This window comes from Tribolium castaneum, chromosome 2, assembly GCF_031307605.1.
Source record: "Tribolium castaneum strain GA2 chromosome 2, icTriCast1.1, whole genome shotgun sequence".
NCBI lineage: Eukaryota > Metazoa > Arthropoda > Insecta > Coleoptera > Tenebrionidae > Tribolium > Tribolium castaneum.
This window is the reverse complement of record NC_087395.1, coordinates 13,671,627-13,793,522: the sequence shown is the minus strand read 5'-3', so window position 1 is coordinate 13,793,522 and position 121,896 is coordinate 13,671,627. Positions and strand designations below refer to the sequence as shown.

Sequence of the window (121,896 nt, the reverse complement as noted above, 5' to 3'; positions counted from 1 at the left end):
CAAAGGCGTCAGTAAGTAAATTAGGCGTCGGTAAGTAATTTGGTCGACGCCTTGAACGTAGCAAACGGTAACCATAACCTGCTGTCGTGACAATTATTTTGGCATTATTTAATAAATCTTTAATAGTATATTAAGTATCAAGAACGGTAAGGAGAGTTTACCCATCGAAGACAACTGCACGATCCCATTTTTTTTAATTTATAAAGGAATAAAATTCCTGAAACAGGTCGAATTTAATTTTTCCCTACCCACGATTTTTCGCATATAGTTTTTGTTGATCGACTGTCAGAAATGCACAGCCACCTCTATCTTTGTTTTTCAATGTAACGGTAATTGATTAGACAAAAAATTATATACTTTAGAGAATCTGTAATTTCCAAAAACATTTACTTTAATTTGAGTATAACGCACACTATTGGTTGCAGCATCATTTCTTTCAAGGCATAGGGAATTAAATTAACAATCTTGTAATAAATAATGAACGCTTATGCTTCCTATGAATTTATAATTACTTCCTATTGCGATTTGAATCCAACAACAAAAATCTTGATCACTTTATTGTTTACTCAGTCTGTATCTACCTTCTAAACAAATTGTTTGTAAGCGAAAGTTCTTCTTTATTCGAGTACCTGTCGCACAAGAGTAAGCAACAAAAATCGTAATGAGCGTAACAAGTAGTGTTATTTCCTTGTTTTTATTCCTGAGTTTAATTAACAATTTTAGGTAAGAATCATGTAATTAATCCGGTTGATCCAATCAAACATTGCAGCAAGTGTTGTATCGAGGCACCGTATTTCGGTGCTCCACATTTATTTCAAGTAACTCCCCCAGTGGACCATGCAGAGGGCCCCACCTGGGACAGCCGCAAAGACATCCTTTATTTCGTCGACATTCACGCTGGAGATATATACTCTCTGAAATTTCTAACCGGGGAATTGGATTCCATTCATTTAAACGGTGAAGTGACACCAGTTATCCCGTCAAAAACTGACCCGGAAATTCTAATTGTTGGGGTAGACCGAAATGTGGTCGCTGTGGAGTGGAACGGTAAAAGTAAATTCTATCGCACCAAGTTATTGACAACTGTATCAAAACAATTCCCGACGAGTCGCTTCAATGACGGCAAAGCCGACAAACAAGGTCGCTTGTGGTTTGGTACGATATATCCAAGCAATAGTCCAGTCAAATAAGCCTTCAAATCAAAACGTTAAGATAATTTTTATTTTAGCAGACTTTTTACGTTGTTGAGAAGCATGTGTTGATTACAAGAAAAATCGTGAAATTTTCCTAAAGTTATAATTTAAAGATTCTGGGAAAAAACTTTTTCAGTTTCCATTATTTTTTAATGTTTTAATGTTTTACATCAAGTAATTGTTTCTTAACACAATGATGAGTAATTATTTTTAAAATTACTATAAGACTTTAGCAGTTTTTTGAATTAAAAAAAAATAAAATTTAGCAAAAATCACAATTTGTAGATGTGCCAACACTGGGAATGATCTCCTAGGACAGCATTTCAAAAAAATTATTTTTATTGTTGATCAATTAGGAATGTTAGATAACGTCGCCAAACAATAGATATCATTTATTTAAAATTTATTATTTCTCAATAAATCTTTAATACAAAGGTTTTTTTTTAATTTAGCTTTAAGTAAGGTGAATTTGATAGTTTTGCATGTACAGGATGAGGCAAGCTTATGGTTCTAATGAAATGAAAATCCTGAAATTTTACACACAGGATTCTGCATTTTGTATCTCCGAACCTAAGAGATTTAGAGAAAAACGAGTGACACATTCTTGGGTCCGTTTTTTTTGAGAAAATAATTTTGGTCAAAACCGTATCTCGCTATCGTCTTTTGTATTTAATAATTTTGTAAACACTAATTAATTCAAAAACAGCATAAAAGTTATTATTAGATCACATTTTTGCGATTAATAAAGAATATTTGTTTTTAGATTTAAAATGGCAACCTTACATTGCCATTCTATTTTGTAATTAAACAAATGTCGGAAAAAGAAAAATCTTATTAATTGTATGATAACTTGTTATTAAAATTTCATTTTACAAAAAAATAACAATCCAAACACAAATCAAATCCCATCTGCGGTAAAAAATACATAACATTATCAACGTCACCTCCATTACAATTCACTAAAACATAAAAAAAGTCGTCAAATAGTATAGTGACACATCGTTTTCAATTTTCTGCTCAATTTTTATGTAATAAAAATCTGTGCGACGATCGTATATTTGTTCAATTGAAAATAACTTTAACATAGCTTATTTTTATAATTTCATTTTTTTTACTTTAATAACGATTCACAAAATATCTAGATTATTCACATAAAGATGTGAAATATTTCACATACATAAAAGTATGTGAAATATTTTTTCCATGGCCAACTAGTTTAAAATATTTTAAATATATTTTTTATCAAAAGTATATAAAAATATCAATCTGTATTTATATTGTTTTCAAATCTGAAAAAAATAAGCGTTTCGAGAATGTCATAGCGAACTATGATTCCTATTTGAAAAAATACGAATTTATGTTATTACACTTAAACGAAAGGTTCAAAAAAATCGCTGATAACATTACTAAATTCTCCATAAAAAAGTGCCTTTATAATGTCTTTGTTTCAAATGTGTATCTTTTATAATAAGGAAGATATGAATTTTTGAAGATTTTGCTAAAATGTCAACTTTTGTTTATAAGTCGAAAACAAAAGACGATAGCGAGATGCGGTTTTGAACAAGATTATTTTCTCAAAAAACGGGCCCGGCAATGTGTCACTGGTTTTCCTCTAAACCTCTTAGTTTTGGATATCCCCTATGAAAAATGTGTCATTACATGTGTCATCATCAAAAAACTTTCGCAAATCACTCTTTGTTATTAGCTAAAATTTGTCAAAAAATATTTGGCAATATGATTTCTCAACGAAATATTATCTAAAATGATACATAGTTGCAAATTCCAATTATCATTTTTATATAGTAACGTTATACATTTGATGAATCTAGAGCGCCAGTGTTGTGCAGGCAACCGCCGCCGCCGCGCCGCCGGCAGCCATTCCTTCATTTTTTGAACACCGTTGCCGGCAGGGGAGGCACTACCTTAAGAAAAACTTTAGGAACATGTGAGAAGCTAGAAAAGTAGTAAATACAGGGTGCTCAAAAACTGGCGCACCAACGCAGTGGTGCGTTATTGAGAAGCAAGTGCAGATTACGGGAAAAATGTTGAAAAAACTCCTAAAATCATATTTACAAAAATCTGGAGCTACAAACTTATTGTGTTAACTTCTTTAGTTTTCATTATTTTTTTATGTTTTTGTGTTTCATACAAGGTAATCGTTCCGTAACAAAACGATAAATAATTATTTTTAAATTTATTATCAGATTTTATCAGTTTTTTTAATTTAAAAAAATTAAAATTTATTCAAAAAATCACAATGTGTAGATGTGCCAATACTGGGAATTATTTCCTAGGAAACCGTTTCAAAAATAATTTATTTTTATTGTTGCTCAAATTCTATTGCGATCATGACTGTTAGACAACGTTGCCACATATCATTTATCTAAAATCCATTATTTATCAATAACTTTAGTACAAAGATTTTTTTTACTATTTTTACCTTTATATGTAACCAGTTTTCTACCACACATCATTGAGTTGGTGCGCCAGTTTTTGAGCACGCTGTTTATTATTATGACGTCATACTATTTTTGGGACAAGTTTTCCCCAACATTTTAAATTGAAGGCTTATTTGATTGGACTACAAATGTGCTATCTTTTGAATCCAAATTTTAGGAACTATGGGCTTTGAGGACTCGCGAGGTGTGACCCCAAACCAAGGCGTTTTGTACAAAATAACGCGCGAGAACTTGGATGATCCGGAGGTCATGGTGGCCCCAGTTAACATAAGCAATGGCCTTACTTGGAATTACGCAAACGACAAATTTTATTACATAGATACACCGACGCGGAAAATCGTTGAATATGATTACGATGATGAGAAAGGTGCAATTACGAACGGACGAGTTGTTTTTGACCTGGCGTTGTATGATGCGATCAAGGGTAATCCCGATGGGATGACCATAGACCGGGATGATAATTTATGGATTGCACTTTATGGTGGATGGGCTGTCATCAAGGTTGACCCCAGGACTGGTCATTTGCTTCAAGTTGTTTCAATTCCTGCGGAAGCTGTGACCTCGGTCATGTGGGGAGGCCCTAACATGGACCTTCTCTTTGTGACAACATCGAGAACATCATTAAGTCAAGAACAGAGGTTGAGGCAACCGTTGGCTGGAAGTGTTATTGCGTTGGCTGGTTTGGGGACCAGCGGGTGGCAGGTTTTCGATGCCGATATCGTGGATAAAATATAGCTAGAATTGGGTTGGTCAGTTGTAAAATTTTGTTTTAATATCTATACCTGTTTTTTATTTAAAAAGCAAATGACTAACCATGACCACGCCATTTGCACCACAGTGGATGCAAGGGAAAGTAATCACTTATTTGGATTAATTGTAGATTCAGTACTTATGGCGCACCCAAGAAAATCGCCACTTCTAATGAAATGAAAATTCTGACATTTTACACACCAGCCAGTACAATCATAAGGACCATTCTCGATTTTTATTATTTTTTTTTAATAAATAATGTCGTAGCAGTTTTGTGAGTTTTTGGGCACTAACAGTTAATTTGACTACAAAGTTTTGAGACTAAGTGAATCCTTACTTGCTAGCCTATCGACTCCTGGTATCAGAAATATAAATTTTTACTTGGTTTGTTAAATAAATTATTAAAAGATGGTATAATTTGCCAACAAAGGGATCAATTACCAGTAGCCAACCTTTTTGAAGCTGTTTATTTACAGTCTTGCAATAAAATTGACAAAAACTGATGCCTGCATTGAAATATCCTAACGAAATCTTTTACAGTCTTACCCCAATTACAGTTCACATTGGCACTTACATAAATTTGCGAAACCACAAGTACCAACCCATAAATAAAAATAATTTAAAGTTAAAATGTAAAAGTGCGTTTAATTCAAAATCTGATTTTGTAAAGTGAATACGCATAGTTTAGTATAAAATTCAAAATTTGATTTTTTGGTGGAAAATGACATTTTTTTATTAAGGTCTATATCTGTAAGTGAAAAATAACTAAAAAATTAGGACAGATACCTTTCGAACGTACAGTCAGGCCTGTAAAATGCAAAAATATTTTTTTTACTTCAGTTTCGCATTGAGCTCATTAGGATACGCGATTTGCGTATCGTAATATCCAACGGAGTGGTATAATAATTACACCAGGGTAATTTAGTTGGATAATGTTGACAATCTAGTTTTTTGACAGTTATCGGAGAGAAGTGTCAATGTCAATCGGCACCTGTTTCATGTGCATAATTTAATCAAATTAATCAAATATGAACCTTTAGAGGCTTTTGTACCAGTCTTGATATAGCTCTTTCAAACACCTTTTGAGTAATGTACAAACATAACTTCAAAAACCAGTGAAAGTAAGTACTTTGAGATCTCATTATCCTTAAGGCAATTTTCAAATTCTACGTATTTGCCACAAAAGCCCGTATTTGGTAATGGATACATTGCAAAACGTCTTAAACACTTTCAGAATACATTTGTACGAATAAAATAATGACGGTCCAAATTATTAATTTCATTTCACTGTCTGCGCGCAAATGTTGTCAACTGCCACAAAATTCCCTAAATTTTTAAATTAATTTTTTTGGTACAAAAATTGCGAAGTAGACAAAATACTGTATGATATCTCGTTTATAAGGTATTTTGTTTACTTACTCTATTAAATCTAAATTCTAAATCTAAATTATAAAACTCGTATCATAATACACTTATAATACACTATTATTTAATTAGAAATCGCGTTTTTCTTAGGTGCGGGATAAGGTTTCCTCAACTATAAAGGTCATGGAAGAAAATTATTGTTGTACGGCCCTTATAAACTGTAAAACCTCTGTATCTAAACTGAATTAACTGTTGCAAGGGATTTCACAAATTTTCGATATTTTGCATTATAATTTCAAGTTCTTTTAACATAAAATGAATAAAAAAACTCAAAGTTGCATTTTTATTTAAGTTACTCATAGCGGTAATTAATTCTATAAATACCATTTCATTTCATAGTAGAATTTTTTGACAGCGAATTTGAATGTTTTGAAGTGAAATAAAGTAAAAATTAAGAGTTCCTATGTAAGAAGAGAACTTTGTGTCAAGCTACAAATTTTAAACCAAGAAAACTCACCAGAAACTACAAAAAATGCAAATGCGTTATTGCAAAATTTTAAAATGACTGAAATGGCATCTACTGTTTGATAACTTGTATTAACTCAACAGTTCGAAGTGATAGTTTTTGTTTGAACAGGTTACTAACCTTGAAACTCATTATCTCCTTATCGAATTAATTCAATCCAATGGTCGTCATCTTCTTATTAATGGTTTTTATTAATTATCTAATCTGATAAATACATGGTGTTGAAAAACAAACAATAATTAAGGAGGTAATTGTATGATCCAAAAATAAACTTGGGTCCGCAAAGAAATTGTTTCGGAGAAATAGAATGTTTTTTACCTCTTTTTATTTTGGAAAAAATTGCATTTTTTTTCGAGGTATAATCGGCTAATGTTTTATGAAATAAACATTTTATTTGACTATTGTCAGCGCACAAATTTTCGTTTGCTAGAGCTGTTTACTCTAACGTTTATAGTTATTAATAATACAAGTGTGAAAACACAAGCTTAAAGTGCGAGGGCTGACGGGTATGCAACGAGCGTTAGCGAGTGTTATTCAAAATGTTTTTGCTGGAACGAAACGAGTTTTAAATTAAATTATTTTTTTAATTAAATTTAAAATTGAAACGTGTTTTAAATTAAATTGCTATAGGAAGCGTGTTGTTATATTAAATTTAAAACACGTTGTTATGAGAAGCGTGTTTTTATAATAGTAAAAACATGTTGATATGGGAATCGTGTCTTAAAATAATGTTTATAGGGGAAGATGGTTTAAAATGTTACTGACAAAAAAAAATAATATCGGTTCACTGAGTAAACAGTGCTAATGGGGCTTAAAATGTTTGAAATAAGAATAATTTGAGGAGCTAAATTACTGGAAGAAAAGCATCTATGGATTTAACTACATACTTTGGGTAAATTTAAAAAATTGTCGTAATCAGTTCGGAGCGCAACTTTAATATATATATTCCCTTTTACCAAAATAATCGCCGAAGTAGGGTGACATAAAAAAATTCTTGAAAAATGACCACATTTTTAAAGTAGATACTCGATGATGTATACAAGGTAATTCAAAAGTACCGGACAATCACTCGGGTGCAGATACAGGACATCAAATTGAATTAAAAGTTCCTATAACAAAAAATTGTTTGAGCCTTTTTTCACAAGATATTGCTCTTCAAAGTTAAATTTTTAAGTAAAGTTTTTAGTGCTTCTGATCATATTTTTGTGACTTTAGTTAGCGGAGAAAAATACACCATTCATGCACAGCATCATTTTAAATATGCATGCAAAAATTGAACCTGATACTAGCAATAGTAAGGAAAAAACAACTTTTTGAAAAATTTCTTTGAGAATAAGATTTTTTTTAAATTACCGCTTTCAAAATTTATTTGGAAGGAAGTGTCAGTTGGAGGCGCCAGAGTATTTACCACTTGAAAATTGTTGTCGATTTTGAGATATGTATAAAGTAAAAAAAGTGTAAAAACAATTTTGACAGTTCTTGGGAGCCGCCTTTAAATATCACTGCCTATATTAGAACTTTGAAACTTTGAAAAAAGTACTCAAGAACCACAAACTTAGTGAATACTGGGTTTTTGTCGAATTTTTAGAGGCTGAAAGGGAGGTTGCACCCTCTGCGTCTGAAAAACTAGTAAAAGTAGTAAATCTTCGAAAGCGAGTTGATTTATTTGACTTACTTTGAGTTCTACTATCTTAAAATATTTGCACAACAATCGATTTCACAGCGTGATTATGTTTAAAAACACACGTATTATTGGTTTAAAGGTGTTTAGTTAATAATTTAATATAATATTGTTCATCACTTAACACTTCTCTTGCTGCTTTGTCATTATCATTCTCAAAATACACCTCAAAATTCGGTGAAAAGTTCGTTATAAACGGAAAATTGTATTATATTTTTAAGTTCAATTTTGTTCGTTATATCCAGAAGTTCGTTATAAACAGGTTCGCTATAATTGACGAAAAAAAAATACATTGAGCTTGTGGAAAGATTTTCAGTGCTTGAAAAATAGTGCGTTATAACCTGAAGTTTGTTGTAAGTGGGTCAGATTTGCAATAAAAAATAAAATTAAATTTAATTGTCGTATCAAAATAAAATTGATACCAAATGTTGCAACGCAAAACAAACCACTTAATATTGATAACTGATAAGATAAATTAACTATAATAAAATTCCGTTGATTTAAAGTTTAATTCAATCTTTAACCAGGTGTTGGCACTTTATGTATGCTGAAAGTGATAAATTATTTCGATACCAATTAACATCATGGGTATCGTACACTTATAACAAATGGCACACAATAGCTCGGAAAATAACGTAAGTATTTTTTATTTTATTTTTCATCTCCCAAATTTTTGAAATTGTTTATGTGCGTTTACGTCATAAGTTATAAGCCGCAATAAAAACAACAGGAAGAACTATTACTTAATCTAAGACTTTTAATCAACTCATAGAACAAAATGAAAAAAACTGATAGTTAATAGGTACTTTATTTTGAAGAAATGAAACATAAACTTGTATAAGAAGTAAGTCAATGAGAAACCTCAATCATAAAATGAAAACATGATTTTCTTTTCTACAAAACAGAAAAAACGACATTCCTTCAAATAATACTATATTTAAAATTACTTTTTCAATGGAATCATTTTATTTTGCAACGATTAGATTAGATTAGATTATAGCGATACAATACGCATTTCATTTTAGATTAAAACGAAAGATTATTGCAAACATTGGATTTTTGCAAATATTTTTTCTCGTTTTCTTAAAAGTTAAAGTAAATAATGTTTTAGTTGGTAATTAAGAAAAAATTTGAATTTGTTACTGTAATACCTAATGGGACCGTTATAGAAAAAATATTTTGGCACAGAGAGATTATAGATACCTACTTTATTTCTTTATTTCTAGAACATAAGACAAAATCTACCCGAACCCGAACCCGAACCTCCAACCACAACTCCTTCGACGGTGAGTTTTTTTGTGTTTGTGATAATTGATCAACGATCAGCGATACTTGGTTTCATCATAATATAAAATTTATAGATATTCTTAAATTTCAACAATGAATTTGATTTTCAATTTCAAAGCGGTTAAAAGTTGTGGTATCGGTTTTCAGACTTTCAAAAAATGAAGTGGTACTACAGATCTTGGCAAAGAATACGAACACTTGGTCATTTCTTATCTAATTCTCAAATTAATTAAAAATGACCAAATTGAAATTTTTTTTATTTCTTCCAACGATAGCAGTTACGGTGCTTTCGATGATGTTGTATTGGAAGTGAGATACACAGGAGAAAAACAATACGAAACGTATGCTCTACAGTTAAAACACAAAGAAAATGGCACATTAAAAATTCAAGATCTAACTCAAGCAAAGGGTAATTTCAGTATTGGAAAATATTTTGAAGACTATGAGACAAACTTATCAAAAAGATCGGCTAAAGTGATTTTGTTTACGAATCTTAAATTTCAAAACGGTTCAGGACAATTGACATTGAATTTGAAAAATGAGGAAAAGGAGTATCATATCACAGAAGTTCAACAGGGCAAGCTTAATTTAATGACAACTTCAGAGGGAAAGGTGTACAAGATTGATTCTGAAGAAGCAATTTTTTTTGAAAAATTTTATCTATATACTGACCAGCGAAATGTTGATGATTTAAAAAAGAAATGTTTATCAGAATTTGACAACATTTTTTCTTCTGGAAAAACTGGCTTCAACGAGTACTTAACATTTATAACCAATTGGAGTTTAAAAGTTGGAAGAAATAAAGAAAAGTTGAGTAAAACCTGGATTCAAGAAGTTTTGTCGATGCTCGTGTTAACTCCTCTAATTCAGCCATTAGTGTTCGTCTCAGAAGCGACAAGTGAAAATGCAAAGTTATTTCAAGACGCTGTTTCAAAGTTCCAAATTACGATTCTCAACGAAAGCAGTTACGAAAAAGTCAAATCTGTTTGGAAAAACGCAACTCAAAATATTGATTTCAAGGAACTTAACAAAATTAACAGGAAATACCAGGTAATGGCGGACAACATTCTTAATACAGAAGAATTAGTAAAGAAAAACGGCACCGAAGTTAATACGATTCTTTGGTTGATGGGCAAATGTCCCCTAATAGTAAAAAACGACAAAAAGATTACCAAAGTTATAGATTTGTTAAGTGATGAACAAAAATTGATTATTCTTCACTCTGGACAGAAGGGGAAGACGGATTTGCAACACCAAAACTGTTTTCAAAATTTGGGCAATATTAAATCCGAAGAGAAACTTTATGATAATATTTTACAAAGTTTTACCTTTTCAATAGAAGGACAAACACCTGCTTTATTAAAAGACTTGGTTCGCATTTGCAAAGAAGTGGAACATACAGTAACAACGGATGATCTTCTGCAAATGATGGAAGGAAACTTTGAAATTGGAAAATCAGAGGAACTCTCACTGCCACCTTACTACGTGCCAAGAGCTATGTCTCGAGTCTTGATAAATTCGGAATATTTGAATACATTTTCAAACGACACCTTAGTTATCATTAGTTGTGTGACAAATTTAAATACCTTCAAGAAGAGATATGAAGAATACAAGATTGTTGACATTGATGAGCATTTTAAAAATGAAGATGTGAAGAAGAAGAATAAGGAAAGGAAAACTATCTACATCACCAGGAATAAGTGCGTGCAGGAACAATTTGATACATTGTGTTCAAGATATCCGGAAAAAAGAAACTGCCACCTTATGAAATATCACAATTTGTATTCTTTAGAATGGATCAGAAGTTCTAATGGAGTCAAGGATTTGCAAAAATTCAAAATATCAAAAGAAGATCAAGACATCAAAGAAGTTCAGTTACTTGCAACTTTTTTTAAAGATAATTTCAACATTCAGAAAACAGCAAATGTTGATCACTTGCTGGAAATTGACAGAATAAGGGACTTTGGCTCAAAAACCTTGTCAGATTTCCGGCTAAATAAAACCAATTCCATTGAAGAATCAGAATTCTTTCGTAATTCACATGACAATCTCATCAACGTCGTATGTGAAAATCCAGGAATGGGTAAAACAACGTTAATGAAACGTTTGAAGAAGAACACTTTTTCTTGTCTTTGGACCATCTTCATAGTGGCAGGAAACCACGCTAAACACTTTCGGGACAATCCAAAAGGAGACGTTGGAAAATTCTTGGATTATATCACGCAAGCCAATTATAGAAATAATGAAACAGAGATGCAAATTTTGCAGAATTTTGTGTCTAATAAACAAATAGTTTTGGTTTGGGATGGTCTTGATGAAGTCAGCGATAAAACTCTGGAGATTATAAAGCGTATTGTACATGGTGTTTCCCGAAAGAAAATTACACAGTGGATAACTTCTAGAATTAACTTAGAAGATGTAATGGAAAGCGAATTTGGTGTTTTTTGTAGACGCATTGAACAGTTTAAGAAAGAAGAGTTACAATCTTTTATAAAAAATCGTTTAACCTGTTCAGATGACGAATTATTAAACATTTTTGATGAAATTAATTTGAACATTCAACTTGTTCATTATAACAGTATTTTGGAAATACCATTACATATAGACATTTTAACAGAATTACTTATTAGTGATAAAGAAACGACTTTGAATTTGTTAGGAAACAAGGAGCAAATATTTTCGGTGAGTGATATATATCAGCGTTTTGTTGACAAAGTAATTGAACAAAATTGTAAAGAAAAATTTAACTACGATTTTGAAAAGGAATCCATTATTAAAAAATTTGATGAAGAAAAAACAAAAGCAATTAACGACTATAAGAAAATAGCCATCTATTATTATATAACAGAATTATCCAACAAAACTAAATGTAGAAATATTCTAAAACAAATAAAAGAAAAAAAAGATCCTTTCGGTTTTATAATAAAAGTCACAGAGGAGATGTCGCCACAGTTTTCGCATAAATCTTTCGGGGAGTATTTTGCAGCTTTATATCTTTCTGAAAATCTTGAAAAAATTTCAGATTTTATACAGAATGACAAATAAGATAACATTCGATTTTTCTTAGATTTGATTTTGGCAAAAAATTCAAAAGCTCATATTGCAGTGTTGTATAAAAATAGTATATTATTAGATCACTGTAGTAATGAAGATTTAAATCGTAAAGATTTACTTGGGCGTAATAGTTTTGAACTGTCATGTGAGTGGGATAAGCGATATCCTCTTTTAAAAACGCAAAAACGCAAAGAATGTTATTCTATTTCCATTACATTTCCAGTAACTATTCCTGCAAAAAAAAGAAAAAAAAACATTTCAAATTTTCTAAAAGAATATGATGATGCAGATTTTAAATTAAAAAAAATTATTCTTTTGTTTCCGTTTATAGTAACAAGTAATACAAATTATTATACCGAAATTGACAAAATTAATATTCCTTCAATTTTTTATTATGCAGTCCAACATAATCACGCACTTGTCTTCGAATACTTTGGACAAGTTCCATTTATTCTCATAAAAACGTTTATTCCTGATATCATTTGGACACTTTTAGACCTAGCAATCCACTCAAAGGCAATTCATTCGATAAATTTCCTTTTGCGTAATCCACAGTATCGAGATCAGTTAAAGGCGAATGTAAGTCTTTCATACATGGTGTGTACCTTAAAGTCAAGCGAAATGTTAGGGGCTTTCACTGACAGTGGATGGAATATAAATGAAATACATAGCGACGGTATGGCTGTTGTACATCTAGCTTGTATTAGCGCAGACTTATTAACACTTCAATTTATAATTGAAAATGACGGAGATGTAAATGTTTGCAATAAAGATGGTCTTTTGCCCATACATTTTGCATGTCTGAATGAAAAGTATGGTTGCGACATTGTAAAATTCCTTTTAGGAAAGGGTCAAAGTTTGGATGTTTGCAATAAAAGTGGTTGTTTGCCTATGCATTTGGCATGTCAATATGGTAGCATGGGTGTCGTAAAATTTCTTTTTGATCATGGTGCAAAGATAGATGATTGCGATCAAAATGGCAATCGGCCATTACATTTCGCATGTCGGAATGAAAAGTATGGTTGCGACATTGTAAATTTTCTTTTAGAAAACGGTCAAAGTTTGAATATTTGCAATAAAACTGGTAGCTTGCCTATGCATTTGGCATGTCAAGATGGAAGCATAAGCGTCGTAAAATTTCTTTTTGATCATGGTGCAAAGATAGATGTTTGTGATCAAAAGGGCAATCGGCCATTACATATTGCATGTCAGAATGAAAAGTATGGTTGCGACATTGTAAAATTTTTTTTAGGGAAGGGTCAAAGTTTGGATGTTTGCAATAAAAATGGTTGTTTGCCTATGCATTTGGCATGTCAATATGGTAGCATGGATGTCGTAAAATTTCTTTTTGATCATGGTGCAAAGATAGATGTTTGTGATCAAAAGGGCAATCGGCCATTACATATTGCATGTGTGAATGAAAAGTATGGTTGCGACATTGTAAAATTTCTTTTAGGGAAGGGTCAAAGTTTGGATGTTTGCAATGAAAATGGTCATTTGCCTATGCATTTGGCATGTCTATTTGGTAGCATAAGCCTCGTAAAATTTCTTTTTGATCATGGTGCAAAGATAGATGTTTGCGATCAAGAGGGCAGTCGGCCATTACATTTCGCATGTGTGAATGAAAAGTATGGTTGCGACATTGTAAAATTCCTTTTAGGAAAGGGTCAAAGTTTGGATGTTTGCAATGAAAATGGTCATTTGCCTATGCATTTGGCATGTCTATTTGGTAGCATAAGCCTCGTAAAATTTCTTTTTGATCATGGTGCAAAAATAGATGTTTGTGATCAAAAGGGCAATCGGCCATTACATTTGGCATGTCTGAATGAAAAGTATGGTTGCGACATTGTAAAATTTCTTTTAGGGAAGGGTCAAAGTTTGGATGTTTGCAATAAAAATGGTTGTTTGCCCATACATTTTGCATGTAAATTTGGTAGCATAAATGTCGTAAAATTTCTTTTTGATCATGGTGCAAAGATAGATGATTGCGATCAAAATGGCAATCGGCCATTACATTTCGCATGTCGGAATGAAAAGTATGGTTGCGACATTGTAAAATTTCTTTTAGGAAACGGTCAAAGTTTGAATATTTCCAATAAAAATGATAGCTTGCCTATGCATTTGGCATGTCAAGATGGAAGCATAAGCGTCGTAAAATTTCTTTTTGATCATGGTGCAAAGATAGATGTTTGTGATCAAAAGGGCAATCGGCCATTACATTTTGCATGTCAGAATGAAAAGTATGGTTGCGACATTGTAAAATTTCTTTTAGAAAACGGTCAAAGTTTGGATATTTGCAATAAAACTGGTAGCTTGCCTATGCATTTGGCATGTCTATTTGGTAGCATAAGCCTCGTAAAATTTCTTTTTGATCATGGTGCAAAAATAGATGTTTGTGATCAAAAGAGCAATCGGCCATTACATTTTGCATGTCAGAATGAAAAGTATGGTTGCGACATTGTAAAATTTCTTTTAGAAAACGGTCAAAGTTTGAATATTTGCAATAAAACTGGTAGCTTGCCTATGCATTTGGCATGTCAAGATGGAAGCATAAGCGTCGTAAAATTTCTTTTTGATCATGGTGCAAAGATAGATGTTTGCGATCAAGAGGGCAGTCGGCCATTATATTTCGCATGTCTGAATGAAAAGTATGGTTGCGACATTGTAAAATTCCTTTTAGGAAAGGGTCAAAGTTTGGATGTTTGCAATGAAAATGGTCTTTTGCCCATACATTTTGCATGTCAAGGTGGTAGCATAAGCGTCGTAAAATTTCTTTTTGATCATGGTGCAAAGATAGATGTTTGCGATCAAGAGGGCAGTCGGCCATTACATTTCGCATGTGTGAATGAAAAGTATGGTTGCGACATTGTAAAATTCCTTTTAGGAAAGGGTCAAAGTTTGGATGTTTGCAATGAAAATGGTCTTTTGCCCATACATTTTGCATGTCAAGGTGGTAGCATAAGCGTCGTAAAATTTCTTTTTGATCATGGTGCAAAGATAGATGTTTGCGATCAAGAGGGCAGTCGGCCATTACATTTCGCATGTGTGAATGAAAAGTATGGTTGCGACATTGTAAAATTCCTTTTAGGAAAGGGTCAAAGTTTGGATGTTTGCAATGAAAATGGTCTTTTGCCCATACATTTTGCATGTCAAGGTGGTAGCATAAGCGTCGTAAAATTTCTTTTTGATCATGGTGCAAAGATAGATGTTTGTGATCAAAAGGGCAATCGGCCATTACATTTTGCATGTCAGAATGAAAAGTATGGTTGCGACATTGTAAAATTTCTTTTAGAAAACGGTCAAAGTTTGAATATTTGCAATAAAATTGGTAATAAAGGTGATAAAAAAGTGCTCAGACAATAACAATTGTCGTCGAAGAGTAAACATTAGTATTTAATATACTATTATACTGTTCCAAAGTTAGTTTATTAAAATATTTGTATGGTGACGTTACGGATAATGTGTAAACTTGGCGAGTTTGTAAACTAGCCACACCGTTGGCTATTTTGATAAAAAAACGCAGTTTTAACTAAAATAGCGGCTATTTTACATACTAGTCAAGAATCTTAGCTAATTTACTTGAAAAAATAGAGTAGAAATGTATATTCGCATTTTAACCATTGTAAGTCTATTATATGTATGTTGGATTGTTGGTTGGTTTATAAATTAGCTAAAACAAGTAAACAACCAATGTTTTAAATTGTTTATAAACCTCATTTGGTAATCAATCAAGTTAGTCAGCAAGTTGATTAGTTCGTCAATTACAATAGCTAAAGCATTAGATGTTTTGCGTGAAGAGAAAGTATGGTTTTCCGTTTTCATATTAGCTATAGAATGCCTCGGATAGTTCATAAACTATTGAACTATTTTATCTTTCAAGTAAATTACTAAATTACCCAGGATTCTTGGTTAGTTTGTAAACTATCCGCTATTTTAAAGTTTCGTAATCAAAGTGAAAAATCATAAACGTGGATGGTAGTTTAATCATTGTTACCGACAGTTGTTGTTGTTGATCTGTTAATTTAAAATTTAAACTAAATAAGTAAATGCATTTTTATAACCAATAATAATAATAATTGACGAACGGTCGAAATGTTAACACTTCTACTTAAATTATTTTTTTATTCCAAAACTAAGGACAGTTCAAAAATTTTATAAGATACAAAAATTGTTTGGAAATAAAGGACCTTTTAATAAAAAAGAAATACATCATTCAGATAACGTATAACAAAAATATGTCCTAAAATGTGTTTAATTGTTGGTAGGTTAGTACTTTACAACAACAGAAAAAAAAAATTACAAATTTTGTCAAAATCGATTATTCCATTTATAAATTACCAATAAAAAACGAAAATAATTTTTAAACTTCGGCGCCTTTTTAAATTTTAAACGGTGCAACTTGGTAGAGGTTTTATTTTGACTTGGAGAATATCTGCTTTCATTTTGTCTTCAATTATTCGTTACACCCAGTATATTAATAAATGATAACAACTGAAAAATCAAGACTGTCCCACATCAAGTTGAGCAGAGCGATGATGTCCTACACTTAAGGTAACATATCTATATCTAAGTAAAATATAACTTTAAACAAATTTTAGGGTGCCAAAGAAACAACGAGACCATCAATCAAAACCCTTAAAATATTATTACAAAATATGCGGAAGAAGCATAAGGTAAAGACGTCTGCAGTTATGAATTCAATAATTTTTTTGTTGGTAACATTTTAAGCCTTTCTTTTAACATTTGAATCCTAGATTATAAACGCTTTTTTAAAACACGTTTCTCATAACAAAGTGTTTTCACTATTTTAAAACACGCTTCCCCTAGCAACGTGTTTTAAATTAAAATGTTTCTACAAAAAAATTGAAAAACACTCATACGAAAACGCCTAAAGTTCTCGGGTGTCTAGGTTTGCAACTCGCATACGCTCGTTGCATAACGACAGCGACAGCCCTCGAACATTAAGCTTGTGTTTTCGCACTCGTATTATTAATAACTATTAAATTCCAGGTTTCAAATAATTTCCAGACCAAGGATCGATCCAGTTTTAAGCTAATGGCGAGGGCAGTTATCTTGAAATTCCCCTCAGTTGATGTCATCTAAAATAAAAATTTGTTGCTTTATTGTTCATTTTTTTAATATATTGTAATTTTTTTTTAGTTTAAATCAAGGATGTTTAATAATTTATCCTTCGATACTCTCAAAATTTCCGGTTTTTCTTCTGTGTAAGACAGTTTTGAAAACTGTTAGGCATTTCTCAATACAAAACAACAGATTATTTTTAACAGATTTAAAGCAATTTTCAGCCTTGTTGAGGCTAATTCGAAGAGTAAAATATTGTATTCAACTCGTTTTCGTGTAAATCGGTTCATTTAGGTATTTTACCTCGCGGATAATAAACCACTCGTTTTCCGATTTACATTAAAACTCGTTAAATAAGTAACTATGAACGTTATTATGAACTGTAATAATAATTAAACGTACTTGGTTTGGATTGCACTGTTGTAAAATTATTTTTCTACTAAACTACTAAAGTAAAAGTTATAGATTATTTCTAAAATTTCTTTAGATTCAATTAAAAATAGGAATTGCAATTCTTCTTGATAGGAATCTATTAGCAGTTTCAAAACTATAAAAACCCCAACGTCACATTTTCTCTAAAAAGGAGTTGTTATAAATTATTTATGCACTTAAAAAATTGTAGCTAATGTAAAAATTATAGTTTCTAATCATTAATAACTGTTTTACATTTTTATCAACCTTATTTAAACAAGTAATTTGATAAAATGCGACGTTGGCATTTTTATAGTTTTGAAACAGCTTAATACTGCATTTTGATTTTTAAATAAAATTACCTAATTGGATCAAAATTCGATTTTTATCTTTTAAATAATAATAGTTCATAATGAAAGTTTAGCAAAACTGTCAAGCTCATTCCAATTCAATAAAAATCGCAACACCGCATTTTCTCTCAAAGTTAGTTATTATAAATTATTCATGCACCTCAAAAAATTGGGACGAGTCGAATTGGTTCCCAAATTCTGTAATCCTCTCTAATTATAGTCGAATTGGTTCCCGGGGATGGTCGAATTGGTACCCAGGTCAGATAAACAGATTAAAGTATTATGATAACAGAAATGGCGTTTGTAAGTGTATGAACAAATTTACAAGTTTCAAAACGTCCAAAAACAAATCGTATTTTAACAATTTAAAGGCTGTGGATAAATATTTGTTCGAGTATTCAAGTACTTCCAAAACGATGGAGAAGGCGCATAGAACTTAATGGGTACTATGTCAAAAAATGTTAAAATTATATTTGTAATTTGTCTCCATTTTGATGCTTTAATAGTATTAATAGACATATTAACGAACCCAGCGTCATCATGTGAGATGTCTTAATAGTCATTACTTGACGAAATATTTTACGAAATTTACAGGAGAGCATTAGGCTTAAAAAATTACATTCTCCTTTTTTTAAATAAACAGTTAGCCATGGATGAATGACATTTGTTGTTGGATTTTGTGCCAAGAAAATAATTATTTGAACATTTCTACCAGCTTTAAATCTAAAATATTAACATATATTTGGCTTAATCCTTTTTACCTACCTGCTCATGCGGGAGCCAGTTTGACCATCACCAGGGAACCAATTCGACCATCACCTTTTACAGAATAATACTTATACAGATTATTGGGAACCGATTCGACCACGACCAAAAAATTGATAGCTAACGGAATGAAAGGTATCATGTTTTTTATACAGGATGGTTTTTATGGTTTTTTGTAACGGCAGACACTGTAAAACGTATGTAAACCGCTCTACTTTCGGTTCACTTTCATAAAAACCATTATGGTTACCCTGACAACTTAATTAAAAGTTAATGCCAATAGTACGATATTTGCACCAAAATGGTTTTTATGAAAGTGAACCAAAAATAGTGTGAAAATCAAAATTAAACTTTGACATACAGGCTGTCCCAACGATTAAAAGAATTGCATTACATGTTTAGGATTTAAAGATGTTGACTTTTCCTTTTTTTAGCTTATAGCTGCGTTACTGCTGCATGTTTCTAAAATATTACGGTATATACTGGATGAGTCATTAATATGGGCGTGCTCGATGCACCTACACTGTCAGAGATATCGAAATTAATCAAATGACACTGCAAATGGGAAGTCAAAGTGCAGGGTCTAAAATTATTGTGCCCTATATTCCATATGTTCCATTTTTATAGTGTAGCTATTAACATAGTTTTTTAAATGGCACAGCCTGTATACAGGGTGGGGCGCAATTGGGCTACATCTGAAAATCCGATTTTTAAGATCTTCAACTTTTTGAACTGGTGTTTCTTATATTTTCTCTTTTACTGCACCCCACAAAAGTGCAGTGTTGTTAAATCTGGACCTTTGGGAAGCCAAATTTTGTTAGATTCTCATCCTATCCAGCGAATTTCAAAATTTTGATTAAAATAACATTTTTGACGTTATTGATAAAGCATTCTTTGGCTTAAATTTTAATTTCAAATAATACTAAAACATAGTCAGCGGTGAAAGATGTTTTAAAAGTTGCGGATAAAAAAGATTTCAGAAATACTCCACTCGGGCCTTACCCTCTATATGTTCATATTTAAATTTGAACTTTTTCAGGCTTTATAAATCAGTTTAGTTTTTGTAATTTACCTTGACCGTTCAGAAGTTATTTAATTTTTTCAACAATTTAGTGCGTATGCAAGCACATAATTAATGCTGAATAATATTCAGTAATAAAATACAAAGGGTGCTATTTAAAAAAATCAAATTATGGTCCACTAAAATGAATGTGTTACAGCATGGTAATGCTACAATGCAAATGGACAGTATTGTCGCCGAAAGATACCCCCGGCAGATGTTTAGACACAGGCAAAATCCCAACTCATTATCTTAAAAACTAAGTGCACTGCGATTTTTTAACTGTGGCTGCAGATGCACTAAATTGTAGAAAAAGTTAAATAACTTCTGAACAGTCTGTATGGGGCAAAATAATTTTAGAACGTGCACTTTGACTTCCTACTTGGAGTGCCATTTGATTATTTCGATATCTTTGACAGTGTAGCGTAGGTGCAATCGAGCACGCCCATATACAGATTGTTCCAATATTAAAAAAACACTAAAGTTATGTTTTTTCAAATTTTATTGCATTTAAAATATATGGACGTAGCTTTTATGATTTTAATCTCAACTTGTATTGGTCGATTTTGTTTAGTTTTGGAAATAATTTTTGAGTTTTTTGACATGAATACGTTTTATTTAAAAATTTATTACAAAAAAAATAGGACTTTCACCACTTTAAAGGGAAAAGTTCAAACTTAAATCTGTTTCAATTGTTTAGCGTATTACAATTAGAAACATAGAAAAATTAAAAAGTTTGTTAAAAATTGAGTAACTTAAAATAGCCCAGTCAAATTAGACAAAAATAAGGCGATCGGTGGAAAAAATTCCTAGAGAGTTTGAATTTTTTTAAAAACTTCCTTTACACTTGGGTAGACATATATCAAAAGTCCCCAAAGGTGGGGGGCAAGCTCGAGGAGGGGGAGGGGGTTAAAGCAGTCTTTTTTTGGTTTTTATATAATAATAATAATACAATCTTAGTTCTTAGTTTTTAGTTTTTATGTAATATTTGTTTGAAAAAGCGTGTTTTTGTCAAAAGATCAAGTTATTTCAAAAACAAAGTAACTGACCAATAACCAATTTACTTACACATATACTTTCTTACACATTATACATATTTATCCTCGAATTTATCTGATAAAGTAACTATTTATCTGTAATTTCGGTTCACTTTCGTAACAACGATAAATACTAAATCGTATTTAGAATGAAAATTAGTTATTTGCGGTGAAGCAAGAATTTGTTCCCTAAAGTTTTGGAAGTCCCTCGTATGGTGGAAGTTTCCTTAGGTGCTGCCCTCTATAAGGATTGCTTAGAGAATTCTGCTTTACCGGTCATTTTGGTGGCTGTCAGTTTTAACCTCACTTAACCGTATTTTATGTAAGGCTGAAATTTAATTCGTACAAAGTGATTGACTGATTTTTACTTTTAATCTAGCAAAATGGCCACAAAAAATGTACTCGGGACTTTGACCCAAATTAGATTTTTGAGCTGCCATTCAGCCAGCATCACAAGACCCCACAGATTAACTTACAAGAGGACATACCCCACTGTTCTTGTTAACCCAGATGGGTCAACTATAAATATTAAATACCACGAACCCAGGCAAATCATTAAAGTATGTTTACTGAAGCATCTGATGTTGTTTTTAATTGTAATTTTCAGCTGCCTTTGAATATTTGGACTCTCAGTGAGGCCGAAAGAAAGGCACGATTGGAGGCAAGAAAACCAAAGAAGAAAGTTAAATTTGAGGACGATCTTGATGATAGTTTCGACGCAAATAAATATGTAAAATACTTGAAAAAGAAATAGATTAGGTAACATTATGTAGCGAATTGTCTCAATAAAGTTTAATAACACGTTTAGTATTGTTTTGAAACAGTTAATTGTTGGAAATTTAAAATATTTTGTTAATTAAATCGACTGAATCGGCCACTTTCATTATGGTAATTTAGCTATTGTAGAAACAATTGTATGAGTATGGAGAAGAAAGTATGTGAATTACAATTTCCTACATGGGAACATTTCACTTTTTTGAAAACGTTTTAAAACTGTCCATTCGCGATTCACAACGTTGTTTAATAATAATTTCGTAATCGATTCATTGGCTTTGGGAACGGAACACGTTTGAAAGTGGCGCTTCAACCCAACCGCGCATGCGTCTGTTTTGTTGCTCAACGTGCCATCGCGCCGTCATTGTTTAGCCCGGCGGGAGGAAGGAGACGCAGATATTTGCGGATGAAGTTTTCCACAACATGGCAGCTATGTATACTAGATGAACGGGTGAAAGCTTGCACTGTCATTACAAACTTTTTATTTACGTGTGAAACTTCAAATTGCTAGCTCAGCTCTTGATTTCAGTGCCTAAAAGTGAGGTGTCTTGTGTCGAACGAGGTGTCTGAATGGTGTGCGAAGTGTACTATTTATGTCAAGCTGCAGCAGTGCACACAATTTCTAAATTTAATTATAAAACCTGCATAAATCCATTGCGCGTTATATTTACCCAGAAAAGTGATGTCAAATGAGCTTTCGGCCGTTTTGACCGTCGGTTGCAATGTCGTGCTCCGTTTCCAGTGAACCACAACATTAAAATTATGTGTGATTTTAAGACTTCAAGAGTGGCCCGCCTAAGTCGTACAAAAACATGTACGATATTGGTTAACATCACATAGGACCCCATTCTGTTATGATGCACCCGAGCAGCAAAAATGAGCCCCGTACCGCTAAAATTTCGTGCATTTACGACACCCCCTGCGACCCCAAAGCGACCGACTACGAGAAGCTGTACTGCCCCAATAACGAGCTGTCGGAGCCCCCGAGGACCCGCTGTGATAGACTCAAAACTGGATCGTCCTGCGAGGCCCTGAAGCATGCCGTGGCATCCCTCCATAGACTCGACGACTTCCACAAGGAAAAAATCGGATCGGGGTTTTTCTCGGAGGTTTTCAAGGTACAACACAATGAATAAATCGCGCAAACTGGGTCAAAATGCTGCACTAACCTCGAGTTTGCCATATATGACGGGATAAAAACTATAACCTACCTACTTACCTTTGCCACTTCATTAACAGTAAACCTCGGCTAAAAATTGTGGCATTGGATTCTGAGGTTTGGGCATTTTTGCCAAATGCGGCTGATTTATTGGCGCAATTAACGCGCTAATTAGGCAAAAAGAGATTGGGTAAGACATGCAACGAGCTTGTTGTTTTTGGAAAAACAATTTGAGACTAAAACACTTAAGACAAAATATACATGGTGTCCCACCGATTAGAAAAATTCCATTACTGTAAATGTTAGAAATTTATTTATTTTTTTATTGCATAAGCCGTAGATATTAACCCCCTGACTCACCAAAAGTTATTTTCAAGTATACAGGCTGTTTCCGAAATTAGCTACAATCAATAAGTAGAACAACTTATATTTTGTTGCATTTTTGGATGTAACTTTTAACACTGATGGTTTTAAACTAAATTGTTACTGGTCGATTTAGCTTAGTTTTTGAAATAATTTGATTTTTTTGACGAAAACATTAAAAAATATATTACACAAATACTAAGAATCCCAGAAAAGTTGGACATTCACCACTTTAAATATTAAAAAAAATATTAACTTTTGTTTCAGTAGTCGGAAAGTGAAATTGTCAAATAATAATAATTTTAATGTTACCCTTAGGCATTATTCGTGATTTATTAGAGTGAAATAACTAAAACTTGGTATTTATGGCGGATTTTTAAATTCCCGTATTAGCTGTTTCAAAACTATTCAAAATTTCAAAATAGCTTTCAAAATAGCTAATGTAATTTATACTTTCAATGAGAGATCTAATCAGTGATAACCACTTTACAATTTTATCAGTCTTATTAAAAAAAATAATTGGTAAAATGCGACGTTGGTTATTTTAGTTTTGAAACAGCTTAAGTCTCAAAATTGACGCCCGTGCTTTTAGGATTTGCTTTAGAAGACTAAAACAAATCGAAAGTTAAGAGTGGAAAATTGTCCGATTGTCTTTCGTTATCGAGTTATTAATAAAAAACTAAAATTCAAAATTTAAACATTAAATTTTAGTAAAAGCAAATTTACCAAATTTGTTGCTACAAAATATGCTACAATGCGATTTGAAAACTTTTCTGCATAAGCCCTATCCTCTGCAGCAACAATCGACAAAATCAGGAATGTACTAATGTAGTAGTATCGTATCATTTTAAACATACAAAACCGAAGGAAATTAATAATACACCGCACTAGACAGAATGATTCAAAGAATTATTACATCGCTAACATCAACTAATGAATTATGTTGCACAAATAATTGGAAAGACATCATAAAGCTTATTTTTTACATTTGTATCAATAACTCGAAAACGAAGGACAATTGGAAAATTTTTTACTTTTAACATTCGATTTGTATTAACACCCTGAATCAAACTGCCAAAGTACGGGCGTCAGTTTTGAGACAGCCTGTATAAACTTCAACAAATGATTCGTGGTGGAGTTGGTAATGTTGGTATGGTTATGGTATGGTTTACTACAGCAACAACAAAGTCCATGAATAATGTGCATTGTTGCTGAAGTTAACTTTTAAAGTCAAATGTCTTTCTCTAGTTATTAAACAATTTAAACTTTATGCTATTAGATAGAAAATTTAATAATCTTTGAGAAGCAAAATCAAAAAAATAGAGTGTTTCATTTAACTTTTTCAAGTTATTCAACTTTTAACAAACTTCTTAATTTTTTTTAGGTTTCTGATCGCATTGCGTTAAACAATTGATACTGATTTAAGTTTGAACTTTGTCCGTTAAAGTAGTGAAAGTCCTACTTTTCTAAGATTCCTAGTTTTTGTGTAATAAATTTTAACAATGCGTGTTTTCGTTAAAAAATTCAAAGCATTTAAAAAACTAAGCAGAATCGACTAATAATAAGCTTAGAGCAAAAACATCAGCATTAAAAGCTATGTGTAAAAGTGCAATAAAATTTAGAGTGTTCTTTAAAAAAAACAGCCATGTCACGTTAATTGCCAACTTTCGCATAAATTTTTGTGTGAATTATTTTTATGAAAAATTTCTTAATACCGTTTCAAAATCTCATGTTTAAAAAAAATCAAATGTTTGTTTCTTTTAGTTCACTAAAAGATTAGTTTGGAACAAAGTTCGTTCAAAGAAAATAATAATTAATAATAATTAATAAATCATTTATAGGTTTATAGAAGCCTCATTAATTTAATCCTCAATTAAATGCATGACCAAATTGAACCGATTTGGTTGGTTCATTCGTGTTGTTAACTTTTAACAGCACAATTAACATTAAACCGGCCCTTTTGTAACGAATATTAAGCCTAAGCTGAAATATAATCCAAAAATTATTTTGCCAAGGCGACAAAATTTTATTTGCCATAAACTGTTAATCGTACTTCAAATTCAAATAGTTGTTAGTTGTTTCTTATTTTTGGTAAAATTTTCGTGTTATATTAAGATTGTTACTTAGCATAATTTTTTGTGTCGCGTTTTCATTTTTATCATACATTTACACTGTACTTTACTTATTTTAATGAAAAAAGTTTCACAATCTTTCTATTATTTTTAAATAGCTTTAGGACCTTTAACATATTTTTGTTCTTTTGAAAATATTCACAGATTTTTTACTTATTTTAGACTCGATTTTTATTAAGCGCATTCGTAACCCTTTGTAATCAGTTATTATTTATAACGATTTTGAGAAAGTTGGCTGCATGTACAATGTGTTCAAGAAAGGTCGATGCATCTCAAAAAGCTGATCAAATCATATCATTGCGCCAAACGTGTAGCTTGATTAGGAACGCCAGAAATCGTCATTGAATTTAAATTATTTCTATTGTTGGAGATATTAACTTCTGTCCGCTTAAATCTCTATTTCCATAAAAGTGTCTGTTCCCTATACCTGACCCCCAATCCAGTAATTGTAGTAATATCGCAGTGTTGTAAATCTCGAAGATTTACAAGCTCTTTGTACTCACCCAAAAGCCGCCCCAATGCTTTTCTTATGGGACAAATCTTCACTTTGATTGCAATTTCCGGCGTTCCTAATTAAGCTACACGTTTGGCGCAATGATATGATTTGTTCAGTTTTTTATGACCCATCGATTGATATATAAATTACTCAATTTGAGTGGTTCTTAAATTCCCATAAAAAGTGTGCCTAGTCTTTTAAACGTAGTATATATGTCACTTAATTCAAATTGTGAATGCCGTCAAAGTGACAGATTCGTCAAAATGATGCAAAAAGGTTTTCAATTAAAAACGAAAGAGTATATACAATAAAAATCACGAAAATATAAAACCCAAATCAAAGAAACCCTCCATTTGAAACAGCTTTGTCGAAAAATGCAAAAATTTGACTAAAGAGATAATTCAATGATTTGACCGACATGGCAATACTTATTAGAAGAGTCATTTATGGATGAAGCGGCACATTGAATTTGAATTCTATAGCCGACTTGATGAACAACCATTTTTGAACACTTTGTGTTTAAGTTGTTAATCATGCAACACATAGGTGTTTGGTGGATATTTAAATTAATATCATCATTTTAACTATTACTATTTTTTTAAGAAGATAGCTCATTTTGAAAATAAAAGTTGTCAAAATTATGTCCCGTCTGTAATCATGGACCGACTGAAAACTCAAAAGTTTGTGTCGTAACTTATCTCTGAAACAGCCTGTATATTTTTTTTTTGGGTGATACGAGCGGGTCAGTATTTACGGCTTTTATAACAAAAATATTTGTTTTTCGATTATTTAACTCGCTGGGACACCCTGTATGACGGGATAAAAACTAACGTAAGATCGAAAAATAACTGAATTAGAGCAAGCTGTGCCTGCGGAATTTTAGCCATATGTTAGAAATTGACAGGAGAGAATTTTTTGAAAATTGATTCTTTGATTAATCTAAATTATTCCGAAATTGTGTTTACGACCCAGCAAAAAGTCTACATTGTAGACAGCTATTTTAACAAGTGAAAAAATATTCTCTTCCAAGAGAAATAGTGACAATTTACTAAAGTAATATTTCATGACAACAATCTCAGTTTGGGACAGAAAATGATTAGTCTGCAGTAAAATGCAAATTATGGTTTCTTCGGGCTTGCTTTGGTCCTACATCTGTTCATGGCAACATCTGTTTTGAAAAGTGACGAAGTGAGCAATAAACATGTACCCGAAGAAACCCTAATTTGCATTTTAGTGCAGACTAATCATTTTCTGTCCCCAACTTTACTGTTATCATAAAATATTACTTTAGTCAATCTTCACTATTTCGCTTGGAAGAGTATAAATGGAGGTGGAAATATTCAATTGGTGAACGATGCCTAGCAAAAGTTCGGAAGAAATCTCTGTAAGAATTTTTTAATCGATTATTTGCTCATATAGAAACATTATTTTTGGGCACCTTCTTAGTCTCCTCCACTGTCTTTTGCAACACGATGTTTTGAAAAGAAATGTGACTAAACTTACACTTGCCTTTCAAAGCTTGCTGTAATTTAGTATATTTTTGATCTCATGTTATAACCTATAGTTCATTTTTTTATATAATCAACTGTCAGTCTCAAAATTCTGATAAAGACTAGCCTATATCACCCTAAAAGTTCATGTTCAACCACTTTTGAAACTGGACATATTCTGTATTTGACATTTTTAAAAATTGAACGTAAGTGTTAATCGTTAATTCGTTAGTCTAAAGGTGGTCTAAAATGACTAAATGTATCGTTGTGCGTGTTTTAAGTTGGGGACAACTTGAAAAATTTGGAAAATGAATTTGCGAGGTAAAAAATTACACCAACCTTAATTGAAAAAAATTACTATATATGATAATGCCAACCCGACGGCTCTTAGACAGTTGATTATAAAAAAAATTGAGTATACCTACTTGTCTTTGCCACTAAATTAACAATAAACTTTTAAAATTTAAAACTTGTGGCATTGGATTCTGAGGTTTGGGCATTTTTGCCAAATGCGGCTGATTTATTGCCGCAATTAACGCTGTTAATTAGCCAAAAAGAGATTGTGTAATAAGACATGCAGCGAGCTTATTGTTTTTTGAAAAAATAAATTGCGATCAGATTGATAAGACAACAATTGAGAATAAAACTAAAGCAGACAAATATGTTTCGATAAGACAATTATAAGAAGCACGTCTGTTCTTTAAGTTTTATGCAAAGTAATAATAATAATTGCAGATTGCGTTTCGTTTTACGATATTATTATTTACGTGTGGTAATTAGCAATTCGAGGTAAACCAAAGGTCGCAAATGGCCTATTATCGATTTTATTATCACCCTTTGTCAAGGTCTGGAAATGTATTTTGCAGAAGTCGGAATATTAACAGTTTATTTCGTGGTTCGCCGATACGCAAATAATTCAAGTTTATTATTTTTTTAAGGTTACAAAATATATCGCTTGAATTTTAAAACACAACCTTGAATATTTCACTTAAAAATTAAATGCACGTTATTTTGAAGTAACAAACAGACCAAAAGTGGCAATTAATAGCTAAAAGCCTAATTTGTAGTATCCACTTGGGTAGAACTGAGTGAAAAAAGTGATTTTAAGTAGTAACGAAAAAACGACGAATAACAATTTAAACGTCTAAATATGCGAAAAAATGTGTTCTATTTAAAAAACCATAATCTTGCATTGTAGCTAATTTCGAAAACACCCTGTATACTCGAAAATAATTTGTAAAATAAATGTAAATTTTTTAACATTTGAATCCCAATAGTGAACTTTTTTAAATCGCTGGACGATATGAAGTAACTTTTATGTTAAATAATTTATTGGTTTGTAGTGTTCTTTCTCTATTGAAATCTGAAAATTAGTGGTTGCAAAAAAAGATTACGATGTAATTCTTCTTCCTCTTCATTATCTTTTTTTAACTGCTTCTTTATCATGTCTCGCATTTACAATATGTTCCTAACTTGAATTTTGCCTGTCTAAAATAGGCAAACACAAAATTACAAATATTGCGTTTTACAGGATTAAGTTATCATTAGTCCAGCAAGTTCCATAGTTGTCAACTGGAAATATTTTCTTAAATGAAAAAAGCAAATCCTTAGAAATTATTTATTAAATTTAAAGGACATTTTACTTTTAAACCCAATATAATATGACATGAATTACTTGTATTAAAAAAATATTCTTAATCATATTCTCGATTGGGAATTTAACAGATTTTGAGCTCTTTACATAGTCATGTTAAAAAATTAGGAAAAATAATTGATACATTAGACAGGTGAAAATAAATATGTTGTACTTACAACAAACAATTTCTCGGAAAATTGTAACAACTTTTCTAGAGCAATTGAGGATAATGGCATATGATTAACAGTTTCATTTCATGTAAGCGTGACAATTTTATAGCGTATCAATTATTCATTTTATAGTTTATCACGTTTTTTCATAAAATTAAGTGTAAATTCACTGCGAATTATGCGAATGTCTACATTTGCAGAACGATGCTGTGCTAATTTACCACATTGCGTCTTTAGCTTGGATAAATATTTAAATATTTGTTATGATTTAAACAGCTGCACTGCTGCTTGGCAAAAAGAAATTATTGTATTTAATAAGAGATTTTCTAAATTGAAAATTAGATTAGATGTTCTTTTTGGTTTTTGGATAGTAAAAGTGCATAAGCTATATTTTTTATGATCTAATTAAGTTTCTATTTTATAACTGCAGTTCAATTCAATTTAAGCGTGGAATTCTCTAAATAAGCGTAAAAATTAAAGACTACCGATTTTCTAAAAATGTGAAGTGAATGCAACGTTTATGACACTTTTTGTACGATTTTGCAATATTTAAAATCCAACTGCAAACCCTGGTAGCTTAGATTAATTAATTTAATTAGTGAATTAAGAGTGAATTGTTCCAATCACTTCCTTCAAATCGACTTTTTGGAATTTTGAATTTATATGTCACCGATAGTTTTGTATGACTAATAAAAAAGTAACTAGTGAATTTATGACCGTATGTAATCACGTTGTGATTCAGTAGTTTTTCACCATTTATTTCATTTGAGTGGCAAGTAATTAGTAAGGAATTTGTAATCAAATCACGGAATGAACGCGCATCCAACTGCAGCTTTTTCTTAATTTTTGTTCCATTTCGTAAAATATGCAAATATAATGCATTCTTCAGTCGTAAAGTATTACAAGATTTTAGCTGTTTTGTCGTAATTTCCTTATTAACATAATAGAAACTTTGATGGAGATGACATTTTATCTCAAATCGCACGAGACATAAATTTATTCGGTTCAAACGGTTTGAGGGAAAAATGCTCACCACTCTAATGCGTTTTAAGTAAGTAATTTGTGCATATTGGGAACGAGACCAGTTGCATAAATTTGCAAATTATATAATAATTATTAAGTTGCACTTTCTATCGGGTCAGAAACCTGATAAAATTGCTTGAAATTATTATATTATTAATTTGAAATAAAAATGCAGTTTGAAAGCCAGTTTTTCGACGTTGAAAAGTAAATTCTTGCGCCAAATGTTTTCTTTTATCAAAACGCCTGCTGTGGAATGCCAACGGTATAAAACATGACTTTTTACACATTCGATGTTAAATGTGAGCCATCAAATGTCATTGCATTTGAACTGTCCACACCTGGTGCAAATTTTAGGGCATCTCTTTTATTTTTACATTGTCACCGGACGTATATTTTAAAAAATATTTTTAACTCGAAAACAAGCGCAAATTATGCCTCGAAGGTTTTCTGTTCGGGACAGGATTTCGTTCTATTCCTGGTTGTGTTGAAATGTGGAATTTTTTCGTATTGTAGAGCAAAAGGAGTTTCCGGATCGATTTCATATGCAAACAATTAGGAGAATATTTTCTACGACACCAATAGCGAACCGGCAATATAGAAAACGTTACTTTCATATAAAATAAGTTAATATTATTTACTGTAATAATTGCTTGTACGTGAGATTTTTATGGTGTAATTAGTTGGTAATAAAATCTAAATCATGTTTTGGTTTCCTCGTGTAAAAATTTAGCGGTAAATAAGAAAATAGTGAACTTTCATGAATTGTTGTCGTTAAATTTTATTACATTTCACGTGTTGTTTTGATGAAAGCATAACATGTCTTTAATAGCGTACTGTTTAGAATTGAATTAAAATTTATGGCAAGGTTTTTTAAAATTTGATTCTTATTTTACAACCGTACTAAATGAAATTACGAGTCATTGACGGACGTTTTTCTTTTCACGACTAGCGAATCGCGATAGTCTCGTTCTCATTGTATCAAGATTTTATCATTTGGTGAAAAGATGGAAATCGCATGAAATCGAATTAACAACACGTTAAGTGTTTTTATTTTTTTACAATTTGTCCTCAAATTATGAATCCTAACAAGGTCATGCAATTGCTACAATCAAATAATCATGAGTTCTTAATTTTTATTTTGAGGCTTGTGTAGATTTTGTCTAAATATTATTTTTTCAATTAAACACATCCGCTGTTTGGCATCGGTTCGAATTTTTGGCTGAGAACCAATTTTTTGTTTAAAATTGAACGTTTTTAAACGGTAGAATTAATATGCAAAAATCTGTATGGTACTAGAAGAAATCATTTCAGGTGTGGTCCGCTCATGTGGGTGTGGCAACGCTACGGTGCTGTCAAAAAAGCAATAATTTTGAAAAATGTTTTTCGAATAAGTCACAGTTATATGATTAATTAAAATATTAAAAACGTAAAGTAAGAGTATCTATAAAGGTTTTTATTTTTTAGGTACAGTTAAATTGTGCAAACCTCAATTTCTTATCAATCAATTTGATTATCACCAATCAAATGTGGCCGACTTAAGCACGTTATATTTATTTGCAATCAAGGAAATTGCAGACATTATTGCAAAATACCGCTTCATTTACATGATACGGAATGGAACTAAAGTGTTCAGGGCTGAAAGGGATTTGTTATTTGTTTTATCTTTTATAAACGTAATTAGACGGCTTTTTACATTTTAAATTGGACTACAAGTCATAATAATAGCGTCATTACAAGCTAATATTTCTAGTTAAATAATGCACTAATAAATTTTAATTAGTCCTAAAAACGTTATTGTCTTCGATTATTTGTATCTACTAATAAACCAGTAAATATGTCGGCATTCGAACACATTTGTTGACTTTTTCAATATTTTGTTGCAGAGGTATGAGCACGAACAATAGAATGCGTGATAATGTTATCTAAAGCACTGCATAATTTTAATCTGCAACATCTATTTTTTCAAGTTTTTGTTTTATACTTGGATGCAAATCTTTTAAGGATTTCTTGCAAGACAATCAGAGATATACATACATAATCCCCATATGAGAAATTCACAGCAAATTTCCATTAAATACTTGGGAAATAAATAAATTATTATTAATGACGATCGAAGAAAACGGTTCATTAATAATAGTTAATTGGGGGTAAAGTTTGAAAATTGGGTTGAATGAATGAAATTCCAAAATGTGTTTATCCGCAGATAGACGTCAATTGATGACACACATGCAATGACGTTATTTAGGTTTTTGTTTGATATTCTTGGTTTGCCAAGGATTATATTTAAATTCTGCACCCGAGTGTTAAGTGAGTCATTTCCAATATAGATGAATTATGAAGATAAGTTTCGGCTAAAGCTTTATGTTTGTTTTAATTTAGAATAAGGACTGTTTTTACTTTTTGGGATGCATATTTTTTAAAAAGAGATGGTTTTAAATTGCTTCCACAATAAGTTTATACTTTGTTGATCACTTAGCCAAATAAGGTTAATTTAATTACTTGTACAGTACCATCACGTATGGAAAGCTGGAAAGTGAACAAAGTTGTATTGGAAAAAACTGTTACGTTCGATCACTTTAACTGATCGACCTATAAATAGACTGCTTACTTGTTAACAATGTTTTGAATATTTTGTTTTTAGTAGTTTGTCTCATACCTACACGTATTATTTATATCGACGAAGGCGAAAATAAGAAGCAACAAGTTGTTACCAGAAGCACTTAAATTCTGTAAAAAAATTACGTAATTTGGAATTGCTAACGTAAACATATGAATTATCCTGATTTTTATTGCAATACTGGTAAGCTTATTCTTGCTTTAATTAATCTATCAATTTACGTGATTAAGTAGGTTGAAAATATGATGTTAACTTTTACTTATTTTACATGTTTTTCTTTTATGTATTTTACTTTTTTACAGTGGAAACATTGCACTGTTTCAGTATTGAAAAAATCTTGGAAATTAAGAAATTTTTTTGAGTAATGACTGGCAATTATTGCTAAACGTACAAGTATAATACAATTATTGTTACCAAAAGTAGTTTAATATCTTCCTGGAACCACATGCAATGAGTGTGAATAATTACTCAGACTGTTTTGTCTACTCTGCTGATTTTGTGACTAATGTTAGTAAGGGTGATTCTCATGTACGAGTTGTACGATTAATTACGCTTGAATTAGTTTTGGTTTTTAGTTCAGCACATTGTAGCATTGCACTGAATAATTTCAGAATAAATTGAAATTTGTCTCTGTCGTTAATATTAAATTTTTAGGCCAGAAGTTGCTCTAATACCGAAAGGGTTTTAAAAAGGTTATTGTGTTGACGTCTCCTAAGTTTCTACTTGGCAACAGCTTTGTGGAAGAAATAATAATTTATTTATTTACTTTCATATATTAATAGTATTTAAAATTAATAGCTAACACTGAAATATTCATTGAATCACTTTGTGCCTCTACTTATAAATTTAAAGATAATATATCGAATGGTATGTTCTTTTTTAATCACCCTGTATAATAAAACAATGTAAAGTTTAGAAAAAGGATTAGCGAAAACTGGACACCTTTGGACCAAATATGATCTTATTATTGTCATATTTGAAAACACTTATAAATAGAATTTGATGCTTAGGTGCAACAAGTGCTAGAAAGCTTATTTTGATAAAAACAGTAATTTAAAGATAATTTCGATACATGTACATACATCGTGTTTCACGCAAATTTAAGAGGTTTAAGTTTTTTAAAATTTATATCGAGTTCGTATCGGAATATGTACACTCTGTATTTATTTTTGATTATTTTTTGACTTTGCTAATATTCTAATTTCCTATTTTAGATAATCAAATCATAATTATAGTACGAATTTTGTACTCAACATACTCGTGTTACTGATAATTTTTGTTGAAGTTGCTTAGTTTTTTTTTTGATGAATATTTTTGATTTGACGTTTATGAAACAAAACCCTTATGTTATAGCAAGATATTAGCTGTTTCAAACCTATAAAGACGCCAACGTCGCATTTTCTCTCAAAATTAGCTGTTGTAAATTATTCATGCACTTCAAAAAACTAATAGCTTATGTAATTTATACTATTTATACTTTAAATGAGAGACCTAACCATTAATAAGTAGTTTACAATGTTATTAATCTTATTAAAAAAATATTTTTTTGGCGTTTTTATAGTTTTGAAACAGCTAATACATACCTTGTACCACGACAAGGTTTACGGGAAATTCTAAAGGAAAGTCAAAAAATGATTCATCGTATTACCAAAGGAGAGTGAGAAGAAATTAGAAATATTTTTTTTTATTAAAGATGTAACTATTGAAAATCCTGGCAACACGTTTTCGAAACGTTAGGTCGAATAATTTTCAGTTTATCTTCATTCTCAACTTTTGATATTTTTTGTTGAAAATAAAAGTTTTTAATTTGTGACAAACATCAAAAAATTTTATTTAAAACTGAATTCAAAATGTACTAGCTTTTGTAGTGAATTTTTTGAAACTACTGAAAAACAATACATTAATAATGGCTAATATTGATTTATCGATTGATTAAAATTGATTTTTTTTAATAAAACAAAATAAATAAACTTTAACATAACATAAATGAAGCATAAACTAATTTAATTTAATTTAGTATTACTTTTTCAATATCAATTAAATTAATAATAAAATTGAAAAACTTTGTAATTGATTCTGCACAATTACTATAGCTATGACTTACTCATCCATTACTCCTAAATATTGTTTCAAATTCCATATAGATATTTTTTTACACTTTCCCAAATAGAAATGTAACGCAAGACTAATACTAATGAAAATAAAGACCAATGAACTTGCCATTTGTATACAGGGTGCTTCAAAATCTTGAACCATTTGTTGGATGGTGATACAAAATATCTATGAGTTAAAAGTTCCCATATCAGTAGATGATAGCTTTTCATAGGTAAGCTCTTAGGTTAAGTTTTTGGCAGTTCAACAGCAAACAGCAATTAAGGAAAAGAACAAATTGCTTGAAAAAAAACTGCATTCATTTTTATGCTGAGCTAAACAACTTTTGTCACCATTCGAGAGTTGGACATTTTTGAATCACTCTGTATGTAGTAAACCTAATGTGTATGCAGCTGGTAAATAAAACAGTCTTGGAATTCCATGCTCAATAGTAACGATGCGACCAAAAAGAAAAAATTCTAGTAATTTTGCAGCGATTTGTGATATAATTTTGGATTAAGGTTTCTGCATATTTTTGGCAGATGTTTTGTGTTGTAGGCCTTCACGAAGTAAATAATTACGTTAAATCGCCAAGCATAACAACAATAAATAACCTTTTAACCGGCCCTGGCAACATAATTGCATTTTGCACATCTTTTTTGCTTTTCAAATGAAAATGCTGTTTACTCAACGTTGGTGTCAACTGATAAAATGTGCAATAACCACATAATAAGACGACGCAAATAACACCGAGATTGAATTAAATCCCTATGGGGAGACTTTATATGAGCCGGATCACATGTTATTTAAAAGTTATAACAACTGGTCGAGAGCCAGAGGTAATTGGAATAGTTTCAGTTACCTACAAACAAATTTGCAAATTTTCTACCCACACGAATTCAGCCGTCTGGAAAGCGTCCAAATCGAATCGAGTGCATTGCGTTGAAAAAATCAATGACTGCAGTGCTGCAAGCCTATTGTTGTTCACTTCGAGATGATGGATGTTGTTTTCATTACTTCCGCAACAGTGTCGCGAAAAAAGGGTTAAAACGCCTCGATTTTTTCATGAGTCACCCGAACGCCGAAAATATTGAAATGTTTATCGCTCGGCACAATTTCAGCTATTTCGGGGTGCGTAGGATGGACATCCCAACACACTGAGAGGAGAAAGCACATTTCTAATATTCCCCAAATGATATGTAGACCGTGTATATTGTGGACCATCACCGAAAAATCCATTCGTGACTAATTGGCCAGAAAGCAATTAATATTTGATATGATCGAAAAAGTCGAGTTTCTTTTTTGACAGGAAGTGCTTGAATCGCATGACATTCACAAGAATTTTAATTTGGGATAGTTGCGTTATGATGAAGTAGAAAGGTACCGTCACTGGAAGTACATTACTATTGTTTTTTCATATTTATTTATGTGTTGTGGAGATAACGAAGACGTTGCTGTTGCTGTTATTATTACAACATTTCCGATGCGTGATGTACCCATTCACTGAAAGTTGCAATTTTTAATAGCGTTATTATGTTTCGTGAAGGAGTGAAAAATTTTATCTCGTCGAAAACTGACAATGTAATTTTATAACAATAGTGTCATTAAGAGCAATGAGTGATTGGCTTTATCAGATGACATCTGCGTCATAAAGATTTTATTATATTTTTACTACACTTTTGTGATAATTGAACCGATTAATTTTTGATATAATGGCGTGAAAATGGAAATTAACATTCTTTGAGTTTCATGATTGTCTTCAGGAGATTATATGCTAATTTTATCAAATAATAAATCTTGATGGCAAAACATTTTACTTTTCATAATTTAGTAGAAAACGTGAAAATTTCAGTAATCACTGTCTCTTTCAATTACTTTCTCAAAAGTAAAAATACTTTTTGAAGAATGTTTGATTTTTGATTAGATATTTATGGTGGGATTTCCTATGAACACCCCGAAAATGACGTAAGCAAAGGGCTGCGTGAATCAGTTGTCTGTAATATGTAACATATGACGTCACGACATGACTAAACCAGACTTTACATACGACTAAATACATATTTGCATAACTTACAAGGAAAACGACAATTCAGGATGAATTTGCCACTTTCAGAAAATATTTGGTACAATTTTTGTGTTTTATAAGGTACATTCCGCGTGAATGTTTATTCCTAAACCTTATTTAGCGTTTTATTAAAATTCTTTACATTTTCAGTCAAAGCGTTAAAACATGAATAAAAATAAACGGTTTGAGTTGAAGTGCTAATTACTTTTACACAGTTTAACTGACAGAATCTGAGTGCTAGTCTGTATAAAGTAGTGAGTACTTACTTTTATGTAACCAGTTTTGAAACGAAAAACCAATTTCATGTTTGTTGTCATTTTTTGTTGCAAACTTCGAACAGAATATCCATATTATTTCATGAACTCTAGATTGCTGGCGATATGTTTTTCAGTCCGATAAAGTAATTTCGATTTGCTTGTATGCTAGCTAGTAATACCAGCTGAATTTGGTCTTGTAAGTTGTAGATATACATATTTATTCTCCGTTAATATTGAGAAGTAAATCTTATTTTCAAACCTATTTATTGGACACATATGCATTTGGAAACACTTTTTAAAATAAGAAAAATGTGTAGATAAATGTACTACTTTTAATTTTATAAAAAAATCCAGTCTATTTTCTATCACAAAAAGGCTGTTCCTAAATCACGAAAAATTCCAATTTCCAAGACATATCAGATACAGGTTTAGACCTGACCTGGCAATTTTTTTTACATATAATAATAATAATAATAATTAGTAGTTATTTTCTAACTTTTTTTTCATTTTTTTATTATTAGAAATGTTCTTTCTTATGCTTTTGGTAAAGCAGTTTTAGAGAACTATGTCCATTACGTTGAGATATACAGGGTGTTTCACACAACTTTACGAGGCCTGCGCCTAATATACGCACCCAAATATACAAAGTCACAAAATACTAGATACAAAAAATTCAAATTTAATTATTTAATTTTTGGAAATCCATGATAGTAGTGGTCAAACTAATCACTGTTGCATTAATATAGTCACTTTCGATTACTTTAATTTTTATTTCTAAAGAAACTGTTCAGTTTGCAACATACTACTCATTTTCTGTGTTTGCAAATAATTTACGCGAGTGAACACTTTTCCTTGTGAATTTATCAAATTTCATTAGGTTAACTCAACGACATACTTAACTTTATAGTCGATACGTTAATAAACTTGGAGAAGCTTTCAATCTGGCCCTCTCAATTATGCAAAATAAAAAATGCTTTCCTTTATTAATAGTTTTGTACTGTTTTTAAAATCCTGTTAATTTGCATTAAGAAACAATTTAAAGAGTATAAAAATATTTTTTGCAAAATGGCATATTTAAGGTAAATAAATTAAAAGTAAAATGGAGAATGCATATTGGGAAACAATACAGTGTCTCGCGAAGTCGCGAAGTGTCTCAATATACCAGGATAATTTGTACGGATAATTATTTTCACTTTGTATTTCTTTCCAACCTTGACAAGGTAAGTTTATTTGGATACTTTAATGAGTTGTCTAGACGACGAATATCACTATTTTTTAAGGTCATTTATACAGGGTGTTTTATCGGGTTCATATAACAACTGATAATAAAACTAATAATATCTGATAGCATTGTGTAGTTTTTAAATCCTCTTTCACCCGGTGATTAGTGATTCTACAGGGTGCTAAAAACTGGCACACCAACTCAGTGGTACTTTATTGAGAAGCAAGTGCAGATAACGGAAAAAATGTTGAAAAAATTCCTAAAGTCATCTTTTAAAAAATCTGGTGCTACAAACTTATTGCGTTAACTTCTTTAGTTTTCATTATTTTTTAATGTTTTTATGTTTTACACTAGGTAATCGTTCCCTAACAAAACGATAAATAATTATTTTTAAATTTTCTATCAGACTTTAGCAGTTTTTTTAATTTAAAAAAATTTAAACTCATCAAAAAAATCACAATGTGTAGATGTGCCAACACTGGGAATTATTTCCTAGGAAACCGTTGCAAAAATAATTTATTTGCCACATATCATTTATCTAAAATCCGTAATTTATCAATAATTTTAATACAAAGAATTTTTTTACTATTTTTAGCTTTATGTTTAACCAGTTCTCTACAACACACCACTGAGTTGATGCGCCAGTTTTTGAGCACGCTGTATAACCATATTTTCATTAATTAAAAAAAGCTTTAAGACGGGATTTAGTTTCCTAAAATAGAATTGATGTTTATTTGACCTTAATCCATCTATTTATGAACATTTAACTCTGTTATCATATTCACGGCTTACAGGCTATTCAGATACAGTGAACGATTTTAAAGATAGAACTTTAAAACCAATCAGAAATGCATTAACAAAATTATTTGTAAAGATCTTTAATATTTTTGATTTTCTTCAAGTTACTAACACTCCGCCATTAAAGTAGCACCGAGCTACATTTTAGTTTTTCCTTTAAAATGTTTTATTTTTCGTTTTGATGAGTCACAATGTTTAGGGTTAAGACCCTATTAATAATCAACCAGGATTTTTAGCATTTACCTGAGGAAAATTGTAAAAATTCTTTAAAATGTTCGTTTTGTGAATGTCTTCAAATAACCGAAAATAAATCCACTACCAAGAATATATTTACTAAAACACAAACAAAAACGATTATTAGCACTTTACAAACGTCGTTAAACCAAATTAATCTCAAATCTTTAGCACAACATGGTGCAAAATCGGCGGAGTATTACAAACGCGGAAACACTACCAACCTAACAGTATACACTAAACGCTCCACTAATACGTATATTTTAGTGATTTTTAGTGTTTTCAGGTTATTTAAAAAAGACCAGTCGTTTGCTGGAAATGGTATATTAGTATAAAAATAGTATGTATACTGATATACCATCAGTATGTCACTATAAAAATAGTACTATAGTAGAGTCCGATTATAGCGAACGAGTGAATCTGCTTACAGCGAACCAGCGACGATAACATACTGTCTTTTCTTTTTGTAGCGAAATTTTGAAGAATATATTGGACTTAAAACGTTATGACAGTAAAAGAAAATAGTGTTAACTGGTGAAAGTTTACTGACTCAGTTTCTAAAAACATTTTAAACAGAGACGAGGAAAAAGAAAATGAATCAAACGAAAACGTTTATATTCTGTTACTGACCGGCTCTTGAGTAGCGTCCAGTTCCAGAACATGTTTGGAATACTTTTTGCATTCTTCAAAGCTTTGTAATAACTTTTTGAACAAATAAATTCAAATCAGTGTGACCGATTTTAGTACTTAGACTTGTGTTTTTTAAAATAAGTATATTACAGTTTTGCAGAGGATACATGTTATTTTCTTATTTATTTATTTTGAGATGTTTTCTGGGTTTGTTATAACCGAACTTTATTATACTGCTAATGGATAAAAAACGGTTTAAGAATTTACCTTGAGTTACGAAATATCTGATTAGATTTAAAATTAAAACCTATCTTAATTTAGTAAATTACGTGGAATATGAAATTCTTATTTACAATATAAGGATTTGTTTTGGTTTTTCAATCTTGTGTAACTTGTATGATTTTTCCAGGTGACCCACCGCGTAACCGGTCAAGTGATGGTGTTGAAGATGAACTTGTTGCGTTCGAATCGCCGTAACATGTTGAAGGAGGTCCAATTGATGAATAAATTATCCCATCCGAATATCCTAAATTTGATGGGTGTATGCGTGCACGAAGGTCAATTACATGCCCTCACCGAATACATCAATGGTGGTTCATTAGAGCAACTCATACAAAATAGAAACATCGATTTACCACAACCAACAAGGGTATCCTTGGCAAGGGATATATCATACGGCATGAGCTATCTTCATTCCAAGGACGTATTTCACAGGGACTTAACAAGTAAAGTAAGTAAAGAACGGTTCTCTTAGTTCTACCGTTTTGAGATAAATTCAAAACTGTTTTTTCGTTCGGTTGTTGCGCATCGTGTGCGATATAATTATCACTGAGTAGTGGGATAAGTACATAATTCCACTATACGGATACCTAAGACTAAGAGATACGACACAACCTACAAATAAACGTTTCTGTTCCCGACGTTTCATTTTTACCGATTCGGATGTGGAAAATTAATTTAAAGCTAAACCATTGAAAATAAATATATTATTTGTAGGAAATTTAATTTTTTACAACTTTGCCCTTTTCAATTTTTTGTATCTTCAAAAGTATTTGAGGCGTTCTCAAAAATATGGGACTAAACATAAATTGATTGTTGCTTATAATTTTTAAAAATATTGTTTTCGATAAGTGTTTCCACTGACTTTATCTCTACTATTTATTTTAGCATTTGCAGCCGAAACTAATTATTGGTTACTTTCTGTTAAGTTCTATTTTTGTAATCTTTTATTCTGTTTTCTAATCTTTTTCTTCTGAAACCGCCATATCCCAAATGATACAATTTTTATAAACAGTTTTGGTTTATTTAAATCTTCATATTTGGCTAGTAACATGCAGCAGTCATCAGTAGTTGCCTTTAGAGACATTATTACCGCTAAAAACCACTTTCATTGTAAAACTAAACAATCATTTTTGATTTGTTTATTCATAATGTAGATAGAAATTACATACATGTATCTTAGTATAAACTATTTTCTAATTTTTTCTCTAAATTCGATTTCGGTAACTGATAATATTCCAACGGTTTAGTTGAGTTTTTAAAAGACAATTTTGCTAAATTTTATTTGCCTGTAAGCCGATGGACAAATGGTTGTTTTGAGTTATTTAACTTTGTAGTTGTTAAAAACAACTTAATTTACAGTCAGACGTGTCTGTTGTCAGTAAATAATATTAGATACCGTCGATCTTTGATACCTCGGATTTTTTGATAACTTATATCTTGAACTCATTTGCCTTTCGAAGCCGAACTTTTTCCTCCACCATTCCTACTTTGAGTCTACAATCAATTTTTTTACAAAAAAATTTAAGCGTCTTACTCCTGGTTTCTTGAACGAGTTAGCGTTAGGTAAATTCTATGTTCTATCGGTTCTAAATTTCTGTAGAAACACGAATCAAATCATCTCTACCTTAGCAACTATCCAACCCACAAAATTTATCTATCGATAAGTCGTTTAAGAAAACGGAAGTTAGAAGGACATAGGACCTAATAAAAATATTGTGACGCGTATTATTATAACGTCAAATTACTTTTTTTGTTGGAGAGTATGTATTTTCCGTATATTGCTTATTAAAACATATTCTGTTAACTTAACCATTTGTATTCAAATAGGTTTTTTTTCAGTTACATATTTGTGGTAATAATTCGAACTACATTTTTACTTAATGGAAACCTCGCATTTTTGATAGCTCTCTTCAGTGCCGAAATGGCAATAAAAAAATAATGTTACATAAGAAAATTCGCAACGCGTTGGACACTTAACTATATTAAAACGTTGGTTAATTTATTTCATTGCATAATAAAAGTAATAATAAGCAAAAATATTAGCTAACGAGCCGTTAGATATAAATTAAAATTAGGTAAGACGTTTTGGTACCATTTCATGTATAAAAATTTGGTAATTTTCTCTTAAACGCTATTATTGAGTTTGTCAAGTTTCTCGAAAAATTAGCTTCATTTTGGATTAAAAAAATCTTAAATTTTTTTCCCTTTTCTCAAAAAAACGGCAAAGATTTTTTACTCCAAAATTAAGCTGTTTTTTTGAAAAATTGTTTTACATTATTCTCCACAATCACCATTATCATAAATAAGAATAAACACTAAAACTTTTAACCTTCATTTGAAGAAAGCGCAGTGATCATCAAACCAATGTATCTTTGTGAGCAAGCCCCGAATCTTAATTTTTTTCGATGTTGGACTACTGAAGCGATTTTCTACAATGCACTGAACACGGAATTCGCTAATTTTGCAACATACTGTATATTGAATGTATTTTTCAGAAAGAGAATTTGCAAAAAATACTGGCCTCATTTAGTTTAAAAAATTCATGCCATAGAAATTTAGAGCAGATTAAAATTGAATCAAATTCAACAATTAATAAACATCTACGCGAGACAATTTAAAAATTTAACGTAAATACAAAAAAAAAACATAAGTTAGAGCAGTGTCATCTTAGGGAAAAAAAGTTTGGGAAATATTGAGAACATCAAAAAAATTAAACTTCTGGCATTGGTAATAAAAATTAAAGTACAAATTTTTATAGCTAAGTGCTCTGTACTTAAATAAATTAGCATTTGCGTTTTCGCTTCGTTCGCTATGTTATGCCCTTCGTTAATCTTTTAAGTATTGCATTTTTTTTTCTATTTCTAAATCTTTGAAATATTCTAATCCGTAAATTTGGGAGCAATCTTTTGTCATATTTTTTTCTTCTTCGCTCAACAACCACACACTATCATCTTCATTATAAAAAAACGAATTGCTACTCTCAACTGTTTTGCACGTTGATTTGACAATTTTTGACATAAATTGATTGGAGAATTAATCTTAAACTCGACATTAAATTTAAATAAAGAGTTACATTTATTTATGACAAGTTTTAAATAGGTAACAAAATTTAAAACTAGAACATTTGAAAAATATTAGCCCAGAAGAAAAACGTAAAACTATAAACTGAACAATAATTATTATTTTGCCTCATAAAATATTTTTAACATAAAAACATTTTTAAGATTTTGTTGGAAACTTACTTCTATGATTTTTTGGCGAAATAACAAAATTGTATGTTTGTTTTTTTGTTAGTAGTACCTATTAAAATGTATGATATTACGTAACATTAACTTTTTGGAATTCCCATTACCACAATTAAGAGATCTGTCGAAATAGCTAAAAAATGGGGTTTCCATTTAAACAAAAAGGCGAAAAATTTAAATTTTGCAATTCGGAATTTTTTATTTTCAGTTTTAATAATATTAGTTCTTAATTGAGTTTTATGTATTTCAGTTTTTGTGTATAACTTGTTTGTAGAATGTCCTAATAAAGCGCCTGGAATCGGGCGAGCTGCAGGCCGTGGTGGGCGACTTCGGCTTGGCGTCATCGTTCCCTGACGGCAAAACGAAGCTGTGTACCGTCGGATCCCCTTATTGGATGTCCCCCGAGTGCCTGAAAGGTCAATACTACGACCAACAAAGTGATGTATTTAGTTACGGAATAGTGTTATGCGAACTGATAGCACGTGTCGAAGCTGATCCCGATCAGTTGCCCAGAACTGACAATTTCGGTCTCGATTATTTAGCGTTTACCGAAATGTGTGGACAGAACGTTGTACCTGAATTTTTAAATTTGGCATTTCGATGCTGCACTATCGATCCAAAAAGTCGGCCGACATTCAACGAAATCGTTCAAATATTAACCGAAATCTTGGCCGATCTACAACATCATACATCCGATCGAGGAGAACAACAAGCCAAGTTGGCAAGTTGTGGCGCCAAAAGCGAGGAACAACTGCCTGTACTTTTGGTACAATCGTCGGCACCACAACACAGGAAAAGTATGTATCGTACGTTCAAGACTTGTTTTCATTTCATACTTCATTCATGGAGAGCATCACATTGTTGCAAAAAGTCATTCGATGATGACGATTGAAACAATTCTACTCGAATTGCTTTTTGTTTAGTGTTACACATGACATTTTTGCAGAAAGTATAATTTTATTTTATCTTAATATCGCCGCCATTTTGTCAAGATGGCGGACTCAATTTGGGTAAGTCGCCATATCACCAATTTTTTATAGCGGAAAAAGACAGGGGTGGACATATTGATACTTGTTATAAAGTTCAAATCGGAGAATTTTTCAAGAATTTAGAGATTCTTACATGAAATTTTTTTGAATTTATTAGACAACAATCATTTTTATTGCAGTAAACAAAATACAAAACTGAAATGGCTGCCAAATGTTTTCGTTGGCACATTTTTTACTTTTTCGTTCAAAATAATATTGTACTATTGTTCACTTATTAAAAAAATGGTTTACTTAGAACCATCATAAACTGAAGTTTTTAAATTGTCGATTTTCATCGAATTTTTGGAATACTATTCATCAAGAACTACAACTGAACATATAGGCTGTTCCGTCTAAAACCCACATTAGAAGTATTGGGAAACTGAATTAGGGCAGGCCGTGCCTTGCGAAATTTTAGCCACATGTCAAAAATTGACAGATCAGGTTCTTTCAAAAATCGATTTCTTACTTAATGTAAATTATTTCGAAATGGTGTTCACTCAACAAAAAGCCTATATTGTAGAATATTATTTTAACAAGTGAAAAAAATGAGGAGTGGAAATAGTCAATTAGTCAATTGTAATAGTCAATTGCCTAGCAGAATTTCGGGAGACATATCTCTAAGAATTTTTTTAAACGGTTACTTGCTAATATAGAAACAGTACTTCTGGACAACTCCTAAGTCTCCTGTACTGTATTTTGCAACACAATGTTTTGAAAAGAAATGTGGCTAAAGTTACACTTGCTGCGGTAACATTACAGTAGTGCTACTAATAAAATACTGAGAAGTTATCAATTGTTACGCACACTGAATTTCGTCAAATAAAATTGTTTGTAATGTAAAGGGTGATTTAGCTAAGATGGCGTTATTAACAGTCTGTTAAATATTGAATTGTTACAGAAAGTAGCGAAAGGTATTGAAAAGACAAATAGGTTAGAACGTGACGTGTTTTGGAAAAGCTGTGATCGTTCGAATTAGAGAGGTTGTACTGCATTATAAAAATCAAATAAAAGCTGTTTTGATGTGAAAAATTCCGTACTTGTCTGATTAATATTATCATCATACCGTGTGTTTCAGTTTGATATTCGACTATTGTAAGTTACAAATCATATTCCTGTCGTTTGTAAGATGAAGGTAAGAATATTTTTACCAACAAAACTAATTAAGAATGTCTTTGTAATAGCTTCTTAGAAACGATAATCAAAGATAAAAAAAGTCAGAAGGGGGTGAATACCAAACTGAAACACCCGGTTTATTATGATGTTTATCATAAAAAAAAACATTAAAAATGTTTTTTGTTTAGAAATATTGTTAGTTCATTGTTATCATTAATATGGCTTTCTACGGTACGGTGAGTCGTCTAGTTCGTTAAATTCTTCATAAGGGGCATTTCACGTAAAGCGGACAACTCAAAAAAACGGGACAACCTGAAATTCTTGACTTCTAAAAATTGACCAAAAACTAAGCATAACATTTTTGTAAACTATCATTCTAACCAATCAATGTAACAAGTGTTCAATAATTGTTCTGGTCGTGGTTTGCTGTGGTTTTCTGTTTCTAGCATGAACGTAGGTTGTCTGATGAGTTCATATGGTTTGCTGTCGACTGTTTAAATGTTGTCTTATTTTTGCATTTAGGAGTTTTTGATAAAAATCACGTTGAAAATCATGATAATTGTGTGCAGACGTTCAAGAATTTACTCTGCAAGCTCATTTGAACATGTGAATTTTTGGCCTGACACTGACAGCTGTCATCTGTCATCCTTTTGTAATGTTAATTGAGACATACATTTTTGTGGCAATTGCCACACATAGGCGATCTGACCAGAACAATTATTGAACACTTGTTACAACGAAATATTTAAAATGGTGTTTTATACACAAAATTCACTGTTCTTTTTAACTCTAAAATCAAATTTGAAATTTGAAATTTTTTTCGTACTGAAAACCGGAAGTGAAGTTTCAAATCCGAATTTTAGTAACTTGGACCATTTTTTTGAATTATTTTTATTTTAAAAATAGCTTAAAGTAAATAGAGTTTTTGGCCTCCAGTACTGTAAAACGTGAATGACAGTTGCCCATTCATGAAAGGTAACTTGACCTTTAAACACGATGCTGTAAACTGGTAGCAAACAATTAGGTAAAGTAACCACAAAACACTGGACGATTAGACATGTTTAAGATACAAACCGTGCTTACCATAATTAAGTTCGTATAACGAAATACTTGTTACCTATAATTATTTAATTCAATCGACCATGGTGTATATTTAATTAGTGAAAATATAAATCCCCCCGGAACAGCGCCACCTATACATACGTTTGGGAACCACAAATTTTACATTTTTTTTCACATTTTTTATTTTGCACCAATCTTTAAACGTACTATATTGCGCCTCGTACCTTGTCTTCGATTTTTCAGGCAATAATTGTTTTGTATCACCCTCTGCAAGTTGCCTTATTTCCGGAGGTGTAGCGGTGAAACTATCACTTTCACCACTATCGCTCATCTTGGTTGATAATGGTTGATAGATATAAACGTGATTTGTGATATAATTAAATTTGAAATCGTCGCTTGATTTTCACAAATTTAACAACTGTCAAACTGTTTCAGTTGTTTAACATGGCGGCCAAAGCCTACTATGTTTAAGTGACTTTGAGTTTTTATTTATTTTATAAAGAATAATATTAAAAGCTTGTCGGCCAAAAAGTTTTATACAAATCTCATGCGTTAAGTCATTTTACAGCGCTTCAACTAATAAGGCACTCGCCTTTCAGGCTCGTGCCTCAAACAAAGTTGTCGCGCTGTAAAATGTGACTTACCGCATTCGAGTGTAAATAGCTATTACATTATACGTCGCAAAATGGGATCTCTATTCGTTTAGGAGATGTAGTACTTAATGTACTCAAAAGCGCGTAATTTTTTGCGTAAACCGGTCGATCACATACATAAGTACTGTATCTCCTAAAGGAACAGAGATCCCATTTTGCGACTTATATTGTAAAATCTAGATATTATAAGCTATTTTTTGAAATACAAATAAATTTAAAAAAAATGTTCCAAGTTACTAAAATTCGGATTTGAAACTTCACTTCCGGTTTTCTACACGAAAAAAAAAATCAAATTCCAAATCTCATTTCTGAATCAAAAAGAACAGAGAATTTTCTATATCAAGCACTATTTTAAATATTTTGGTATGCATCAGTTTTTTGAATAACATCTACCAAAAACTCTGTCTCATTTTTCGTCAAATTTTTAGAAGTTAATATTTTCACAAATAAGTGTCATACAAAAAAATCATTATGTATTTACAATCATGCTTTCTAGGAGAATAATTATCCTAAATATAACCTAATTTCAAGATGTCAATTTTTTTTCGTTGTCCGCTTCGCATGAAATGTCCCTTAAGCTATTTTTCTCACAAACTGTTAGAAGATTTCAGGACAAGTTATAGACAAGTTAGAAACAACTTAAAACCTCGTAATATGAATATCTAAGATCTTTGTAACCCGTTTTTTTAAGTTATTAATTTGTTGATTGTTGATTTTATTTTGCAGGGTAGTATTAGTTATTATTATGACTATATCACTTTATACTTATTTTTTATTTATATCAAAAATCAAAATTTTTCTCTATATTCTGGAAGATAAAAAAATGTTAAATATCCATTAAATAAGTACTATTTGAGATATCGTTGTCCACCCCTCGTAAATACTGAAAGTGTAAATTTCTGACGAATGTTGCATTTGCAGTTGTCCACCGGCGATCGTTATCTGAAGACGTATCCATGTTGTCGCTAACGATGCACGCGACACCTAGCGAGAAAGCCCGTCGTCACGCCTTGACGATGTGCCGTCAAGACCCGCACTACAAGCCTCGTACGAGCAATCCATTCGCGGCTTTAACCCAATTCCGCGGTGTTAAAAAGTTCCTCGGCAATTTTTCGTCTTGTTGCGAATTGCCATCTCCCTTCATCGAGTCCACAGAATCGCCCAAATCGCTCCCCGGCTCTCCAACCGCCTCCCGGAAAGCAGCGACAACGTCGTCGTCTCGTTCGCCCTTCTTCGTGCATCCCTTTTTCAAAGGGGGCTCCAGCACGAACCTCCTGGAGTTGGGAACCACCGAAGGCCCCAACATCACGTTGCGACGTCGGGGCTCCTGTGAATCGGGGTTTTATTCAAGCGTGGGGGAATGTCTCTCTCCGAGTAGTTTATGGGACAGTGGGACAGCGGTTAGTTCGTTGCGCTCGCTTGATGAGTTGGAACCGGCCGAATTGCAGGCGTTATGTAAGAGAGCGTCGTCAATTTGCACAGATAGCAGCGAAGATATTTCGAGTTTGACGGGCTCCGAGTGGACGCAGGACTTGAAACCGAAGAATATCTCCTACATGGTGGACTACTTCGAGCGGAAGGGGGCCAGTCTGAGGCACCCGGGGGGCGTTCGAGGGGGCTTACAGCTCAGTTCGAGGATTGCAGCGCTGCGCAAATCGCTGGAGAAGCAGGGGGCTGCCGGTGCTGTTAATTCGAATTCGCTTGTGACGCCACAGAGGCACAAGTACAACCGGATTGTTGTCTGTGAAGGTGCAGTTAGGTCAAAGTTGCCCCTTTTTGATAAAAAGTAGGCCAGTCTTCCTTCGTTTTGTTTCTTCTCTAGTCAGATTGTAATTAAAATTGTTACATGATTTGTGGCCTAAAAAGTCTATTTTTCACGTCCTTGTTGGTTCACAGTTGTACATATTTGTGTGACCTTAAAATTATTGCGTTTCCAGTTTTGGTAAATATGCGGCCTATATTAGGTCGGTTTATTGGAGTTGTGCGAGAATTAAGCTTCGTTTTTGCATTTATGTTGTTTTGGACGTTTTGAAAGAATTAAGTTCCGTTTCTGTTACGATTTTCAAAATCGGCTAAATATTTTATGAGTGTGGAAAAAGACTGAAAAATTTACGATTTTCGTGTATTAAATATTTGCTTTGTTTAGCTGGTTTTGATTTGTGTGAACCAAATGCCAAATGTATAACCGACATATCCAAGTTTTGGTTGCAATAATGTAAAAATGTGATGACCGTCCATCAGAAAAGTATTGAAGATTATACCAATTATGTTACTCTTTGTATTTATGAAATATTTAGTGAGCAAGTATTACTCTTTTTAACGGTCTGTTTGTATATCTTCCATATTGTCTTGTCAATAATATATAGTTGTTTAGTAAAATACATTTTTCATATATACTTTATATTTTTTCAATCCTGACCTGTTACACAATAAAAACCTAGTCAAAAATAAATTAGACTTCTATACAATTTTTGTAAAATAATCGATACTTACTGAAACATTTGTGCCATTTTGCAACTAAACCAAGGCATCTTGTGAATTTGATGAAGGATCCGAAAACCCTTGGTCAATCTCTTCACATTTATTCCTTCATTGAGTATTTTCGGCTATTACACTAACTGGCTTAGTTTAGTTGCAAAACTCACTTCCATATAATAAAAAATGCAACTTTCAAAAATCAGTTACAAATATAAAATACAATCTATTAATGGATTCAGTCTGTCTTCAGTCTTTTCACAGCCATTTCACTTCCTTGCGAGTTGGAATCCTCCGAAAATGTCATATGAGAAGATGAAAAATCGGTTGGGCCTTGCGAATCACTCACAGTTGAAAAACCTACAAAAATCAACAGCTTTTGTATAAATAATACAAATAATAAAAAAATTACAACTCACAAGTATTTGAATCTTCCGCTAAACTAAAATTTGAGTTCGAATTCGAATTATCAACTGCGCTTTTACGTGCCATGTTTTCCTTATTTGCGTCTTTATGATGCTTTATTCCTTTTTTGGATTCGCTGGCTACAGGCACCCATTTGTATATCTTCATGGTAGTATCACCAATGGTAACCCATTTCTTTTCCCTAAAAAATTAAAAAAGAATGTATTGACGTTCATTGTTTAGGAGATTGAAGAAGTTGCAATGAATCTTTTTCCATTCCACGGATATAATTAAAAAAAAAACAATTTCAGTTTAGGGGTAAGTTGGTTATTTTATCAATTAGCTAAAGAATTGGATTTTTTGTGTTACGATGAAGTAATATGTTTTCAAATTAGCCAGAATGCCTTGAATAATTTATAAACTATTCAGCTGTTTTATATTTCAAGCAAATTAGCCAAGATTCTTGGCTATTTTGTAAACTAGCCGCTATTTTAGTTGAAACAGTTACGCAATAGCAATAACATATACTTGGGGTTCTTTAACAATGAGTTTGAATTTGGGCTTTCTTAGAATTATTCTTATTATGCTTTATCCACTTGAAAACTGGAAAATAAGAATTCAAATACTTTTTAAAAGTTATGAGGTATGTAGAAACGAAAACGTATAAAACTATACGAAAGTTTTGCATTTTATAAGTTTCAATTTGACTTGCGTTTCAACCATGTCTTATATATGTCGCAGCTACTTAGCGAATTCAGACATTTCATGAAATGTTATACACTGCGGTTTTTATTTTACTGAACACACATAACACTATTAATCCTAGGTTAAATTTTTAAAAATTCTAATCAATGCATTATTATAATTCTTAGATTTTTGTATTATATGGTGAAGAATTTATTTCTCTGAACATTACATAACAAACTTAACAGTTTAAACTTATCCTCTGTTCAGTTTTAAAAAGTCCATATCAATCCATTGCAAACAGTTCCAAAGAAACGCCTTTGTTCAGCAAAATAAAAACCTCATTGTGTAATTTGCAAAGTGAAAAGTTGGTGAAAAAAGAAAGTAAAAATTCATATCCTTCAAAATATACCAGTTAATTCACGTAAGATGACGAGCTTTGGAAAAATAAATACAACTCACAATCGTAAGTTCTTTGTCGAACATCTTCTACATTTACATTTAATTTGTTTAAAATCATATGTACAATGAATTTTAGGTTGCATTCTATGGATGTGGGGCACGTTATCTTCTTACCTGAATCAACTGGTTTAACTTGTAGTCTTTAATTATGTAAACCAATGGGTGTTTTTATAAATTTTAAGTTGAGCAATTTATTACTCGAGTAGTCAGCTGTTTCACGAGCTCCAAAAATGTTAAAAATGCGATTATCAAATTTGAATTTCAAGATTCCTTTTGCACATCTTTTTCTATGGAAGTGTCTTAATATTATATTAATATGTCCTGGAATAAATACTGTAATTGTATTGTTTTTATTTATATTTCTAAGTTAGTTGTTTCCCACTCAAGCTTTAAATGGGTCATCCTGTAGGACTCCATTACCATTATCCGTAAGAAATCGTGGAGATTTTACTGAACTAATTGGAAAATCTTTCGTAAATTAATACTCTACTAATAACAACTATAAGATAAGCGATTGAGAGTTTGATTTCATTTAATAAATTTTTAATATCAGGAGCTAATTAATTCCATTGACAATCGATCGCCCTATCTATGAAAATTTTCCTTGCCATCTTGATATGAAATAATATAGGTACATTTTTAAAAATGAGTATCCCTACACATTTATACAATTATATGAGGTCTTTTAAGGAGAATTTAATTAAATAAACTAATAAAATGGGTATTAAACTTACCAGTGCCTAACCCGATCTATAACATTCATAACCTTCTTAACATCATCTTTGGCACGACTACGAGTTTCGGCACGAATGGAGCGCGACATTTTTATTCAAAAAGTCTTTTCACGATAATTAAAATAATACAAATCTAAAGTTTATAAATTCAAAGCCATTTTTCTAAAGTATACGAAAAACAAGCGAGTGTCAAAGTGGAACAAAGACGGACCAGGAAAAGTGTGTTCGGTGGTGTAAAACGTCATTCCAAGTCACAAAAATTACTGAAACGTAGTCAAGAAAATACGCATCTTATGACAGTCTGAGCTGTAACAGTACGAAGTAAAAACACATGGTTTGTGGTTTTATTTTTTGATCGAAAGTTTCGTTAAAGACAGAGCCCTGGTGCACCGTGGTTTTGTAGTCAACGAACAAATTTGTTACGTCCTTCGACAGGCGCGTCCTCTTGCAGGCGGTGTTGAACTAGAATGTGAAATTTTCAAAAGATTTTTCGTACTTTGTGTTTTTAATTTGATTGGACTGTGGTACTGAGTTTGTTTCGAGGAAACTGTGTAGTTCTTCATTTGGGGACGGTTAAATTTTGCGAAAAGTAGATGTTGTGGTTACCGGCCGCGGTCTGCATTACCGGCATTTTTGCAGTTTCAAATCATGGCCGATTCTATCGAATTGCGTATGAGTGTTACGTCTATCAAAAGAGTTGATCCATATGTGAAAGATATTTTAGCGACTGCTACACACGTTGCTTTATACAAATTCAACACCTCGACCAACGAATGGGAGAAAACCGACACTGAAGGCGCTTTGTTTATCTACAGCAGAAATGGAGAGCCGTTTCACAGTATTATGGTTATGAACCGACTCAACACAAACAATGTGATAGAACCAATTGTGAAAGACTTTGACTATCAGATGCAAATACCGTTTCTGCTCTACAGGAATTCAAAAAGCAAAATATTTGGCATCTGGTTCTTCAACCGTGAAGAGTGTGTGCACATTACCTATTTAATTGAAACAGTGATGGAGAGTCTCAAAGACAAGTCGAACGAGAGGTCGAAGAAGCAGGAGAACGGCGTTGACATTTTCAGTCTTCTCTCGAAGGCGCAGGAAGACTTCAATAAAACGCCGACGAAGCAAGAATCGGTTCCGCCGGCGTTTTCTACACCTAGGGATTGTACTTCAAAAAGTGTTATGGACTTTTTTGCTAAAGCCAGCACCAAGTCAACACATCAAACGCCCATTGTGACGGGGGGCGACGGAGAGAACGTGTTACAGAGGCTGATGTCCAACCCGGCTCACACGGTTGAACACATTGAGAAGCAGCAGAGGTCTATCACTCCACAGGAGCAGGTAAATATTATACAGTTATGTTTAGCAATATTTTAGTTTCATTACACAAATTGTTACGTAACATATGATGCGGAATCTTGTGTAAAAAGTGGAAATATGTTTGTTGAAGAATAATTGGCAAAAGGGGGCTGTTTAATGTTTTACTTTTAGTACCATAAAAGGCAATGAAGTTTGTTTATTTACTTTATTTACCTCAATATGTCTATTTAGAAATTTTTCTTATTTTTTGTTTTAGAAAATATCGAGTAAAATCATAGACCGATCTTAGATTTGATAAGATAATATCATTTTGTATCTTGTGAGTTTTTTGGGTTTGATTTATTAAAGTTATAGTATAATATTTATTGCAATGTGGTGCAATGTGTTCTTTATTTTGATTAATTAGCTTATTATTTTCTAATTGGTGGCACTTTGTATTGACAGTATCATTTGTGTACGAAATTTGTATTTTTTCCCGATTTTTGATGACTTTTTAAAACGTTTGACATAAGTAATTTACAAAAGGGTTGATTTTGCAAATACAAGAAACACTATTATAGTATTTTAATTATACTGCTATAAACTTTTGAACTTTGAGCTGTAAACAATGTTAAGCGTAAAGGTGGTAAATAACGATATTGTTTAGATTTTTTTATATCAGAAAGTGGCAGACGCTCGAATTATTACTATTATTAGATCTTGATGTTCAGATTGTCACGGTTGATACTTGCTTATGTATTTTTTTTGACATTTATTTAATTAAAAACGTTTTTATATCCCATTTCAGTTCACAGTAGAATTTATTTTAGAATTTTAAGAGCGCATTTGAATTTTTTATAGTAAAATAAATTAGGAGTTTATGTATAGGGAAAGAATTCTTTGAGCCAAGAATACCCACCAGAAACTCTCAATTTCTCCATTTCACTCCAAAAAATGCAAATGCGGTGTTGCAAAATTCTACTATGAACTGAAATGGGATAAACTTTACTAACGGCCGGTTTACAGCAATCTAATAAAATTGAAAATAATATAATAAATATTTATTTTTACGCTATATCGCTATGTCTTAAAAGTCGTGGACAGACACTTGAGATCAGCTAGATAGAGCTGTACAAAATACTATTTTCGAAAAAAATCTCAAAACTTTTCGTTTTGAAAACACAAGACTGAAATCCAAAACAAAACATGGCAACGCCCTACAAGTACACGTGTTTTTACACGTTTAGAAAAATATTAACCAAGAGAATTACCATGATACATAGTAAACAGGGTGTCTGTTTTTCGAGCTTCAGTTGTTATTATACGAGATACGAGGTCAGTTAAATTAGGGCAAAGATGTGCATTATTATGTTAAACAATTACCTGAAAGAAAATTTAATGCCTCATTTTTAGGTTTTGAAATATTGAAAAAAATTAAAACTTTGTCATTTTGGGTTTTACCTTTTTAAGCGAAACTTAAAAGAACTAGACGTTTTTATGTAGGATAACACTTTTTTACAAGAAATCTGAATGTCATTTGCTTTTTCCAAGGCGTTCTTCATGTCAGAGTTACTACACTCAACTTTGTTGTTTTTTATGGACGCTGTATTTGATACTTGTATTTTTTAAAAGACTTTTTGTTCCTGATTACAACGATGTATCACCATAAATCTGCATGCAAGCATGTAAGATTCGATCCTATCATGTGATACATCGTTGTAAAAACACTTTTCAAAAATATAAAAAACGAATATGGCTTCCTTAAGACAAATCAAAGTTCAATGTTGTAATTCTGACATCAGGAACGCCTTGAAAAATACTATGACAGATTTAAATTCCTTGTCAAAAAAGTGTCTATAACGTCCTTAAAAACGTCGAGTTCGTATGGTTTTTGCTTGAAAAAATTAAAATAAAAATTACAAATTTCCGTTTTTTCCAATAATTCAAAAACTAAAAATAAACGTCTATTTTTCTTTCGGATAGTTGTTCAGCATAAAAATGCACAACTTTGCCCTAATTTAACCGACCTCATATCTCTTATTTTCATAAGACTAATCTTGAAGCACAAATTCAGTTTCAAAAACAATTGGCGTTAGCCACGAGTTTTTTGAAGGAATGAGTGCTTCATGGTCTTATAAAACGAGTTTTTTATACTATTTTTGTAATTTATTTCCTTTTTGCCGATTTTAAACAAAAATCGTTATTTTATTCGATTTAGGGATTTTTGTGATGATTGGTAATGTTTCAATTTTGAACGTGAAATATTGATTTAAAATTTTTGTTTTAAGCAAATTTGGTTAAAAAACAAGAGTATGGATGATAATGAAGATAATCTCGTATGAACGCCCCCTGTAATTTGTGAAATTGACAAAAATGCGGTTCTGAATTTACTCCTCGCAACCTAAAAATGTTCGTACAATGTTCCGTCAAATAATGACTATCCCATTTCAGCTTAGTAGAATTTTTCAACAGCGCATTTGAATTTTTTGGAGTGAAATGGAGCACAAATTGATAGATTCTTGTGGGTTTTCTTATCTCAAAACGTGTCGCTGGGATTTAGTTTAACACAGAATTCTTTTCTTTCACAGAAACTCTCAATTTGTGCTTTCACTCTGAAAAATTCAAATGCGCTGTTGCAATGGGCCCGTCCCGCAATTTTGTTAACTGCATTTTTGGAAAGTTTATAAAAAATTAGGTTACCCTTATTTTTTTATTTTAATAAATTTTCAGTATTAAGGCCAAAAAAGCTATTTTTGATGTGTAACTTTAACACATACGAGCATTTCGACGAATTTCGACGTTCCTCAACTATCGAATGATTACAGAAGGCCTGGGCGCTGGTTTTCATGATTTGTATAAACTGATTTATTGTTAGATTCTCATCCTATCCAGCGAATTTCAAAATTTTGATTTAAATAATCTCTAACAATTCTGTAGTAGTGTAGCGGCGCACCATCTTGTTGCAATCACAAAATTTGCTGAGTAGTAATGTCCCAAGTTTTCTACCAATAAAGGTAATTTCATTTGAAAAAATGACGATACATTTTTCCATCAATGAAATGGGGTCGAATTATGTGCTCTCTAATGATACCGCACCATAAGTTAACTGAAAAAACAGTCTGGAAATGGGTTTCACAAATTATTACTAAATGTAGCCTCATCAATAAATAAAATTTCGTCGAAAAAATTTTCATCCAAATTTAATTTTTCTGGATAGTCTCACTGGTTTGGGTTTTTGTACCAAACTAATGTGGTAAGGATGAAATTTATTAGCACGCAAAGTCCGTCCTACTGATCTTCGGCTTATTTGAAAGTGTCTTGCTAAAGCCCTTTGGCTGATAGGTGAATTTTCGTCCACTTCCTGAAGAACTGTTACTTCGTTGTCTGGACCAGTAACTGTCCTCGTTCGAATTTTCTTGTGAGGAGGTCACTCTTGACGTAATTTTGTTCTCTATTGGGATATCTTTGTAAATAAAGATCTGCAGCAGCTGTTGCATTCTTGCGACATTCGTCATAGATGAGGATCATGTCCGTTTTTTTGTCATTTGATTAGTAATGCGTCATATTTAAAATCGAAATGAATCTGATTATAAACAACGATGACTGACAACTATGAACATTTTTGACGTTATTGACGTTTTTAAGATAAAACATTCTGTGGCTTAAATTTTAATTTCAAATAATACTAAAACATAAACAGCGACGAAAAATGTTTTAAAAGTTGCGGATAAAAAGATTTCAGAAATACAGATGACGTTGCATGCTTTAAGATGCCTATTAAAACAAAATAGCGGCAATTACAAAAAATTCACACTAATAGAAAATAGTTTATTTTACATTATATTTGTTTGAGAACTGCTGCTTCGACTGTAACAATAATCATTAACTTGGGCTTCACTGAAAGTACTAATATGACAAGCAGTTTATTATTTCATTATTTGTGATCAATGATCAGGGTACATAAATTTGATAAAAAAAATCGCAAAACACAAACCCAACTTGTTCAAAAACTTTTGATAAATAAATCATTCATTGTTATGTTAAATGTTAAAATCTGGGTTTTGAGAAAAACGGTTTAAATTTTTGTTCACTATTTAAAAAAGTGTTGCCAAATGGTTCAACTTAATAATTTATTATCATACTGTGAAAGAATTACATCAGGTGTATACCCTAAGGGCCCTTATTATATAGCGTGGTTTAAAAAGATGTTACCAAACATTAAGCTGTTAAGACAGACATTTTTTGCTTATAAACCCCACAAATGAGCTGTTTTGCCAACATCTTTTTGAACCACTCTGTATAATTTATATTCTTTTGACATTCTTACAGAAATAACATTTTAGTTGTTTTTAAAGGATACTTTTGAATCTGATTAACTGATAATAATTAGTGAATTTTACGAGTGAGAGTTAAGAAATTTATTGTCAGCGGTGTCATCTACGTAGGGCAGCACAATTTTTTTACACGTAAATCTTTTTTAAAGTTAACTACATGAAAATTATTCTAACACACCTTGTATTACACAGGGAGTATATGCTTCAGATTTAAGGAGTATATAAATAAAAAGTGAAAACTTCGGTGCAAGAATGGGATAGGTAAGAAAGAAAATTACTTTGTATTCAGCTTTATTGGTCGACGCTTTTTATTAAAAAAATAAGATAAAATATTTCTTTATTAGACCTCAAAAATACGGGTGTGATAGATGTTTTCGATCGAGAAAAGCACAGTGCGACTGTTAGCATCTCTCATCGTGAAGGGATGTGCGCCCCTGGGAAGTCCCCTTGTCTGGAATTTAGAAATAGGCTCGTTCCGAACAAAGTTTGGTTTATGCACCACTGGTGTGCTGTACTCCGTTGAAAATATCTCTATCGTGTTTATGGTCGCTACTAGATGGCGCCTTCCAGAATTTTCAAACATATTCAAACATTACATAATTTCAGCAATAAAGAAATTGTGTAAAATAGCGTTTCAATAAGTAAGTTTTCAATATGCGAAATGATTTATTTTATAAAGTTGTTTAAAGGGCAGTGCTTTTTGTGAATTTTGCGGCACCGATGAGTTCTTGCATTTGGTTCAAAATAGTATATTATGATACGAGTTTTATGAGACGCATTTTGTCGCACGCACGAATAATAGAGTAAGTGCGACAAAATGCCTTATAAACGAGATAACATACAGTATTTTTTCTACTTCGCACTTTTTGTACCAAAAAAATTAATTTCGAAATTTAGGGAATTTTGTGGCAGTTGACAGCAGTTGCGCACAGGCCGTGAAATGAAATTAATAATTTGGCGTCCAAGAGGCTTTGCAATATACCCCTAAACAAATTGATTAAATTATGCACTTGAAACAGGTGTCGATTGACACTGACAGTTCTCTCAGATAATTGTCAAAAAACTAGGTTGTCAACCTTATCCAACTAAATTACCCCGGTTTTTGGTATAATTATTATAGCACTCCATTGGATATTACGATACGCAAATTGTGTAGAAAAAATATTACGGACTATTTTAGAAAAACGTTTATTTAAGCATGTATTGAGATGCAATTGTTCAGCTCCCACACCAAAAATAGGTTCATGATATTTCACTTCTTGCAGTAAATAGAGAGGGGAACATTAATTCGTCGAAGGATTGTGTTATTTTTTTGGAATCTGGAAAATTAAGTCAGAAATTTTTCTTAATGCTATTATTATTAATTATCCACAGACGGTAATTGACATTGGTACATCAATAAAAAATCGTTGTTCACTTGATGAAATAGTGTACCTATTAAACAAAATAAATCTTAGAAAGCGAAAATAAGAAATGTTCAGATATTTATTGTATTGCTTTAATGTTGCGAGAATAATTTATAAACACATAACAATAACCCTTGGGTGATCATGTGAAAACACACCTACACTTCCATAAATTATAACGTGCTGGCTTTACTATTTTTAAAATTACGAACATAAATCTGAATTGACCATAAATGTATCAAATTTCAGCTCTATAATAAAATAAAAGTGAAGTACTAAATGCAATTTTGGATTTGTCAGTGGAGAATATTTACTGCAAATTATATATTCTAAGAAACCCCACATTGAACTACATTTTGAGTCCCCACATAGTAATGTTTTTCTTCTACTGGGAAATAAATAGAGCATAAATTTAGGAAAAGGACTCGACCTCTTATTAAATAAGACAGTTATAGATTATCAACATTATTGCAAATACGGTACTAAATAGTAAATATCATTCATTATCGTAATTTACTGCCACTATCAGGCGCCACTTTTTAAATAAATGCAGCACACCTATTCGCATAACATGTAATAAACAAATGTCTCACTGTCACTTTTGTCATTAATGACCAGTGTTTAACAACAACGCATATGTCACTTTTATCGCTACTGGTTTATAAATATGTTACATAAACGAGTTCATTCATATAGGTAACTGTAACGGTGCAATAAAACACACTTTTCAGTCGACCAACAAACTGCTATTAATTTAATTAAATTTGCGAGCCGAAGGCGAGTGTAACAAAATATTCAGTGAATAATGGCTTACTTTTCCTAATATTATTTTAATTATATTACTTTGTTTTTAAAAATAAATTTAATTTACTTGCAGGTACCTTTACGCCACAAAATAAACGCAGACAGGCGCAGCGTTCCGATCTCATTCCCCAGCACTAGCAACACAGTTGACCGAAAAGACCAAGAAAATCGAATGAGTTTTATGGGGGTTTCACCCCCCAACCAGGCTTATCAAGGTTCATCGCCTTTGGCATTCCTTCTGCAAGGGCCAAGTCAATTGCAACAACCTGAAGAATCTGATGCAATGAGGACTTCGCCCTTTGCACAATTCCTAGACAACGCGCAGAAACCGCAACTGATGACTCCGATGATGTTCACAACTCCGACAAACACAGAGAAGTTGGACAACAGCAAGACCGAACCTAAAATCGAAAATATCGATCTCTTGACGGAAAAGCAGCTAGCACAAGCTCTTATTCATTTGTTGAAAACTAATTCGAATTTTACCAGACAGATACACGAAGCGTATGTTAATTCGATCATGGAAAGGGTGAATTGTAACAGTAATTCGCTTATTTAAGTTTGATGTTTTTTATGTTGGACACAGTCTTGATAGAGTCAAGGCTATCCCGAATGCCTTAAATTATTAGATTTTAATAACGACATTCTTTCCTCGTTGTTTGACTGAAGAAGGGTTTTAATACGTAAGTAAAAGTTCGATTTCAAACAACACATTGTGTCGTGCAATGATGTCTTCTATAACCTAACTAAATCGCTGGTATTTAGACTTCAGTATCAAAAAGAAGTAAACTTAGAACTTGTTGTAACGTATATACAGTTACATGATTGTGATACATAGACATACATGTTTAGGATTTGAAAACTCAATAACTTTGCTATTAATATAGTTTAGACGATTAAACGTGCATGTAGTTGGAATGAACTGTTTGGTTTTGTTTTTTATTTTCTTTTACTTCTTTCTAGTCATTTATCTGTTTTAATATCCGAAGAGGAAATCATTTTGTTTCATGTCGTCTATAAATAGCGCCCGATTAATAATATACAATGTTCTCAGTTAAGCCCACTCAAAGAACTATATTTGTAGCAAAACGTATTTCAATCTCATAGATGTATATTTTTAAGCAAAAGTATATAAATTCACGCTGTAATGTTGTTGTCAACAGAATTGTCATCTTTGTTGATTTATATTTTTTTACTTGAATGAATCTGTACTACCACTTCCCAGTTTCCAGGTCATTTGAACTTGTCTCACTTTGTTGAGTAAAACCTTTTTTTAAATAAAGACGTTACATCTGATTTAGAACTTTTATTTGCTGGATATAAAAAGGCACAATAAATAAGCATTTCCTTAACTAATATTATACAAAATAAGCGAATACAGTCAGAATGTTAAAAGTATACAAGATATGTACATATTACGAGTAATTAAATTTGAGCAGTCATTATCAAGTGGTAAACATCACGGCAATCCTGGAAATATTTTATGGTGCGGTCAGTCGCAAAATCCAAGAATGTCACAGCCGCAAGTGCGTTAAGTCTTATCTCTGGAGGACTAAACTAGGACACAAACAATTTAAGTTGTTTGGAAAAAATGCAATCATGGTAAACTGTATGGTTAAAAGGGAAAATAAATAAAATGATTTTTTACAACTTCAGGATGATTAAAAAAACAGCAGCGCGTTATAGATTTTTTATATGATCCGATTTCAAAAATTAAAAAAGTAAAATAGTTGGCTTAAAAAAATGTAAATGTTGGTATCCAGGGTGTTAGGGAATGGCTTAGCAATAATTCGTTTGTGAATTTTTCATAATCAGACGAGTTATCATATCATTTTTCCAAAAAGTACGAATTTTCTTTAGAAATTTTTATTAATCCACCTGTTGAGAGCCACTGTGTGGCTTGTGATAGTTTATTAGCAGTTAATTTTTTCATTAAACAAAATGGTGGCGTATGGGCGTTTTGAGAATTTTTCAAAATTGTGATTAACATGTTCATTTGAGTGGGAGGTTTGAATCTCGGTCAAAAAAATTTTTTTTCGTAAAATTTAATGATAAAACACAAATTCAAATAGAAGAATAACGTAGTGGACCAAGAAGTTAATTTACCTCTGCTGTTTTGTCAATAGTATTAAATGTATGCTAATTTTTATAATTCTAGTTCAGGGGTTCTCAAAATTTGGGAATGATTTTTTGGGAAAACTGCATTTTTGATTGACATAAATTTTGCCTAATCGATTTATACTGCCATTCTCTGTCTACCTTTAAATTTTTGCTAAACCATTCTCTAACAGGCTCTACTTTTGGCTATATTCAACGTTCTTATTGTCAACTAAAACTTTTTTTTTCTTTTTATAAATTGGAATATATTATTTTTTTTACAAACATGTGCAATATGTTCTACTTTAAAAAATTACCAAATTTCAAAAATATTAATAAAATTTAGTTGTATGGTGTCATATAAGACACTGCTGTTATTGTTATGTCAAAACGCAGCAAATAACAAAATATATAAATTAACATATCTATTAAGTAGTTAAAATCTTTATTTTAAAGAATAGTTTTTATTAGATTTTATTAACTTTTATTAAATGTTCTTCATTTTTAATGTTTTTTTTATGAAAAATTTAGTATAAACACACATGTTTGTACTAAATAACTAATATCTTCTAAAATATTAAAAGAAAAATATGAGTCGCAATTGGAAATAAGTTGAATGGAGCCCAAAATATACTATGAGATTTAGAAAAAAATTAAAATCATCAGCTTATAATACATGAGAAGCCATTCGTTTTATTTTTTTTATTATTCGGGCCATAAATAAAAGTTCTACAGCGCCTGCCGTTTTTTTAAAAACGACCCTGTGTATGTTGCTTCTAAATTACAAAATCATCTCACAGTTCAGTTAATATATCATTCTTAACTTAAACAAATCTACAAGGGTTGGAAAATTCAAACGTTTAATTTTTTTAGAAAAACTTATTTAAATCGAATGAAAAAAATATTGTAGCTTCTTTATCTGGCCATTTTTTTAAACTGTACGCACAGATTAATTGATTCATTCTTCAAACTTGTATTTTCATAAAAAAAATAAACAACTGAATTTTTCAACCCACTAAAACTTGCTTTTAAATATCTATATTTACAAATAGTTTAATTTAGAAGCAACATCTGGTTCTAAAGAAATCATTTTGTTCATTATTTCTGTATTTCTTTTAAAAATTAATTTCGAAATTTTTCACAGGAAACACATGAAAAAATATTAAAAATAGGAATTGCACACCACCCGATATTTTTCGAAACGAGTATTTTAATTTTTTTCGTTTGAAAAAAAAACCGTTCAACATATAGTCTTTCGGATTTTTTTAAGAAAATGTAGTTCTCTAGAACAGTAATTTTCTGTTGTTTGTTTTTAGCATAAATACAAGCAAGGAACAATTTCGCCACCTGTCCTAATATTTTAGTCCTCCGTGGAATAGCCACTCAGATGTTCACCCTACTTAAATACTTTGGTTCCTTGTTAGTGTTGATTGAATCAATCAGTGATTAAGCGAGTTGATAAAGTTCTTGTCGTCGCTTGTGAACTTATCCTCTATGTATTTTTTGTCGCTATTTACATGATGGACTAAATTGGTTTTGGAGCACTTGGTCGTGATCTTCTCAATGTCTAGCACGACCGACGCCACATTTGCGTCTCCTTGCATCAGGTTCAGTTTGGCGTTGGTTTCGTTTTTATTCCCCGTATGATGCGTCCCAATTTCATTTTGGATAAGTAGCGGCACTTGAATTCGCTGCAAATCATCGCCTTGGTACTGATATAAACATTTCTGGTGCTGCGATCTTCGCAAAATGTTGTCGTAAGTGCGTTCCAGTTTGTCACAGCCGTGCTTGCTTTGAGAAGGCATATGGTGTTCATATGACGTCCTAAAATCCACAAATAATTTTTATTTAATTAGGATAAGTCCGGTAAAGTAATTTTACAGTAACTTAGGAGAAAATTTCAGTTGAGACGAGTTACTGTAAATATATACTTGACGTTGTCGTAGTGTATTATTTCATACTGTAGGCATTAAATCATAATAAAAAAGTTTAAAAACTCCAATGGACATAAATATTGAGTATTATCTATTCAAATGACATATGCACTGTCATTGCCACTATTTCAAAAATTTTGAAACAGTGCTAAAATTTCTTTTGTAGTACATTTATTGATGGTACATAAAAATAACCAAAGACACAAATTATTAATGAACTAGTGTCAATGAACAGTGTTGACAATTTTGTGATCTTTTTGCAATACCAAGAATATTTGGAGAAATTTTAGACCCGTTTGAGATTATTCGAAAACATAGTGAATTCTAATATGCGTATATCATATAAATATTTTTTAGAAAATATTCCAAATAACTTGTTAATCATTTTTAGGATACCGTGGGAGAAAATGCATTTTTAGAATTAATCAACTTTTTTTGGTATGTTAAAATAAAAATAATCTAGGAGAGTTCTAAATAAAACTATAGAAGAATTTGGAGAATATAGAACTGTTTATATCTATAAGACGGTCTTAGAAAAAAATTGAAGAAAAATCTAGAGAAGGGTACAGAAACGAGACTAAAGAATATTCTACAAAAATTCTAAACGAAATTATAGAAATGCTTTGGAAAGCTGTAGAGTAAAGTCTAAAAGAGAATTTGGACCATCTAGAAGGAAGTGTTAATAAAATATTTTTGAATAGAATCTAGAAAATAATTGTAAAAAAGCACCTGGAGAAGAATTTATAACAGAATCTAATGATGAATGAATGAATCGGCTTAAGACAAGAATCGGAGAAGAATATTAAGAAAGATCTAAATAAGAGCACAAAAACAATGGTAAAATACCTGGACGAAACTATGAAAGAATTTTTTAGTAGAGTCGACAAAAAATAATTAATCTATAGAAGAACTTGTAAAATATTCTAAAGAAGAGTCAAGATTTTATATCTATAGACGGCTTTACATAAAAATCGAAGGAGAATCTTCAGAAAAATATATAGAAGAGCACAAAAAAAATCTCTTCAATCTGTTTGCTTTTTTACTTTTTTACGTTTCTAAAATTGACGTCATTTAAACGTGGATAATTAATGGTGACTTTTACTAAGCTCGTTGAGAGTATGCACAGTTGGCAACATTGTCAATGAAAGCTTTTTTAGATTAATCATGCGGGATATTACGAACTTTTAAGGCTTGCTAACATATTGTGACTTTAACACTGAATCGTCAGTTAAATAGATAATATGTTTCATTGTTTTTTGCCGATTTTTAAAAAATGAAAGTAAGAAAATTACAATATTTCGGACGACGATCTTTTCATAAATCGACTAAGGCGACTGGACTCGTATTACAACAATACTTAAGATAATAATTAGATGTTGAAAGAACTGTCTAGATGAAATTAGACGCTGTAGAATTTTTATTTGTGGTCCGATTTTAGAAATTAAAAAAATTATTAAATGGCTTTTAACGAAGTATAAGCTGATGATTCTAATTTTTTTAGAAATGTCATAGTATACTTTGGGCTATATTTTATTCAACTTTCTTATTTTAAATTTGAACCATTATATTATAACCATTATATTCTTTTCATAATATGGAAGATATTCCTTTTTTTGGTACAAACATGTGCAATATGTTCTATTTAACAAAGACTTTAATAAAAAAAATATCGAATTTGAAAAAAAAAACTTATCAAAATCAAGTTGTATGGTAACAAATATGTCATTATTGTCAAAAAAAAGAAGCAAATACATACAGAAAATATTGCCAATATTTTTGAAATATAGTTGCAACATATCTATTTAGTGATTAAAATCATTTATTTTAAAAAAAGTTTACTTGTATCAATATTATTTTTAACGTCATTTTTTCACAACTACATTTTATTGCTTTTATTTTTTTTAATAAAAAATCATTACTAAACAATAATTTTTACTAAAGGGATATGTTACACATGCTTATAGCAAAAAAACTAATATATCTTCAAAATTATGAGAAGAAAAATATGGGTCCCACTTTGAAACAGGAAGGTTGCAATTTTTGCAATCGGCACCTAAAAAAAATCTACAGCGACTGCCGTTTTTAAAAAATCATTCTGTATACCGTTTTGTTTTTTGTGGAACATTTCAGTCCAAAAAATATGTAATTCTTTGCTTTCGTTTAAATTTTATTTGAATTCGGTAATTTTTTATCAGACTTGGTACAGTATAAAATAAAAATACGACTTTATTCTTCGATATTGTCAAAATGTCCGATTTTTCTCCTGTGTAAGGCAGTTTTAACAAACAACTGTTTGGCATTTCTCAATACGAAACGTCAGAGCGCTGTTGAGTCTAATTCGAAAAATAAAATGTTGTATTCAACTCGTTTTCCTGTAAATCAGTTCATTTATTTCACCTTGTGGATGATAAACCACTCGTTTTCACTCGTGGTTTGATAATCCACTCGTGAAAAAAAAAGTCCGATTTACACTCAAACTCGTTAAATAAATAACTATTATACGACCTAGAAGGCACTTTCTACATACCCTAATTTTTGTGTGGCGTGATTTTGATTTTCGCTTCGTAAAATCTTAACTGCTAGTGCGATCAAGACGAAGAGAATGACTGCTCCACAAACGGGCACTGCTATAGTGGCTGCTCGGAACCACACTTGGGAGTTTGAGTAGTCTATGGGTTGTTGTAAGTTGCCGATGGTGGCATGGGGTTCTGGAAATTGAAAAATTGTTTAAAAAATTCGGAACGGGTAAAGGTTGGGTTACCTTGTTGGGTGTTGTTGATTATGTCTTTTGTTTGGGGGCTGTCGACGTGGTTGCACATGTCGTGGTGGCAACAGAGAGTGAGTGTCTTTTTCGTGTTGGAAGCGGCAGCACAAATGGCACGATTTTCTCTGAAATAAAAAATACTGGTTATACATAGATGACTCCAAAAAGTATCTGATAAGTTAAAGATTTCCGTTAATTCGATTATAAAAAAGTTGTTCGTTTGGTCTAAAGAACTTTGATAAGATTAAAAAAAGAACTAGGAACTGTATACATACTATATTTTTTGAAAATGTACGAGTACATACAAGCAAATGTAAATTTATGTCTTTGTCTGAAGATATAGTAAACGTCATTTCGAGAAAAAAAAAATAAAAGCAGGAGATTTTTAAAACTGATATTTCTTTTTTCTCCACTGACGAACAAAGATATAGTAGATACAGTAGAACCTCTTTAATCCGACCGAATAGTTAAGTGTAACCTGTTCGGCTCATTAATTTTCGGTGAACGATTTAATTTTTTTTTTCATAAGAGGAAACGGGACAATAATGTGTATTCTTCGACACTGTCAAAATTTACGTTTTCATTCGTGGTTTAATAATGTACTCGTGAAGTAGAGCGTCCGATTTACACTCAAACTCGTTAAATAAATAACATTTTTTAATTATTGTTTTCCCTTAGCAGCCGTATTAATTGTTGCTCGTTTGTTTCCAATGATTTTGAATTTAATTTACTATTGAATTTGCAAGTTAGTTAAATGTTTTGTATATCAGGTAGTGTTTTTTTTTCCACTGGTAATCTCTTTGATGTTGCAACCTTCAAAAAAGCATAAACTCAAGTGCCAAAAACTTTATCTAAAAATTTAACTTTGAAGAGCTGCTCCTCGCGAAAAAAGGGACTAAGAATTTTTGTCGTAGGAACTTTGAACTCACTTTGGTGTATTTTGTCACTACCCAAGAAATTGTCCGACACTTTTGAATCAGCCTGTAAATATGTGAACCTCTTCAGATTGTTTAAGTATTGATTCGTGTAAGAAATCTATTTATTTTTTCTTTTGTTCTTTTTAAAACGATGAATTCTAGAAGTTATTAAAAAATTATAAGAATGAAATTAATTAGTTTGTTAGTTTTCTAACTCATTTGCACACCACTGCTTTCCTACCCTTAGATAAGATGCAGAGTTTTTCAGGTAAGACTCTTCAGATCAAATCAAAAGCTGAAAATGGTTTTGAAATAAACATTTTCTTCGTTTTTGTTTGAATACTTTTTAATATAATTCAATTGCTATTAATTAATATGATAAGCTAGAATTCTTAACAGCTTTTGAGATAGCTAGAATTGGGCTAAATAATAATAATTAGATATTTATTTAAATAAAATTAAACTTATTTAAAAACGACCTCGACATCTTTGCTGAATCACTCTTCACACAATCTCATTCTATTATGTTAAAATTGAGAGCAAAATATAATGAATTAAATGCTATACAACGATTCCAAAATATTTAGAACAAATGTCTTCATGCAACGGCTATTACTGAGGATTTGATGAGTCATCCCGTATTGATTCATTTTAGTTGTAAAAGCTATTTAAACATAATACATGACAAGCTGCATTTCAGTAATACATTAAAAAAAATAGACTAGGTACAGAAAAGTTCTGATGTACAGGATTATTCAGTTATTAACACTGCACTGAATCTTTATTAATACAATAGGTACATCGAATTACAGGATACTAAAGAAAGTAAAAAAAAATACTGCAACATTTTACTATTACATACCTGCATTACTTACAAAACTAACAAATTTCGTTAGATCATTTTATCTGAATGATCCCGCACCTGATTCTTTAATTAAACTTTAATTTTAGCGCGTATTCTGTAACTTTTTTAACAGGCTGTTAGAATTTAACCATGGTTAAAATCGCAAATCCAGGAATTTTATTGGTTATTGCTATCGAAACAAGCTTTAAATTTTAACAGGTTCATAGCAGAATACGCGCTATAAATGCTATAATCATTTAAGTTCTTGAATAAACTGAAATGTGCAAATTCAAAAACTACTTAATAAAACTTACAGACTGAATTTGCTTAAAACGCATTTGTAAACTTTATATCAAAAACACAAAAATGAGCCTGTAATAAAGCCTATAGGTAACTATCATTTAAACATCAATTATTAATAATTTCAGTCAAAAGCTGAAAATATTCTTGAAACAAACATACGCATATTTAGGTGAGATGTCTAGAATTCTAAATTTTCCTTTAAAAATTCAATTACAACAATTCCTAAAGATCAACTTGGAAAACTGATTTTGTTTTTAGGACAAAAACTTATTCTTGAATCACCCTGATCTTGTTTAAATCTGACAATGATTGTAATAAAGTTAAATTAAAATAATTCTTGTTGAACTGAATGATTAACTTCAAATTCAACTTCAAAGCTGTCATAAAAATTTTCTGTACGTTAAATGCAAGGAAAACGGTGGAAATTCGGTAACAGCCAGTTGTAGGTGTTTCAGAAGTGACAAACTGTAACATGAAATATAATTTTTGGTGCTTTCTTTAAATTGTGTCCAAGAACGTTTATAAATATATAAATACATCCTTTTTAGACAAAATCATTAACATTGTAAACGAAAAATAGTTATTTACCTAATGAGTTTGGAAATTGCTTTACAAACAAGTTAGATATATTATATTTTGTACCGAATACCTCAGAAAAAATTAAAAATGTTTTTTTTGAACTATCACTTATCATAAAAAAGTATCCTTTCCATCTCAACGGTTGCGATACCAACCTATTAAATATCCCTACCCATTGTTGGTATCGCTTCCGTTGAGATGGAAACGATACTTTTTTATTATAAGTGACAGTTCATGTCAATTTGATGATTGTTTGACCTGTTACCAACCCATTAGTGAAAACAACTGAATTATCAAAAAAAATATTTTTTTGAGATATTCATTACAAAAAATATTGTACCTAATTTGTTTCGCTGCGCTCGTGCAGCAAACAAAGTGCTCATGAGGGGATATTGCACTTTCCGAACTCGGTAGGTGTAACTATTCATTTGAATTCAGAGTTTATTTCAAACAATTTTAGCAGCAAGTTTTGCAGAGGCATTTTAAACTAAACCGATGGCTATGAAGCGATAAACTTGAAGAATTTTCTGTACACAGGATATGGCCTTTGTTACCAAGAAAAATGAACATACATCGATAATTATTAATTCCTGTAGCTGGACAAACTGGTATAACAGAGTAAAAATTGTCACTATCAGTTACCGACATACTCGTATTCTGCCGTTACTAACAACAGGAAATACTTCCTTTTTGCATTATTTTTTCGCATCCTATCTAAGGCAAGTTGCAGATTTTTTCTAATTAATTTAATTTATTCGAGCAATTTGTTCCTAGTCTGTATCTGCTCAGCATCGCAATAAACTCGCTAGGAAATGGCTTAATTTTGATTTAAAAATCGCTATATTTCCTGTTATGGATCATTATTTCTGTCAAAAATAAGATTTACTATATTACAAAAAAACATAAATGATCAATTATTGCAGTTTTTTTTAAATTTAGTTATGACAAGCGCCCAAAGTGCGGTATTTTTGGTCATACATTATTAACCGTTAAGCGCAAGTGTTCTTTACATGAATTATTATGTTCGATGAACAGACACGAACCCGTCACACGAGAAATCGTGGAATGAAACTGGCCTGTAAAAATCGAATGCACGGTTGTTTTATTTTCTAATAAAAATGGAAAGCTCTCGTCTCGAAGCATTTTACATCTATTTATAAATTATGATGTAATAATTAGTGGTAGAATTATGCAAATGCACTACATTGCAGTACCTGTAATTACGGCCGTACAAAAACATTTCATACAAAACATGACTTATTTTGCAAAATGACTCAGGAAATAACATAATCCCGTTAGCCGAGAACAAGTTTATATTAATAATTCTTATAATAATTGCAGAAACGTGTAAATTGTACATACAAGGAATGTAATAAGGTAGCCTCTTTTTGCAGCAGTATAGGAAGTGGAGTCGGTGTAAAAAGAAGAATGCGTTAAATTGCCGTCATTTTATTAGGTGCTACTGTCCCAGCCAGCGAGTTCTAAAAGTCCTTTAAATAATTCAGAAATAAATATTTTTCAAAAAAGCCGTGTACGCCTACAATTATTTTCAAAATTTTCAAATATGTACAGAATTCAGAAATAATGATATTGATATGAACTTATTTGGTCTATTCTGGTTACTTTTTGAAATAATTTGATTTTTTTTGACGAAATCACGCTTAGTATTTTATGTAATACACAAAAACTCCGGAGGACTATAACTTAGGAGACGAAACTAGACTTAAAATTGTAGGATTTTCTGAACCCATAAAATAGTATGGAGTCATAACGTTTTGGCGCCAAATCGTTTTAAATTAAATTTTAAATGCAATAAATTCACTGATTACTTAGAAAAAAATGCAGAAATCTTGAACTTTGTACTCTTATCAAACTGAGAAAAACTTACGACTAAAATTTCCATATGACACATGAGAAAATACAGTGTGAGTTATTTCTGATTTTTTATAAATATGCAACCAATAATATTGAAATAATACTGATTCCAGCTGACCAGATCGGTAATCGTTAAAAAAATTAAAATTGAACCACGATTACATTGTTCTGAGCAGAGTCAAGTTTGTCTTAACAATTTTGCTAAAATTTCATTATGGATTATTCTTATTGAAAAAATAAAAAACCAGTGTTGAACTGTTGATCCAAGTGGTAAGTGCAATTAGTATTTTTGGTTGCATCTTAGGACATGTCAGAAGTAACCCGCTATTATTTGAAATTTGCGCTTCGTCCCCCACTTTTCAAGATGCTACGAAAGGGTTAAAAATATAAGAAAAATTTTAGGAAAAAATTTGTAGAGAATTATATCTCCTTTAAAAAAGTAAGGACACCATATATCTATCGCCAACGTTTTAGGCCTCAAAGACGGTGAAGCCACAGATTCGTTTTATTTTACCGGTGGTCAAGTAACGAAAAGTTAATTTATACGTAAACTGTGGAAGACAGAATTATGATTTTGTGGAATTTTTTTATAGGAAATTTAATTCTCTACATCTTTATTCCTTACACTTTTTTTGTATCTTCAATCGTATTCCCAGTGTTATGATAAATATGCGACAGTGCGCAAAGAATTATCGTGTAAGGAAAAAGTTGTTGAGAATTAAATTTTCTAAATATTTCTATCTTCAGCGGTTTGGTTATAAATTATTAAATTAACTTTCCAATACTTGACCACTGGCAAAATGAAGCACATGAATGGTTGAACTTAGGGATACGATCTCGCAGATTTTTTGTAGGAAATTTAATTCTCTATAACTTTCTTTCTAATATTTTTCTTACATCTGTATTGCAGCGTTTTTAAAAATATGGGGCAGTTTGAATTTTTTTTAAACATACAGGCTATTCTGTCCAAACCCCAAATTAGAAGTATTGAATGTTCTAATAAAGATATTTATCTGAAAGTTGGTACCCGGTCGGTTATACCGGAAGTCGCTATTAATTTTCTTATTTTGAATGGAAAGCTATATTTTTCACTCCCTTTTTCTGATTAGTTAAGTTATTTTAAGGGAGTTTTTATCCGCTTTCCCTATACCTACATTTAACCGTTTTTGAGATATTTAGTATTTTTTGAAAATTTTTGGAGTTGCACCTGTCACTTAAAAAGTCGGTAACTCGCTTAGTCTTATAGATTTCGAAATCAAATTTAGAGAATTAAGAAAGAAGGCATATATCTGTTCTTCAGTTTAATGAAAATTGAAAATGAAGTTAATAAATCCAAAAATTTTAAGGTTAATTTGGACCATTTCAAGTACCCATAAGCCCATTTTCAAATAAGATGTCCCAATTTTTATTTTACTAGATGGAGGAGAATTTTATTCTGCATCCATTTGTAGTAGTATTCCCTATTCTTATCTGTGATAATTTTTAGGTTATGTTGGTTTTTTGTCAGGAAATTTCTTACTAACCACAGCAATTTTTGCATAGTTTGTTATAAAAATATTTCTGATTAAACCTAAACAATAAACTCTGTTCAAAATTATGTTATACATCCCCTAATAACAAAATAAATTCATAATGTTGGTTTAAAAAACTTTAATTTCTCAAATTTTTTCATTGGTTTCCATGACAGAGTATGAGAATAGATCTATGGCTAACGAATTTCTTAATTCCAACAAAAAGTAATTGTAACTTGAAAACTATTAAACACAGGTATAGGGAATGTTAATACAGATCGATGCAGAATTAAATTAAATTAAATAATAAAGTTGTTGGAATTAGTACTTTTTAAATTAACAGAATTTTATAACGATTGTTCAACGATAAAAATGTGAGGTCTTTTTTGTGTCCTGTCCGTCATCAACTTGTGTTTATTTTTTTCTGCTCGTATTCAAATTTTAAAAATGTGGCTTTAATTCTAGGTTGCATTCAAAAATGCAATAAAATATAAGGCGTTTCATTTTAACAACCCCCTGTATGTTGTACAGTTAGCAAAAAGCCTGAGATGGCAACTGTCACTCGCCATCGCATCAAAACACGGAACAGACTGCGATGCACCAAATAAATTCCTCGAGGAAATTGCGAGATTGAAGGCAAAGTACGGTTATATTTAGCCATAAGGTCAACCAACACGCTCGTGCAGAGAGAAAGAGCGGCCAGTCTTCAGAAGTAGCGTAAAATATTCGGAGAATCCAAGTTGCAAAAATGCAACAACACTCTGTGAATTTATTTAAAATGAGCCGTCCGGTTGCGTAACGCGAAGAAAATCTGTACAAATCGTGTCCCAGTTTGCGACAGGTTCTGCACCTGTACCATTATTGCGAACCAAACAAAAACTTTAGAATGTTGGACAGTTATCACGCTGAAACTTTGCCTCGCGAGATTTAATCGAAGTTGATTTAAGGCGCCGACAAAAACTCGGATTAAATTCCATTGTATAACAGCGCGGTCATTATTTTTCTAATTAAGTCATGATGCCTTGCTTTGGCAAAGGTAGGTAATTATTCTTCCTGAGAAACGTAACGAAAATGATCTTAATACAACAATTACAACAATTACAAGAATTTAGTATATGACTCTGCAGACAGTGAAATGACTGGGAGGAGAGATTTATTCCTAATATAGAAAAAAAAACTATTTGTCTCATGTGATAAAAAGGGAAAAGGGCTGTAAATTCGAAAAAAATAATTATAAATTAATAATAAGGAAGATGAAAATTTTATTTCTTACTAAGATATTATAGTCAATTTTTGACTTCGTTAAAAAAATAAAAAAGTGTCTCATAATAGGAATCTTTACCCTAGTTTGTCACTTATAAATTATAAACGAACTAAATCCAGCGTAACAGATCAAAATAAAGTCATTTTTGACTTTCACTGACAATATTTCGCTCTATTAGAAAAATCTTCCACAAAATAAATCACTTTATAGCTAAAACAAACGCTATTTCACAAGTAAAAAAGTAAAAACAAAAATAATGCATTAATTTTTTTGTTTTAACTTGAAATTCGTCGAGAATTGTAGGTTCCAGGGTCAAAAACGTATTGAGACGCAGGAAAAAGATAAAAATAATATCTAATTCAATCTAATTTGCACCCGAAAAGGCAAACTAATGTAATTTCTCGGAAAATTATTGAAATTTGTTTGGAAATAATCACGTTTCTGAAAAACGAAGTTTTTTAATAAAATTATACTTAAGCGCTCAAAAAATGCAAAAATTGATCAACTTTTCAACTACTTGTGACAATTTTAGCTAACATTTTTTCTAACTAACACATGATAAAATTTTGTGAAATAATTGCATTTCTGAAAAACAAGGTAAAACGTCTGAAAAAAGGGAAAAAATAACTTTTCGACTTGAAAACTTTGATTCCATTTCGCCTAAGCGCTAAAAAATACAATTTTTAATATAAGTCGATGACTTTTCAAAGTATTTTTGATTAAATTTGGCGAAATGGTTGCGTTTCTGATTTCTGCATAAAGGCTAAAACGCGAAAAAAAAATAGCTAATATAATTTACAACAAGTGTTCAATAATTGTTCTGGTTAGATCGTCCACGTGTGGCAATTGTCACAAAAAACGTATGTCTCGGTTAACATTACAAAACAATGACAGATGACAGCTGTCAAAGCTGTCAGTGTCAGGCCAAAAATTCACACGTTCATCTGAGCTTGCAGAGTAAATTCTTGAACGTCTGCATACAATTATCATGAGATTCAATGTGATTTTTATTAAAAACTCCTAAATGCAAAAATAAGACAACATTTAAACAGTTGACAGAAAACCAAATGAACTTATCACGCAACCTACGTTCATGCTAGAAAAGAAAACCACAGCAAACCACGCCCAGAACAATTATTGAACACTTTCACACTACTTTCAATAAAAGATCTAGTCATTAATAACTATTGTACAATTTTATTAATCTTATTTAAAAAAATATTCGGTAAAATGCGGCGTTGGCGATTTTATAGTTTGGAACAGCTAATAATTTTGATTTCTCGTTGTCTCGTTTGAGAAAAACAAAAAAGACAAATATAACACCATTTTCGACCGAATTTGACGAATTTTTTGGGCAAGAGTCCGTATACTTAATACTGTAAGTAGTAACGTTAGGTTTCAAAAGTAGGCCTAAAGGGTGGTAAAGTGTAAATTGCCCCCCATCAATGCAGCCCTACACTATCCTACTAAGTGGTGAGCGCAAAAAACTACTTTTTTAAACTTCTCCTCGTGCCATAAAACTAGACTTTATGAAACTTGTTTTTGAATATATTTTAATGGGTGTTCATTAAACACTTACTCGCTGAGAAATTCCAGGCACCCATGACGTCCGCGATAGTCTTTGGAATGATGCCCCGCATGGTCCAGAAAACTGGAAAAACAGCCGCCCTCGCTGGATAGGCACATATAACCAGTGCTGACGCACTGCGGGAGGTTGCAGAAACACCGCACATAATCTGCAAATAAAATAACTACACATTACTATGGTAAAATGTAATCTCGTTCTCTATATTCTCCATGGGGGAGGGCATAAGTGTTCCCCTCGCGACCATCATCAACCATAACATTATAATAATGCAATAAATTGCTAATTTTACAGTGACGGTGAAGTTGAAAAGGCTAGTTTATATTTTAATTGCATACGTCGGAGTGAAGCAGTGACATCGCTTAATAATTTCTAAAAATAGTGTTTTATTTCAAAACTTGTTTTAATGCATCCGGCTAAAATTGACAAAATTTATTAAAGGTTTTTTCATGTCGGAGGAGCTCAAGTTGCAGCAGTTTGATATATTTTCTATTTGAAATAATTTATGGTGAAAGCATTCAATAAAATGGTAGCACTTTAAATAGCTGAAGTGAAAAATGACAAGTGTGTGTCGGGTGATGGCATTTTCGAGTTCTGTTAAAGCGAAAAATGGAGAATTTCTAATTATATAATCGAAGGATTCAGTGCATTCACTCCCAAGAACATTAATCTAGAAAAGTCTAGTTAATTTAGAAAAAAATGAAAATGTAGGAAAGTTCAAGTGAAGATGAAAAATACTGATTTGTATCACAGTCTGGTCAAAATTGCAGTTTTTTGTCTAATATTGGACGTTAAACGCAAACGTTCGTTATAAGCGTTCGTTATATGTTCGCTTTAACTGAACTAATTTGTTGGTATAATACAGGGTGATTCTTTTAGAAATTTTTAAACCTGCAACGCACTTACGTTTATGGAAGTTTAAACAAAACCCAAATCCACCAACTTTGAAATTTTTATTAACCACACATTTTTATTACATTTTTGAATTCACCTTTTCAAACTGAGTAAAATTTATCCAAGTTATTGGTACTTACCTGTCATACTTTTTGACATGTGTCAAATTTTTGATTACCATTACCGAGGTTTATTTAAAATATCACAGCTCTTGGGCCCTTTGCGTTAAGGAAATATTTTTTTTTGCATTTTACTCATATCTCTTACAATTTTTGAAATAATCAAAAAACGAATTTTACTTTGTAATATTCATCGTTAATCAAGTAGTCCTTGCAAAAAAATGATGGACAAATTGAACACAACTGTATCCTATTTATCGAAAGTTTATTGATTAAAAACGGAAATAATGAGCTAAAATCCGTTTGTTGCGATTATTGACATACTGCAAAAACTATGACAGATAATTACTAACAACTAGAGTAACATTTTTTACTCAGTATGAAAATATTAATTCAAAGATTGCTATTATGTTTAGCTATTTTGGAAATCATTTATATGAACTCAGAATGTTCAATTTGGAGCCTTAGCTATACAGGGTGATACAAAAGTGTCGGACAAACGCTCGTGTGGTAACAAAAAACATTCAGTTAAACACAAAAATGAAGTCAGACTATTTTCAAGCACCTTTTTTATATGTTTCTCAATTTGTTTTCCTTAGCAACGATATCGATTGTTTCTTTTTTGTTTCCTAAAATGTCGAATTTAATTTATAGTCCAATTTACAAGTTTTGTTAATTATTTTTCACTGCAATAGACATTGTTGATTTTTTTCAACAGATAATTGTTTCATGTTGCAAAAGTTGTCGTTTCCGCTAACTAAACTCAAAAAATATGATCTGAAGCATCAAAAAATTAATTTAAAAACCTAACTTAGAAAAGCTATATTGAAAAAAGGTTAAAACAATTTTTTGTCATAGGAACTTTTATTTCAGTTTGACGTTCTTTATCAGCACCCGAGAGATTGTACGGAACTTTTGAATCAGCCTTTATTAGAAGTTAAAAAGTTTCTAATGTAGGACTTAAAAAAATCAACCTGTATACTTTCAATTTTAACATTATACAGGTTGTCTCAAAATTGACGCCCGTGCATTGCGAATTTGATTCAGGGGGCTAATATAAATCGAAAGTTAAGAATAAAAAAATCCAATTGTCCTTCGTTATCGAGTTATTGATAAAAATATAAATAATAAGCTTTATGCTGAGTTTCCAATTATTTGCGCAACATTATTCATTAGTTGATGTTAGCGATGTTAAAATTCTTTGAATCGCTTTTTCTACTATTAATTTCCTTCGGTTCTGTATGTTTAAAATGATACGATACTACTGGATTACTGCATTCAAGAGTCGATATGTTAAAAGCTCGGTTAAAGTTAGATTTGTGTATGGTGGTAATGCCACTGCTGAAGCTAGGGCATTTGCGGAAAAGTTTTCAAATCGCATTGTAGCATATTTTGTGACAACAAATATGGTAAATTCGCTTTTAATAAAGTTTGTCTAAATTTTTTATTTTAGTTTTTTATCAATAACTCCAACGAACTAACGAAGTCCAATCGGACAATTTTTCGCTCTTAACTTTCGATTTGCTTTAGTCTCCTGAACCGAATCCTAAAAGCAGTGACGTCAAATTTGAGACACCCTGTATTTGAGCATTCGTTATAAGCGAGTTCCACTGTATTTCCCAACATTCCAGTAAAAATGAAATCAATGTGTCTCTAATCGTATTCGCAGCGTTCTGAAAAAACGGAACGTAGTGCAAATTTTAAATTTTACAAATTTTTTCCCCACAATTAATGAAGTGAAAACAATTTTGTGCCGAGTTTTCTCAACTACGCCACTGGCGCGTCTTAAAATTCCGAAACAATCCCATCAGCCAATGCTCCGATCATAATAAAACAACTCGATTTAATTCATTATTATTCAGCCTCAGCCATTTGAGCACATGTCGGGCCACCGATGTATTTCTCATTGCAAACAACTAAGACGCGAATAAAAAAATCGTCTCCAAATCCAAAAAAGTGGACAATTAATTTCATCATCAAAGCTTGTCCGACTGTTCAATAATTCATTAGTTGCGATGTTAGGGTGAACAAACTCGATGTACCTGTTCTACCCTCATTTTTTCGTTCGCACTATTTGAATTTATTGCATGGCATGGGATGGTCTTGGGCCTACCCTAGTTGTACCATCAGCTCCGGCGCCATGTAACCATTATGTGCAATCAAAGTTGGTCGTCTGCTGTACAATTACTTTACCTGCACGCAAAGTCATCGAAGCAGGTCTATAATTTACGATTGTTAAATTGCGTCCGGTGTGTCCTTCCTCTTTACACGAATTTAACTGCTGGGACGAACGGGAAGCGCGCATTCCTCTGATTTATTCGACGATTTATTAGCTGCATTAAGAGGAATTCTGTTATTTTTACAGACGCTTGCTTAATTCAAGGCTGGCCGACATTCTTCTCAATTTCCACATTTTTCGTAATGGTTCAAGTTTTGAAACGATTTGGCTGAGATTTCGAATATCTACAGCGGAAAACGCTTTTCTATTACGTATTTGTCCGGGTTATAAAGCGTGGAAAGGCGATTAACTTGTGATAAAAGTGAGGGGTCTACTAATCCATCTTCATTTGCTGACTAGCAATCGCTATCTGTCTTCTATGAAAAAAGTCTTTAAAAAATAACACGTTGATGACTTGAACGGATCAAACCTTGTCATTTATTATTATTTCTACGTAAGTGTGACCGATTTTGAAACGCTATCCCTTTGCAAAATTTCACTCCGACGGCCAGTAACTACTGCTTGTAGGTTTCAGAAATCTAAAATACTCAGAGTATGCCAGCGAGTTTATAAAGTTAAAAAATAAATAATGATGTACGAGTAGTAGTACTATCAAAGGAGAATATTTTTATTGCTTACAGATTAGGATTCTAAAATTTATAAAAGCTTTGGGACAAATTAATTGAACAAAGTAATTCTATAAAGACGTATTGTTTGTTATGACTAATGACCATTCCCAAAGCTTTTATGAATTTCAGAATCCTAACATGTAAGCAAAAATATTCCCCTTTGACAGAAATACACTATTTTTTAGTGCCCCTTAAAAAAAACTTTTTTAACATTTTTTATATATTTTTTATTTTACATTTTTAAGTCTACTTATTCTAATCGTCTTATTCTCTGAGTTGCAGATTAACTGTGCATTGTAACACCATCATTATTTTGCTGATTTGGGCACTTGTTTAGCGGTATGTGGTAGAAAACAACTGTTAGCATTTGACAGCACATTCTAACCTCTATTTTGTGTCTGTCATCCAAGATAACGACATAATTAACGACATTTCTTTTCATTGTAACAAAACGTAATGAAAATGATTAGGTATTAATATATTTCTATAAATGAGTGAAAAGTGCGCTTTTTACACACATACCGTGACGTCCTAAGACCAACATCCAATACACTAACAGTGTATGTTGGTATAAGATGCGGTATGCACAAATCGAACATCCCTAAAACTTAACCTAATTAACCCCATTTAACCCCTTTAGGTGGTAACTAATTATATAGAATTGCATTGACACGCAGATTACGTAAGTAAAATTTCAATTCATTCGACAACAGGAAGTACAGGAACCCTCTTAAAGTCACGGAAAATATGAAACAGACATACAGACAACACAGCAACTTTAAAGTTACTAAGAAATAGGGTGTTCCACTTAACTCTTTCAAGCTTTTCAATTTTTAAAAAACTTCTTAATTTTCTTACGTTTCTAACTGTAATATGCTAAAGAATTTAATTTTGAACTTTTCCAATTAAAGTGGTGAAAATCCTAACTTTTCTAGTTTAGTTTTTAAAAAACATGTGTTCGTCAAAATGTCAAATTATTTCAAAAATTAAGCAGAGTCGACCATTAAAAGATTGTAGCTTATTTCTCAAACACCCTACACAGGGAGTCTCAAAATTAGCCAATTCCGAGTTCAGAACATCGTAAAGAATCACTTTAGAAGTCCAAATATAGAAAAAAAAAAGGATTCGGGGATTTCGTTTTTTCGAAAAGATTCAGGTTTATTGTTATTTATGGTGTAGGTGACTGTGGAGAATAATAATGTAAAACAATTTCGCAAAAAATTGCATTATTTTGGATGAAAAAATTTTAAATTTTGTAATTTTCCGTTTCATTTTTAAGAAAAATTTACAAAAATTTAGAATTTCTTACTCTTAAATTAAGCTAATTTTTCGAGGATATGTTTTACATTATTATCTTCCACAATCATCTACAGTTCTACAACATACAGAACAATTATTACTGAAATTTTTGGCTTGTATTTGTAGAAAATAAATCAAAATGCACCTGAAGTGAAGCTTCAAACCAATATATCTTTGTGGGGAAGCCCCGAATTTTTATTTAGTTTCTATTAGCTGTTTCAAAACTATAAAGACGCCAACGTCGCATTTTACCTAATATTTTTTTTAAATAAGATTGATAAAATTGTAAGATAGTTTTGAAACAGCTAATACATTTAGACTACTGAAGTGATTCTCGACAACGCTCTGAACTTGGAATTCGCCAATTTTGAAAATAATTTTAGGTGTTGCAAGGATGTAGCTTAGGTAAAAATGGACTTTTCCAACGTGCTGGGACTGCAAGCTAAGTCTGCTAAACGCATTTTTACTGTAGTCTCATAAAAATTATTAAATACTCATACTTTGTGTCTATTTTTTTAGAATTCCTTATGATAGGTAATATTAAATTTTAACATTAAGGTATGCCTTTGTTTTGCATCTTTTCAGTTCAACTTTTTAGAACTCTTATTAATTCGCCAGGTTTCTTCAAAACAAGCTGAAAAATCACCGCGTTTCAAGCCCAGATCGAAGTATTTTTTATTTTAATTAATTAAATTTGCAATTCAGATACTTTGAAAAATTCAGTCATTTTTAGGAATCGGAATTATATAAAATTACGTATCAAATTCGGTGCTGAACATTTTTTCATGAAAAAGAGTTAGAATTGCTCTGTTTTCAGGATTAATGCAGATTGTTAACGAGTGTATTTGAGTCATAAAGACAAGAATCCAATGTTTTCGTTATTACCAAAAACAGAATCCTTACTCTTTTAAATAAAGTGGTCTCCAGACCCCCCTTGGGGCACGCCAATGGCTTTGACCGTGTTTACTTAGCGTCGGGTTTTGAGGCGGGTGGCTTCCCTATAATTTCGCAGGCATACCTGAACAAAGGTATAGCGTCCCAGCTATGCTATTATTTACCTGAACGTAAAAGCATGTTTCGACCGGTCTCCCTTAGGTTACTCGTTAAACATAATTAAAGTACAATATAATTAGTTAATAATAATCCGGTCTCTTTCGCTTAGATTGTTATAGTGCGCTGCTATCTGTAATTTCTCTCGGCGTTTTTTCCAAAGACTCGAATTAAACGAAATTAGGTTGGTGGGAATCGGAGATTGACCATTGGCAATTTATTTGGCGAATTTTCGAGTTATTTAAACTATGTCAGCACCAATTTGGTGAGACAAAAGGAACGAGACGGTGGAGACGGACCAGATCGAAGGTATGCATCGATGGAGAGACCCAAGATAAGCAAAAACCACTGTTATCTCCAACAAGGTAAAGCACTTAGACAGGTAACTCAAATAATGGACGCTTTTTAAGAATGAAGAACCGTAGATAATGATATAAAGACAAATAATTTATGGCTGTTGTAAAGCAGCGGTACGTGGCTTTTATGAAGTCACTGCGAAAAGTGGTTTTTCAATGCTTGACTCTACAAAAGCTCCAAATTAATTGCGTCGGCCCGGACGAAAAAATCTACCAATGCAATTACCTCACCGTTAATGAGGCCATTATTGTAATTAAGCAACATCGAGATACGTCAATGGAATATAAATACCAATAACACGACTCTATTTAAAAATGACACAAATTAATTAGCGATGCATTCCTTACGAAATGTTGGGAAAGCAACCGTAAGTCAGGTCTAGCATTTCTTTAATTTTAGCATAAGAACGAGCCTGACCAGATTCCTGCTCCGAGCAGGTTTTTCTATAACTGAACAAATTACAATTACTCCAATGGGAGAGATATTCAAATAATTTTCATTTTATTAGCTCGTACGCACCACGTGACTCACTCGCATTCTGTTTATTCGCTTTTTCATTTATTATGTATGCGATTTCATGTGCGCCATAAAATGTAATGTATCAATTTGTTTCCAAGATTGGTTCGTGAAGGCCAATGACAGTCAAGAAGCTTATCAATATTTTATTAAAGTGAAAATGAACACGCTCTGAATTATATTCTTGAATTAAATTCAATATCTTACACGACATTTATAGCCACAACATAATTATGACACTAGAGAACAAAGGACTGGAATGTCAGAGGGTATCACTATCAACAGTAAATAACAATAATTAATTAACATTGGCCTGAGATTAAACTATAAAATGGAAAAGTAAACAAAGTGCTACTTATTTATTAAGCCCGGCCTTAACTGCAGAAAACAAACACTTACTCATTGCAATAAAATCTTCTTTTATCGGTTGACCGATATTTTTAATTATCAGAAAAAAATTAATTCATGTTCACATACTTTGCAACCACACAAGCAATGCCAAAAGTATGTTTTAAAAAAGTTTAAAAAAACAGTCTAGCACTTTTCAAAAACTGTGGACAGTTTAATGTAACTTATTAAGTAGTGTAAAACGTGAAAAAAAAAAGAACAAAATTAACCAATCAACGATAAAACCAAATGTATACTATTTTGAATAAGAATCTTTCGTATTAAAACGTCAAAAGTTACATTTTGTATTTGAAAAATCCTCTTCATAAATTTCCAATTTATTAGTAAATACACAATTTGGTATAAAAACAAATGATTCGAACTATGACGAACATTTTAATAAACCTTGTATTTTGTATGCTGCTCGATATGTTATTATCGTAATTATCGTAATCGCATTCAATGGAATTTAATAATTAATTCTAAAGTTGCAACTGTTGGACAATACTGTTACATTATTTTCTTTACATTGGAAAAAGATTTTCTGTGACTTTTCTTAAAAATTGTGTTAGTAAAAAGAATTATTTTAGTGGAACATTAATAATCGTAAAGCTGTGATTTGTTAAGTGAATACAAACAACAAACAACGAAATACGTACAAGTAGTATACATAAAATAGAAAAGTGTCTCATATGATCAATGGGGGCAAGGGCTAAGGGTCGATTATAGAAGCGTCATTAATTTAATTCACAATTTAATGCGTGATTAACTGATCACGTGACCAAATTAAAGAATTTAATTCGCTTTAACTTTTAACAACGAATTAAAATTTAATGCAGCTTTCTATAGCCCGGTCCTTAGTCTAATGAAGTATTTGTAATAAAATTAATTAAAGGAAGAGATTTAAGGCAATTTTTCGCCATATTTTTTATTAGATTAGGCGAATAATTCCATTTCTGAGTTTTCACTTCAAATGCGTGGTTCAAAGTGTTCAAAAAGTAAAAATTTACAACATTTTTATTTATTAACCCAATTTAATGATATTTTTCCTTTTTTTGTGAGGAAATAAAAAGGAAAGCTAATAACGTTTTCGACCTGAGTCAGTGATTTTATTGTTCATTTTTATTTTAAATTTCGAAAAATAATTGCGCTCTTGAACTTTCCAGATGATATTATAACGCCGAAATCATGTCACTTTCCATCTAGTTTTATGGTTACTCAAGCGTTCGCAAAAACTGAGTTTTCAACTCAAAAATAAATAACAATTTTAGACCCACACTAGTGGATTTTTGGGTAATTTTAACGAAATTTGCGAAAAACGTGCTAATTAAAATAACGCAAAAATGCTATAAATATCATTTTCGACCCTGCGTTTTTATCTCGTTATACAATGTACTAATCGCCCGAAAAATGAAAAAATTGCTTAATTTTTCAATTAAATTTGAGATTTTTCGGTTAATGATAATGGTAATGAAATTGCAAAATGATGCAGAGTTCTATCCAATTGGATCAACAAATTTGGTGATTTTTCGGATGACTGGCGACATAATAATTGCAAAATTAACTTTTCCGATTTGGTCGAAATAAAATAAAATATTGCGTTTCTACTAAAACAACATGCTAAAATGGTCGAAAAAAGGAAAATATCGAATTTTTTAAATTTTCTCCTTAGGTAGCCAACATCTCGTTTTTAACAAAATCACGCTTAAAAACAAAAAATATATAATTATATAATTTTTTGGTGATTTGTCGGCATATTTTTATTACAACAACGTGCTAATTAAACGCTCGAAATAAGAAAATTTTTATTTAATTTAGCAATTTCTCGTTTTTTTTTTTTTTAAACAAACTTTGTTCAATTTTCAATAATTTTGACGCAAAGTGCAAAAATATCCCTAGCACAGTTATTCTAAATCAGTAATTTAGGTTTCAAAATATATATCATTGTATTCGTTGCAATATATAATTAGTTTGGATTAAGAAATTTTACTGTATTTTGTAATCTAACATAATTTCGAATTTGAAAATTTTGTTTATAAGTGATTTAATTAAGTAAATATGAATATGAAATTTGCATGTGGGTCGTGGGAAAACGGCTATTTTTTTCTTTTGATCACTAAGTTGTTTATTCAAACTTAGTGAATCTTGTTGCCGAAATAGTTAACATTTTCAACGTCATAATTAAAAAGAATTATTACAGCTATCATGACATTTCCAACCGAGCGAGATTAATAAGTTAGAAAAATTTCAACCACAAATTGGACCGCAAGAAGTCGGGATGATAATGATCTGATTGAACAGATCGTAAATTTTATCTGATGTTATGTGTATTAACAACTGATATGTTCCAAATTTATTAGCCAAACAGTCCCAGCTGGTTCATTATTGATAGGCGACATCAAAGAGATAAATAACATGTGATATGTTTGTAATAAAAATGAGACAAACCGAACTAAAACTATGCTGAAACTTTCAAACTTGTTTGGACAAGTCTGTTGTTTTGTTTCGAGTTCATCTTATCAGCTACGTTCTGCGTACGGATATCAGTTACACAGTTTACCAAACTCTAATCTTGAGAAAATAAAATAAAGTTATTAAAAAATTACAAGTACCCAAAACAAACACCAAGTTTTGAACACACACAATAATTCCAACACATGTTGGAAGTCGTTTGAATTAGCTCGGCTTCTTTTGACAGGTCTTGACGGGAAACTTTCAGCAGAGATCAAAGCTTCATCACAATCGAATCCACTATTCATCACACCGTTACAGTTATCACAATCTGAATGAAAATTAATTGTAATTTTTGTTAGCTCGTTTGAGTAACCATTAGACCAACTAATAACAACAAATTTACTAAATAAACATTAGTTAAAATGTGATAATGACTAGCTTTTAACTTTTTAGTAATCGTACAGTTCTGGCCATAAACGTTTCTTTCAGATTTTTTTACTACTTCACATTACTTTGATATTTGTTTTGGCACATAGTTGCCAACAATGACCCTTGCAGAGATGCCTTCACGTGGGAACTGGTTGCTAGTAACATACTCAAAGAGCCATCAAAGTATAATAACACCGTTAAGTATTTTATTTAATTAGATTTATTCACAACTTAAATTCTGATTAGTTAATAATTTGTTATGCAAACTCGAGTGTTCATTATGAAACGACGACTTGTTTGAAACGTCTTCTTGAAGATTTCACCGTTTCAAGTGTTTGTCTGCATCCATTCCAATTAATAGAAGCACTAGGGGGGCAATTTAGTCTTGCAGATAAGTTTTGTTTGGAATTTGTTTCCTCAAGGAAAAGTATTTTGTTTTAATAATAATGGTAATAAAATTTAATTATCTCCCGCTTTCTAAAATCATAAAATGACGGAGGTTGCATGTGAGAAAGCCTTTATTTCTAATAAAAAAATTAAAGAGCTACCAGTACATAAAATGTAACGTCGTCATTATGGCCAAGTTAAAGTATACATCAACAAATTAACATGTTCGTGTTACATAGCACGCCATTACCAGACTTCGTTTCGAATGTTTACTTAAGACTGCAGACTGTTATTAAAATCAAAAACAAACTTTGAAGCGTTTTAGAAGGATGTTTAGCAAGGCCCGATTTGTCAAACAGTTTAGACGAGCTTATTTGAGGTATGTAAAGTTGGCCCCTCTAACCAAAATTTTCATGATTACGAATACATTTACTACAAGTGCTCTGCAATAAATTAAAAGAAAATTGCTGGGATAATAAGTAAGAATTCTCGTATGTCTAAAGTATAGGAGCCAAGTAAACGGCAGCCCCAACAAACAAACAAATAAACCCAAAAATGACTGTTGTGTAAGGAAAGGGCTAACAAACGGTAGCCTCAACAAAACTGCAAAATTTAACAATTTTGTTCCGAAAATGTGTATATTTTGTTGTTTATAAACGCATAAAATATAGTTTTGGAAATGCTTTTTTTAAATGCGACCTAGAATTAATACAATTAATAGTGTTATGTGATGTTTGGCAAAATAAAATCATCACTGAATATTAAATGTTAAACGCCGTACTTCGTAAAAATTTCCATGCAAGATTTTACCCTCTTTTGAGTCTATGAAAACATACGTAACTATTACAATAATAAACTGATTATTACAACAACTATTACAAGAACAGACTGATTTCTTGTTTCATTCAATACAGGGTGAGTCTGCCAAAAGTACTAGTAGTCAAAGCGAACTCAGCATATGCTATTTTGAAACAAAATTTAAGCATCGCTTGTTCTCAAATGATACAAGAAATAACATTTTTGTGCAGCCAGTTAACAGTAATTAATTAAATTATTACATATTAATTATGATTCTCAGGAAATCACAAAATCACAGATGTAGAGAAAAATACAAAGTATTTAATAGCGAGCCTGATAATAATGATAATAATGGATAATTTATATATTAAGGAATCTAAAAAATATGGAAAATAAAGTTGTAATCGACATCCCATCTCAGCAAATAAGTTGGGGCACGATTAGTAGGATCATAACGAAATTTTTCCAAATTATTGACAGACTAAAACAGTTGCTTTCATAAAATTAACTTGTTTGTATTAAATAAAGATATTTTGATTATACACATTTTTGAGCAAAAAAAAACAATTTTAGACTTTGTTACGAGTTATTTTTCAAAAAAATCCTGGAACACGTCGATTTTATTTTTTTAAATACATATTACATCTTGGCACGACAATGACATTTCTGACGTCATGCGTTTTTGAGTAATGACGTAATCTTTAATTTTTTAAATGACAACTGACATTTTTCATTTGTCTTTTGTATATTACATTTTTTATAAATAAAGCAAAAACATTCAAAAAAAGAACATGATACAACAAAAGTATCAAACAAAGAGCTTTATTCTTTCGTCCTTGCTTTATTTTATAAGGGGTGTTTATTTTTTGTGTTTAGGTGTCATATTGAATGTTATCATGCTAATTCTAGAAAAACTAATTACAAAAAACAATTTCTGCTTATAAAATATACAATTAAAAAGGTAAAGCCTATTCTGTTTATCAATATATTTTTTATTTGATTATAGTATATTAATATACGAGTTTTATAAGATGTTCTATTGTGGCACGAATGGTTTAAAATAAAATGAGTGCCATAATTATGTCTTACAAAACGAAGATAATACACTACTTTTTTTTACTTTCTATTTTTGTTGCTAGTTTTTGTTTAGTTTAACTTATCAAAATCTGTTCAATCTATTTTCTCTTAATTTAGTTAATTATTCGGGCTTTATCAATGAACGACTTACAGATCACACTCTAAATTACAGTGATGACTGCTGACGCCCAGCCCAGCACTGCCAATTGAACCCTTAAAAATTGACTAAAAGGAGTTTACAAAAAAGTTATGAAACTACTTTCAGTCTCTCAATGAACAATTTTTTTCTTATTACTAGAAAGATAAAGATGTGTATTATCTAAAACAGTGACCAAAAAAGTCTATTGTTATTTAAACAAATTAAGAATGACTTCACAACTCAAAACCGAATGACATCTTAAATATCACTATGTGTCAAACTGTAGCGTTTAAAAAATAAAATCGACCTGTTTTAGGTTTTTTTAATGACTAATAACAGAGATATGATTTTTGTGTGTTATTTTTGGTTCAGTCTGTAGAAGAAAAACAATTTGAAAGGAAATGTTTCAGCCAATACTTTAGTGGACTACAACTATAATTTGGACTACAACTAGTGAGTGTTTTAAGTTAGGTAAATACGTAATAATATTTTAGTCTATTTTCCTAACTTACACAAAACCAAAAAAATAGCCTTTCTGTCTAATATATCATTAAGTTTTTTTAACTTTTTTGTTTGCTTTTTTTATTACTTAATTTTTTTATTAACCAGAAAGATAAAGGTGTAAAAAAATGACTTAAAAACCAGTGACCCCACAAATATTACCATGTTGTCAAAATGTAACATTTACAAACATCATTTCGGAGATTTTTTTGAAAAATGACCCACAACAAAAATATACAAGGTGCTCAAAAACCGGCGCACCAATTTAGTATGTTGTTGAGAAGCATGTGTAGATTATAACTTGTTCAGTTTCATTATTTTTTAATGTTTTAAAGTTACACACTAAATAATCGTTCCCTAATATAATGATAAGTAATTATATTTAAATTTACTATAAGTCTTTTTCCTATAATTAATTACACATAAAAGGGCTTATCTTTTTGTTATTGTCTTATTTTGTAAGGAGCCACTGTTTTTTAATTTTTTTGTTAGAATGAAAACACTTAATCTGAAACCTAAGTAATAAGCACAAACATAAAACAACAAATAAATATAGTAGCTAACAATAGTCCCTTGTAAAATAAGGCTTAGTCAGAAAACGACGTCTTTATGTCAAATTGGACATGATTTTTTCAACTTTATTTTTCTTGATTTTGGATTTGGATATTATATGAAATCTTACAGCACATTCTAGAAATGCGGTTAATTTTTGTAGTTTTGCAATTAGGAGAATTTTGGTTGGAAGGGCCAACACCTAAGACAAGATCCATTTACCGAATTAAAGCAGATAATGTTATTTAGTCTGGCTGTGACGCCTAACTGGGGGGTTATTTACGGGCGGCCCGTCGAAAGCTCCCGCAAAAAGCACAGGACGGGTATTTAAATCAAGCCGAAGTAGATATTCCACTTAAGTAAAGTGTGTTTTGTGTTTCCTTTGCGATAAACGAAATGTATAATAAAACAGTGGAATTCAGAGACTAATTATAAATGACAAACTCCACCGGATACACTGCTAGACTTAGATAAAGTCACCGGCACCACTTAGCCCAACATACAGAAGTACTTGATGGCAGACGGTTCATTTTTGACTCTGGCGCCACGCCATCCCTCTCACTCCCACTTTTGAGGAAGTTACAACTGTGTAAGTGAACCGACTGCTGTTTTATGGTCGGCTGCACACTTATCCGTTTTTTCCGCCTCCCTCTGTTGTCTATTTCCCTGCCTTTTATTTCGCACTGTTTCAAACTTTTGTAATGCCAACATTTAAATGCAGCTGCATTGCACGTCTGCTTATTATTATTTGTGATGAATTTATAGTAGGAGCGCTCGTACATCCCATGTTTTAAACATTTTTCGAATGAGAAAATATGCAAGCGAGGTTTTTCACCGGTTTTTTGGCGCTTACTCACACATGTTTCTTCATTTACATGAATTACGTTGTTATGGGCGGAAGTCGTTGGAAAATGTGGGGGTGACAGTGCAGTTTTTTCGTATTACTAAGCTTAACGAGTTTTTGATAATTTGGGCTGACCCCCCATTGAGACACCGGCATGATGGTCTTTTCGAGTGCCCAAATCCATTAATCATGGGACGTTAATGATAATAATTATTGCGTGTGCATGATCGTGTAATCTGCAATTTTTTGATTAGTTATTACGGAGGCAGAGGATCTCTACCAAGACCTTAATTACCACTTGTCAGAAACGCTACATTTTACCAAGTATTGACTGAAACTTTATTAATTTTTTGGCCAATGAAGAAATAGTTCTCAATCGGTAGCATGTCTAAAATATAGGAACAGAACAGTTTTATGTTTGGCCTCTTTGTGGAGAAAAATATGCAACCACACTATTTGCTTTCGAAAAAATAAATCGTTAGGGGGATTACATGTTGTCAAAAATGTGGTGGCTTTTGAGAAGAGAATAATGAAAATGTAAATAATTATCAAAAAAAAAAAAAAACAATTGAACTGAAGAGCATACGAACTAAAAAAAATATCTGAGTTTTAGACGTTTTGTTAGTTCTGCTTTCGTTTTAAGTTTCAACTTCTCAAAAGATATTTGAGTACAAAATATAATTTAGAAATTAGGAGCAAACATTTGATACATTACTGAAAACTTCGATATTTTATGAATAGTTCAAATGTTTCATAAATTTCATTTCTTTAAAAAAATCATCAAAATCATCATTAACAAAGATATTGATTGAGCCTTTTCGCTTTTTTGCCTTTTCGAGCACTTAAAAACGTCGAAACTTTGTTAGAACCGAAGAAAAATACTATACTATTAGGTGAAAATTGTATTGTCTCCAGACACACGTTTGAAAAGCAAGAAATCAAAAACACAATTATTTCGCTAAATTTAATCAAAAATACACTGAATTGTGTCTAAAATAGTGTAATTTTTGTACATTCTTGAAGGGCGAGATTTTGTAAAAACTAAACGAAAAATGAAAATTTTCTAAGATTCAATTATTTCGCAAGATTTCTGAACAATCACTCGAAAAATCACTAAATTGAATCGAAAATACAAGGTGTTTTTAAATGATTCTTATCTAGTCGTCTGTGAATTACCCATGTAAAATCACAAATGCCGCTTTATAGAATTAATGACAGGTATTTAGACACCGAATATTACCATTCTCTATGTATTAGGTCTCCAATTCGAAAATAAGCGAAAATAAGACAGTAAAAGTGTTTAATTTAATGTAACAATTTTGTTGCAAAATAACGAAATTTTTAAAATTAATTAATTGACAATTTGTGAATTTCACAATTGACAGTTTTGAGATTTATTGACAGAGAATTCAATTGAGCAGAGCGGCACAAATTTTTTTACACGTAAACCAATTTCAATGTTAACTAAATGAGAATCATTTAAAAACACATTGTATATCAAAAACGAATTTCTAATTTTAAAAATAACTGAAAATTCTCCAAAATGGAACAATTTTTGCACAACATTTAGATTGAAAATGTGATTTTAGCATTTTTGCATTACATTGGCACGTTTTCCATCCAAAAACACAATTATTCAGCAAATTTTTGTCAAAATTTACCGAATAGACACAATTATGTTGAGCTCAAAAATCACAAAACTGGATTGAAAATTTATTTCGGTGTTACAATTGACGGGTTTTGTTCCAAAGTATACAATCTCCTTTACGGTTTAGCAAAAAATTTTTTTCAAAATTTGTTGTAGGATTAACATGATCATCTAGAGATCTTTAATGAACTTAAAGGTAAAAGAAGTGTTTTTTTTTTCAAAAAAAATGGAGACAAGTAAACGTAGTGGAAATTCTGCTTTATAAAAAGTACAATAAATAAATAGATAAAAACGAAAAACAAGTTTTATAAAAACATGTCAGATCAGATTTTTCTGACTTTGCAAATTTGTCTCTGTATTAAATACTTGGATACTGAACATTTTGTTTAAGAATTAGTTCGTAATTTAAGAGTTTAGGAGTCTGGAGATTAAGTTTTTTTACAAAATTTTAATTCTGCGCCAAAAATTGCACCAAATGCCCACCTATTTTATTTTACTGAAAAAATGAAAATTGTTCACAATAATTATTTTGCGAAATTCCCATAAAAATGAAATGGAGTAGAATCTAAAATTCTATTAGTTTTCTTTTTTACAAAAGATTATTTTATGAAATTTTTCTAAAACTTATCAGAAAAAAATGGACGAATCGTATTGAAAATGGTGCATGAACTCAGTTTTTTCGCAAAAATTTGTTGAACCGAAAGGGGTCAAAAATGATTTTTTTTTCACTTTTTAACACACTCACAATTATTTTATTATTTTCATAATAGGGGCCGGTTTATAGAAAACTTTGTTAAAATTTAATTCGTTGTTAAATGTTAACAACGCGAATTGACCACTCACATTTGTTCAATTTGGTCACGTGATCAGTTAATCAAGCATTTAATTGCGAATTAAATTAATGACCCTTCTATAAACCGGTTTTAGGGCCGGTTTACAGAAAGTGAAATTAAGATTTAATTCAAAATTAAACTAATTCGAATTAAGTTGCCATTTAAAATACATTGACAAATGTCAAGTTAATCGCGATTAAAATTTAATTGCAATTAAAATTTTCTGTAAACCGGCTCTTAGAGTCGGTTTACAGAAAGCGAAATTAAAAGTTAATTCAGAATTAAACTAATTCGAATTAATTTGCGATTTACAAAACTGACATATGTCAAGTTAATCACGAATTAAATTTTAATAGCGATTAAAGCGTTCTGTAAACCAGCCCTTAGGGTTTATACAAAGCTTTGTTAATATTTAATTCTTTGTTAAAAGTTAACAACGCCAATAAAACAATCAAATTTGTTCAATTTGATAACGTGACCAGTTAATCACGCATTTAATTGCATATTAAATTAATGACGCTTCTATAAACTGGTGCTTAGTGACTTTCTTTTATTAATTATTATTCTTTATTGACTCCTTGCCCTTCTCTTCACTGATCCCTGTGCCAAATTTTTAATGAAATCCTATGAAAATTGTACGAAAATAATAGAACATTTTAGAATACGTTTGACCAACCCCCTCTAGTCACGCCTTGCAAACCTAGTTCGTGTTATTTCAATCAATTTGATCACCTGTTGAATAGAAGAACTATTTGTTTCGACCCGCCACAAAAACATTTGAAAAATTAGCCTTGAATAAGTGAGTCACGAGCAACTTTTTAAATAGCATTTTAAATTCTCGTCTAAATCCCAAATTGCCACGATTACACTACTGTGGCATTCACGAATTACTTGATAAGCATCTGGGAGACAAGTGGTTCGAGAAAGTCGTCGTAACATCATAAAACTTTTTTTATTTTACAAAAATTACTTCAATAGATAATTCATTGCCGTTATTGTCATCTCTTCAAGTTTATTTGATCGTTTGGACGCCACACGTACGAAGAGTACGTGACAAAACATGCAACATTAAATTTTTTATTCGTTTCGTGTTATGCAATAAGATGTGTACAAAGAGTTGCCGAAATTGCCAATCATTGGAGATGATTTGACCATTAGAATAAATTACGGTGTTGACTCTTGCTGCTCTCTTTCTGCATTTTGTCTTCGTCGCAAATGAGAACAATTATTTATGCTTTTTACTGTTATCTGTTACTGGTAAGTATTAAGAATTGTAAGTTCGCCTATAAATACAGAGTGTTCCAGTGATTTAAAAATGTCCATTATTGAGCTTCAAATGTTACAAAATTATTCATTTTTTACGAAAGCCGTAAAAAATCATCTAAAATTATTTTCAAGCATACAGAGCGTCAGAATGCAAACTTATGTTTTTTTTAAATAAAGCACCCTATTTTTCTTTATTAAAAGTTTAGATCATAGTATTAAAAAACATAAGTTTGTATTGTAGATTATTTTCAATATTTTTTCAAGTTGCTGGGACACCCGGTATAATTAATTTTTTATTAGATAGCTTGATGAAGCCGATGGGAAACTTGGTGAAGAACCAACTCGTCGGTTCATCGAACCACGGGTCCACTCAATATAAACAATAATAATGTTGATAAATTACCTGTGGAAAAGCGGGCCCACGTCCGTGCTTTATTTACGGTGATGGGCTCTTCGGTTTCCAGCGAATAAACCAACGAAGACATCGAGCTAGTCAATATCCAGGCGAATAAAGTCCTTTTATCACGCTCCAACATTGCTTCCACCCTGTGTTTATTTTAAAACAAACTTTTCAAACAAGCGCGTGTTCATGCCGCGGTGGCGCCAGTCAGATCAAACAAATATGTAATTAAAAATAAATTATCCCGCATTACATGTTTATCATGTCCGATGACAGCTTTACACACTGCAGAAATTACATTTATTAAAAGTAAATAATTCTTATGGAAATGGGTCGCCGAACACGCACCGAACGCGTCGTACTCTGACCAAACCTCCACACTCAACAACAGACGCTCAAGAACTGAAAACTGAAATTTATTTTGTTCGCGTGTGAGCTTTCGAGGTCTTGCTTTCTCTTTCCGGACTGAAGGGGGCACAGGCGCCGTCTTTATCGCTCGGTTTGTGCCGGGCAAAAGTATTTCTTCTCGGTATTGGCGATTAAGAATTATTGGTCGACAATATTTTTGGAATGTCTGACAAGACTCGGATTAAATTAGTCGCTTAAAATAATGGACGGTTTTGGATGCGGATCAACTTTACATGAAACTGAGAAAAATGTACTTCGGAATTTCCTGTTATTGTGTGGTTTTTAATTTTTTCATATGCTGATAATTTATTTAAAGATTGTCTACCACATTTCATTTCCTGGATAAGTTCCGTCCCTATAATTTAAAAACTGGTACAAAAATTCACAGACAACGTGAAAGTGTAAACATTTTTAAAAATAGAGTGTTATGAACTTATGAATCTCTTTTCTTTATTGTTAGTTTTTCTATTTATCAATAAATAAAATTTTACTGTAAATTGTGAAAATTCCAAAAATGTGTCATTGTTAGAATTTGATACATTTTCTGTGATGAATGAGGTGACCTAATTATTTAACAAGAGACGGATAAAATACATAAATGTCGACTTCAACCCGTGAGACTTAACACTTGTGGTATACCAGGTGATTAACGTAAGATGACCAGTTTTACAAAAGTAAAATGCACCAAAATATAGGCTCCCCGCGTATTTTTATATGAAGGTGTCATATTTTATTTTTAATTTTTATTATTAAAAAAATGTTAATTTGATTATGGAACACAAAACACAATATGAAACAAATGAACGAATCAATGGGGTCCTCATACTTATTGATCAAAACATGTACAAGTTTTTTTAAAATGATACTCATCTAGTTAACTTTGAAATTGGTTTAGATGTAAAGAAATTTGCGCCGCTTTGCTCAATTGAATCCGCTCTCAATAAATGTCAAAACTTTGAGTTGTGAAATTCTTAAATTGTCAATTAATTACATGAACAACTTAAAAAAAATCTTATATTGTGCAAGAAAACAGCACTTTTATTGTCGAACTGATTTCCAAATAGTTCCACGGACTGTTTAAAAGAGTGTAGGATCTCAGGTGGTTCTGGAATTTGAATTTGCCGCATTTTAATTATTTTATTCCTATGAAATTTCTAAAAAGTACCAGTTTTTATCTACTCAGGTAACCAGTAAAACTATTTTTTTTTTCTTCAAATCCAAATTAAAAATTTCAATGTTTATTGTTATTTATGGTATGGATTTACTGTAGATGATTGTGAAAAATTATAATGTAAAACAATTTTTTGAAAAATTAGCTTTATTTTGCAGTAAAAAATCTTACATATTTGTAATTTGTCATTTATCCGGGCCCTCAACAAAAAGATACGAGTATTTTAAATTTATACTATTTAGATACTACTACTTATATTATATATATTAAATGTTCTGCAAGATAGTGCAAATTTTTTAATCATAGATTAAACAGTGACCCATATTTTTTGTTTTTTTCTAAAAACGTTTTATTATGGAGTTATCCATAAGTAACTTCAAAAGAATTTGATTTTGTAAAATCTGGAGTTACAAACTTGTTTCAGTGTTTTTATGTTTCACAGTAAGTGTAATCGTTCCCTTACACAATTATGAATTATTAATTTTGAATTTACTTTCAGTCCCCAGCAGTTTTTTGAATAAAAAAAATAAAATGTACCAAAAAATAAAAATGCGTAGGTGTGCCAACACTGGGTATTATTTCCTAGGAAATTAAGATTGTTTGACAACGTTGCCACATCATTTATTTAAAATTCATTATTTATCAATAATTTTAATACTAAGCATTTCTGTACGATATCCAACTGAGTTAGTGCACCAGTTTTTGAACAATCTGTATGTCAGTTTTATGAGTCACTCGAAAATCTTCTTAATTATACATTTGGTGAAAACTTACTTACATTTAGATACTCTATTATATATTTTACCTTTTTTATAAATTTCGTTTCTAATGTTTTTCAGTAAATTTAATTTTATCATTTTTTAGGTTACTGAGAAAGATGTGAACAAATATTTAAATGAAGACACGTTGTATATTACCTATTACAATGAGAAAGCCCTTCCTTGACCATCCGCAACGCGTCCATTCATTAAATTCTTTTGACAAAACAATGTTCAAATTACAAAATTCTTAAAAAGAAATGTTAATGATACCCATTTCGTTTATGTATTTCACAGTGTTCCAACTAATGAAGCACTTGCTCTACCAGCTCCAACCACGAAGCGGCTCTGATGTAAAATGTATTATTACCCGCATTCAACTGTAAACAACGATGCATATTTTTTAGTTAACACAAATTTCATTACTCCATTCGCATTCGATTTTTTTCTTATGAAGTAATAACGTTTCGCTTGTCGTCTTTTTTAAGTAGGAATTATTAGATTCATTCAACCTGCTCTACCTTCAGCCGAGTTTTACTAAACAAATTCTGTGTTATGTGGTATTTAGCACAATCCAATATTCCAGAAAATTTAATGCCCGGATGTTAAAAAAGTGCGGTAGACGAGTTAAAAATTAATGAATTAATGTACGAGTATTTAGTTCGATGAATTAAAGAAGATGAAAGAATTGTCTATGTTTTTTTAAGTGAATGCTGAATTATAAGTAGGCCCACATCAATGAGGGAATTTGTTCTCAACATACAGGTGGATACCGCTGGGATCAGCGAGTTGAAAAAGCCGCCCATCATTGACCTTTAAATAATTGTAATTGAAAAAGACATATTTTTTTATAAAAACCTCTGCATTACCTAAAATTATTTTCAAATATTCAGGCTGATCAGAAGTGAGCTGCAATACAAACTTATGTTTTTATCCAAACTTGTATTAGTATTCTGCTTCGTTTTTGAAATAATTTGATTTTTTCTACGTAAATACGGTTTTTTTAAATTTATTACACAAAACTAAGAATCCTAAAAAAGTAGGACTTTCACCACTTTAAAGGCGAAAGTTCAATCTTAAATTTGTTTAGCGCATTACAATTAGAAACGTAAAAAAATTAAGAGGTTTTTTTAAATTTGAATAACAAATGGAAAAACCAATTTTTTGTTTTTGCTTCTCAAAGATTAATAATTAATAAATCATCGATCTAAAAAAAGTTTCAAATGCCTTGTGTTAATAACTAAAAAGATATTTGACTTTCAAAGTTAATTTTGAGCAACTATGCACATTATTTATGATTCATGAGCACTGTCGTTACAATAGTAAGCCATACCATAACCATAGCAGGTTGTAGGTTAAACGAGAATTTAAACATTCGCCATAAATTTAAAAATTTAAGTTACTTCACTATAATACATGACGAATAATGGCCTAAGGGTAACATTAAAGTTATTATTAATTTAACTTTTCGACTGCTGGTCAAAATGGTTAATAATTGTTTTAATGTGTAAAGTGAGATATCTTTTGAGTAATCGGTAACAGACACTTAACTGTTAGTGTTTTCAGAGAGACAATATAAAGGTTTTTTTTTAGATGCGCAAACAAAAAATAGGGTCTTCCATTTAAAAATTTTAAGTTGTTCAACTTTCTACTAGCCTCTTAATTTTTTTATCTTCTTGATTGCAGTGAGCCCAAAAAATACCCTTTTTTAAAGTAGTGAAAGTCCTATTTTTCTTAAGTAATAATATTTTTAACAAAACGTGTTCTCGTCAACAAAATCTATACAATTTAGCTTAAAAACATCAGTATTACAAGCTACATCCAAAAAAGCACAAAAATAGGGTGTTCTATTTAAAAAAACATAAGATTTTATTGTGACAACCGGTATACTTAAAAATAATTGTAGATGAGTGGGTGATATTAATAAAAATAAGCATTTGCTTTTACATGCAATTCCTTTAATACATGTGTAATGTATTGCACGTGGATAAGAATTTAAGGATAAGATTTTCCTAATTTTGATTAGCATAAAGTAATGCTTACTTCTGTGTTAATAAATATAAGATAACCTTATTATATTACTATTATAGACGATTGACAGGCGAAAATAAAAGAAAACGTTTAACTGCAGCCATACAGGGTGGTCCACGGGTAATAATGAGCCTAAAAAATTTTTTGAAGCAACTAACATTACATTTCATAAATTACGTGGATAGTAAAATATTTGGTTTCAATTAATTAAAGACAGTGATCGTATTTTCATTTTTGACCAATTTAGATCAATCATATAGGCATTACTCCAGTTTTATTATTTCATGCATCAATTCTTCTTAAGAATGATCCTCTCGCACTAGCAAGTGTTCTAACTGCAATATCCGCACACTCTTCAAAAATTTGGTTTTCTAAATGTTTCCGATCAACAATAGGTGCACTATAAAACCTTTTCCTAAGTACTCATCACACGAAATAGCCAAAAGGCGTCATATCGGCACTTCTAGAGGGCCAAGGATACACGGAACCCCTTCCTATCCATTTATTTTCATCAATAACTGCAACAACTATAACTTCATTTCCAAATGCTGTTGTTACTCTTCTTTTATTTTTTTTAATTGGAGGTCATTTTTGCCGCAGTTTATTTTCAACGTGTTTGAAAAATGAATCACTCAGAGCCCGTTTATTTTGATATTATACGTATATAAATGTGCAGCCTACGAAGCATTTTTCAAACATTCTCCATAAATGGGAACCATTGCTAAACATTTTAATACAAACGTTTCACTAAATTCAATTTCAATCAAGTATTTTACTATCCACGTTATCTATGAAATGTAATGTTGGTTGCTTCAAAAAAATTTCAGACTCATTATTACTGGTGGACCAGCTTGTATAAAAAGCCTTATCATTTTGTAACAATTTATTCATTAAAATAACGAAATGATATCGGAAAAATACTCGCATTCACATTATTTTCTAGATATTTCTTCTGCAGTCTTAGAACTTTGAAATTTTCAAACAATACTAGGGCGCTATAGTTTAACAGTTGGAAGATTTTTCGTTTTATTTTGTTTTTGAATACTTAAAGGGGTTAATAGATAAAAATCTAACAGGTGGCAATTTTTTAGGAGTATTCCGTACTAAAGAAAACTCTTGTTTAGTTGTTTTCATTCTATTGCATTAATTATAATTAATTAATTGCTGCAATCTCTATTCCATTAGGAATTTTTGGTAATGTAGAATTATTTCTCTGTTCACCTTGCATAAGCGTAACACCCAAAGTGTTTTTCGGGGGTGCTTAGCTTTTTTTATTGCCAGATTTATCGGTTTTCTTTTTTATTACGGGCCCTAAATTGTTCATTTTTTACTCTGTGTTTGTTTATCAATTAACTTTCCCAGTCTTCCTCTTTTTTAAATTTTAGTGGAGGGCAATTGAGTTTTTATTAAAATTTCTAATATAACTGTTAATTAGGATTCTTTTTTTTGAGGCAAAGATTTTTCGTCATATGAGAAATCATTAATCAGGCTACAGTAGCATAATTAATAATTTAAAGCAATAATGGACTTTTTCAAATTTTGAAAAATGCAGCTTCAAATGTAATAAACAGGTGTCTAACATTTTATTTGTTGTGTTCTTTTTTGGTCTAATTATTTTTCAACGTGTTTCAGAGACTGAAGGAGGCATTTTCATTTTCCAGCCACGCCGAGCGGCTGTTTTAATCACTGTTCTAGGTGGTACGAATCCGGCAAGTCACTGGGACTAATTAAACCATCAAGTGTACGGCCCCCTTTATTCATACTTCTTGAGATCCATCGCTGTAGACTTAAGACAGAGATAAAGCTCCACTCACTCTTGTATCGTTTGGTATGCTGCAATGTCTGTCGTGTTGTTTTTTGATGCAGCAATCCCCCCTGGCTCTTTACTACGCCATCCGAGATGTTTATAATTACTATTATGATACAAGAACACACACTCATCAATAACTTTTTTTAATCCGACTTGATAAAAGCAATTTTAAAGGAGGTCCGCTTTTTTATCGCGCGCCACATTGAGGGCTTAATTGATTTTAAATGTTTGGATAAAGTTGACGATAATCGGAATTTTTTAATCCGCTCCACGAAGAAGTTGAATCAATTTTATAAATATATTTTTATGTTGTTTGGTGAGTCGATGATTAACCAGAGTTTGTGGGACTCGTTCTTGCTCTCATCATCGCTAAGCGGGGCTATAAACAAAGAACTCCAAAAAGAAATAAAGTGGTCTGTTTGGTTTGGTCGGACCCCTCACTGTGAAATCAGCCGAAGAGATAGACCTCGGCAAATACACCGCCACTCCACATGTTTTAACCTTAAATAACAGGGCAATTTATCATGGAACAGTCAGCGGCAAGCACGGAATACATTTTTTTAATAATTTAATGCACTTTCGGTTAATTAATTTATTTCATTATGCTGCTGACACGGGCTATTAGATTTTATATGGTGCGCTCGGTAGTCCACTTTATTTCTGACTGCGACATTTTTACGAGACTGCTTTTTTCTTTTAATAAATTTAAAAATATCGCATGGCAAAAGAAGCCTTTTCGACGAATCACTCTTCTTGACTTCACAAATCAATAATCTACAAAGTTTCATAAATAAAATCATGCTGCTAATGAAATTACTCCAAAGACAAGTACACGGAGAGCGGCATAGTTCGCTTGACAAGGAAATGAATGGGTGAAGAGAAAATAACGAAGATCGTTTTTTATTCACTACTCAGAATCTGCCACCGAAGTTATTTAATTTTGCGGAAAAAACTCTGCAAGTGCTGTCTAATTGATGTGCGATGTAGGAAAAATACTACTAGAAGGTTGTTTTTCACTCGAATACAGTACAACCTCGATTCACCGATCCTCTGATGATTTTAAACATAGTTACAGTGTGAAGTTGATAGTTGCGCAAATATTTTATGACAGTAGAGTTCAAAGAAAGTCAAAATAAATCAACTTGCGTTATCCGAACTTTTATTACTTTTTGGGATATACAGGGTGATTTAGACCAGATCCCGTCTTCTGTAGCTCAGTTATCATTAAAGTGGGAGTTTTGATATTTTGCATATGTTATTTATACTCTAGGGCACATTTCACGAAATTATTTTTGATTCTACAGAGTGTCCCAAAAATGGTATGACGTCATAATAATAAATTGTTTGAATGGCATGCTATTATTTTTTTGTGCTCATTATGAAACCTTTTTAGCTTCTTACATGTCCCTAAAGTGTTTTTCAAATCGGATTAAGAATTAGGTTTAAAAAAATAAAAACCAAAAAATCTGTTTTACACCTTTGGTATTAAAAGTTAATAAAAAATGGAAACAATGTTTTTTTGAAGACATTATTACTACATAAGTGTTAAACAAGATTAAGTTAAACACATTAAGTGACTTTGATTCAAATTACTACAAGGTGTTTACAATTTATTTCCAATTTTTTTTTAATTGTTAAACCTTTTATTTTGCTTATTTTAAATGGCAACTCCTGTTTATTTTTACACTGTTCGATGCAGAATTAAAAATCGAACATTTTCTCTTTTTCCAACCTTAACGTAAATCCTAACACATTTGGAGTTATTTGCCAAAAACTTGTTTTGTCAGCTATTTTATGGACAAATTCAATGAATAAAAGTCGAAGATGGCTCTAACCCTGTTTATGTTTATATCATTCAATGCGGAATTAAAAAAGCAACATTTTTTGTTATCACAACCCTATTGCAAATCCTAATACTTACGGAATTATTTGCCAAAAACCTTAAGCAAATTCCACTTTTAATAATTAGTTATTTGTCATACCGAATGAGTTTGGAGCAAATAACTCCAAATGTGTTAGGATTTGCAATAGGGTTGTGATAATGATAACAAAAATCTTTGTTATTTAATTCCGCATCGATTACCGTTAAAATTGTCATTAAAACACTTGACAAAAATAGTTTTCAGCAAATAACTCAAAATTTGTTAGGATTTACGTTAGACTTGTAGTAACAAAGTATGTTCGCTATTTAATTCCGCATCGCACGATATAAAAATAAATAGGGTTGGAGCCATCTTCGACTTTTATTTATTGAATTAGTCATTAAAAGACTTGACAAAACAAGTTTTTTAAGTGTCCTATAAGAGTTTTCTCATTTATAAGCAAAGGATTATCTGAAAACTGTTACTCTCGGTAGTCATTTTTTGGTTTTTAAGCGGGCATTTGCCTAAGTTTAAACACTTTCTTTTAAACAAGTACATAAGCGGTTTACTATACGAAAGTTGGGATTTACGTTATGGTTGTATTATAAAAAGTTGATCGTTTTTTAATTTTACATCGAATGATATAAAAATAAATAAATGGGTTGCCATTTAAAAAAATCAAAATACAAGGCTCTAAATACTAAAATGTTTGAAAATAAATTGTAAACACCCTGTAGTAATTCAAATCAATCAAACTTACTTAATAAGCCTGTTAGATCTTGTTTGACACTTACGTAGTGAAAATGTTTTTCAACAAGCACTGTTTCTATTTTTTTTATTTTTAAAACTAAAAGTGCAAAACCGATTTTTTTGGTTTTTATTTCTTTAACAGTAATCCTTGAACCGATTTGAAAAAAAGAACATGTAAGAAGCTAAAAAGGTATCATAATGACAACAAAAAAATAATAGCATGCAATTCAAAAAATTCATTATTATGACGTCATACCATTTTTGAGACACTGTGGAAAAATATTTTCCTGAAATGTGTCCTACAGTATAAATACTATCTACAAAATATCAAAACTCCAACTCAAATAATAACTGAGGGGAGCTGAGCTGGACCATCCTGTAGAAGTGTAGAGTGTGCAACCTCCACTTCAGCGTCTAAAACTTCGACTAAAAACGCAATGTCAACTTGGTTTGCCTCTTTTGAGCACTTTTTTCAAAAGTGACATTTAAAGCAATGAAATTTATTACTACCTTTGCCAAAAAAATCTGTGCAAAATTTGTACATTTTTCTCATTGTTTTATGGAAGGACTTGTTTTTCTGATGTGGATGTTTCTGTTAATTTTAACTAAGTGTAATAGATTTTAAAGAACTAAGCTTAGAGACCAGATTGATTTAACATTGTTGTTGGTTCCAAAGTATTGCTGTTTTTTACAATAGGTACTTATTTATTTTATCTTATTTCATATAAAAATTTCATATAAACATACAGCGTGCTCAAAAACTGTCGCACCAATTCAATGGTGTGTAGTAGAGAACTGGTTAGATATAAAGGTAAAAATAGTAAAAAAATTCTTTGTATTAAAATTATTAACAAATAACGGATTTTAGATAAATAATATGTGGCAACGTTGTATAACAGTCTGATCGCAATAGAATTTGATCAACAATAAAAATCAATTATTTTTGAAACGGTTTCCTAGGAAATAATTCCCAGTGTTGGCACATCTACACATTGTAATTTTTTTGATGAATTTTAATTTTTTTAAATTAAAAAAACTGCTAAAGTCTAATGGAAAATTTAAAAATAAATATTCATCGTTTTGTAAAGGAACGATTATCTAGTGTGAAACAAAAAAACATTAAAAATAATAAAAACTAAAGAAGTTAACACAATAAGTGTGTAGCTCCAGATTTTTTAAAATATGACTTTTTTTCAACATTTTTCCCGAAATCTGCACTTGCTTCTCAAAAATGTACCACTGAGTTGGTGCGCCAGTTTTTGAGCAGCCTGTATAAAGTAAAAATAAGTAAAATAAAGTAAAAACAATTTTTTAGTTTACCGCTTATAGCCAACTTCGGATATAACGCACTGATTTCTATTCATTTTCGGAGTTATAACCGGACTCCACTGATTTTAATTCCAAATGCTGAGTTAGGTATTAGTTTCTGAGATATAGTAAAAATGTGTCATTTTTTTTAATTGGCACGCAACTTTGAACTTACTTGTTGACATCACCGACATTTTTGTAAAAAATTCTAATTTTTTATTTATTTCAATTAATCTTTTAATTGTTGAAATGACAATACCAAAATGTTAAATTTAACCAATGAATGAAAATTTTAAGTTAACTTCCACAGAGTGTAAGAGATGGGACATGTTTCGTTGATAACTCCCAACATCTCCAGCCTAGTATGTTCGTTCACATTGAAAAAGAGATGAAAAATTGAAAAAATTAAAAATTAGATAAGTACCCTGTGAAAAGGATGTTGAAAAAACTAAAAAAATTGACAGTTACATGAAATATTTAACAAAGAATTAAAAACAGGACCATATCCTTGCGGAGTTGAAGATTTGATGTTATATGTCAGCTTTTTGACAACGGGCACATTCTTCTTGAAGTTCAAGTCATCTACAATATTTTACATTTTTTAAATCTTCCAAATTTGGTAGTTTTTGAAAAAAAAACATACGACTGTTTTTTCTATTAAAGTTAACAATAATATCCGTTTGTTTTACAACAAAAATTTACTTTTAATAAAAAGAAGTTAACAAGACTTTGTTTGAAACATCCATGATTTTTTGCAAAATATTCGAAAATATTAGAATTTAAAATTCATTTATCAATTTGCTGTAACGTTGACGCGCGATTTTACCTAGTATGTGGTATTCCCCCACTTTCCCACTTTAATAATTAAAAGATTAACATTTAAAAACAATAATGGAATTTTCCAAATCGCTGGGACACCCTGTATAACGTGTTTTGGTATTATCATTTCGGAAATTAGAATATCGATCGAAGTGGATGAAAAAGTAGTTTCTATTTAAAAAATACATAGATTTCAGTCGAATTTAGTTCCGGTTTCAGCATTTTTGTCAGAATAGAATATTTGCAGTTTTATAATTTTGCCGCTCATTGTTTGCATACATATCTGGTTAAAATGTTCTTAGTTGAAGAATTTTTATTGTTTTTAAGTCACGACTCACCACTGGGCCCTGATACAATCTGGAAAAATTCAAGATTAAATCATTTAGGTCACATGATGCGTCTAGATGATTAGCTACAACGTCATTGAAAAAGTGTCAATATCTTTTGTGCCTTTTGAAAATATATCAATATTTTATTAACAGGTACTACTGGAATTGTGATACTTTTGGACAAACACTCAGTTACAATATGTATTACTGTTTATAGTTTTTCTAGAGAATTTGTGTAAAAATAGCTATAGATTCTGAGAACTGCAATCTGCAACAAATTTAAATATAAATGGTTTCGAACAGTAATAAAAGTTATATTCAATATTCAACTGCATTTTATTTTGACATTACTAAACAATAATGCATATTAATATCTGGGTGACAGGTAATAACATTTTAGTGTTTTATTATTTTTGATTTCATTGCATTGTGAAGTACATAATCACTGAAATGTTTATTACACAACAAATTTTACGATTTAATGTTGGTTCCGTTTTTCGTTTCTAAGGGTGGATTTTACAGTCGTCGGATAACTTTATCCTGGGGATAAATTTTGAAAAATACATTGCTGTAACAATTATACTATACATATAGGAATACACTATATAGGAATAACTTATCCGGGGTTTATATGACGGTTGTAAAATCTACCCTAAGTCACGTGTCTGCTCTTTTAATTCTCGTGTAACTAAATGCCATATAAACGCAAACAAAAGCTTGTAACTATTTATATATCACAATTGGAATTTCCATTTACTAAGCAATGAATTTATTTTCATATGTGTAGGCTTGTAGGCTCATCATCGAAAAGAAAAGACATAAGAGTGAAATTGTGATCGTATGCTAGAAAAAAACAATGTTTCAACAAGTTTATCCCTTTCTGTTTTATTAAGTTAATTGTAGGTAAGTGGCTTTTGAAAATATACAAACACAGATATAGTATGTACAATGTTGGGTAAAAGTATGGAACCAAGCGTTTTGTGCCTAAACTATGTACCTTACAAAAAAAAATATTAAAAAGTTTGGAAATAAATTGTAAACACTCTGTGGTAATTCAAATCAATCAAACTTAATAAGTCTGTTAGACCTTGTTTGACACTTCGTAGTGAAAATGTCTTCAAACAAGTAATGTTTCAACAAGTTTATCCATTCCTGTTTTATGAAATTATTTGTAGGTTTTTGAAAATATGCAAACACAGTATGTACAAAGTTGGGTAAAAGTATGGAACCAAGCGTTTTGTGCCAAAACTATGACCTTACAAAAAAAAACAAGTACATCATCAAGTACTTTAAAAGTATGTTCATATTTCAAGAAGAAAATTTCTTATAGTCTTAGAGTTATAAAATTTTTTTTTCAAATATGGCGATCGTTTTTTGAGGTTCAATCGCAATCGTTTTAATTTTTTCGTGCTTTCAAAAGTAACTTTAACTTTTTTTTCAAACTTTGAAGGTTTGCCAACATAGACACAATAATCTGTATTATTCATAGTCGTATTTGAGTTTTATTTGCATTGTATTGGAATTACATACCAATTCTAATGTCCCATATAGACAACCAACAATACACATATATCCAAAACATGTTTAAAATTTTGGTTTTCTTAAATTTTAAATGAAGATTGCACCTTTTAATGTTTATTTGTTTGAGAAAAAAAAATAGGTTAAGCCATTTTGTAATTTTATAAATTCGCACCCGACTGTTCACCAGTTGGTAAACTCATATGCAACCAACAAATCACGTCAGTTGTAGAATTGTAGAATTTAACTAAAATTAAGTACAAAAAATAGTATTTTTCGTGTTAAAGACTTTGTTTAGTTCTATTTAATGCGCACTGAGAACCAAAGTTGTTAGTAAGATAATAAGAGATTGATAATATTGAGGTTGTTGATTTGTTACAATTTTCGGGGAAGTCCGGTTGTATGTGCATCGCGTTCATTATTACGTCGGTGGTACGATTATAGATCTCAAGGACGAATACCGTTGAATACGTTGCAGTTTACCATTTCCAAGTTAGTAGTGTTTAATTTTTTTCCGTTCAACAAGTGCATTTGGAATTTTAGATTGGATATTTTATAATAGTAATGGTAAGTATTAAATGCTTACATACATTCATTAGCTTACTGCGTATTGATCAATGACAACTATATGATAAGTTGATAAGTCACGTTATCGATAAAATGAAAAAGATGTTTGCTTAGTTCTAAGTTTAGCAAAATGCGTTTTGGTTAAAAGGGCGTAAATTGGTCAATGATTTGGACATTCAGTGTGGCAATTTAACCCATTTTTTGCCAGTGATTGGGGTAAATTAGTGTCAATCTTTCCTTAATTGCGTAAGTAAGAGTATCTGCTTAATTACATACCTAGTGTCACTAAGGGCGGATTTTACAATCGTTGGATAACTTTATCCTGAGTATAAATTTTGAAAAATGCCTTGTTGCAACAATTGTAACCATAGTAATTATACTAAAAATAACTTTTCTGAGGTTTATCTGACCACTGTAAAATCCGCCTTAGTAATATTCTTATTGCGAATATTTATAAACAAAAGTTTATAAATCATCAAACCAAAAAGTGATTACTAGCACAGCGTATTTCTTCTTCTGGCATCAATACAAACTTAAAAACGTTGCCACGTGTGCTTCAAAATAACAAATTTTGTTGTATAATATTTGTCATTTTTTTACTAGCAGCATTAAAGAGCTCGGAATGAGTTCTTGTATGTCTTGAAACTTTAAAGACTTCAGAAAGCATATTCCAACCGTCTTCAATGTAGTTTACGTCGAAAAAATCAAGGATGCCAAGTTAAACGGGTGTTTTCCTCATACAAAGTGTAGTGATCCAAACTTTTGAATCTATGTGTAGTATACAGGCTGTCTCAACGATACGAAAAAGCTGCATACCTTTTTTATTACTAGAGATACTGACTTTTTCTTTTTTTTTATTGTAGCTGCGTTTCTGCTGCAGATATGTTTTTTCAAATAGAACGGCCTATATTTTTTTGCATTTTTAGATGTAGCTTTTCACCCTCATGTACTTAAGCTAAATTGTTATTAGTCGATTTTCTTAGTTTTTAAAATAATTTGATTTTTTGACGAAAACACATTTTTTTTAATTTATCACAAAAAAATAAGAATTCAAGAAAAGTAAAACTTTCACCATTTTGAAGAAGAAAATTCAAATTTGAAGGACATATTTTTTTTACCTTAATGCAGTTAAGAAGATAAAAAAAGAAGAGGATTGCTGCAAGTTGATTAACTTAAAAATGTTAAATGGAACACCTTGTTTTTGATTTTTGCATTTAGACCTGTAAATTGTCTCTCTAAAAACATTAAGAGTTAAGTGTCTCTTGGTGATTAATCAAAAGATATTTAACTTTAAACATTAAAAAAGTATTAACTATTGTTTCAGTAGTCGAAGTGAACTTCTTAGCCAATAATAACTTTAATGTTACCTTTAGGCCATTATTCGTTATTTATTACAGTGAAATAACAAAAATTTTAATATTCATGTCAAATTTTTAAATCTCCGTATAAACTTCAACAAATGGTCTGTGGTGGAGTTGCTATATGTAGTTCAAGTATGGTTATTATGCTAACGATAATGTTCATGAATAATGTGCGTTGTTGCTGAAATTAACATTTAAAGTCAAATACCTTTTTAATTCTTAAATTTAGGCATTTAAAACATTATGTTTTTTGACAGACAATTTAATAATCTTTGAGAAGCAAAAAGAAAAAACAGGTTCCATTTAATTTTTTCAAAATGTAATTTTTGTGACTTTCGTTTTTATTTTTTCAAGCGAAAACCAAAAGAATTAAACGTTTTTAACTAGGCACGTTCTTCAGGCACTTTTTTATAAGGCATCTAAATCTATAATCGTATTTTCCAAAGCGTTCTTGTTCTCAGAGTTACAACACTCAATCTTGGTTTTTCGTATAGAAGCAATATTCGCTTTATGTATTTTTCAAAAGCGATTACAGCAGTGTGTCACATGATATGATCGAATCTTACGTGCCGAACAAAATAGAGAAAAAAGCATTTTTGCGAAGAGTGCTTTGGAAAAAATGTCAACAGTTTTTAGATTTTAGAGGTTTAATTGAATTTGGTTCTGAAAATTTTATATTTCCGCCAAGCATACTTATTTGAAAACTAAACGACATGATAAGCTAGACAAGGTTATCAAAAATTCTGTCCGTATATTTATTAGAACTGTGAAAATTTTGTCTGTTAAACAACATTTTTGACGTTTTTTCCAAAGCACTCTTTGCAAAAACGCTTTTTTCTTGATTTTAATTAGCATGTAAGATTCGATCGTATCATGTGATACATCACTGTAATCACTAGTAATCAGGTACAAAAAGACTTCACAAACACAAGTATTAAATATGGCATGCATAAGAAAAACTAAAGTTAAGTGTTGCACATCGAGAACGCCTTGGAAAAGGTCCTACTTAAAAACGTTTAATTTTTTTAATTTTTGCTAAAAAAGAAATAAAAACAAAAATAACAAATTTTTGATTTTTCTCAATAATTCAAGAATTAGATATAACTCATCAAATTTTCTTTGAGATGATTATTCAGCATAAAAATGGGCAACTTTGCCCCAATTTAACCAACCTCATATCTCTTACAATAACTGAAATCCCCATGGTGGAGCTCGAAAAACGGGCATTCTGTATTTTTTTTATTTGTTTTCCTCAGCAATTGTTTTAATTGTTCGTCTTTTGTTCTCAGTGATGTCAAATTTAATTAAATATTTATTTTTTATTAATTGTTTGTAACACAATAAGACGCTAATAAGAGATTTTTTTAACAGATACCTTTAGTATTGTAAGATTTGTCGTTTCCGCTAAATATTTTTTTTTCTTTGAAGTGCTTTGAAGCGATGTATCTCGTGAATAAAGGTTCAAACAATTTTTGGCTATACGCAGTGGTATATCTACGTAAAGGCTATAGCCGAGGAAGGCAAAAGTTTAGAGGCGGCAAAAATATCTTTTTAGTTTTCTTTGTATTTTTTTTACTTCGTAAGTTCTTAATTCTTTTGGTTAATGAGCTTTCAGTATTTTTTAATGGTCATGTTATAGAAAATTTACGAAGGTTAATAGTAGAAAAAGCCAGAATAGTATCTACTTAGTACACGATACAGAAAAATGTCTTTGAAAAAAGTCAGCGACGACGTAGAAGAGAGTGTGCAAATGGCTAAGTTTTTTGAAAAAGAAAAACTTCTTAAATAAATTGAGGGCGATTTTTTTAATGTCCAGCTAAGACTTTCGAGCCTGATATCTCAGATAAATGTCAACGGATTTTTATGAAATTTAAAATGCAGATATTTTAGAAGATAACGATTATAATCCAATTAATGCAACAACTCAAGTCTTAAAAACGTAATTTTTACATGCCTTTTTAAAAAAATTACAAGCCTTAAAAAAATTATCGTCAGTGAAAAATGCTGTCAAAAAAACTCGTTTGTGGAAGACGTCTGTTACGCGAGAAAAATGAAAAACAAACTGTGAAACGTGGGTACAGATGGAAAAGCGTAGATCTCTAGATCTAGTCCAGTGGTCCTGTAGTCATTACAAAGGGAGATATGCCACTATCTCCACCACGCGCCCATATTGCAGTAACTTTGAACTGCAATAACTTGGTAAGTATTACAGATATCGAAATGATTCTTGCACCAAAAACTTATCTCAACTATTGACATCATTTTATCTCGCTTATGTAGGGGTCTATTTTTTAAAATAAAAAAATTCCTCGCATCTCGAAAATTCACTACACAAATATGACACGTTACAAGATAATTGTAATTTTCTTACTTTTCTTTTGTAAAATCTAAAGCTTGTTTATATACGTTAAAATCCACATATACTGGGGAATCTGGTGCAAAAAAAAAGAATTTTCAAGTTTTATTCAGAAGGAAAATATGACGATGTAACACAAAATTTACGCAATTTTAGTTTTTCAAATATTTTCAGAAAAACATCTTTTTCATAATGAAGGCAATTCCAAATCAAAAAGCGACAGACAGATTCGAATTCAGCAGGAAATTCTACATAAGAATCAGTTTTCAGTATAAATTATGTTGTGCATCGGTCATCTACGATCGTTTTTGAGTTCAAATTAATAGAAACATATTTAAGATCAACAATAAATCGAAATTTGGATAATAAAGAGCTTGTGAGCTAGTTGGGCAGAGAAAACAGTGAAACTGGTTTCAAAATTCTATATAATAGGTGAGTCTTCTAAGAATATTTTTTATTATATTTCAAAAACTAGTAATCACACAGAAATCAATTAATGCTATTAAATACTTACTTACTCTATGCATGTGACATTCTTAGAATTTTTTTATGATTCCTCACGATTAAAATTAATTACATAATTAAAAATGTTAATATTAGAACTGGAATTTTGTTATTTTTACTGTCATTCTAAATCAATGCTTATTTAGATAGTGTATTGAGCAAAAAAATTAAGAAAATCGTTGCCAGTCTTAAAATTACGCTTTTTCATTTTTTTGTTTTTGTTTAGTTAATTAAATGTTGGCGTTAGAGACAATTTTTTTAACATCCTTTTTTCATAAACCGATATTTAAGCATCGCTTCTTTTTAGAATTACATGAAATATAATTTTTTACCATTTAGTTAATTTAATTAGAAAAAAATGTAGAAAAATTATGAAACAATTTACATGCATAGAGAACTGTGTAATTTTTAGTTTTTAAGATATTGTAAAACATACCTACTCAAAGACTCACATTGTAAGTACTGTACCTATAAACAATTAATAGTGGTAAAGTTGGTATTATGTGCTCGAAAATTTAAATTCATGAAGGCTCTTATGTTAAAAGACGTATAGAAATAAAATGGTATACCAACTTATTTTTTTAATTACGTATATTTTGCTTGAAAGTTTTACATTTATCTTAAAAAGTTTAGAATGCGCACAGAAGCTCCAGAACTACAATCTGCCCCTCTGATATCAGTTTTTTACCAAAATTTATCAATGACAATAAAAACCGTTAAAGATTTAAAAAGGCATTTTAAACTTATTTAGTTTTGTGTGAAAGGAGTTTTGTTTTCAGTTAAGAATTGTAATTTCAGTGATGTTATTAATGAATATTCTTGTATGAAATGTCGTAAAATTCAATTTTAGAGTAGGTAGGGAGACTTAAGTGTTCTGTTTTTTGTTCGTTAGTTCTGATTTTTTTCTTTAATTTTATTAAGTTATTTGCTGTTCTCTTTACATATGTTCACCTTGTTTAAAAAAAACGACGTAATAAAAAAATAATAAATCATTCAAAATTAAAGATTAGTAAAAAGGTGTAGAAGGGGGGCACAGAGTAGATTTGCCTTGGGGCTCCTACAACTATAATCCGGCTCTGAAACCAAGTCTAATTGATTAACATTTTTAGTCAAATTATTTGACTACAGAAATAAGGAAAAGGAAGCTGCTTCCCTGAAAACGTAACTTATATGAATCTAAATAAAAATACGAGTATGTACTTGTGCTTATGTTGATCTTTCCGTTGCAGACCCACCTTTAGTCTAAGATGACCACTGAGGACATTTCTAAGAAACTACAAAACCTCAATTTGGAGAAAAACCAAGACATCAACATCTTACTACTTGGCGAAACAGGCGTCGGAAAATCAACATTTATTAACTCCATCGCCAATTATTTGCACTTTAAAAGCTTCAAGAAAGCCAACAAAGCCGAAGAATTGCTCGTCCTAATCCCCTCACTTATCACAGTCACTAACGAAAATTTCGAACAAGTCACTCTTACCATCGGCTCTGATAAAAATGAATTCCAAGAAGTGGGCGCAGCAGGAACCCAAGACGTCAAAACTTACGTTTTCCCAATCGGGGGAGGAAAAACGCGCCTTCGCTTGATCGATTCTCCCGGAATGGGTGATCCCAGAGGCATCGAACAAGACGACATCAACTGCGAAAATATCTTGGCTTATTTGTCCCAACTGAGCGAACTCCACGCCATATGTTTTCTAATGAAGCCGACAACAACCCGAAAAACTATCTTGTTTGAATATTGCGTCAAGCAGATTTTGTCACGATTGGAGAAATCGGCCAGCAAGAACATCATCTTTATTTTTACCAATACCAGAGGCACGAATTATACACCTGGAGACACTTTGCCCTGCTTGAAAACTGTCGTTGATGACATTAAGACCAAACCGCCACATGTTGATATCCCTCTGAAAGGTAATATCTTTTCGGTGGACAACGAGGCGTTTAGATTCCTCGTGGCTATGAAAAACAACATCAAATACGATGAAGAGCTTCAACAGCGGTTTATCGATAGTTGGAATAAATCGGCAGAGGAGTGTTGGAAGTATGTGAGTTTGGTTTGAAAATTTCGCGTTTTAATTTTACTTGCAGGCTTATTTCGTACATTGTTGGAGATGCGGCACACGATCCATTGAAACCTCATCAACTGTCGAACACTATCAGCATTAATGAAGCCAGGAGAATTATTACTCAGTTGTCGCAGCCTTTGGCTGATATCTCCCAACTGATTTACGACAACATCCGCATTTTGGAGCGTCACAGACGCAATTTGGCAATGGAGAATCAGAGTTTGGATGAGTTAAAGAAGAAATTGTACATCCCCACTGTTAAGCTTGAAGTTACTCAATTGACGCAACCTGTAACAGTGTGTACAACTCCCAAATGTGCTGATGTTGTGAAGGTAACATTGTAATTTATGTAAATGTACTTTAGGCCGAGGTGTATAAAATTGTTTAGCTCTAAACTGGTTTAAGGGTGGTTTTGCAGAAGGAGTTGTGTAAAATTTTAAGCTTCAAATAAGGCTAGATACAATATCACCACACATTATGTACTTCCTTTTTCAACATTTTTCAACATCAAGTTTATTTATCTTAAAAAAATAAGTTTTTATCTTAAATCATCCTTTGTCTTCTAAACAGATTTTTATAACGCTGCGTTTGTTGGTAAATTTATTAGTATTAGTAGAATAAGTCCACAGAAACGATTGTTATACAGGGTGATTCTTAAATAGACCGACACAATTTTATCAGAGCTTTCCACGGATAAGTAGAGACGATCTGCAGCACATTTACGCTTTTATTTCGTATTGGTAGAAATCCCCTTAATCCGTGCCAGTTACGGCGCTTATGAGTTTAAATTAGTTGTATTGGAAAAAAATGTGCTCGTTTTCATCACGAATATCGATAATACACAGTGATCATTGTTGCATTGATCAAGTACATTGTTATCAAATGAATATCGTGCTTTCTACTAACTGTACTAATACTACTTTTAGGAGAGTATATCAGTGGCGTACGCTTTATCTTCAACATAAATTTAAATATTTTTATTTCGAAAATGGTGATTTTTATTTTTTACTATTTTTCCCAGCATGTATTTATTTGATACTATCATGGGTAAAAGTTTGTCGGTCTATTTAAGAGTGACGCTGTATTATAATCAAAGTAACGATTGTTTTTAACTATTCATTAAATTCAACCAACGTTGGTGAAACCGACACTAAATGGTACATTTTGACACCATAGTGACATTTGTAATGTCATGCGTTGTTGAGTTGTAACATCATTTTAAGTTTTTCTTTATGACATTTTTGTTTACTACTACACATCTTTGTTTAATTACTACACATCTTAATTTTTTTGCTAATAAGAAAAAAATTATAAAAATGAAATCTAAAATAAAGAAAATATGTTTATAATATAAAAAAATACTGCCAATTAATCACAGAAGGTTTTATCTTCTTGTTCTTGCCTTATCTTATAAAAGGAAATTGTTTTTTATATCTTTTTTCAATAATTAGCATGAAAACACTTAATATGAAATCTAAACACATAAAATAAACAAAAAATATTTACCTTTTATTAAATAACACAAGAACAAAAACATAAGGCTCTTTGTATAAAACTTTCAAAACCTTTTTTAGTTAATTGGTTTTATTTTCTTCTTTTTTAATTTTTTTTGCTTTATTTTTTTGATTTTTCCTACGTATATTTACCAAAAAGATAACGAGTATACTATCTAAAACGGTAATCAAAAAATTACTCAAAAACAAATGCGTATAAATATCAGTATGGTGTTAAAATGTAACATTGGAGTTTTTTTTTTAAATGACTAATAAGAAAGATACATATGAATTTTGTGCATTACTTTTGGTTCAGTTGCCTCTATTTGTATCCGTCTAAGCCTCAGAACCTAGAAGTATTGTGTCTTCTAGTATCTAGATCATTTTTTGGAATTCTTTTAATAGAAAAGGTTGAAGAGAAGAGTCTCTGTCGGGACTATTTTGCTCAAAATTAAGATAAAATAGTAGTGGTATAACTAATATGGTATTTCAATTCCAAAATGGTTGTCATCTTTAAATTAAATTATAGGATGGTAGGTGCATTTATTATATCTTTTGGCAAGTTATTCCAATCATTAATTAAAATTGGTCGAATATTAGTTTTAAATTTGGGTTTCAAGAGAATCAAGAGAATCTCCACAAAGCCTACTATCAATTCTGAGAAAAAACATAATTATATTTTATAGAAGAAACCTATAGAAGAAGCACTTTTCCTTTTAAACTTTAATCGTTCGTAATAAGATCACCTCTTTTGATTCTAGGTTCTATAGAGATAAGCTTCATGCGCTTTAATCTAGAGTGATCAGAAGGACTGTCTCAAAGGATCTCTCTCAAACTGATGAATCAGTGCCATCTTTCTTATTTTATATACCTTTTTACACAATTGCGCTCTATTTGATTGTTTACCACGTCTGTTTCCAAGACAATACGTGGTGTTTACTCGTTGTTATGTCCAAGGCGTCGGTAAGTAAGTTTGTCGACGCCTTGGACGTAGCAACCGGTAAACAAAACCTGCTGCCTTGACAATTATTTTGACATTATTCAATAAATCTTTAAAAAAAATTAAGGATTGTGCAAAAAACGTCATAAGCACCATGAACGTAATTATTATTATGATTACGATCTCAAACAATAATAAAACAATTTGTCTTCGATCGGTAAAATCTCTTTACGTTCTTGATACTTAATATATTATTTTTATTGTATTTTTTGATTAGTCCAGTTATTTTGATGGAGTTTTCATTAGCTTTCTCTATAAACAAGATTAGCCTTTTTCAAGATATTTCTACTTAAAAAAATGATTTGCACGCTCCTAAAAATTAATAACTATCTTATTTTTAAATATTTTGAAATGTATTTGGGAGTTCGAAAAAGGAAGCTTAAATCTCTTCCTAGGTGTTTTTACATTTCTAAAAAGTAAACAAACCACAAATTTTTAAAAGGTTGTTTGCAAAACAAATAAAATTTCTCAGTTTTTTTCTAAAAATAAAATGCCTCATTTTTTGTTTATTAAATCGAAAATAATTCTGTTTCGATCTGTTAATACTTCCTTATCAGCATGTTAGTAGATTTCAAATCTGAATTTATGACTTTATTTTATTTTATTTAAAGTATGCTCGCGACCCAGTTTGGTAAAGCCTTTTTTGTAACTTGTAGTACTTTATTGTTATTTTGTATGTAATATACAGGGTGATTCAGATAAAATAAAGAGCTTAACGATCTGCCGATGCAACCCAAAAAACATTTCATTTACGCCTTTAATCCCATTTAAATTAGAATTCGCAAGTTGAATCCAAGTTATCTATCATCTTATGTCACTCTGACATCAGCGCAGAGAACGATAATTAGTGTCATTCAGTGCTTGAGTGCTACAGAAAGTAGAGAAGTCTTTTAGGTGAAATTCCAATACAAAATGTATAAAAGAATGAAACATTTAAGGTAGACAAACAGTTTTTTCAAAATCATAAATTACAAGAATAAACAGGGAGATATAAATTGATTTTTAGGAAAAAAGGTGTTCAAAATGCTGGCCTCCGGTTTGTTTTTCGTGGTAGAAAAAATGCCCAATTATGTGATTCACAAAGATGCGAGATGCCACACCAAACATTCACCAAAACAATTCATTGGAAATGTGTTTCACTTATCCACAATGAATTTTTCTGAGCATAGTAATCACTGTTGAGCACTATCATTGTTATAAAATTAGGCTTCAACACTGAATAAAATTTTCTGGAGAAAGTTGTTGTCAACTTGTATTTGTGTTCTGATAAAGAGACAAAACTCTAATCTACGTTCAAATTCACTTTTCCTAAGTTCTCGTACTAGCTGCACATCATAGGGATGAAATTTATTTTCCCTCAGAATAGACAAACTGAAGTCTGACTGATGCCTGTTGGTTCTGTTATCTAAACTAAGTATTACACAAACTTCATTTTCCAAAGTTCTAGCAGTGTGTTTTCTTCTTTGGCAAAGAGGCTAATTTCTTTTAAGTTTCCTCTCAGAACGTTTAAAAATCTTGCCCCTAGGATGTTGTCTATTCGGGAAACGTCGGGCAAACAAATTCATTGAAGCAACAGCAATGCAAGGTACTACATGTGACAATAATGACCAGCACCGATGTCACAGCTTGTCAAGCACTGCCAGCAACTTGGATTGCAAATACAAATCGTAATTAAAATTAGATCAAAACGTAAATGAAATTTGTTTTTTGGGTTGCATCGCCAGATCGTCAGGCTCTTTATCTTATATGAATCACCCTGTATACTATTCCTTCTTCTAGTAAAGATGTAAAGGGCATTTCATTTAGAAAAATTGAGTTATACGTAACTGAAGTTCTCCAAAAGTAACCTTTAAAATTTTGAGCTTGTTTTACGAAATTCGAAAAATCTAAGCTTCTATTGTAAAATCTTAAATTAGGCATAGGGTATAGGCCTATAGGAAAAGGCGATAAAAACTCCATTACAATCACATAGATAATCCAAAAACACAATAAAAAATGTAACTTTCTATTTAAAATAGTTCATACACCTACTTTCGGCATAACAGGAAGTACCGCAATATTAAAAAAAATTTTCATTGTACATGAATACTAATGGATATTGGTTTATTTTTTACAATTTTTAGATATCGGTGTTGGCACTCACTTCACGGGTATACAGGGTGCTCAAAAACTGGCGCACCAACTCAGTGGTACGTTATTGAGAAGCAAGTGCACATTACGGGATAAATGTTGAAAAAATTCCTCATATTTTAAAAAATCTGGAGCTACAAACTTATTGTGTTAACTTCTTTAGTATTCATCATTTTTTTATGTTTTTATGTTTCATATCAGGTATCGGTCCGTAACAAAACGATGAATAATTATTTTAAAATTTATTATCAGATTTTAGTAGTTTTTTTAATTTAAAAAAGTTAAAATTCATCCAAAAATCACAATGTGTAGATGTGCCAACACTGGGAATTATTTCCTAGGAAACCGTTTCAAAAATAATTTATTTTTATTGTTGATCAAATTCCATTGCGATCACGACTGTTAGACAACGTTGCCACATATCATTTATCTAAAATCCGTTATTTATCAATAACTTTAATACAAAGAATTTTTTTACTATTTTTACCCTTATATGTAACTAGTTCTCTACCACACACCATTGAGTTGGTGCTCCAGTTTTTGAGCACGCTGTATTAAGTATCAGTATTTTATGGAATGGTGTATCAAAAATCGGAAGGTATATAGATAGAGAATGGCAAAAAGAATCGATCGAGTAAAATTCCTGTATATGGAAAATGCATAGTTTTCCCATAAAATCGTTTTGAATTTATGTTCATAAATTTTGAGAACCGCTGAACTGGGATTACAAAAGTTGACGTGTTCTTCAAATTATTGACAAAACGGCAGATATAAATTAACTTCTTGGTCCACTTCCTAATCATTACAACCACACTGGGGCTCTAAACAAATGGGTCAATAAACATTTCTGAAAAAAGTATGCACTTTGTGGAAAAATGACAGAAGGGTTTTCAAGTCTGATCATGACGCATTCACGTGAAATATTTTGCTAATCTGTTTCCTAAGACCCTGTATACATTTAATTTACTTTGCTTTTATTAATCTAATTGACTTTATTATCTTCTTCCTTTAAAAAATTGTATTCTAGTTTGTGTTTTGTGTTTCTCACTAAAGTGCTTTATTTTAATTTATGTTCCTTTGTAAGATCAATTAGTTTCACTTTTGATTTAGTCCAATGCCCAATCTTAGTTTTAAGAGGTTCTTTAGAGTTTCTTTAGTTTTTTTGACATTGTTAAGTGATAAGAAGCAAATGTGTGTAACATTGAAGGGGTCTACCTTTTCTGTGAAGTTATTGTTGTATATCTGTCTGCCGAGAGTTGTTTACACAACTTTATACTCTAGTAGTTGGTTTAGAAGTACTTCCAAAAGTTTCATTGTGACCAAACGCGTAGCCCAAATGACTAATTTTCCATAATATTTAATTTAGCAAACATTTGACTTTTTGGTCCTTTTTTAAATTTCTAAAGAATATCTAAATACACGTAACAAGTTAAAGTTATTACGTTTTTATGAAGTACGAATTTTGACCACTATTAGTTTAGATGAGTTTATTAATCTACCTAGACATTAGTAAGCTACAAACATATACAGTAAACCCCGGTTTGGGATCGGTAGGTACTCGGACCGCAAACATCTGTGGCAATAAACTAAACTTGGGTACACGAAATAATTTTACTTTTTAATTTGAATCCAACTGCTTAAAATAAGATTTAGTTTTATAATGTTCTTAGTAATTTTAAAATTCACTATGTTAATAAACCCGTTAATCCTATAATTCTATTCCCTTTTCCGATTCTAATGAAGGTGTCGTTTAATTCTCAATGTGAAATAAAATTGATTTCGAAATAAAAAAAATTAATGAATGAATTAAAAAAAATTGATTGCCTCTAAAGGCCTCTATGTGAATTATGCGTTTTAAGAATTTTACCTATTTTGATAATTGTACGACTGCGCTTTCATCCATGCTTCTCCAATTTTAGGTCGGAGATCTAAAGAAATGGCACTACCGGCAGAGATGTCACGACCCTTGCTATCTAACCAACGTGACAAAAGAGTTTGTGGGTGATTTAAATTTGATGCATTGTGCCGCAATGATGGGAAGAATGTGTAAGAAGTGCACTTGCGATTTTTCGGTGCATATGCATGTGTACTACTTGACGAAAACCATAGATGACAAGGTTGTTGATAGCGTCGTGAAAGATAATATTAATCAGAAGGAACAAGCACTCCGTGAAGGTCAGAGATTAATTGGAGAAATAGATCGACGAAAGCGAGAACTGGAAGAAGAACGAGAAGCCATTATCAAAAGTACGGCACAGTTTGCCCATTTTCTTCAACACAACGCAATTGCACCATTTAACGATTCTTACAAAGGTTACATTGAATATCTAATATCACGGTAAGAAGAGATAAACTGAGTTAATTTTCTTTATTTTTATCCGCAAACGTCATGTCACAGATAAAAGTTTTACTTTTCGACCTGTTTTTGTGTCTAAGCGTTTTTATTTTTACCAATAAACAGGTTGTAAATGAAAGTACATTAATTTTAAACTGATAATAGAACTCGTCAAGACCAACAAATTTTCAAAACGTTTTAGTTCTTGAATTAAAATTATTTTAAAATCTTACACAATTTTCTTACACGCCACTGGAAGCAAAGTTACCTAGTCAACAAGATTACCGTATGAATCGGTAACCATTGGTTGCGACTATTATTTGTTATTACTTTTCCTTGTCGGAGCATTTCATAAATTAGATTGGCGACTACAGAGCAGAATATTTCAGAAATTATTTAATTGAAAAAAAAAATTATTGGAAAAATATTTAAGAATGAACTTAAATTCCAGTTTTTAAGTTCAGGAACTTTCAGAGTGCGGATGCATATAACCGTTAGCAACATACAGGATAATTCAAAATCAAAAGTCTTGTGTCCGGTTGCACAAAAGATAATTGACAATTAACAAAGCGTTAATCGTCCATCAAAAATTTTGTGCAACACAAAACACCGTTGACGGCTGATTAATCTTTCATCAAATATTTGATGAACCTCAATGATAATTGTCAATTA

At 31.2% G+C, this 121,896-nt stretch overlaps 8 protein-coding genes and 4 long non-coding RNA genes across 17 annotated transcripts in view; 10 read left to right on the top strand and 2 right to left on the bottom strand.

The window, feature by feature from the left end:
• Positions 1 to 569: 569 nt before the first annotated feature.
• On the top strand, positions 570 to 4,905 carry LOC659940 (regucalcin). 2 transcript variants are annotated; one of them, XM_015983376.2, is made up of 3 exons: positions 570 to 674; positions 724 to 1,155; positions 3,810 to 4,905. In XM_015983376.2, the coding sequence occupies exons 1-3, from the start codon at positions 662 to 664 to the stop codon at positions 4,385 to 4,387; spliced, it is 1,023 nt and encodes a 340-aa protein (XP_015838862.2). In that variant the 5' UTR covers positions 570 to 661; the 3' UTR covers positions 4,388 to 4,905. The 2 variants fall into 2 exon arrangements, with proteins under 2 accessions (XP_015838862.2, XP_008197561.2); XM_008199339.3 differs by having other exon boundaries at positions 576 to 723; positions 770 to 1,155.
• A 3,559-nt stretch (positions 4,906 to 8,464) lies between these two features.
• Positions 8,465 to 17,481, top strand: LOC103314173 (ankyrin-3). Of its 2 annotated transcripts, none has more exons than XM_064354938.1 (5): positions 8,465 to 8,609; positions 9,201 to 9,260; positions 9,537 to 16,866; positions 16,914 to 16,988; positions 17,326 to 17,481. In XM_064354938.1, the coding sequence occupies exon 3, from the start codon at positions 12,910 to 12,912 to the stop codon at positions 15,676 to 15,678; it is 2,769 nt and encodes a 922-aa protein (XP_064211008.1). In that variant the 5' UTR covers positions 8,465 to 8,609; positions 9,201 to 9,260; positions 9,537 to 12,909; the 3' UTR covers positions 15,679 to 16,866; positions 16,914 to 16,988; positions 17,326 to 17,481. The 2 variants fall into 2 exon arrangements, with proteins under 2 accessions (XP_064211008.1, XP_064211007.1); XM_064354937.1 differs by having other exon boundaries at positions 9,409 to 16,866.
• Positions 17,482 to 20,883: 3,402 nt separating this feature from the next.
• Positions 20,884 to 21,827, top strand: mRpL55 (mitochondrial ribosomal protein L55). Its single transcript, XM_008199336.3, has 3 exons — positions 20,884 to 21,342; positions 21,400 to 21,580; positions 21,628 to 21,827. Exons 2-3 carry the CDS (start codon positions 21,404 to 21,406, stop codon positions 21,772 to 21,774), a joined length of 324 nt encoding a protein of 107 aa, XP_008197558.2. The 5' UTR covers positions 20,884 to 21,342; positions 21,400 to 21,403; the 3' UTR covers positions 21,775 to 21,827.
• Positions 21,828 to 22,184: 357 nt separating this feature from the next.
• Positions 22,185 to 49,959, top strand: cdi (center divider). Of its 2 annotated transcripts, XM_064354939.1 has the most exons (5): positions 22,185 to 22,912; positions 40,587 to 40,907; positions 43,979 to 44,501; positions 44,697 to 44,714; positions 48,485 to 49,959. In XM_064354939.1, exons 1-5 carry the CDS (start codon positions 22,649 to 22,651, stop codon positions 49,351 to 49,353), a joined length of 1,995 nt encoding a protein of 664 aa, XP_064211009.1. In that variant the 5' UTR covers positions 22,185 to 22,648; the 3' UTR covers positions 49,354 to 49,959. The 2 variants fall into 2 exon arrangements, with proteins under 2 accessions (XP_064211009.1, XP_971172.2); XM_966079.5 differs by lacking the exon at positions 44,697 to 44,714 and having other exon boundaries at positions 22,187 to 22,912.
• Positions 49,947 to 52,555, bottom strand: BCL7-like. Its single transcript, XM_966017.4, has 3 exons — positions 52,324 to 52,555; positions 50,458 to 50,645; positions 49,947 to 50,398 (listed from the first exon to the last, which is right to left on the bottom strand). The coding sequence occupies exons 1-3, from the start codon at positions 52,410 to 52,412 to the stop codon at positions 50,277 to 50,279; spliced, it is 399 nt and encodes a 132-aa protein (XP_971110.1). The 5' UTR covers positions 52,413 to 52,555; the 3' UTR covers positions 49,947 to 50,276.
• LOC107398617 (uncharacterized) lies at positions 50,645 to 51,933 on the top strand. Its single transcript, XR_001575416.2, has 2 exons — positions 50,645 to 51,593; positions 51,666 to 51,933. It is a non-coding gene; the product is annotated as an uncharacterized LOC107398617 (long non-coding RNA).
• A 222-nt stretch (positions 52,556 to 52,777) lies between the features above and the next one.
• Positions 52,778 to 61,468, top strand: DCP1 (Decapping protein 1). The gene is made up of 2 exons (XM_965956.5): positions 52,778 to 53,670; positions 60,246 to 61,468. The coding sequence occupies exons 1-2, from the start codon at positions 52,972 to 52,974 to the stop codon at positions 60,729 to 60,731; spliced, it is 1,185 nt and encodes a 394-aa protein (XP_971049.2). The 5' UTR covers positions 52,778 to 52,971; the 3' UTR covers positions 60,732 to 61,468.
• Positions 61,464 to 95,095, bottom strand: LOC103314170 (BMP and activin membrane-bound inhibitor homolog). The gene is made up of 5 exons (XM_008199335.3): positions 94,646 to 95,095; positions 75,840 to 75,996; positions 66,965 to 67,092; positions 66,731 to 66,911; positions 61,464 to 64,093 (listed from the first exon to the last, which is right to left on the bottom strand). The coding sequence occupies exons 1-5, from the start codon at positions 94,776 to 94,778 to the stop codon at positions 63,709 to 63,711; spliced, it is 984 nt and encodes a 327-aa protein (XP_008197557.2). The 5' UTR covers positions 94,779 to 95,095; the 3' UTR covers positions 61,464 to 63,708.
• On the top strand, positions 69,783 to 70,524 carry LOC107398634 (uncharacterized). Of its 2 annotated transcripts, XR_010333096.1 has the most exons (3): positions 69,783 to 70,020; positions 70,071 to 70,329; positions 70,385 to 70,524. It is a non-coding gene; the product is annotated as an uncharacterized LOC107398634 (long non-coding RNA). The 2 variants fall into 2 exon arrangements; XR_001575435.2 differs by having other exon boundaries at positions 70,071 to 70,524.
• LOC135265489 (uncharacterized) lies at positions 80,185 to 81,565 on the top strand. Its single transcript, XR_010333181.1, has 2 exons — positions 80,185 to 80,285; positions 80,346 to 81,565. It is a non-coding gene; the product is annotated as an uncharacterized LOC135265489 (long non-coding RNA).
• Positions 95,096 to 107,730: 12,635 nt separating the features above from the next.
• The window catches only part of LOC659539 (uncharacterized), a 20,224-nt gene continuing 6,058 nt past the window's right edge, over positions 107,731 to 121,896 (top strand). Inside the window, exons 1-4 of one of the 2 annotated variants that reach the window (XM_015983352.2) lie at positions 107,731 to 107,973; positions 113,424 to 114,241; positions 114,289 to 114,598; positions 120,809 to 121,227. In XM_015983352.2, coding sequence (XP_015838838.1) covers positions 113,442 to 114,241; positions 114,289 to 114,598; positions 120,809 to 121,227 — 1,529 coding nt within the window. In that variant the 5' untranslated portion in view covers positions 107,731 to 107,973; positions 113,424 to 113,441. Of the gene's footprint in view, positions 107,974 to 108,046; positions 108,220 to 113,423; positions 114,242 to 114,288; positions 114,599 to 120,808; positions 121,228 to 121,896 lie in introns of those variants that run through there. The other variant, XM_015983353.2, reaches the window with a different exon arrangement.
• Positions 114,605 to 117,997, top strand: LOC107398630 (uncharacterized). The gene is made up of 2 exons (XR_001575430.2): positions 114,605 to 117,697; positions 117,766 to 117,997. It is a non-coding gene; the product is annotated as an uncharacterized LOC107398630 (long non-coding RNA).

What these genes read in the sequence shown, in the direction of transcription:
- LOC659940 (XM_008199339.3), top strand. Translation starts at nt 662, where the DNA reads ATGAGCGTAACAAGTAGTGTTATTTCCTTGTTTTTATTCCTGAGTTTA. An exon ending in AGTTTAATTAACAATTTTAG is followed by an intron (nt 724 to 769) that starts GTAAGAATCATG and finishes CAAACATTGCAG; the next exon opens with CAAGTGTTGTATCGAGGCAC. An exon ending in ACAAGGTCGCTTGTGGTTTG is followed by an intron (nt 1,156 to 3,809) that starts GTACGATATATC and finishes TCCAAATTTTAG; the next exon opens with GAACTATGGGCTTTGAGGAC.
- LOC103314173 (XM_064354938.1), top strand. Translation starts at nt 12,910, where the DNA reads ATGGTGTGTACCTTAAAGTCAAGCGAAATGTTAGGGGCTTTCACTGAC.
- mRpL55 (XM_008199336.3), top strand. Translation starts at nt 21,404, where the DNA reads ATGGCCACAAAAAATGTACTCGGGACTTTGACCCAAATTAGATTTTTG. An exon ending in AACCCAGGCAAATCATTAAA is followed by an intron (nt 21,581 to 21,627) that starts GTATGTTTACTG and finishes TGTAATTTTCAG; the next exon opens with CTGCCTTTGAATATTTGGAC.
- cdi (XM_064354939.1), top strand. Translation starts at nt 22,649, where the DNA reads ATGATGCACCCGAGCAGCAAAAATGAGCCCCGTACCGCTAAAATTTCG. An exon ending in TTTTCTCGGAGGTTTTCAAG is followed by an intron (nt 22,913 to 40,586) that starts GTACAACACAAT and finishes TGATTTTTCCAG; the next exon opens with GTGACCCACCGCGTAACCGG. An exon ending in ACAGGGACTTAACAAGTAAA is followed by an intron (nt 40,908 to 43,978) that starts GTAAGTAAAGAA and finishes ACTTGTTTGTAG; the next exon opens with AATGTCCTAATAAAGCGCCT.
- BCL7-like (XM_966017.4), bottom strand. Translation starts at nt 52,412, where the DNA reads ATGTCGCGCTCCATTCGTGCCGAAACTCGTAGTCGTGCCAAAGATGAT. An exon ending in ATAGATCGGGTTAGGCACTG is followed by an intron (nt 50,646 to 52,323) that starts GTAAGTTTAATA and finishes TTAATTTTTTAG; the next exon opens with GGAAAAGAAATGGGTTACCA. An exon ending in AGCGGAAGATTCAAATACTT is followed by an intron (nt 50,399 to 50,457) that starts GTGAGTTGTAAT and finishes TGATTTTTGTAG; the next exon opens with GTTTTTCAACTGTGAGTGAT.
- DCP1 (XM_965956.5), top strand. Translation starts at nt 52,972, where the DNA reads ATGGCCGATTCTATCGAATTGCGTATGAGTGTTACGTCTATCAAAAGA. An exon ending in CTATCACTCCACAGGAGCAG is followed by an intron (nt 53,671 to 60,245) that starts GTAAATATTATA and finishes ATTTACTTGCAG; the next exon opens with GTACCTTTACGCCACAAAAT.
- LOC103314170 (XM_008199335.3), bottom strand. Translation starts at nt 94,778, where the DNA reads ATGTTGGAGCGTGATAAAAGGACTTTATTCGCCTGGATATTGACTAGC. An exon ending in TGCCTGGAATTTCTCAGCGA is followed by an intron (nt 67,093 to 75,839) that starts GTAAGTGTTTAA and finishes TTTTTATTTCAG; the next exon opens with AGAAAATCGTGCCATTTGTG. An exon ending in AATCAACAACACCCAACAAG is followed by an intron (nt 66,912 to 66,964) that starts GTAACCCAACCT and finishes TTCAATTTCCAG; the next exon opens with AACCCCATGCCACCATCGGC.